The sequence below is a fragment of the Hippichthys cyanospilos genome, chromosome 12, assembly GCF_059441005.1.
Source record: "Hippichthys cyanospilos isolate Australia breed blue-spotted pipefish chromosome 12, RoL_Hcya_1.0, whole genome shotgun sequence".
NCBI classification, from domain to species: Eukaryota; Metazoa; Chordata; class Actinopteri; order Syngnathiformes; family Syngnathidae; genus Hippichthys; species Hippichthys cyanospilos.
Window position 1 is genome coordinate 2,690,001 of NC_142380.1, and position 122,473 is coordinate 2,812,473.

At 41.5% G+C, this 122,473-nt stretch overlaps 5 protein-coding genes and 1 long non-coding RNA gene across 22 annotated transcripts; 2 read left to right on the forward strand and 4 right to left on the reverse strand.

Moving 5' to 3' along the window:
- Positions 1–30,249: 30,249 nt before the first annotated feature.
- On the reverse strand, positions 30,250–40,757 carry ss18 (SS18 subunit of BAF chromatin remodeling complex). 5 transcript variants are annotated; one of them, XM_088429927.1, is made up of 11 exons: positions 40,603–40,757; positions 40,145–40,221; positions 39,976–40,060; positions 39,242–39,398; positions 38,049–38,279; positions 37,801–37,971; positions 37,452–37,529; positions 36,064–36,186; positions 33,613–33,743; positions 33,210–33,273; positions 30,250–32,150 (listed from the first exon to the last, which is right to left on the reverse strand). In XM_088429927.1, the coding sequence occupies exons 1-10, from the start codon at positions 40,669–40,671 to the stop codon at positions 33,256–33,258; spliced, it is 1,140 nt and encodes a 379-aa protein (XP_088286053.1). In that variant the 5' UTR covers positions 40,672–40,757; the 3' UTR covers positions 30,250–32,150; positions 33,210–33,255. The 5 variants fall into 5 exon arrangements, 4 of the variants coding, with proteins under 4 accessions (XP_088286053.1, XP_088286051.1, XP_088286052.1 ...); XR_015867477.1 differs by having other exon boundaries at positions 33,210–33,743; XM_088429925.1 differs by lacking the exon at positions 33,210–33,273.
- A 460-nt stretch (positions 40,758–41,217) lies between these two features.
- psma8 (proteasome 20S subunit alpha 8) lies at positions 41,218–44,735 on the forward strand. Its single transcript, XM_088430272.1, has 7 exons — positions 41,218–41,438; positions 42,447–42,573; positions 42,673–42,797; positions 42,956–43,078; positions 43,155–43,274; positions 44,163–44,225; positions 44,312–44,735. The coding sequence occupies exons 1-7, from the start codon at positions 41,337–41,339 to the stop codon at positions 44,405–44,407; spliced, it is 756 nt and encodes a 251-aa protein (XP_088286398.1). The 5' UTR covers positions 41,218–41,336; the 3' UTR covers positions 44,408–44,735.
- Positions 44,736–48,965: 4,230 nt separating this feature from the next.
- LOC148414392 (uncharacterized) lies at positions 48,966–62,188 on the reverse strand. 5 transcript variants are annotated; one of them, XM_088429737.1, is made up of 7 exons: positions 61,993–62,188; positions 61,802–61,905; positions 60,033–60,135; positions 56,205–56,312; positions 53,855–53,972; positions 49,830–50,003; positions 48,966–49,355 (listed from the first exon to the last, which is right to left on the reverse strand). In XM_088429737.1, the coding sequence occupies exons 4-7, from the start codon at positions 56,250–56,252 to the stop codon at positions 49,258–49,260; spliced, it is 438 nt and encodes a 145-aa protein (XP_088285863.1). In that variant the 5' UTR covers positions 56,253–56,312; positions 60,033–60,135; positions 61,802–61,905; positions 61,993–62,188; the 3' UTR covers positions 48,966–49,257. The 5 variants fall into 5 exon arrangements, 4 of the variants coding, with proteins under 4 accessions (XP_088285863.1, XP_088285866.1, XP_088285864.1 ...); XM_088429740.1 differs by having other exon boundaries at positions 56,205–56,317; XM_088429738.1 differs by lacking the exon at positions 60,033–60,135.
- An 11,997-nt stretch (positions 62,189–74,185) lies between these two features.
- kctd1 (potassium channel tetramerization domain containing 1) lies at positions 74,186–90,372 on the reverse strand. 2 transcript variants are annotated; one of them, XM_088428959.1, is made up of 5 exons: positions 90,199–90,372; positions 82,617–82,795; positions 80,551–80,695; positions 78,455–78,760; positions 74,186–75,533 (listed from the first exon to the last, which is right to left on the reverse strand). In XM_088428959.1, exons 2-5 carry the CDS (start codon positions 82,778–82,780, stop codon positions 75,369–75,371), a joined length of 780 nt encoding a protein of 259 aa, XP_088285085.1. In that variant the 5' UTR covers positions 82,781–82,795; positions 90,199–90,372; the 3' UTR covers positions 74,186–75,368. The 2 variants fall into 2 exon arrangements, with proteins under 2 accessions (XP_088285085.1, XP_088285083.1); XM_088428957.1 differs by lacking the exon at positions 90,199–90,372 and adding an exon at positions 83,737–84,340.
- On the forward strand, positions 83,690–108,579 carry LOC148414394 (uncharacterized). 6 transcript variants are annotated; one of them, XR_015867408.1, is made up of 6 exons: positions 83,690–84,217; positions 85,642–85,689; positions 86,018–86,154; positions 92,379–92,476; positions 98,877–99,050; positions 108,462–108,579. It is a non-coding gene; the product is annotated as an uncharacterized LOC148414394 (long non-coding RNA). The 6 variants fall into 6 exon arrangements; XR_015867410.1 differs by lacking the exon at positions 108,462–108,579 and having other exon boundaries at positions 83,690–83,952; positions 84,071–84,217; positions 98,877–99,809; XR_015867412.1 differs by lacking the exon at positions 108,462–108,579 and having other exon boundaries at positions 83,690–83,911; positions 84,071–84,217; positions 98,877–99,809.
- On the reverse strand, positions 98,130–104,619 carry LOC148414395 (uncharacterized). 3 transcript variants are annotated; one of them, XM_088428954.1, is made up of 7 exons: positions 104,529–104,619; positions 103,648–103,752; positions 103,479–103,549; positions 101,228–101,987; positions 100,993–101,157; positions 100,114–100,194; positions 98,132–99,107 (listed from the first exon to the last, which is right to left on the reverse strand). In XM_088428954.1, the coding sequence occupies exons 4-7, from the start codon at positions 101,978–101,980 to the stop codon at positions 98,907–98,909; spliced, it is 1,200 nt and encodes a 399-aa protein (XP_088285080.1). In that variant the 5' UTR covers positions 101,981–101,987; positions 103,479–103,549; positions 103,648–103,752; positions 104,529–104,619; the 3' UTR covers positions 98,132–98,906. The 3 variants fall into 3 exon arrangements, with proteins under 3 accessions (XP_088285082.1, XP_088285080.1, XP_088285081.1); XM_088428955.1 differs by having other exon boundaries at positions 104,534–104,575; XM_088428956.1 differs by lacking the exons at positions 103,479–103,549; positions 103,648–103,752; positions 104,529–104,619 and having other exon boundaries at positions 98,130–99,107; positions 101,228–101,980.
- Positions 108,580–122,473: the final 13,894 nt, after the last annotated feature.

Genomic DNA, 122,473 nt, shown 5'->3' on the forward strand with positions numbered 1-122,473 from the left:
GCTCACATTGTGGGAAATCTGAGAACTTAACGCGCAACTAATAAATAACTTACGGATATGATCACAGGAAAATATGAAAACTTTACAAAAGATGAGATTCATTCTGTTTTGCTCTAGTTTTGACATCGTTGCCAAAGAAAATATCAGAATTCGACCCCAAAATTAAGGTTATACACAGGTGCGTCTTATATTTGGGTAATTACGTGAAGCTAAAAATATTTTTGTGTGTATCCTCTCTAATACCACCATTAAAAAGGGACTTGTGACCTACATACACCTACGACGCTTTTATGTTACACGTTTTTTAATTCTTTATTTAATCTGCACCCTTTGCTTCTCAAATGAGCGCACCCCCACTACACACACGCCGCCCACACGTTGCCACACAACCCAAAAGATCAATAAAACAAAGCGTGACAGGGATTGACGTGCGACGCTTTGCTCCGTTCAAAGGCCTCGCAAACTACAGTAAACTTGGTAAACACGCATATATGAAAGGTCTATTTGTCGGCGCTGGGATTCTGTCAGGAGGTCTCAGCCGCCTTAACGCTTCAATCCCAACAACGCTCCCCCTCAAAGTTCCCCCCTCGCTGTCTCGACGCACTGTCAGAAATCTCTCCCGAAGTTTTACCACCTAGCCCCCCCTCCCCCCTCTCCACATCCAGTGCTCTCCAAAACACAAACAAACATCCTCCAGGGTTCTTCGCTACTTTCATTAGTGACAAAGTAACTGGGAAAATGCTTGACTTGACTCACTTGGAGTCTCTAAGTTACACGATACTCCCTTAACCACAAGTTATTTTTTTCCCCCCCTCGTGTGAGGAATATTGCTCATGACGCTCCAAAAACTGTCTGACACCGCTGATCCCGCGGGGATCGCCTTAGAAATATGAAAAAAAAAACAAAAAACAATCTAATATGCTTCCTTTTTTTTCAGGAGGACAAATGGGAACGAGGATAACCAGCAGAAATGTGTTTATCTAAATTCAAAGATACAAGAGTTAAAAAGGATAAAATGCATCATGATGTAGCGTTCAAGCACACTGAGTGTACATGTAATCTGGAGGGATTTTTTCTTTTTTTTTAAACAATTTAATTGTATGTGTTGTCTGGAGTGAACATTCAAAGAGCCATTTTGACCCGGTTTCCATAAATAAGACAACACAGGGAGCCGCAAATCTAATATATATATATATATATACAGTATATATATAGGTGGGAGCGGTGAAATGAGTTGTGTGTGTTGCAGCTTCTTTTCATGAAAAGAAGCAAGCAGACCGAACCAACGTCTGAATCCATCCGTGTTCACAAACTGGAGCATTAAGATGAGATTTATTCTATGTTAAATATTCTTTAAGCACTCCACTTTGTTTGTTTACTTATCTGTGTTATCTTATTTTGAAATAACTGCTTTTAATCTGGAAGGCTGCGCTGTATTTCCTGTTTACGCTAACTGTTTTTTTTTCTCCATTTGTTTTTGAGCTTTTAGCAGTGTTGGTGTTAGCCGAGGGCGCTACCTTTTTGGTTTCAAGAAAAGAACGAGCAGACAGACAACTTTTGAATCTATCCTTTATCACAAGCAGGGGCATTAAGATGACACCTTTTTTGTGTTGAGAATTCTTCAAGCGCTTTAGTTTTTAATGTTCAGTTATATCTTGCTTTTAAAAAGTGTGCTTTTGGTTTGTATATTTCCGTTTCCTGTTTTTAGCTTCACAAAACTGATCGCCTGTCTTGCGTCACGTTTTGCGTCCCGTCGTACCGATCATGTCCTGTAGATGTCGTCGTTTCACCCGATCACACAAACTTCATTGGCTGCAATTCAAATGCGTTAAGCGGGCCATGTAGTCTATCTGAACCAAGCATTTTTTTTTTCCGGAGCCGCAGGTTGACGACCTCTGGGGTAGTGGAATTGGGCTGGGTAATTAAAGCTAAATAACTCGCTGGGTAGTCGCTGATGTGAAAAAATATGCTGACATTCTTATAAAGATTATAGATATACATTCCAAACCATGTTAGCCGTGCTCCAAAAAAATAATAAAAACTGAAACGTTGACAAGCAGCTCAACACCACAATTCAGTCCTACATAGTTCAATCGTTGAATCTTTTTGAGTTCTCTTTGAACATATATTTCGATTTAGCAAGAAATCTTTCGGGTCTTTAAATCTTTTGACTATGAGCTTGGCGCCAAAGTGTGCTTGTACTAAAATTGTATTAAAAGTGCGCTTATAATAAAAGAAGCCGCGTGTGTGTGTGTGTTTGTGTGCGCTGCAGCATTTCAGCCTCCACACTGTCTCTCAGCGGGCTGAGCTGCTCCCCTCCCGGAATCCTCTGCCCTCAACTGGAGGCTTTTCTCCGACCTATGACCTCTTCATCCTCTGTCCATTTGGCTCCCCTAAAAAGTACAACATAACATGAAAACAAAAAACAAAACCACCTAAAAGTCATGACTTAACTTTTAAAACAAAACTTGGGAGTCGTGATGACTTCTAAAGAAGATAATAATCACTGAAGGCTATTTAGAAGAATTTCGTTATAAATGGTGAAAAACGGCGGCGAAAAAAAGGCAGTCGGTCAATTACGCTTGTTAGAGGAGGGCATATACACAGACATGCATGTGCACCAAACACACATGCGCGCACACGCGCACACTTTGACTTGCCTCATTAAAACCCATCCAGCTAGCAGAACTCTGAGATGTGAATGCCTCCCTTGAGGAGCAGAACAACGTTCATTTCGAGAAAGGCGAAATATTCAACTTTTTTTTTTTTTTTATGCTTCCTTCTCCTCCTCACTTGCTTGTAATTACAGACATTGCCGGAATGCATGACCCCGAGAATAAGGCTGCGTCCTACGAGAGCCCACCAGACACATCGCCGTCTCCGGTCCGACTCTCCGCTGTGTGCGCGCTCCCTGGTCGGAACGCCACCCACACCGGGCACGAGTGAGGTCGAGGCAGCGCCCCCATCACCAGAAGGAGCGCCCCCTGGGGACTTTACACTCGCTTCTAACAAGCCAAACTCCTGAGGCTGAGCAGAAAAGAAAAACAGCTACCGCGGCAAGTGACTAAGAGTGTTGCGCCGAGACCTTGTCTCAAACTGATTAAAACAAAGAAGGAAAAAAAGATTGCAAGTTGGCAAGCTGGAGCAAGAGTGCAGCTTTCCAACTTTGCTAGCGTCCAAACTGTTGAGCAATTAAATACTGGAGCAAAAGTGATCACGTGCGAAGAGTGATATTGTCTTCTTTTTTTTTTTTTTTGGTGCAGGCATTAAATCATTTACCGTATTTCTCCAAGTACAAGTCGAGTTTATTTTTTTAATTTTCATCATGGGTCGACACATAACTGCATAACTCAAAACAGACCAATTTTTTTCCACATTTGTGTTTAAAGGGACAGCGCGTAAGATTTAGACCATTTTTCATGACGGACAGCAGGAGGTGCTGCAGGTGCTGCATTTACCATTGTCTGTACCCATACCAAACATGGCCGCCTCCGGAGAAGAGCCACTCCCTAAGTAATATAATTTAATGATAGCTAGACCTATGATTATATTTAAAACATGCTGTTGGTCACTAAGAAGACATTCATATGCAAGAATTTGAAATTTACAGTCATTTAATTTATTCTGTTTGAATGAAAAACGGTCTAAATCTTACACACTGCCCCTAATACTTAAGATGTCATTTTTAAGGCTTAAAATGATTATATACGTTCCGTTTTAAAGCATTTGCACTGAACATCGCAAAATGCACTTTCGTCTAGCGCCGCCTAATTGCCTCTTTGTTGTCAACAATGAGGCTGCGCGGCTCATTTGTTTCTATGGACTTTGAGGCATTATGAAAAGGAAAAGGTGGCTTGACTTGTTTCCTCAAGCCCTAGGACGTGTGGTTTAAGCCAACATCGATGTCGGCAGGTGTGGGGGGCTATGGGAGGAAGAGGGAGGAGTTATTTGGTGCGTCGGATAGCGATGATGACTTTTAGAAAGATTGTTATTCAGACGATTGCGACATTAGCAATTGTGACATATTCTTGATCAGAAACTTATCGGCATTGAAAGCTGAGGCTCACGTACGTTTCCGTTCATCACACACGCATTCGGCTTCCACCCTTGCGCGATATTTTGTCCATTCCTCCACCATGGAGCTGAAATTTCACCCGGAGGGTGACAACATATCAAAGTTCAGCACGGCACGACCGCTTAGTTATCACACAACCAGGAGTGCGCCACCCCTCGACTTAAATACTTTGAGAATAATATAGAATAAAAACGACCCCAAAACGGTCAATATATGGCGCAAGGGTTAACTTTGCAGATTCCACCGCAGCCGTGACAGAAACCGAACGGTCCTCCTCGAAAGTGACCTTCCAGTCAGATATCCACGACTTCCATCTTCCCCAAGCCAAGGAGCCCGCAGAGCAACTCCCAGACCGGGTCATTAGCGCAGTGGTGTCACCAGACAGCAGATCACGGGCCAGAAAGGCGGCGAGAGAGGGGGACTCCTGGCACCGCGGTGGCTGCTGTGCGCTTTGACATTCAGGGCTGGCTGATCTATGGGGCTGGGGAGACAGTGCCCTTGCTCTGGGTCTTGGTGAGGGGAAGGTCCTGGCAACGTTCCCCCGCTCACTTACTTCATCATAAAACTCAGGTCAAGAGATACCGGCCGGGCTCGTGTAAGGCCCAGCTGACCGCGTCGGGACCGGAGACGCAACGTTAATAGTCTTTTTAAAGCGACAATATATAACGTCGAAAAATAACAATTTCGGATATTTGCGTCTAATAGGGAGGATAACATTCTTATGGTCTATGATGTTGAAGGACAAACCAGAACCACTCCTGACTTTGCGCTTAAGCTAACTTCATTTTTGCCCACCCCTCTGCCACTGCTAGACGGCGAAATTTGTTTTTTTTTTCCCAGTCTGTTGTCCGTTAGGTGTTGGTCTACTTCTGTCTGCACCCATTCTATTTCTTTTTTGTTTTTGTACTTACAATTAACACCTTGACTGTGGTTTTTCAGTTGCAATTGAAACATAACACAGTAATATGAGGTTAACTCAAAAACAAAGCCATGTTTATCATCCCACATCAGAGAGAACACAGAGAATGAGAGTGCAACTACCAATCATGTCCACTGGATGGCAATATCATGCTATTCATGATGTTCGCAATGTCAGTTCTCATCAACTGCCTGCCCTACAACTATAGAAGACGGTTTCATCAACATTTGTCTAAATTTCATCTGTCGCATACACTACAAGTAAAAGAAAGTATTGCTGAGGTTGATTTTAATCAAAGAACAACAACAACATAAAAAACGTCTTCAATTAGGGAATTCTATCCTGTCCAAAAGCCAATCAGAGAAAAATAAAAATGCAATCATGCAAGTCAGTTGAACTATAATTAAACGAGCAAAAAGGAGCATGGCAGACTGACGTAAGGAAATTGCACTTCTGACATTTTTATTTCGCCTTTTTTTAGACATTCCCGTTTTCCGTCGGTCTGTCGGCAACACGGGTGTCCATTCAGAGCTGACCAACTCGTTTGTATAGTCAAATGTGCCGATTCATGAACTCTTCCGCTTGTTTTTGGTAGATGACACTTCCAAACACAAATTTATCTTTGCTTAACATTTGCCTATGTGCCATTTGTCTGAATTGCTAAACTGTTAGCTCATGCTAATTTTTGCAAACACAGCTGCTCTGCTTAGCTTTTGGCTTTGACATGACAGTGTTTTTGTGTACTTCCTGCCTGGTCGCCAAGCTGTGAACAAAAAAAAAAACGTTGTGTGGGAGGTTATATGTAAATTCGAATTTTGACGATGCAGTTTGGCTACTCTCAGAAATGCTCGCTCGCTGACAAATTTTTAGAAAGAAGCAGATAAAACGTTTAAAGTGCTTGGTTGTTTAATTCCACATCAACTACCGTATTTTTGTAAAAGTTTCGCATGCAAACGTCTTTCAGTGCTTTTATGCAATCATGCTGACAAACTTCAATGACCTTTTTTGTGGAGTTATGCTTGGTTAACAGTACGACACTTTCGATGTATTTTTCACATGTTTACATTAAAACATGCACAAAGATGTGCGCTTGGCACACGCCTCCATTTCACCACAACGGGACGGATTCATGGCGCGATCAAAAATCATTCTGCTGGTTTTTATGTCCTCTTCTGAAATGGCTTTGACCTCCACTGCAAAATGGCCACCACATGCCCAGAAAGACAATGCCCCCTGGGGGGCGTTACCATAGTCCAGCATGGTCATAAACGAAGAAAAAAAAAAATGCCAGAGTTGAAAAGAGCTCCTTTTGGCAGCGCCACATTAGACCAACATTTCAACGCATAAAAAAGTATGTTATTACAACGGTTATGTTTATGTTGTGGAATATTGTGTGCAATTATACACTCTACAATGGTATTGTGTACAGGTGTAATTATTACTATTAGGCATCTCGTGACTTCAATTTTAAATAAATGTCTGTCTTAAAAAAAGAAATTTAAAAAATATTTGTGCGTCATCGATTGATCTAAAAAAAATATTAATCAATTATTACAAAATTAAACCACACATCTTAAAACATGACATAGATATCCTTGCTTCTTTTGTCTGTTTAGTCTAGCAAAGTTGATGACTTTTTAAACTTTTTACGCACATTAAAAAAACGTTTAATGGATTTATTGCTATAAAATTCCCATTTTTTCTTTTTGTACTATTCAAAAAAAAAAGTTTAGATTTTTTTTGTTCACAAATACATGCAGAAACGTGTGAAAAAAAAATCAGTGTACTGTGTTTGGAGTAGCCCATTTTTTCCTTGATATGTCATGTCTTTCTCTTGCATTTGTTCACAAAATATGTGTACAATTCAAAGTAAAATCGCTTTGTGCATTATTTTTTCATTTTTATTTTTTTTTAATTCTATTTTTTAATTTTTTGCTCAGCAATTTTGTGAAGTATTGTCTTACTATTCTGGAACTGAGTTTTTTTTTTTTTTCAGGTTAAACACAGGGACCTGAAACAATGCTTTTTTTTTTTTTTTAACAATGATAATATAACCCCATGAATCATTTTCTATTGTTATTATCGCTACTTTATAATTAGATTTACAATGTAAAATTTAGAGATTCCATATTTATGTGAAGCTAAATATATATATATATATATATATATATATATATATATATATATATATATATATATATATATATATTTACGTGAAGTTAAAACTTAACCAAACATCCGTTAATGTGAAAGCACTTATTTTGAGCCTCGTTATTGTTATGGTTAACTTTGATATTAGGATTGCTTTTCTCATAATTCTGACCTACAAAAAAACGTGATCAATGTATTTGCTTTTATTTTTCCCCTTTGTTAAATATAGATCGTGACTACTCCAATAAAAACTGGCGCTGAGAGTAATGAGCAATAGTGTAAATTGGAGTAGCCATCTTCTCCTCCTCAGCAGGTCCAATTTACTCCGGCACATTATCCCCGGAAAACCAAACGCTTCCGTGAAGGCATGTTGGATAACGCGGGCCCGGAAGGATTAGGGCTAACTCTCACTCCCGGGCGACGCCGTGCGCGCATTATTCACCCTCTTCTTCCTCACCCCTCTTCACCTTTTTCGCTCCCACCAGCTCACCGACTCGGCGGTTCCCGAGCGACTCCCCGTGCGCGTCCCTGACAGTTGCATAAGCCCGAGGAACCTCTCTCCGGACCGCGGCGGCGGGAGCCGAGAGCCGGGACGCCGTTAATTAAAAGAAAAGGTTAACACACATGAGGCCGGCGGGTGGCACGTTCCGGGGGGCTCCCTCAGTGGAGCATCTGCTCGGCTCCCTCCCTCGGAGTCCCCCCTCCAGGAAAACCGGGACCCGAGGACATTTGCCAGGGTGATTGGGTCCGACTGGGACATAAAGGATGACCCTCAAACCGCAGAGGTTGTACCATGTGCTTCCACTCACCTGTCCGGCCTGGGCCTTCCTGGTTGGGAGCTGATTAGCGTGTCCCAGAGAAGGTCTCACCTCCCTAAACACCGCCCACACACACCTTCATTAGACAGTGGGACGTGTGCCAGCTCACAGTGTCATAAAGAAGAGGAGAAGCAGGAAGAAAGGTGAGCTTGAGAGAAGACAGTACCAGAAAAGGCCCAAATATGGGGCGAACCAAAAAGGAGACCATCGATATCGTACACGAGTGCCGTCGCCGCCTGCGCCGCGTGTGATGTCCGCGATCATTAAATAATGATGAATTATCATTTCGTTCGGCTCAACAAAAAAAAAAAAACATTCACGCGGGGAAATTGGTGGCCTAGTTAGCGGCATGTTGGGCATCAGGTGGGACCAAGTGATGAATGTTTCACAAAAAGCTGCCAGATTAAACTATTACGCTCAATGGGGAAAACACCAAATATAGTGTTCCCTCGTTACTTCGCGCTTCATCTTTCACGTCGTCAGTACTTTGCAGTTTTTTCTTTAAAAAGAAAAAAAAAAGGTATTTGCAGAGAGAAGGCATTACACATTTTTATTTAAATCTTAAATTATTAAAGCTTATACGGTAACTGTACTGTTGTCCCTTCTTGTTTCCATCCCTCGGCTGAAGTCAGGGAACACGGAGTTGCCCCCAGAGTAACAGCCCTCCGACGTCAAACTAGAGTGGAGCCTGTAGCTGACCAAACATGATAACAGGCAGCTCCTGCTTATTACCATTCATGCTTCAACTCCTGCCCTCATTGGTCGACGGTCGCCAATCATGTGTCTTGTAGGAGTGCCCGTCCATGTTCTGGATGGATGGAAACTAGAAGGGATAACAGTAGAGTTACTGTATAAGGATTTATAATTTAAGATCTTCAAGTACTGTTCTCACCTGACTGGTCAGTCAATCCGTCAGCTCACGGGCGCTCCTACAAGACCCGTGATTGGCTCCCGGAGAGACCATCAAACAATGAGGGCAGGAGTTGCTTGTCTTCATGTAGGAGTGCCCGTGAGATGATTGACAGATTGCCTGGCCAGTCAGTTGAAGACAGTACTCCATCCTCCGACTCCGCGCGAAGATCACACCCAAGCATGGCTGAAGGAGACATATGTAAGTCATATAAGTAATATAAGTCACTCTGCTCAAAATTCACAGCTATCCGGCGGGCGATTTAGGAACACAATCCAGCGTTTTCTTTCTCGGTAGGCAAAAGACATAGTGCTTTGACGCCTCAATTTAAAGTCGTTCCCGTAAATACGCAACTGCTTTTCAAGACAAACGAGAGGGAGTGAAAGCGTTTCCTCCCCCGGACTAAACAATCAGAGATAATTAAACATCTATCCTCAGAGAAGAAGTGCTCCCACTGGAAGATTGTTTAGTTTAAGGATGTTCTCAGCGGCTTGACTCACCAGGGACTCTCCCCCCCTTGTCGGAGGTTTTATATCTCTAACAAGGCTTTAATGTTAAAGTAACAAAGCGCTTGATGAAGTGCGACAACAAGTTTGCATTCCCGAGAAGAAATCAACAATATCGAGTCAACATTTGTATTTACTGCACCTCTCCTTGCAGGGGGAAGGGAAAAAAAAAAAAAGCTCACGCACGACTTGCAGGAAAGTCTTGAGAGAGTCGAGGATGAGGAGGCGGCACTCAAAAGCCTCGGGTCCCATGCCATGTGACCTCCTTATTGTAACGAGAGCATTTCTCCTCAAAACTCTGACTGCTGAGGAGGGGGATGAGGAAAAAGAGGAAGGAAGGGTATTCTTCAGAGGAGGAAAACTCTGTGTTGAAGTCCCCGATGAAGTCCTGTCAGAGGGCTGACACGAAGCATCCGGGGACCAGGGAGGGGGGCCTTTGGTGCTCTGAGTCTGGACACTGGCCTAGTTTTACTCCGTCCGGCCCTCCGCCGCAAAACGCTCCTCGTCGGCCCCACCTCATCCGTTCTTCGCTGTCATCCTGACCTCATTGAACCAGCCCGCTACGCCTTCCACATCCCGAAAGCTGGCTTCCTGGCATTTTTCGTCACTTTTGAGATGACAACCAAACAGAGAAGATATGCAGGTTTTCGGGTTAGAAAATGTTAGCACTTATGTGTAATGCTGGGAAGTAATACTTTGTTACCTTACTAATGAAATACTGATGAGCTGGTGCTTTTGCAATTAGCGCCAATTCACAATTGTAGCGCCAATTCATATGGTTGACCAATGCGACTTTGAAGGTCCATTCATTGAGAACCCCTGCCTGAATTTGAGAGGCTCAAAACTCATATGGATTCTGACGTGAAAAAATACACGCCTGAGCGTATTTTCAGAAATATTCATATTAATCGTCATTAAAAATTGCAATGTATAATGACTGCTCTTTGATATCACCCGTGGAGACAAATTATAGTCCCAATTATGCAGTCCCTCAAGTGATTGTTAATACCGTCCGAATTTCCACCACGTCCATTTTTTGGATCTTTGAATCTTGAACTGATTTTACACATTCAAACCACACTAGCGGGTGGAAAAGAAGCTAATATCATCATTCAAGCTATCTACCTTGGTCACGTGACACGGAATGGTTCGTTTACCAGCGGCGCCATCGTCAGAGCCGGCGGGAAGCGAAAAGGTCCAAATGACTTCTCCCAGTAACCCGCGAGAGACGTTCAAAGCTCTTCTGTCATGTTCGCGCGTTGCGCACGTGTCACGCCGCCAAAGTCCTCTCTGATACCAAGCTTCCCGACGCTAAACGTGCGCGCGCCTTCCGCGGAAACATTCGGTGTCAGGGTGGCAGGTGTAAACGGTGCTAGTTTGTGTCTTGTTCAACAACGGCGCCGTAGTTTGATGTGTCGGCAATCCTTTTTGCCAGCCCAATAACTCGCTCACGCCAACACTGCTCTTTCATGCTGCCTCCTTTATTCTCATTCTTGGTGGGATTCCTCCAGAGATACATAGTGCGCCTCTTAATTTCCCCCGGGAAGCATGCGAGAAACAGACACTAGTGATTTTGCAGGGGATGAAACGCAGAGAAAACATTCAAATAGGATATCTGCAGCTCATGTGCTGTTGCTGGGTCAGATAAGCAGTTTAGCGGGCGCTATAACTTGGCGTTAGCTTTCCCCCTTTTGTCTTTCCACCGAGTCAGCGCCGGTTCACCGGAGAGAGAGAGCCCAAGAGCGAGCGGCGGCTCCTCGGGGGACGTTGTGGCCCGACGGGTTCGGTTTGTACGCCCGTCGCATACTTGTGGGGGAGTGACGCTCACGGATGCTCCTCCGAGGAGCAAAAAGCTTCTGCCGTGTTTACTGTCATGTTCCAAGGTATGGCAACATGGCTTCAAACACATCAAACACAGCTACGGGAATTCTGATATTGGGAATGCCGTGGGGAAATGCGCAAACGCTACGGAGAAAAAAAAAAACACACGCGTGCCCACGTCTGTGCCCCGAGCATGCAGGAAGCGCACGGAAATACATCCATAATTTAAAACAAGCAAGTTTTCACCCTTTGTGTTATCAAACGAATGTAAATGCAGAATGTTAAATTGACAGAATTTAATGACTGGATAGAACAACGGCATCCATATTACCGCACCGAGTAAATTACACAAAAGAAGCCCTCAATGTTTTAACCCTTGTTTCTATGGCAACAATGCTAACAGCTTCGTGTACAGCAAAGACACGCAATGTGCTTTGTTCACGATTTTGAGACACAAAAGTGGCGGAAGGCTACGAGTTGAACATTGACGGTGCGACATTTTTTGGACACTTTTTAGAAGTGGGAAAAACAACGAGTGAATGGCCTTTCTTAGCGTTAGCCTGACTCTCAGGTCTTCTTAATTATGATGTCACTATCCCTCATACTCTAGCGCATGTCATTAGCGCTGCTCTTGTTTCCATTTTGTCAAATATATCCGACACGTCAGGAATTTTATGCGAGATCTCATTCAATATATATATAATATTTTCATAGCTAAATTTAAATGTTAAAAATTCTACATCTTTTCAGGTCTATTTCATAGTTGTTCCATGAATTGACACTGGTGGATTTTCTCCCGTTGACTAGCCCAAAAAAAAAAAAAAAAAGCTGGACTGGACCGCAGGGCTCAAGTCATGAGAAAAAAGGTGCAGTTTACGGTCCGCAAAAAAACACCAGCCTTTTAACACGACCGCTCTTGATTTATGGAACGCCGCCTGGATGGATTTGACTAGCAGAGCGTCTGTTTGTTTACCGTGCCTCAAAAGGCGTGAAGACGAGGACGTGCGTCCCCGCCTCGAGACCTGACTCGCGGGGACGTTGGACTGGATTAGACGGCTGACAGCTGGGCCACATCTCTGGAGGCGGTCGGCCTCCCCCCACCCTCACCCCCGCTCGCTGTCTGCCCGCCCGAGCACCAAGTGTCAATTTGAGCATGAAGAAAAGATGGAGCGAGTCGAAGAAGTGAGTAAGTGAGGGTCCGCCGGTGGTCCTGGGTGTATTGATATCAGTGGTGCATGTACACCGTTAGGCATCAGGAAACACACTCTTTTATTGAGTAGACAAAGCGCTCCTCCAAGGGTGTATGTCTTGACCTCTCTACTAGTTTGGTCTGCGATGATAATAGCGAGCGCCGCACGCCATCGGGGCGGCATATTAAACAGGCTTCATTAGCCGACTCTTAAATGTAAGCCCCCCTATTAATCGTCCCATAATCAAAGCGCAATCTTTTCTTCGCCAAAATCAAAGCTTTTCAATAATGCAAAAATTAAAAAAAAAATAAAAAGTCTCTCCTCGGGTGGTATCCTGTACAATTACGCGCAATCAAGATAACAAACTAGTTCCAAAATCAAAGGCGCGCCCGTTTTACTTGTATTTGGGTTGATGGGAGATGTAATTAAATGTGACTTCTCTAAGTGGCTGAATTGTTTCACGGGCCGACTTTCAACGCGGATGCTAACTTCCACATGAGACGATTTTTGATTGTGGCGTGCGCAACAGCGGGCGTCATTTGCTCCAGTGTTAATATGACAAATGTTGGGCCGCCGTATGAGAATGCTGCCTAATAGGTTGTGGCGTTCCTGAGAGAGAGCGCATTGTGTTTCCTTCGCCGTGGCGGGGACGTGGGCTGCTGGGCCGGGAGTGGACTTTATTAGTCCGCCATTTATTTTTATAAATGAGAGAAGGGGATGCATGTGGGGGCGGGGGCCAGTATGCAAATGCGGACCCTCATTAAACAGCAGCGCTCACCCCGCCTCTGTTGTTTGCGTTACAATAACGAGGCGCGAGCATCCGGGCTAACTAATGACAATGTAATGATCAGGGCCTTTATGAGAAAGTCATCGCGAGTTTTGACATTTACTCCCTTTTGATGTTTCGCTACACTCGTACGCTCAACGGGTTGCCAAGTTTGATTAAAACGCTTTATTCTCCTTATTCTGTTCTCTTCGTGTCATATTTTATCCATTTGGTTACGCTCCTTTCAGTGTTGTGGTTTAAGGTTTGAGATTTTATCCAATCAGAATTCAGCTGACTTGTGTCGCCAGGCTGTATGAAATCTTCCCGAGGCCTTCACAACAGTTGCGGGAGTCCGTGCACTGTGAGTGAACCGACGCATAGAGTTAATAGACAGGTGTAATAGCCAATCAGATCACGAGGTGGCGACGGTAAGGCCCGCTAGAAGGCCTCACGTTGAACGTGGCATGTACGCGCTTTTATGCGCTCATTCCCCGCCTTTTTTTAAAGCCATTTAAAATATTCGGTAGAAAAGGATTTCTTGTCATTTTATATCTTTTGTATTTAATTATCGGTACATAAATAAAATGATGACATTCTTATAATTATAAAGTAATAGTATAGTAATGCGTACATGGGCTTCTGTATATGATTTCTCTAGCCGTGGTGTCATAAATTAACGTTTTACGAGGGGTATTTATTCGAGTCGGACATCACTGAAGTGCTAAATAATGTGTTTAAATTTGTCCAATTTTTTTATCTTTACGTTAAAGGGTTAGAGTTGACTTCCCCTTTAAGTGATGAGAAACAAACCTGCAGTTTTATTTATTTTATTTTTTTGTGCTGATTTCTTATATCTCAAAAATGTGTCCAGAAAAAATGAATTATATTTTGTAATTTATCCATAGGCGGAGACACCCAGAGAGGGGGCGGGCATTATTTAAATGAGCTCAATTGTGATATCTCAATTCTGCAAAATTCATGAATGTTTGCACATAGACATTCTCAGAAATAGGCAGATATCTAAAGATTTACCTGGTTGTTTAATTTCACACTTGATGGGCGAGCAGGCACTCGAGAGAGACAACTATTTGTATAAAAGCAAAGTCAATTTTCCATAATATGTCCCCTATGAGTCTTATGGTAGCAAAAACACAAACCCCTCCCTTTTCCCATGAAAAAGGGTAGTGAGATAGTAAATGTACAAGGTACAGTTCATAAACGCTGTTGTTCACACACTTTAAAGAGTTACCTGCTGAGACCAGTTCAATTCTGTGGCTAACCAAATCAGCAGCACGTAAACCGTCAAAGGCTAGGTAGTAAACACATTGTGGTGCAACCATTTATGTTCCATAGTAATGTTCCTTCGTGATTGTCCAGTTTGACCTGACTACGGGCAGTAGACTGTGTGGACAACTGATCTGGTTGCCAGCCAATCGCAGGGCGCACAGAGACGAACAACCATTCATGCAGCCAATCGCACCCAAGGACAATTTAGTGTGTCCAAAACACCTTCCATACATGTTTTTGGAACGTGTGAGGAAGCCAGCGTACCCAGAGGGAACCTATGCAGGCATGGGGAGAACATGCAAACTCAGGGAGGCCGGGGACGGACTTGAACTGCGAGGCGGACGTGCTAAGCACTCTTCGGCCATGCTGCCCATGTTACCAACATTATTTGTTAAATTCTTGAATAATACACCTGTTTTTGTAAGGGCTATCTTTTGTACATAATCTACATATTTTTCAGACAACATTTATATCCTTGGCGATAATAGATTTTGCCATTTAGAGGTACATAGGATGCGACAATACAGTATGAACAGCCGAGTGGAAATTGAATCTCTCTTCAGGGATTTAAAGTGGCAAAATATATCTAAATGATGTCATTATATGCATTGATTAGCCTTTCTTACAGCCCGGAACCATCTTTGATAATCTAAATTGCACGAAAAAGAGGTTTGGCATGCATGTTCATGCTATCATTAGCGCTACACAATCAGTGTACTTGCCACCACTCGTTACCTGTCAAATTAATGATTTATTTTTGTGATCTACTATGATCCCAAAAGTTTAAAATTTTCCTGTGGACAAATATTTATTTACATTTTTTTTCTTTTTGCAAACAAGACTGACACTATATGTAAATTATTTTGTGGACAAATATTTATTAATAATTAAGTTAATAGTTTATTTTGTAAACAGATCTCTGCTGTAACCCCCAACATTTTTTTGTGTACACATTTTTCTTTTACAATTATTTCTTTGGAGAACAGGTGTAACACTTTATGTTGATTATTTTTTGTGGACAAAATGATATTTAATATTTAAAAATTTATTAAACAACCGTGATCCAAAAGAGGACACATTAAGGTGCTTTTTTTTTTTAACCCAAAAAAAGATTGACGGTTAAAAGACTGAAATATTTCATTTGCGTATTTCACTCATATAAAATAATAAACATCTGGGAAATTTCTTTGACATTTCTTGCGTGATTTTCCCAGCTTTATTAATACAAGCCGCACAGTTCGTTGTGCACAACTTCTAATCTCGCTGTGCTCTTTGCATGGCGAGAAAAAAAACATGCATACACAGCAGTTTTATTTTTGGTGCCTCTTAACTTTTCCTGATGAAGTTGGGATGCTGCCGCACGTTCTCCCCGGGGACTTTCAAGTGTGTGTGCGCGTGTGTGTAAGTGTCAAGATATTTATCTCCACGGCTTTGGTGAAAATGAGGAGATTAACCCCACATAACTAGCAGACATCTTCAAGTTGATCTCGGCATCATTAGCCCGCATTAATAACCCGTGAAATGTGTTTTTTTTTCCCCCCCTCTCACTATCATCTTAATTACATGACATCTGACTTGGCCATCTTAACGACGGATGTGTTTGCCTTGGGATTCCAAAGTGTGTGTTTTTGTGTGTACACACACTATATCCATAAAAGACTGTCTTTGGCCATTAGAGAGACAGATTGACAGGAGTGTAGAATAAATCTTCATGGCACTGAGTCAGAAATATAAATAGAGCAGCTAAGATAGATTTGTCTGCCGTGTTGATGAAGTTACCTTTGGGGGAGAAGGCTGGAGTGTGTGTGTGTGTGTGTGTGGGGGGGGGGGGGGGGGGGGGCATACTACCTTTTTAGTAATGAGGACAACTGCAGACTGTGTGGTCTCATGAAAAATGATAGTTTGGGAGTTACCGCACAAAATGCTTTGCTGTTAGAAGCACAGTATGTGGGCTTGATTTGGGGGAGAAGTAGCCCCATCTAGCGGCAGAATGTGGAGGAGACAATGTGGAGAAATGTTTTTATCTATTAAGGTTGTTAAGATGCTGCACTTTGATCGTTATGTTCGTAAAAGATGTGATACAGTATGAGAATTTAGATTTTATTTGAGGCAAGGAACCATTGGTAAATTAATGCTAATTAATGCTAATATAATGCTCTTTTTTTAAATAAAAATATGCCTTAAATCAGAGGTACACATTCTACATGGGGAAAAACAATTATGAAAGATTGAGAGACAAAGTGAACAGAAAATTAAAAGAATGCATATTAACTTGTTTTATTTAATAGTCCAAACATTCAAATACAGGTCCTTATTCATCGTTTTTTTAAGTGTTTGCCAAAGAAACTTAAAAATAGCTAAAGTAATGAATTACTCTAAGTAATTAGGTTCTAAAGTAAGCAATCGATTTAAACTGTACATTATGGTAATGAATTACTTTAAATACTCAAGCAACTACAAAAATCAATTGCTTTAGTTACTAAAGTAATGTATTACTCTGGTACAAATGACCTAAATAGATCCTAATAGTTCCCCATTAGTCTGTTCCAGTGTATTAGCTTATATGCGCAAACATACTCATTCAATTAATTTAAGTCCAAACGTACTTGAAAATCTTGTCAAATTAATACGTTTGAATGTATTTGCAACTATATTCAACCAACTTTGGCAGGCGAAAATGTACATTTATTATTATTACTGTCGTTGTTGTTATTGCACTTCCTTTTCCATTTATTATTAATGACTTTGTTTGCTGATTGGCTGGGAGAGATCACATGGTCCCATTGCTTTACGATGACTTTTTTTTCCTACCATTTTGACTCTCAAACTGCAATCTTGACAGATAGATCTCAGATTTTGATATCCATATATCCGGATAAGCGTTCGAAAAAAAGAAAAAAAAAATGAGTCGGCGTTCTCCTCCCAGTCATCGCTCGAAGTGTGTTTCATCAAAAAAGATTTACTGTAGCTGAGAGGACTCCATTAAAAGCTTACTTATTTTCATTAGATCAATAAACGAGGCCAAAAAGAAAATCAGGTAAGGGAGGGGAGGAGCGAAAGACTCCATTACCGGTTTTTATCATCAAAGCGAGTGCTGCGCTAATTAAGCTAGCGGCACCCAGTCGGGGCCGCCCATCGGAGGCTTGATAACAACTCCGGGTTGGATAGTGATTGCGCGCGCATAATCTCACGCCGTCACAAGTAACGCGGCGCCGATGAAACTGTCTTTCTTTGTCTGTTTGTCCTTTTTTCTTCTCCTTTCTCTTTTGCGTCCAATTACAGGGCTATCGCTAATCAATGCGAGACGTATAAATCGCAGTCGGCCGTACGGCTCGTTAACAGGGGGATGCCACGGGGGACGAGCGAGCGGAGCAAACAACGTGACGCTCGGGCTAAACAATGGGAACCAAAACACCATTATCCCGTCCGCGCGGAAGATTCACGGCGCGGACGGGCTGCGATTCAGTCTGATTGTTTGGCGTTTTAATGACGTCGTCGGGAATAACTGATTGTTTTCACCTGGCCCACTGTTTTCAACCCGCTGTGGCCAAGACAAATTAAATGCGGTCAAATTCACAACAAAGTCCTGGGACCGCCAAAGTTGAACATCCAAAAACTAAAACACCGAAAAATCTGATCTCTCATTTGCGAGGACTATGATTTTTATTTCATTTATTTATTTTTTGCAGAATGGAGTCTGCAGTGTTGTGGCGCAAAACACCCTTTCTTAAATGCTTGGGCACCTTTCGAAAAAAAAGAATTACTAGATTTTTTTGCACCGGTCATGAAAATAGAAGATAACCACATTGTGAAATTCTGATGTTCACACATAATGGGAAATCCCATAATAAATGCTACTTTCTGCTAAAATGTGTTTTCAAATGTTTTCAAACATTTTAATTTCAATTTCAATGCCCCCTTTAAACTTACTTAGCTGCAGTAAAATGTTAATATTTTATCTATTCATTTGAATTTGTCAAAAGACAGGTGACGAGCTTACAACTGTGAAACCAAAGAAAACTTTTCACAGGCAATACCAGGAGCCCTACTTGAAATAATTACTTCTCACAGTAGATTTCAAGCGCTACTTTGTCCCACAATCTGACCTTTTTGTTACGGAAAATGTGGCAGCTTCCAAAGTACTTGGATTTCCCCGGTTCAAGACAAGATAAAAATCTCAAGCGTTCACCGGTCAGTGGTGATAAAAAGTTTGGGACCCCTGATTGATTTAAACTGCATTTTCTCCTGATTAGAACGCACAAATTATATTGTCTTATTTTTGTGAAGGCTCGAACGGATTAACGGCATTGCCATTCATCTCAAACTGCTTGCTGTGTTGTCTTCTGTTCTTCCCGGCATCGGGACTCTAGTGATTATTTGCTATTTACAGCGACTAAACAAGCAAATAGCACCAGAGGTGTTTGTCAAATATTGGGGAGCAGAGAGCTTCCTGTGTATATTTTTAATTGAAGATGTCGTTATTGTGCCCCGAAAAGCCTCGCCGCAAAGTGCACACGCAGGCGTTTGTAACGCGAGCTCGCTACAGACAGGGACCATCTGAAGAAGACTCGCAGGCCCTTTGATGTCTTTGGGAAACGGGCATAATGCATGTGTAATTAATAAGCCATTTGCATATGATGAACTAGGGCACTTAGTCAATGTTCTTGGGATACAAATACCTGAGGAAAACAATAACAGCGCACAACATTAAAAGAAAAAAAAAAAACGAGGGGGTTGTCGAGGCATGAAAAAAAAAAGACAAATCTACAGCCCGCTACGGATTAGAAATACATTAGAAGCTAATTATGCGCTAATTGCCAATATTTTACCAGGTGTTTGTACTTAACTGGTGGTAATGCCCTCTTGGAACAAGCTCATCAAAAGGTATTCTCCGCTGAATTTCTCGGCCCTTGGTGATTAGGTTGCAACAAGATGGCCTTGTGGTCGGTCAAAAAAGAAGGATGCGCATGCTAATGATTTGCTAATGCTAATGATGATGATGAAGCGCATAATGACCTCACAGAAAGCCAAGGAAAAGAACGAATACTTTTACAGAGCTACGCTAATTTCATGTGTGGTATTTGTTCATTTATTGCTTGGCTTCACGATTTTTGTCATTTGTAACTGAATTACAAATAGTATTACAAACATTATCTTGAACGAAAATGCTGATTAGCTCAATACAAAAATGTAATACCGACAGCGGCCAGAGGCGGCGCCAAAAAACAAAGATTAAGCCAAACAAAGCACAAACGAATCGACTGGTAAAGGAACAAAATCAGTTCCAAAATATTATTTCAAGTGCGGCCGGTACCGGTTGGTCCACGGACCGGTATCGGGCCGCGAACAGGTGGTTGGGGACCTCTGATTTATTGTACCTCGGCCTGCTGCTGTTTGGTAGCACGGGAGCTTCAAATTCAGAGACGTCTCTGGAGCCGGTCCACTTAGCAAGAGTGCTGATGTCGACTAGTAAATGTAATGACGAGGACACAAATAAAAGACAAGCGCGCAACATTTGGGAGTCCATTACAAATGAGGCATTAAAGTCCTTAACAACAAAATCCACACCGTGGCTTGGATCTCTGCGCGTAGCCGTTTTGGTTTTATTTAATTCATTTTTTTTGTTGTTTTATGCAGCTAGTTATTGTTATGACGACGATGCATAAAAGCCATTCATAGTTTATGACAAGCTGTGTATTTTATGTTCTGTATTGCACCCTTGTGAGTGTTTTCTTAATTGCATGTTCCTGTTGAGTACACTTTATTTTCCACGTCCTGTACAACACTGTGCGCTCATGGGCCACAATATTAGGTACAATAACTTCAAACCATCTAATTAAGACAACGATTCATTCATTCATTTATTATTTTCAACTTAATCAGTGAAAAGCATTTTGGGGTTTAAAAAAAAATCTTATCACATGCCATCAGTGTTTAGAAACTTCATTTGTTTTGTTCCGCAAAAAAAATCATCAAAATAATGTGTCTTCTTTTGGATCAAAAAAGAGATCTTTTATCAAAAAGAAAACACTTAATTATGAATAAATATTTGTCCACAAAAAATAATCAACATAAAAAGTCATAGCGGCTCTCAAAAAAAAAAATGTTTACAAAAAAATACTATTGTAAAGCGTCATCTTTTGGGATTAAAGTAGAGATCTGTTTACAAGATTAAATCATTAATTTAATTATAAATAATAAAATAAATAATATTTGTCCACAAAAAGTAACCAACATAAAGTGTCGGACCTGCTCTTCAAAAAAAAATCATTATAAATACATATTTAACCACAGAAAAATATTCAACATAACGCATCATCTTTTGGGATTATAGTAGAGATCTGTTCAGATAAATAAAGCACTTAATTATTAATAAATATTTGTCCACAAAAGTAATAAACATAAAATGTGAGACCTGAAAAAAGTCATGTTTTCTTGGCAAGAAAAAAATTCTTACCGCATTGGCAGATTTTTTTTTTTTTTGCCTAATTTTTCAATATATTTTTCTTGTATTTAGTCCAGCAATTTTGCAGTGTTAAAATGGGGTTCGGCGGATCTTGATGAAAAATGGGGGATAAATTCATCACTGGCCTCAAATATTGGAAGGTGTGTCCCCAAAGAGTTGCCAAGTGTTGCTCTGTGAGTTTTTTTTTTTTTTTTTAATGTGATTTTACCGCACCTTATCATCACCCCGATGCAGATGGGCAAAGAAGCGCATCACACAGGTATTTTACCTCTTGTGACTCTACCTTTCTTTTTCATCCAGCTCCCTCAGCATAGTTCGACCTTGACTTTTTTTTCCCCGAACATAAGCGTGGCAGTTTCCCCAAATCCTCCGGGAGCGCTGAGGTGCGAGCTGCGGCCCGCTATAGCGTCTGGCAGCGGATCAAAAGCAAAGCGGGTTCCTGAGCTGGTTCCAATTATAACGGCACACACTATCGAGTACAAATACAAACAGCACATAAGTGATAGCGCCGCTGGCCTGCAGGAGGGCTGCCAAAGAGCGGGCGGCATGCTAATCAGGATACCTCTCGCCGAGGGCTAGTCGGGGAATAGCCTCTTCGCACGATAATTCCAGGGAGGCCATGATAGAAAAAAAAAAAGAAAGGCAAATTCCCTACGGGTACAATCCAAGGACAAAATATAAAAACCTTTACTCTTTAGAGTATACAAGTAAAATAAACTAAAAACGCTCTTCATTAAAGGCCTTGGCACTTAACTGGCAGGGAAAAAGTCGTGAGTGAAACAGTGCCACCTGGTGGTGAATTGAATGTATTGTCGGAATTGGGCCATTTTTTGCAGTAAAATGTTCATGTTTTCATGGAAAATGTAAAATGCTAAATGCTTGTTCATGTACAATAAATACCTTCAGAGGCATTTTACATTGACGGGAAAGCAATGACATGAAAAAAGACACCAGGGAGCTGAAATTTCACCCAGATGGTGACAACATGGCAAATTTCAAAATGGCACGACCTCTTAGCTATGGCTAAAATACTGCGAGAATGATGTGGAAGAATATGACCCAAATATGATCCAAATACTGCACAGGGGTTAAACACATTGCGCAATCGTTGGTCAGCACAAATATTTTATGCGCATTTTCAATAGCTTTGTGTCATGTTTATTGCTTGATTAGCCTATACATATATATATATATATATATATATATATATATATATATATATATACACATATATATATATATATATATATATTTATTTATTTATTTATTTATTTTAATTCGACAGCCATAGCAGCTAGTTTTCAGCTACTTTCTCAAAACACACCCCCACACACTCTAGCGTGCATATAAATGTATGGCGATCCTGAAAGGTGGCAAAAACGACATCATCCTCATTCCTGCCCTCTTCCCACTTGCTCCATATTCGCTCTCCCTCCTTTTGGAAAGCAAGCGAGTCGTCCCCCACTCGCACACCCTCCCTCCCTCCCTCCCTCGTACGAATAGCCCCCTCGGAGCTTGGCGACTCTCCAGAGCCACGCCGGGGCAGCCGAGCTACAGCGGGAGCCCGGGTGAGAAGCGCACATTGTGCGCGGCGGGACCTCACCGGCGGAGGCCTGCGGGCACAACTCTCAAGGACGAGCAGAACTGGGGCAGAGAACTTCCAAGCTTCCAACTGGCAGGGTGGAGCCAAACAGTGTGTATATTGTGTGTGTGCGCGTGTGTGTATGTGATGAAAGTTCCATAGATTTGCCCGGGAATCACATAAAGGCAATTTTAAAAGATCAAATCAAAATACTAAATACTTTATTTATATTTAAGAACATTCGAAGGTTCTGCACTGACGTCTGCAAATACTAAATGAAAATAGCTTGGAGAATTGCGTTGTTAGCGCTTGTGGTTCACCCATCCGGCCGAGACATAGCGCATTTCAATTTTAATGGGAAAATCTCGAAAACAATTTTGTGTTTCGAGGGTACTAAACAAAGAACCAAAATGACACCAACATGGCCGCTCTAACCAAAACGGTAGACTTCCTCTGGGTTTTGGGGCATGTGTTCTTGAGACTCATAAGTCCGCTAACGACGACTACCAAATTTTATGGCGCTAAGTTAAACTAGCTCCAGAACAGGGGTCACGAACATGGTGACCCCAAAAACCACACCATGAGTCCCAAGATTGCTAGTCATGTTAAGGGGAGAAGTAAGAAGATGATTACTATGGAAACGAAACTGGTGATAATCAATAAATTAGACGATAGCAAGGCTAGGGTAGCCTCACGAGGCAATATGGCCGTAACTCGCTCAAGTCTCGTCACTCCAATGGTAAACAAAATTTAATTCTTCCTTTGTATATTTTTTATGTATGTTATTTCATTATATACATTTATATTATATATAAATAACACTTATTATACTATTTTGCTACAAATTTTAACATGCGCTGTATATAAAAAGTTGAAGAAGCTAGGCTAACAGTTAGCTAACTTTTAACTGCGCCAATTCTTGATGTTCTTCAAGGTGAATTCTTGCAAGTTGATTTATTATTACTATACTATTTTGCTACAAATTTTTAATATGCACTGTATATAAAAAGGTGAGGTTTTTACCTGAGGTTTTGGACGCATTAGCTAATTAATTAGCATAGGTTTCTATTGCCCGCCATACGACGATTTCGCCTTACCATCCCAACTACCGTGTGGATTAAAATCGTATGGATTCGTATTCGCTTTATACAAAAAGTAGAAGAAGCTAGGCTAACAGTTAGCTAACTTTTAACTGCACCAATTCTTGATGTTCTTCGAGGCGAAATCTTGCAAGTTGATATTTTGGTAAGCCATGTCAGACAGAAAAATGTTTCTTTTTTCAATTGCAACGAGATAGCGCTGGATGAAGCAGTGCGAACAGCAGTCCTTCCCTGGCTTTGTCTCGCAGGCGACCGCGGCTCAGGTTTACTGCGATCTTCCCATCACGGGGCAAAGGAACCACACCGACGCGAGATGGACTACCCCCAACCAAACCTCGGCACATCGACCCGCGCCGCCATCCTGGGCCTCTAATGGAAGCCCCGGGCATCCAGACGCCTCCTCGGCTCGGACGCAGGCGTCAAATAGCGCGCTCCTCATCACCGGGCGCAGCGGGCCGCGCCGTCCTCTTTCTCTCTCACCGGGACGGGCTTTTTGGGAACATTGCGGGCTCACGTGACCCAACGAGCGCCTTCTAATTTGCGGGCTCGGATTAACGCGCCGCCAGACGCCCGAGAGAATCGATGACTTTATTTCCCTAAAACACCGACGTGGCGAGAAGCGGCTCGCGGGGTGCTTTTAATGCCGCCGCAGTTCCAGTGGCGACCGGGCCGTATTGATTGCGCCCGCGTGCAGCTACGTGCATCTTGCGGGGATGGATCTATTTGTGTCACTCTGGGCCGGGATGGGGCGCTTCGCCGCTGGGGTAGGGAGCTCAGCCAATGAAAGATGCCAAAAACATCAAAACAGCCATGTTTACAGATTACCCAAAGGGAAAGCAAATTACTACAATTATGCAGGTTGTGGGAATACTGATATAAGCGTACCTGCTAGTTCACCCGGAGACTCCTTTTTATGAGGCGAGAACACACACAAAACGGCACACTCAATTTGATTTGATGGCTAAACCCTCAGCAAACGATGGGATTTAAACAAAGGGCGAACATCGCGTGCATGCAAAACAAGTTGAGCTTGTGGGCTCAATGAAATCTTTTTCGCTGTTGTCTAGCATACTTCGCTATTCATCCACATTTAAAATTAACTTCTGTTTGAGATTGCTCCGATACACGGCACCGCTAGACATAGCGAGGTGTCGACGCGCTGGACAAACCCACCGCGGGTGAGTGCGCTTGTTAGCTTACGTGCTAGCTTATTACATTGCTAGCTAACAGAAATTTAGTTTTTATTGAAGTGTCTTTGTTATGTGGCACTACAGCGTCGCTGTGGATTAATATTCAGTATATACCCAATGCCAGTACATGAGCTAAAGTAAACAGAAAATTTAAAGCTGAAATCTATGAGCTGCTAAAGCTACTAGCAGCAAGCTAATTTGCATCCAACCCACCATTGTTTCGTTCCATTCATGGATGCATATGGTGTTTGCTAGCTTATTAGCTTGCTAGCTCACAGACTAGCTCATTAGCTCACAGACTAATAATATACAGTTAATTTTCCTTTTATTGTCGTTGTTTGGGTCTGGAGCAATGCTGTGGAGTATTATATGATATTTACAGAATGCTAGCTAATCATATAAAGTTAAAACAAGCTTACTTGTTAAAAATACTAACAACAAGCCAATTTTTATCCAGAACATACAACACTTCAGGAAAGACTTCTTAATTTTGGAATTGCGGGCATAGTTAGATTTCCAAACGCACGATGTAATTATAAAAAGAAGCCAAGGTTTTGTTATTGAATAACTCGCAATTGCGCTCAGTGAGGAGACCCAACTAATGCCAAAGGACTCAAAAAAGATTAGAAAAAAATATTGCTACATCACATTTTTACAGTCTTTATACACATATATATATATATATATATATATATATATATATATATATATAAAGATTTAAATTCTGGAAGGGAAAAAATTGCACGTCTCTAAGTAACCTAATTTGCTTCCCTGTAAGCTCAATAGAATGAGAAGAAAAATAACATTAATAATGATCATACAAAACGTCACAATAGCTAACGCTCGTCTGCCGGTAATCGCACGACAACGGCAATTAATCATTCTGTGTAAACATTTGGCAATTTGCAGCGCAGACAAACCATTTACCCTTGTGGCATTGCTATCAGCGCGAGCTATAGGAAGAAAGAGCTTTATCCAAAAATCACAGGCCTTTGTTTGCGACGACGCTGACATATTCATGACTGGGGCCATAATAGTCAGATTCCTGTTCAATCCCCCAGGGAGAGTGCAGAAAATGGTGTCACATCCAATTACTGAGGCACACTGTAGCAGTAAATCAAAACGCGTGCGGCGATCTCCAGAAATCATAGGTGCGCGCATGCACACATGTTCTGGTTTTATGGTTGTAAAGGAACCATTCTGGTCATCATTTAGGGACCTTTCTGGAGGTTACAAAAAGGCAGAAAAAAGGTAGCGCTTATGTTGAGAGAATACGCATCGCATGGGACGAGACACAAATCCCACCAGACGAGATGTCTCATGAGACAGAGTCCACGAGACGAGATTGACAAAATGTCCAGTTTTTAAAATGTTTTCTTTTTACTGAGCAGATGGCAACAAAAGTTTGTCGCGGCTGACATTCACATTGTTGGCAGTGACATCACACAGGAAGCACTTTGCATGATGCCAAACTAAACTTTTGACATTTGATTAGCTTAACTAAACTTACTTTTATTATGCGAATGTGTCATGTAATAATGTTCATTTAAAGGGTTTAGGAGTATTTTGGGGGGCTTGGAGCGGATTATCTGCATGTAAAAAGCGGCTCTTCTTATGAAAGTATATGAAAATTACTGACAGAACACATACATTTCATAAGTAGAAGTACCACTGTATCACCACAAGTGATTTGAAGGTAGTCTTGTTCTGTAGGGCTTTAGATACTAAGGCTGGATATTAATGAAACCGAATATATGTGATGCACTTTTACAAAACCAGGCCTATATCACTGAGATTACTTTTGAGTTATGTATTGATGAAACTAAGAATGTGATAGAAATGTCCATTTTGGGATATCTACAAAAACAACCTCTTTGAAGTCTCAAATTGAATTTCCCAGCAGCCAAAAAGTTCAATTGTAAATCAAAGGGTGCGCATACATAAGCAAAATTTTACGTAAACAAATTAAATCATGGGAATATTTTTTTTTATTTTGTTGGTGAAGACTGAATAACCGTTTTCCACTTAATTATGAATGGCAAACCTCTATAATTATTGTGATAATCAACATGAAAAAAAAAAGAACCCACACAGGCACGGGGAGAACATACAAACTCCACACAGGAAAGCCGAAACGAGCTGGAAATGAACTCGGCACTCTGAACTGTGAGGCGGACGTGCTAACCACTCTTTCGCCACGCGCCCCCCCCCCCCAAAAAAAAAACTTTGGTCCACAAAATAAAGCAAACAATAGATATCTTTCCATCCATCATGACCATTTGCACCGAACAAACTTGCCATGTGGCAGCATCCTTTGAGCATCCGATTATCCGCCGACGATGATTCCGCACCCCTATTCTGCGGATGCCAATTTGGGAGGGGGGGGGGGGTTGACACCTCGATCATAGCCGGCAGGAAAGATGTGATCTCTCTCTTACACCCCCCCCCCCCGTACCCTCCCCTCGATTACCCTCCCCTCATAGCCACGCTCTCTGTGTGACAGAAAGCCTTTGGGGAGGTATAAGAGGTAGTTATGGGGGGAATGCAGCAGCCTCCACAGTTTAATTGGAGATGTGTCACACTAAATAAATGGTGCAAAAACAAGCGCTGACTGGAGGCTTGAGGGAGGGGCCCTGGGGATGCTGCCTGTTTTATTGGGCAGGAGCTTTGCACCGCTCCGGGGTGAAACCGGGCTATGTGCTGCTAAGATGCCCTCCGACCCACAGAGCGGCGCGCGTCCTCAAAACAACACCCAGCCGAGGAGGCGTTATTTACTCGATGGCGGCAAATCATTATTTCACGACAGTTGGCGTTTTCATGTGACGTGCATGTAATCGGGAAGGCACGGGATGCCGGGGAAGGGGGGGGGGGGGGGGGGGTGACCCCAGGGAAAAGGCTTTGCTTTTGGTATGCCAAATGTAATTGCATTAAAATAAGAATTTTCATCATTTTTTTTTTTTTTTAAGTTTCGGACACTGTGATGCACTTTTTTCAGTTTTAGATTAAGCTGTAACCCCTATAAACGCTGTAAAAAATAATTAACAGCTGGCTTTCAATACAAATAATATTTTTAGAAATATTATTTACAGTCTTATTTACAGTCAGTGCGTCGAGTGGGCGAAAGGTTTTCTTTTTCCTATGGGGGGGGCTTTGCAAAATATAATTGAGAAGCACTGGGCTAAGAGCAGGCTAATCGTTGTTTTCCCACATTACTCAAAGGTCACCCAATAAAACATTTTTTACATACCTTGGGGGAAAAAAAAAACTGATGGATCTTGGTTCCCAATCCGTCCATTTAGATGTGGCTTTGTCATAGTTTTCTGCTTCATGAATGGCATCAGGTGGACACGCAAAAGCCTTCATTTAATCATAACTTGAAACTTTTGCTCTTAGTCCCTAAACCGTCCTACTCAAGTCCACAAGGTTTTCTATGCAACACACACGATTCAATCAATGGTTTATCCTTAGCTTAGCCTGATCATTTGAATCAGGTGTGTTGCAAAGAGAGACTTGGAAAACATGCAGGACTCGGGCTAGGGTGGACCGGAGTTTGGAATTGAATTTGTTTGTATTTCCTTCGCTTAAAAGCCAGCTGGTTATATTGTAAGATAGGTTAAAAAAAAAAAAAAATCATGCATTTAAGGATTCTTATTTTTCTATTCATTGACTAGCAAGCTAGCTTGTTTGTTGATGGCATTTATTTACACAGATGCCATGTGTACATGGTTGGTGTGTTTTATTTATTTTTATTCATTGCAAAAAATTCAATATACTCTAAGAAATATAAGAACACCATGATAGATAATGCAAATTCGAAAAGATAGGAGAAAAATAGTATTAAGAATAAACAGGTTTAATAACTTTACTGTTTTTTTATCCTTCTTATTGTCTGAATAGCCAATTGAAAGAATGTATTGTTTAATCTCATTATACAGTAGAACACATTAAAACATGGTTTCCTTTAGAAAGAAAGAATACATTTGGAGCAATTAATATGATATTTAGACATTAATAAACTTATTAAGTACATAGAAACACTTTTTTTAAATCTTATTTTCAGCAAAGCCAAACAATATATTCTTCCAGGCTGTCATGACATCATTCTCAATAGTACTGTAAATAAAATATCATTTCTGCAATAATAGACTTATAGATGGACAATATTCATGAAAAAACCCAGTTCATATCTTTTTAAAAACCTAATACTTGTATGACTTTTCGCTGGATAAAATTTATGGTTTAATTTCAAAGATATTGCTTGAACCTTGTTTGTTCTGAAGTATTGAATAAGTCGAAGCCATATCTTCTTTCATGGTATCTCATCTGCAAATGAATTCTAAAGAGGCGTAAGATTGGGTAAAGTTGCAACAACTATCTGGAACATAGATTTTATGCATGTATTGTTTACAGGACGTAAACATATTTCCTATAGTTGTGTCTGATACGTTTTTTTTTCACTTTATGAAGCGCTCCGTTTTAGCTGCTGTGTCGTCACCTTGTGGCATCTATACGTAATCACAAAGCTCTCCACCGGGGTTCAATTATTAAACGATATTCGCTCGTCGCATTTGGGCTTTGAAATGAAACGTTTTTGTTGAATTGATAACAGTATATTTTAGTGATAGCGAGTGGCGTTGGCACCTTCTCATCCTCCTCAGACAGTCGCAGGAGGAGTGACTTTGTGTAACCCCGGCGCCGTCTGCGAGGGCACAGCTGAGGGCAGCAGCTGCCAGGCTGAATTGGGAATGGAAGTGGGGGGCGTCCACCACCATCACCAGCCCTGCCAAGCCACGAGGCCGGGGGGGAGCCCCGGTGACAGCTGGGCAGGGTGGGGCAGCCAGCTGTGGAGCAGCAGGATGATCGTGGTGCTGACTGGGAGGTGCTGCTAAAATCTGAGCGGCAACCATGATATCAATATATATATTATATATATATATATATATATATATATATATATATATATATATATATATATTTTTTTTTTTAATTAAAGGAAAAAATATATATATATTTTTTTTTAAAGGAAAAAAATATGCTATATATATATATATATATATATATATATATATATATATATATATATATATATTATATATGCATGTATATGTATATATATATTTTTTTTTTTTTTAAAGAAAAAAAAAATATATATATATATGTGTATTTTTTTTTAAGAACAAAAATAAATCAAAACGAAAGCACGCTCTCATCACAAGTACCGGAAGCACATCTGGCGTGCCATCTGCAACGCCACCCCCAATGTGACAGGTAGTCTCGCTCTCCCCCTGGAGGAAGCAGGAAGGTAATTCTTGGACTAAATCTGGACACAGCAGACATGCAGCCCAGTGGGGCCGGGTTATTAGTAGCGGGGAGATCTAGACCAATTAGATCACATCATTTCAGTGAATCACTTGATAGTACGAGGGGGAGGAGAATAAAGTTCGAAGAATAACCAGAATGCAAAAGTATATAAAAGATTCCTCCATTTTATTATCAGAATGTACAGTATTACATTACCATGACACAAATGTGAGCGCTGTGTGGATGGGAATGCAAAATATTTAAAAACAGCAATATATAAACAATGGGAGAGGCCAGTGTTGCCCTCTCAATGCTGTACATGTACATGGGGACGCATCACCAAACAAGCCAGTGACAGGAAACCGCAAAAGCGGCGTCCGAAACGTGACGGGAACATTATGTTTCGCTTCTTATGTTACATTATGTGACAGCCGTTAATATCCACGTACGACACTACTTAAAAGACAACAGCCTAGACACGTACTCCGATCGGGGAAAACATTCCAGCGTTGTTACCCATGATGCATTGTCAGAAAGGAACTCTTGATTTCATCTACTTGCAGTCAATAGGCAAAGAAGTACGAGAACCACACTGAGAAGAAATATACAGAACGTAAACAAGTGTGTGAAGAAAATGATGTAATGTAACGAAGAAACAAAATTATACAATAATACGTTTGGGGTTTCTCCACTGTAACTTTTCTCGGAACAACGGGACTTAAAGGTAACATTCTTGCGACGCGTTCGTATTTTAACGTCATAATTTAATTCTGAAAATATTGGGTTTGCATCATGAGATAAGAAGATCCTATTGCTGTGCTCATAAGTTTAAAAAAAACAACAAAGTAGGGACATATGTAAAAAATAAGAAAAACTATTTTGGTAATATCAAGTTATTCTAATTCCTTGGTGATTTTAATTTTTTATAGCATAAAAAAATAAAAATAAAAAGCGTATTTTCCAGACCATAAGCCGCACCGGTGTATATATTAAAAAAAAAAAAAAAAAAAAAAAAGCCAAGGATGAGCCACACAGGACTAAAAGCCACAGGTCTCAAATCATGAGAAAAAAAAAAAAAAAGTACGGCTTATAGTCCGAAAAATACTCATTTTCAAAAATGCTCATCATTACATTTCAAATATTTGTCATACCCACTTCATACTAGTGACTATTTTCCTTCTTTCTTTTCAGTGTGGCATTGATACTCTTTTGGATCCAACTGATGCGCTAACTTGTGTTCATGATGGTGTCTGCTACATACCACAACACGCTTTTGGCCACATCTTGTCAAACTGTAGCGTAAAACCGTGTTTTTTTGTTTGTTTTTCCTTCACTCCTAAAGTTGGCACAGCTTATTTTTGTACAGCGACTATGTTTTTTAATATAAAAAAACCAAACAAACAAACATTCTAGTGGCAGGTTTGCTCTCTTTCTCCCTAATTCCGATTTGAGGAAAGCAATTACCAATCTTTTGTATGGTTCAGTTCATCACCACAAAACAATGTGCTGGAATTGAAAAAAAAAACCATCATTGACACTTACACAATTATGGTACTAGCTTTGAATGTCTTATACAAATTCATCTGTCTAAAAAAAGAATAAAATAGATTTTTACATCATCACATACATCGAGACGTGTACCTGTTCGGGCAGGCTTCGTTTTGACGGCTAGCTAAAGTCTATGGCCTGCCCTCTACCCCTTTCCGCACACCTCAACCCTTCTTATTAACAGGGAGCTGAAGCATGAACCACAGTAGAACCATTTTTGAACCCCCCCCCCCCTCCCCCCTCCCCCCACAAATTTTGGCGTACGGTCGACGCAACGCTCAAGGATAAGGCAGCTCCATCTTTAAGGCACTGCCGCTTTGAGACGTAGTGGACCACAAAGAAAAAAAACAAAAAAAAGTCGGGGTCATTTAAAATGACGTTTATGGTTATGAGCCCAAAACGGGTAGGAGAATGGATTTGTTTTCTCTTTTTTTGTGTGTGTGTTAACATTTGTTTGTGCTGCTGTGACTCATATCATCTGTGTGGGCGTTTCTCATTGCTGGTAATTTCCATACTGGCCCTGTGAGGGAGGATGAGGAAGAAAGGTCTCACGTTACTTGTTTAAAGACAGAATACATACATATAAACAACATGTCTGAGCTATCAACAAACATCTGCGGCTTCTAGGATAGACTGACTGCACACCATGACGAATGGCTGCGTTTGCCTGTATCCACCAGCAGATGGCAGCAAATCCTCACAAGTGGTGAGCTCTAAACTACTGGAGACGTTGGGAAGTTTTCAGAGGGACTGAACATCTCTTTTGGATTGAGCAGTGTTTCTCAAAACGAGCCCCACGGGCCGCCGATGGTCCCCAAGAGACCACAAGGGGTCCGTGAGGAAATCAATATTTGCGAAGCATGTTCAACTGTCGCAAAGGTGCACAAGAGAAAAGTAACTGACATGAAGCGGCCATTGCTTCGAATGAATTATGGAGCATTAGGACCACACTGGAAAGTCACGTTGCAGTTATTGTATTTTTTATTTTTTACAGATCAAGTCTAATTCTAATTTAGATTTGAGAAAATACCTGTTGTTTTAGCTTTTCAAGCTGTACCAGTCCATCGTATATTTTTGGATTAGTCAACAGGTCTACTCAATTTGTATACGAGGAGTGCAAACTGAAGTTTTTCTTTTTATTATGTACGCAAGTTTGAGAAACACTGTACTCAAGGATGCTACTTGAGTGAGACAGATTCAGGGCAAGGAAGTAATATCTAATGTATCACTAACAGGGGTCGAAATGGGTTTAATTTACGAGTAAGACTTTGATGCATAACACCCATTTTGTTTTGTTTTTTAAAGATCGAGACACATAAACAGAATGTATGTGTTTGACTCTCGGCAAAAGCATGCTGTGTTTCTGGACCTCAATTGCTTATAAATTCGACCCCTGGCTAACCAACAGTGTTAAAAAGGGATAAAAAAAAAAAAGACAATCTTTTCACCTTATAAAAGAAAGAAGAGAGGAAAATCAAGGAAGGAAAAGAGACAGAAGGAAAACATAAGATGCAAAAATTGAGGCTAGGTGTTCAAAACATCTAGATTGGACGTTGAGGTCTTCACAGCAACCATTTACCTTTGCTTCTTATAGAGCTAGTCAGGGGGTTCAAATCCCCGGGCCTTTATTTCCTCATGTGCCCCTGAATATTCAAAGATAAAGATATCAAAGTGTAGCTCCGGTCTCCAACATGAGACCACAAGATATTACAGGGCAAGAAGAACCACGGCAGTTAGCAGCAAACCTAAGGAAGAAGCCTTCATATTTTCCCTGAAAGGGAGGGGGGGGGAGGCATGCCACATTAGCCAGAATGCACAACCGAGGTTAACACAGGAATGGCAATAGCGACATACATAAGTAAGTCCAAATACGATGAGAGCATGCACAAAATACACACCAGAGTCAAAAATGAGGGACAAACTACGACCGTGTGCACGTACGCGTTTAAAAGATCTCTTTACGGAGCAGAGCCTATACTCACCTGGTCGTAGCCGTACGGGCGCTGCTGCTGGCCCTGCGGGGGTCCGGGCTGAGGGGGGCGGTAGCCGCCGTACTGCTGCCCCTGCCCCTGAGGGTAGTTTGGGTACTGCCCCGGCGCATTCTGGGAAGGACCTAAAACAGACGTTTCCGTTCAAAGTATATCACTGTGTTCACCTTCTTTCAATTTTCAGTTAACTTGAGGAGAGATTTTGCTGACAGTGGGGATCTGCGACTCTCGATTTTGTTTACCGTATTTTCCAAACTTTAAGGCACACCCTCAGTTAATGACAATTTAAAACTTTTTCCATATATAAGGCGCACCGCATTATAAGGCGCACCCTCAATTAATGACATATATTAAAACTTCTTCAATCACAATATAGTAATACTCAAATAATAACTCTAAACTCTCAATAGCATAATAGCTCATTGTCAATATGAGCAACCTTGTTCAACTGTAAACACACAAAAGAAACAGATAAAGCTTACTTTATCAATTCATTCCCCATCTACCAATCCCAATCTCAATATTGATCCATATATAAGGCGCACCTGATTATAAGGCGCACCATCAGCTTTTTTTTTTTTTTAAATTAAGGCTTTTAGGTGCGCCTTATAGTGCGGAAAATACGGTACTTTAACAAACTATAGGAAGCTATGCACTTTTTAAAGCTGTTATTTATCTATTTAGAGGGATAGTCCACTCAATTTGTCATTTTTATCAGTAAAATGTATTCCATCTATAATTAAGTTGATGATATTGTTTTTGGTGTACAATTAAGACAGCGGGCAAACACATTTGTTAGATGGTGGCCTTTGGTGCAGTTTTGTCAGGGCCCCCTAGAGGCTGCTTTCTTCTTTGATAGTTTTGAAATTTTGTGTCCAGCAGAATTCAAGAAACCGTGTGCCGGATTTAGCAAAGGAAGCCCAAAATATAACTGATACTTCTTTTTAACAGCAGGTACACTTAACATGTCTTGATCAAGCTTCGTTTTTGCATCAATAAACAAAGCGCCAACACGAGTTGACAAAGAGCTTCGGTTTGTCTTCGGTTTTACTCAAAAGCAGTTAGAAGAAGTTAGTGTCGAAGTGAAACGACCGCAACACCGCGCGGCTGCTTCTTCATGAATTTTTTGTAGGAAAAAAAAAAGGAGACCCTTACATAATGAGCGGAGTTGGTAGAACTCGAGGGAATTTCTTTCCTTTCCATTAATTGGAAGCCATAAAAAGTTGATGGATGACAACCAAAGGACGAAGCGAAACCGGACTCATTTGTTTTCGGCGACGTTATGCCATGAGCTATTCGGGTTAGGCCCACGCGTTCGTTCGTTTATGGAGGAAGACATCAAGGAGCTGATGTTGGGTCTTCATTAGAGAAGTAGGCTTCATTATAAAAAATGAGGCGGAGGTGCTAGAGAGGGGAAAAAGCTTCATCAACCCCCGTATGGTGAAACTATCCAAGATCCAAAGCCTTACTGGGGCTCAAGTCAAACGAGGCCCACGCAGCATCATTAGGTGCTCGTGATGCTGCTCGGCGTAACCTCGTCTGGGCTTGCAAGGGAGGCGCTTGTGTGTGCGCCCGTGTAAGCACGTGTGGCAGATGGATCTCACCTCGCAGGCTTTGCTTCGCTGCAAGCTCATTACTAACTTGCGCTTTGGCCCACACTCAGGTGGAGGGATGGAAAGTTCCACAGCAAAACGGGATGAGGGAGACCAAAAGACTCCCTTCCATAATTGCTTTCCATCAAGAGCATCAGAATTGGGGCTGCGTGTCGTAGCAAGTGCGCTCTTTTAAAGTCTGTCTTTGAGTTGACCTTGGGCACTTTTTAAACATATATAACCGTATGGAAGCGGTGACAGCAAAAATGTAACTATACATTCATACATACACATACACATATACACACACACACATATATATATATATATATATATATATATATATATATATATATATATATATATATATATATATATATATATATATATTTTTTTTTTTTAATATATATACAATATTTTTGTAGCTCTTTCTGAACATGGCCACATCTATGAGTCACATCTATGAGTCACATCTATTTCATTGCTGTTCCAGAAATTGACACCATTAACCGATACACACATCCGCTTTACCGGTGGACTGCCTCCTGGTGGCAAGCAAAAAACAAACAAACTTGCAGCTAAATTGTCGATTGAAGATAACTGCAGTGAACTATAAGCCGCAGGGTTAAAACCATGAGTAAAAAGTTGCGGTTTAAAGTCTGAAAAATGCGGTACTTGAAGAGTACATTGCAATACCTCTCAAGGGGAGATGGAGTACTGTTTTTCTTCTTCTTTTTTTTTTTAATACGTCAAGAGGTTTCTAAAAATAGACTTGTTCAATGAAAGTGTGTTTTATAAAATGATGCACTTTTTAGTCTGCAGCATTTACAAGAAATATGGTATTAAAACTTACCATAGCCCTGCTGTTGCGGTGGATAAGCCTGCTGACCAGGGTATTGCTGCTGTGGGGGGTAACCCTGCTGCTGCGGGGGACCTTGCTGATAGGCTTCTTGTTGTTGACCGTACTGGGCATTACCTTCAAAGAGCAACGTTAAATGATGTGAGCAAGGACATAACCAGGTTAATATAGCCATCAAATGCTATACATGGGTAAGGAACTTCCCAGAGATGCTTTATGCGCGCTCTGTGATCAGCAACAAGTCAACATATTGACAAGGATACATCCATTACAAAATCTTCTCAAACAATATACTATAGAATTATGAAGAAAGTACAGATGGGAAATAGACATTTTTATGGGATTTTCTCATTGCCGTGGATTGAGCAATTCAAAAGATTCTTAAACAACAACAAAACAATAACAACACACATCTTCGCAAAAAAAAAAAGCCTTCATGCGTGACCTATTCTGCTATCCACACCGCTTTCATCACCAATAATCTTTCATCTGCAATATCTTTTAGGGTAGGCGTTAACTTTGACCTGTTGACGTCTCGGAATTTTGGCCCGCTCAAAAAAAAATGTGTGGATACTTTAAACGGAAAGTTGTCAGCCAATCAAGAGGCTTCCCTGTATGGAAAACAAAAAGGAAGAATTGAGAAGAACCTTGAGAAATAATGACGTTATACCAGTTTATTCCAATTTGGCGTTTTCTGAAAGCGATGATATCACAGCAAAACATTCCTCAAAAAGGACATTCATCACCACAACAAAAGCCTGAATTTTTGGAGAAAACTCTTCAAAACTTTCAAGGTTGTAATCAGGTTAAATGCTGTGAAAAAACACTTTGCATTTTGACTTTTTTTATCCAGTTACATTGGTGAGATAATGTGCAGTGAAATAAATATATCTACTTAAGACATCACACTAGATCACAAAGATGAACTAATAAAAGTGTCTAGTACATCACAAATAGGTTAAGAAGAAAATTATAGCTGTTTTCCAAAGGAGAACGTGTTATTTATGAAAGGTCAAAGAAAAAAGAGTGCTGTTAGTTAATGAGGGGAACGCATACAAAGTAAATGTTAATCGAATAAAGAAAGTAAAAAGGTTAAGAATGTTAGGTATCCATGTGAATGTGGTAGTGCTCGACCAGCATAAGCAAGCATGGCGGAAATCATCTGATTAATTAATGGACTGCAGATCCTTGGGGCGTGGCGTCTACAGTTTAGAAGCGATGATGTCACTCGTCGGGGCAAGGTCACTTTTTTTGTCTTCTTCTCGCAACGAATGCACGAGTGTGTATAAGGGGCGGAGTTTTGAATCACTTTGCATCATTTGTGTGTTAACACAAGTGCTGGGCTTATTCGCTCCACAAGTGATTGGAGGGATTTCTCCTACCTTCTGAGGCTCCCTGTCCTGCGTGACTGTACTGGTCCCCATAGTAGTCTTCCTGCCCTGGGTACTGCTGAGGGGGTCCTACATACACAACATACACACAAGAATATTCAAGGTGTTGTTGGACCGGATGCGTGAGGATGAGGAGGGAAGGTGTGGCGTTTGGCTTTCGGACCGCTACTGTCAATTTATCGCATCTGGGATCATGAAGAGTTTCGTGAGCGACCCGTGTGGAGATGGCGGGAAGAAAGAAGAGGAAGAAGAGTAGGAAAGTGGAAAGTGGGTGGGAAGGGCGGGAGGAAGACCCGCACTTACAGCTTGCACACACACACACACGCAGGAACTGGGATACCTTGCTGAGGCGGTCTATAGGGGGGCATCGGCCTCTGCCCCATGACGTGATTGCCCTGGTTAACCTGGCCCATCATGCCCATCGGGTTCTGCTGGCCTTGATAGTGCTGCCCGCCCCCGCCCGGAGGCATGTTATACTGCTGGGAGGGAGGCTGCTGGTGCATCATGGGGCCTGAAGCGAACAAGACGGAAACATCAAGACCGCAGCAGCGGGAGATGAACATCAAAGTCCATGGCGAGTGTGTTCACCTTGATTGGGCTGCATGTTCATACTGGGTCGCGGCCCATAGTTGCCCATGGGCTGGCCCTGCGTCATGTTCATCTGGCTTTGCGCGGGCATGCCCTGCGACGATGGGACCGCGTGGTTGTAGCCGCCCATCGAGCCGTGGCTGCTCGGGGGCATGTTCATAGAGCCGGCGGGCATGTTCGGGGGCTGGTTGGGGCCTGGACCGGGACCCTGCATGGGCATGTGATTGGGCCCTGGGAATAAAAAACATTTACAAAACAGATCATATACTGTAATTTATTTCACACACAGGATTTTTAATCAATTGTTGGATACCTGGAGGGCAATAAAGAAACATTTATGAGCATGTTTTGTGGTATATATAACTGCAATCAATGATTATTTGAAGATATATGTAAAATGTATCGTTTTAATAATTATTCAAGTATTTGTTGATTATTTTGTCAACTAATGGCTGCATTGAATACATAATTTCCATAAATGTTGTTAAAAATATTACATTACGTCTGCAATATCAGAAAATATGCATAAATGCTGTTCATTGTTTTTCATTGTAAAGAGCAAATATTTCATTTTGATTCAAAACAAAGAAAATAAATCTGCTTGTATGGAGGCCAACAACAAAAATATTAATTGTTGAGAGGCGGGAATTACAAGGATTTATTTGTTAAAATAAACAAGGTCTCAAAATGATTGATTAGCAAAAATGGTTACACAATTTATTGTTGTCGATTAATATTTGCAGCTCCAAAAATGATGTAAGAATCCAAAAACAAGACACGTTATGTTAATCGATTTAGGGGTCAAGCCCTATCCAAATTCACACTGTAATGTGACGAACTACATTTTCAATGGCTTAAAATCAAATGCAAAAACACTGAAAATAAAATTGATTCCAGTAGGCATTAAAAATAGATACAATCCAAAAAAAAATCCAGCAAACAGACTTATAAAGAATATGTTACTTAAAAGACCAGAAATGACAACATATCAAAAGACACTTTAGGATAAGAGGACAACGATATCGAACAGAAAAAAAGAGTTGAGGTCCAAGACAAACAAGTGACATCATCCTTCAGTAGCACAACCTCCCTCGCAGGTCTGCGCTGTTGCTAAGCAACCCAAGTGAAAAGGACCGAAGGGGAACAGGGGGGAAAAAAGAAAAGAGAGCAAGATGGAGGAAGGGGCCACTTACCAGGCATCTGTCCGTTCATCTGGTTCTGCATGTGCGGTGCAGGTGGCCCGCAGCCGACCATCCCCTCAGAGGGCATGCTGTGACCATGACTGGGCTGAGGTGGACCCCCACTTTGGCTCATCCCACCTGGGCCCATGGTCATATTTTGAGTGGGTGGCTGCAAATGCATGCAAAACACAATTCTTATTATTTTTTTAAATTGACAAGCAAATCAAACATTTAAATCACAAATAGCTGTTTAGGTTTGGGAACTTCCTAAATCAAGGATGCCCTTGTACGATCTGACGAACATAATACATAATACAATCAGATCACATTGAAATCGCATGAATTATTTTCAAACACCTGTCAGTCACAGCCTCTTTGAAACATGTCAGTTCAAAACACAGTTTCATTGTCACGGTTTTGCTGGAGCCGATTCCAGCTGAAATTTGGCTGTGAAAAGTACACCCTGGACTGGACCGGCCAATTGTAGCACACATAAATACAAGCAACCCTTCTTATTGACATGCACATGAACAGTACCGACGATTTTATTTCTTATAATTGCACGACACAAAATAGATGTTAAGTTCATTCCAGTCACGTGCTTCCTCGAAAGAGTGTTAAATTGTATCAAGTATAAGAAACAAAAAAAGAAATGAAACAGCTATTAGAACACAATTGTCGATTTGTAAGTGAAACCTCAAGTAAGACCACCTTGAAAACGTTCCAAAAAGTGTGTAGATACTCACTGCAGGGAGAAGAGACTGCATGTTCTGATTAGAGTCTGCTATTGTGGCCAGATACACTAAATTTCTGTGCAGTATTTGTTGATACCTGTCAAAGTGGAACAGCTTATCAGTAAGAATCCGTTTTAGAAGGTGAGCTCAATGACAATAACAATGGAGTCCAGCAACTCACTGTGAACACTCTGTTGTTTTACCCTTGCTCTGGAAGTCCATAATACTTTGAATCAAATGATTATTTTCATCGAGTAGCTGCAAAATTAAGCAGATATGTTTACATATATCGACTGTGAGACATATTTTTAACAAACATTTCTGAGTAACTGCCATAATAAATAAAAAGGAGCGTTTACTGCTAACAAAAGAAGCAAGCTAGCTTGCTAAAAACGAGCTAACACAATACTGAGACCCAAAATCGGTTGGGGGGGAATAACATCCAAATGATCGCGGGAATGATTTTTTTGGTCCACGCGTAGCAGATTCATAATCACCGCGCCGGGATTGGCATCATAGTGACCAATCCATCCATGCACACTCGGACTCGTATGCACTACATCGATTAGCATTAGCGGCTAGCAGCTTCTCCAAAAAGCACAGCCTCCATTCTGCGGCGCATTCAAAAGGATGGATTACCTTCTGTATGCCGGCGGGGGTGATATCACCCTTTCCACGTTGTCTGTGAGGTGCGAATGCCACCGACATGGTGATAATTGAGCTGAATTAGACGATCGATATCATAAAATGCTAAAAGTCGCGCGCACACTTTAGCAAATCAGTTCAACACAACTCCGATCATGGAACAGTTCAGAATAAGATGCGACGCTGTCATGCACACGTCCGGTTTAGGGGGGATTTAACTGATAAGAAAACATATCTTTTATATACTTGTCTCTCATTACCCACACAGGGATTCACACAGTGTTTATTTATATTGTAAATGACAATAGTTGTAATATAAATGCTATATAGTTAGAAGCGCGTATAACTTTACATTTTCAAACGTGCATTGTCCCCTATATTGCGAGTAATGAAACAGTCCACAGGCCATATGAAATCGACTGCTGAATACATAATGGACAAAAGCCATAGAAACGTTGTAATTAAAAACAAAATCTGCTGGTATAATTGACACTTCCTTGATATCAACATTTTCCACTTAAATTTAAACATGGATACAGTAGAAACTGTGCTGGTTTAATAAATTCTAATTTGCGTGGGAAGCATTTCCGAGTTCGGAGGTCGTGCGCATGCGCCGTCCTCAGCAAGCGGTACTGTTCGATTGAGTGGCTTGCGGCTAAAAAACTAGCTGAATCATTTGGCGAAAGTGTCCCTTTTAGTCTCCGTGATTGTGTGCATCTTGCGAGGCTATGGCTGCAAGATACGATAGAGCTATCACCGTCTTCTCCCCGGACGGGCATCTTTTCCAAGTGGAATACGCGCAAGAAGCTGTAAAGAAAGGCTCCACGGCGGTCAGTTGGGAAATGAAACTAAAGATAGAGCCAATGCTAGCTAGTTAGCTTGTAGCTTGTGCCTCTGTTTATGAAGCAAAGCGTTCATCATAGGATCCGTCGCATATATCGCAATGTATTTAGTATGACATAGGTTGTTCGGAGCTACGTTTTAGAATCTTGTTTTGTTTAGGCAATATTTTAAGAAGTGGTTAGCATCTTGTCGCTGTGTCATGCTCGAAGAGCTTACAGTTTCGAAGTTATGGTAAATTTGATACACGGGAGCAAAGTATTCGAAATATCGACTAGAAAATATAAAAATAATAAAAGCAAACTAGTTGTTCTATCATTTGTCTTTATAAAGCTGCAAATAATCGTCACTGTAAATCGTGAAGAAAAAATGCTGTTTAATCTTTAAAGGGATACTAAACTTGGCCATCTTCATCGGTAAAATGTTTTAAAAAGAATTAATTTGGTAATATATTTCATGTTCAACCGACATATTTTAGAAACACCTTCACATGTACTTAGTGCTCAGGTAACAACCAATCATGTGTTAGTTTGCTAACGTCACATGACCAAACCCAGAAAAAAGGTTAGCTGTGATTGGTAGGTGCCTGAGACCGTAGCGCACGTGACATAATTTTCATCGTGTGTTAATAAACTTATTCCACGTGAACTATCTAATGAATTATATACAAAATATAGATTTTTTTTCTGTAGAAAATGGCTCACGAGAAGTCTCCCTTTAAGTGTATCCAGAAAGAGAAAGAATTCAAATTAATTAAAACAATAAAATACATTAAATATAATTAATAAAATACAGCAATGTAAGTTTTTACAACTTTTCGTTAATTGTTGGTTGATGAATTGGGCTCCAATTTCAACCAAATTTCCCGTATATTGTAACAAGCTCGGCACACATCTTTTAACAGTTGAATCAGTTCATTTTCTTTCTCACACTTTGTTTTGTGTCCTGTGTCCAAGAATCCTTTAATTTGAATTTGAATTTTTGTATGTGATATATAGGTAGGTATCAGGGGTAAAGATATCGTCGTGCTCGGCGTTGAGAAGAAATCGGTAGCAAAGTTGCAGGAGGAGCGAACCGTCCGCAAGATCTGCGCTCTTGATGAACACGTCTGCATGGCATTTGCAGGTGAACCACAAATACTACCTTTTAATAATACATGCTTGCAATTTCCAGATGTGATTTGCCTCTTATTTGGTCCTAATATCGTTTCATTGACTTTTCCAGGATTGACGGCAGATGCCCGTATCGTGATCAACAGAGCGCGCGTTGAATGCCAAAGCCACCGGTTGACTGTCGAGGATCCTGTCACCGTGGAATATATCACACGCTACATAGCCACCTTGAAACAGGTGCACTTGATGTTGATATTTCTGCTCTACTCATCCTGATACCTTTACATTACAGTGTAGTCTCATTTGGAATCCACACAACATTTTATGTTAATAGAAGTAGATTGGAGGGCTCTTTCAAAATGGTTTTGCTTGCAATTCTTCCAAATCTATTTTAGCGTTACACTCAGAGCAATGGACGCAGGCCGTTCGGTATCTCCGCCTTGATCGTTGGCTTCGACTACGATGGGACTCCGAGGCTGTATCAGACTGACCCGTCGGGAACCTACCACGCCTGGAAGGTAAGTGACTTTGGTTTTGTATTATTCATGCTGAACAATGTTTTAAGTGAGCGCGTCATCTCCCGTATCCTGTCAGGCCAACGCAATTGGCCGGAGTGCCAAAACCGTCAGAGAGTTCCTGGAAAAGAACTACACGGATGAAGCCATCGCCGGAGACAATGAGGCGATCAAGTTGGCAATCAAAGCTTTGCTCGAGGTAGGTTTCATGTGCTCTTTAAGAGGCAATATTACCTACAGTACCAGTCAGCAGCTTGGAGACACCTTCCAATTTGATGCCCTCAAACAAACATACGCACACACACACATACATTGTAAGATGATGTCATCCATGCAATACGGCAACATTTAAGGTTAGTAAAGTTTAAAATTTAAATCAAAACGTATTTTAGATCATTTAAATGATGACTTTGCACATCTTGGAATTTTCACAGTCCGCTTTATGATGTGGATGGTAAAGTATGACCTGGAATGGCTTTCAGTTCACAGTTCAATTGACGTCCAATAACTTGATGTGTGTTGTAGTATCTAGACTGGCCTGTGAGAGGCAGTATAATGTCAGAACATCAAGCCTGCAGCTAAATACAGAAAACAACATAAGTGTTATGAAAAACTGACTGTTATGGCGAATGACTGTTTTGCAGTGTCACAATCACATAGTCTGTGACTTGACACAAATCTGTATTTGGTATCATAACTATATTGGACAATTAGTATCCTAGACTTATAAACAAGTAATATTTGCCATACGTTTGTTTTGTTTTGTTTTTGTTTCCGGAAAAAAAATCGGTAGAGAAAGGGTTAAGGATTTTTCTTCTTACAGTGCACATATCAAGGTCGTTCAAGGCATGTTTGGATAAATGGGATGTCGTGGAATGACCTCATGAAACACTAAATAGAAAGTGATTCATTGTTAAATAAGTGCCCAGCATCAATCTGTCGTTAAAGGCGATTTCAGCAACATTTTAAGTTTCGGGGTCAGACAGTATCACAGTATTAAATGAAAATGTCCCTAAAAAAAGGTCATAAGTTCAGTTTAAAAAGCCCCATCAATTCTCTGAACTGTCCTTTTGCATTCCTCGGACAGGTGGTCCAGTCAGGAGGGAAAAACATTGAACTGGCTGTCATCAGACGAAATCAACCACTGAAGGTGATCTTCAGTCACGTCTCTTCGCTTGCACATTCTATTAAGGTTCCATCTAACCTCATAATGAGTGTCTGTTTGGCCTTTATCAGATCCTGGAGTCCAAGGAGATTGAGACTCTGGTGGCTGAGATCGAAAAGGAAAAAGAGGAAGAGGCCGAAAAGAAGAAGCAGAAAAAGTCCACTTGAAATGTTTTTTTTTTTCTTTTTTTTTAAATTGCACTTGGATATGGAAGTAGCTATTTGGGGAAGGGATAAGGGGCTGTATACTCAATTATTTCACTGTAAAGAGTTGAATCCTAACTTGAGAAAACTTCACCGTATGTACTATACCTCCAGCTGTTCAAGTATGTAAATACTCATACATACATGCAGGCCTCAAGTTAGGCTTCACAAAAGGACACTTTTCTATCATTCATCAAAGTGCTTTGATGGTGACAAATATCACATGTCCAAAATAGACCGTTCAGAATTGCAATTGGGAACATTTCTCAATAAAAGATGACTTGTTTAGTAAGTCTTGCAGGACCTTTTATATCAATGGTGCAAAAGAGAAAACACATCGCGGTTGTTTTGTTTATTTGTCAGTTCTTTCAATATGATGATAAAAAAAAAAATGCATGAGGTCATGTAAATTTCCACTCACAGTAAATACCCACTTTATGAACGGCAGGTGTTTTTGGAAACGATATTGTCGTGTATGTATGTTACGTATGAATTCCTTAGCGTGAAGCAAGCAGTTTTCGCATTTGTTGCTCAGCTTTTTGTGCAAGCGACTTCATCCCATTAAGATAGCTGCAGCGCAAACGCCGGCAGCGGCGTTGCGCGAGTGCCTATAAAAGCTGCTGCTTTTCATTTCTCAAAAGTTTTGTAACCTGTAGCTCCAGACCTCAGCCGCCCTTCTGTCATTTTAAAGCAAATTAGTATGGTGTGAAAGCAGCATCTAATGGTTGCCGAGCTAGCGCCATCTACCCTAACCCCCCCCCTTCCCCCGCCACTCCCTTTTTTTACCTTAAATTCGCTTATCAAGCAAGCGCCGCTGTGAATCCTCAACGACACAATTATGGCCGGCGGTGTGGAAGGGCTGCTTAATGGGATCCTGGCCTCAGACCCCAATGGGAACTTTCTGGGACTTTAATCTGGGAGCCCCTTTGAAAAAAGTTGTGTCGAGGGGCCCCGGGGGGCTTCCCTCCGACTCCCCACCAAAGACATAATGGTGAATGGTTAAAGTCCTTCATTTAGAGTCATCTCCCCCAGCCAGGATTTCCTGAGTGGTGGCACTGGCTGCCTTGACAAGTGCAACTGCACTTTGTTTGCCATTTGTCTTGTTTGGAGCGAATCCTATATAGGACCTGTCTGTACTATAGCCGAGTAACTCATTCTCAGCGATAATGCCAAATTGCTGTCCGTATATATCTCCAGCAAAGGAGGTTCTGTTATATGGTTATTAGCGGCAATACCCGCAAATGGCGGAACTGTTTTTCCTCGAGACAGGTTAAGATACTGGGAGGATTCAGAAAAAGGTATTTATCAAGCTTAGGGTTTGTAGGCATATGGAACTATCATACTGAGAGCATGTTTCATGAAATCAACATTTTGGAAGCAAGATGCTTGTGTGAAACTGTGTGTTCTCAGCTAAAACCACAGAAAAAGCACATTGTTTTGTTCAGGGGGACCATATGATGTTCAAAGGAGGGATTGGTTTAAATCCCCCCCAACATGTTTTCACGTTTTTTTTTTTGTTTGTTTTTGTTACAATTTTTAGGAGTTCAGCAATTCAAACCAGGTGTTTATTTAACTATATTTTTTCCATTTTGATGTTTTGGGCTTGAGGAGGGGCTAAAGAAAGCTGGTACTGAAGTTATAATCAACTACTCACAGTAATGTATTTTAATATTCGTTTTTTAAATAATAATTTTCAAATCATTTTACATTTTAAATGTAAAATCCCACAGTTGACTCGATTCCTTCGTAAACGGCACATTCACAAAAGAACCAAGTAAACCGTGCGCCGCTTGGCGTCGTCAGGACTTACTGAGAAGTCACGTCCAGGTTGTAGGAAAGAAGGTAATTAATTGAGTAGGTGGCTAAGCTTGGCCGGACATTATTGATAAAAGTCTGATCCGGCCTCTCAATCTCGTAAGCTTATTTTGTGCTTCAGCAAAGTCTTTTTGCAGCCGCTCTCGGCTATGGAGTCTTGTCTTTCTTCCCTCCCGCAATTCTCCTTTCTTTATTTATTTTTGCCAGCATTGTTGTCGGCCATAATAATCAGCTGCCGCCGCGCCTGAGGACAAAGTCCATCTCTCTCATCGCCGGCTTCGGCTCATCATTAATGCAGAAGATAATGGCTTCACCAGAGGTCATCGGCGGAGGAACGCGGCCCGGGGACATGTACTCTCCAAGCAAGAATGCACACTGCTGCGGGCTGTCGACCGAGTGCATTGTTTGTATGCAAACACACAGACACACACAAACACACACAGCTTACAGGCTAGTTGCTCACACACACGGAAAATGCTGTCTTTGCGTCTTTTGTCCCCTTTTCCACAGCGGGGCTTTCGATGTCCAACGCTGTGGAATAATTTGGGGTTCGATCGAGGAAATAGTCAAACTTCTTCCAACGGTATGCAGGTTTGGACGCGCAAAATTGTCCTTAGCTGCGATTGGGTGCGTGAATGGGTTTCCGTCCCCGTGTGCCCCGCAACTGATTGGCAACCGATTCAGGAGCTGGGATAGACACCAGCAAGCCTGCGACCCGAAGTGAGGAGAGGCAGGGATAGAAATCGGATGGATGGATAACAAGCTCTGTGGTTTCTATTAAGACAGTTATTGTACTGTATAGAATTAACAGTAAAAATGTTCTGTCCTTTTTCATTTTTACCTAAATACAGGAGTTGAATCAGTATAGCTACCGTATATCTTTTCCCAAGTCTTTTATTTGTGTACTGCACAAGAAAAGTACTGTACAGAGTTAATAATAAAGTCCTTTTTTGAAAAGTCATTTTAACAGCACAATTGGAGCAAAGTACCCCCCCAAACAAACCTCAAACATGGTTTGTTTGTCTTAATATATCATTACTACTACAAGATATCGATTGATCTTTTTTTATATTTTTTACCAAGCACTATTGTTTCTGTAAAAACGGATTTATTATTGACACTAGAAATTATTCACTTCAAAATGTACCTTTTTATTGTTTTTACCCAAGTATAGGAGATGAATCCGTATATCTAGTGTACATCCTCCCTGATGAGGAACTTCTTTTTGCAACGAGGCATCTGCGTGGGCCTTCACCAGCAGAGCGCAGTGTTGCCTCAAAAGCATCATCATCATCATCATCATCATCATCATCATCATCATCTCTTACCGCTTTCATCAGACATTTTTTTTTATCTTGCAGACTGACAGTGTGACACCTCTATCTTGCAGACATGTTTTTGTCTCTTTACTTTAACACACACGCAACACACACACAACAATGCGAACGAGCCAATCCGTGGAAGGAGCGTTGTTTTTTTTTTTTTTTTTTTTAGTTGCTTCAAATTGTCAGATGAAACAGCAGCATTGCTCGTGTCCCCCAGCCATGGCCAAGCTGTCAAAGTGTGTTGGGTCGTAAAGGCTACGCTCTCAACACTGTCCCTTTTCTGCTTGTCACACGTCGACAGCTACACACATCAACTATTTGTGTGTATAGCGCATTGGCCCGCCTCCGCCCTCGTCCCCCTCGGGGGTTCTTGCAATGTAAAGTTAAGTTTGGGCATATCTGCACGCTGGCTTACATATCCAAAAGCAAATAAAATATGTTCTCCTTTAATGTTCCCCCCCAAGCTGCAGGGATACATTTTGAATGTCATTCCATTATCTTCTATCAAACATCTCATCTCGCCTGTCCCCGAATCTTATTTTTAAGCCCGCCGCTCTTCTTGATTTGGAGCATCCAGTTCAGTAACAGATACCGCTGACGGCCCGATGCCTTTGTGGTTTATGAAAGGCGCAGGAATACTAATCGTTTGACGGGAAACAACACAAGGTTTCGGGTTACCCCTCAAGAGTCACCTGTCAGGGGTTTCGTCCCACAGGAGAGAATCCGCCTCTAATTGAAAACGGACACCAAAGATGGGGAAAAACAGATAGCGAATTATGCTAAAATCAAGAATCCGCGGGGGGCTGCGGGGCAAAACGTGGTCGGCCCCAGGGCCCGGCGACCTCCGAGCGCCGTGGCAGAAGCCAGTCACACATCACATGGCATTACTCGGGATGGGGTTACAGGAAAATGTCAGCCGATGCATAAGGAGGAATCATCGGCCCGTAGGATAATTAGATTGCCCGAGGGAGGTGCAATCTTGCATTCCCACGATTCCCCTCTTTCCACCCACGCCCTCTTTTCATTGTAGTTTTTCAAGCCATTTTTCTGTCTGGATTATTTCATGTTTTCCTTCGCTAGAAGACTATATATATATGCACTATAATTGTGTAGGAATTAGTAAACTACACTGTTTTGGCTTTGCAGTGAATGATCCCATTCTAATCATAGGATGCGTTTTCGGTATGAGATGGCATTAACTCATTAAAGCCGACAAAGACTTAAGTCAGGGGTGTGCAAACATTTTCCCCTTAAGGCCATACGCAGAGGAAAAGTCAATGTTGCAGGGGACAGTTTAATTTTATTTTAGCAAGCACACCAGAATCAAGCAAACACGTGCATCTGTTTTAGATACACTTACTTTATTTTTCCCCAACAGTTGCTTGAATCACAGATGTGTTATTTTCACAATTTTGTCCTTGACACACAGCAGAAATTAGAAAAAAAATTGCACGTAATTATCTTTATACCAGTGTTATGAATGAAATGTTGTTCATAGTTTGGATGTTAACTGTGAACTTACGTATACCTTTGTATATAGCTTAGTAGGATATAAAAAAAAAATATTAGTATAAAGTGTCATTTTTTGTGAATCCTGCTTTAAAATGAATGGTGAGCCTTATATGGACGCCAGGCCATAGTTTGGAACACTCTGAATTAAGTAGTACATCAGAATCAAAACATTCCTGATGTTGATGTTTGCAGATGACATTGTGATCTGTAGTGAGAAAAGGCAACAGGTGGACGAGAAGCTCCGGTGGTGGAGGTTGGCCCTGGCAAAGAGAGAAATGAAGGTTAGCCGCAGCAATTAGCATAAAAGTTTACCATCTTGGTATTACTTATTACATCAAATTTCAAACTTTGATATGTATTTTAACTCAAATAAAACATGCTTGGTTTGCTTTTGTGGCCACAGTAAACATTGTGATGGGCCACCTTTCAAACATGCCAACTGTCAAAACAAATTAAGAACGACGAAAAAAGCTTGTCCACCGACCTTGATGCGCAGTATGTCTGCGGGCAATTCAAAAGTCTTACATTAGATTTACTAATTGCCATTTCCCGTGGACATATTTGAAGATAATTTGAAAGTGTTGTACAAAGACACCACAACTTGACCATAAAACATAAAAAAGACCGATTAGAAATGTCATTCTGCTATTGTTTTTCTGATACAAAAATACAATTCTCTTAAAAACATAAAGCCAGTCAGTGATATGTAAGTGAAGGCTCCTGCAGCTATTTACCCCACTGTCCCAGTTCTCCTATATCGTCTGCATGGTGTTCCACCAGCAGCCTGTTGATGGACTCCATGTGTGTAAAGTTGCGATCAGAATCCCCAGCGGAGAGAGGGACAAAGAGCTGCATGCTCCCCGCAGAAGGTCGAGACTTCCGTTCTCTCTCGTTGCACAGTCTAATCTCTAATGTTGCATGAAAGTGTGACTGGATGAGAAAGAGGAACATGACTGATGTCTCCACTGAGCAGGATAAGGATGTTGGGATGCAGACATTTTAAAATCGGTGTCTGGCATGACATGTAGCAACTCAGGAATGAATGTAAACAAACAATTGCAGTTTTAAACAGTTGCTAGTTTGCTTGTTGACATGTAACCCCATATGTAACCCCATATTCCCCATAATAATCTTTATTTTTCATTTAAAGGGATACGAAACAGATTTTTGCCATTTTCAGCTGTAAAAAGTTCAAATTTTTCCTTATAATTTTGATAAATTATCATTTACAATTAACGCGTTCAATTCTAAAGACATATTTTTGCATTTTTAATAATTTGTAAACACATTTTGCCACTTGCTATTAACTGAAAATGACACATATTGAGAGTTCAGGTAATAACCAATGATGGCTCGGTTTTTGGACATCACATGACCAAACCCAGAAAACAGCTGTGCCATGAGTGAGATTGACTGCGATTTAATTTTTGATCAACAGCGAGTGGAAATTTATTTTTAAAGAGTTTACTATTACATGAAAAAAATATTACTGCTACTAATTTATTAATGACAAAATATCGACTTTTTGCTGCTGAAATGGCTAAATAAGTGAACAACATTTCCACTTGCTGCCAACTGAAAATGAAATTATATTCTCAGGGCTCAGGCGGCAACCAATCATGGTTCAGCTAGTGTAAAGCAAGTGTTTTTGTTTAAGTTTTTAAAGGTTTTATTTGTACATGAAGAATAAGTATAAAAATATTTATAGACAAAATATAACGTTTTTATTGCTGAAAATGGCGAAATAGGTGTACTATCCCTTTAAAGAAAAAAAAAATCCACTTGCTGTCAACTGAAAATGACATCATTTAACAACCAATCACAGTTAAGCTTGCAAACGTCACATGGATGACCAAACCTAAAAAAAACAGGTGAGCCATGATTGCTCGCCACTAGAGCCTTGAGCAGCTATGAATTCATCTTCAGTCAACACCAAGTGAAAATTAGTTTTTAAAGAAACATACTTAATTAATTAATTAATTTTCGACAAAGTGTTACATTTTTGCTTCTGAAAATTGCTCAATTATTTTGCTATCCCTTTAAAACCAGTTTACACTTGGTGTGGTCTGAAAATGACATCACATACTCGGGATCAGGTCATGGCCAATCAGGGTGCAGGTTGCAAATGTCATATGACCAAACCCCTCAAAACAGGTGAGCCTTGATTAGTCGTTATCTGAGCCGGGAGCACCCGCGATTACACTTTTGCTCAACAGCAAAAACAAATGCGTTATTTAAGGTATTTGTAAATGAAAAGTAGTTATCAACCTAAATATTGAGAAAATATGAACTTTTTACTGCTGAGAACGCACTTGCCTTTACTTGATCTTCATTTATTCATCGCATTTTTTGGTACTAATTCTCTTTGGGTCATGGTAATGTTAATGTCTTCTTTGGCATTCCAAGCAAAGACTAAATCCTTACACAATGACATTCTATCTCTTCCCATCACACGCAAACTTATAATTAATGAATTCTGCTAACAGCGAGCTTAATTTATCATATTGCGATTATCGTTATTATTATTTTCTTCCGGGAGTGATATGGGGCCTATTGTCCAATTCTAGCGGATGACCGGCAGAAGAAGAAGAAGAAGAAGAAGGAGACGGCAGGAGAGTTCAGCGCAGATGTCTGAGTGCGTCTGACAGAGAGGACAGCCCCCCCAGGCAGGTCCCAGCCCCTCAGCACCCAAAATGACACATGACTGCTTTGACTTTTGTCATCCGCTGCCCCTAAACCCAAGCTGCCAATACACACTCAGGCAAGTCATGGACACACACACACACACACACACGTGCTCAAAGACAGCCACACACTGTATACTGCTTAGATTACATTATCTGTATCCCCGGGACATGAGCCCTCCTTGTTGGATGACATTTGGGCTTGTGCAGCACTAAGGTTACCTTTTTTTTTTTTTTTTTTTGCCCCTGAGTTAAAGATGCCTGTCTGCGGCATGCATTCGAAATGAAGGATGGAAAAGGGGGAGCGGGAAATCAGATGAGAAAGATTTCCAAAAGCACTTTGATCAGGGGCATCAACAGTCACGCACAAACTTGTTAAGCAGTATGTAAATTCGGGCTGATACTGAATAAAGTTGCCAGAATGGCATGAATCCATTGTGCTGCGATGATCAAAATAAAAGAGGGCTTCATGCGCCGCCGGGCAAGAAAGTCACAGACATGAAGGCTTTTTTTTTTTTTTCTTTCCCCCTATCAAGGGGCTGATGGGATGCAGAGGAGCGATGGAAGGCAGGGAAATGAAAGATAGGGGGGGAAAGCCTGGAAGGATCTCAATCTAAATTAGCAAATGTAGCAGGGAGAGTATGCTGAGTGAGACATATAATTGTGATGAAAACATCAGCCCTCGCTCGGTCACCGCGAGCTCGCGTCAAGTCTGAAGGTAAAAACTAGAAGACGGGACGCCGAGACGCCAGCCCGTTATTATGAGTATCTTCTTTCAAGCGTCATTCGAAATCAATAAACAAGTTGCTTCGCTAGCACGGCCCAAAATTTGAGAATGAAATTACCTATCGATCCCGCGTTCGCGTCAAGTACCTCAAACGACTCGCGTAACACGGCAGGAAATCACTTGGGGTTCTTCTTTTGACGAAGAGCGATAATAGCGGATGTTTGGAAGATCACAGCTATCGCAAACGTCTTCCGAAATCAATAAGGGTCTCAATTAGGAGGGCTATCGGTCGGAAATCGCAAAATCTCTTATCTTGAAAATGTTGCCCATCCGTTTTCTTATCCTCATCGGTGTCAAAGGTCAGCTGGAACCAACCCCTTGTTGAGCTAAAGGGATACCCAAAATTATTCAGTCATTTTCCGCAATAAAACGTTAATTTTTTGTCTAATTATCTTGATAGCCGAACAATTTTTTTGCTGATGATTAATACCTTTAAATAGATATTTTAAGGCCCAGGTAGCAACCAATGACATCTCAATCTATTTTCAGTGATTAGACGTGATATTTGCAAGTTGAAACCTGATTGGCTGTTACCTCAGCCCTGAATACATGTGATGTCATTTTCAGGCAAGCGCAATTGGAAAAATGCGTTTTTAAAGGTATTAGTTAAAAATGAAAAATAGTTCAGCTACCCAAAAAATTAGACAAAATATGACCTTTTTATTGAAAGTATACTTTAGTTGTTTTCTGCAGCAAATTGTATTGTAAAAATATGGATAATGTCCATTATTAAATTCCATCCATTTTCTAGAGTCACTTTATCCTCACAGGGGTCGCAGGCTTTCTTGATTAATTTGATAACTATCATTAATTTTTTTTTATTTCATTGAAAATTCTTTAAAAGTAAATTTTCACTTTCTGTTTACTGAAAATAAAATCATAGTTGCTCAAGGCTCAGGGAAGGACCAATGACAGCTCACCTGTTTTCTGAGTTGTTATACGGTCATGTGATATTCATATTTCGTCTTCTATTAATGTGACAACCAAATAATTTCTCAAGTTATCACTTTTAAAAACACATATCCTCACTTCCTGTTGACTGAAAATGACATCACAGTAGCTCAGGCAACGACCAATCATAGCTCACCTGTTTTCTCAGTTTGGCGTATGTCAAGTAACCAATCAGCAGACGGGTAAAAGTTCTCTCAATCTGCACCAAAATAGAAGAAGAAAATTCCTTGGTTTTAAAAAGAAATAAGTAAAAACGTGGATTCAGAACAGCAGAATGGAATGCGGTGGTGGAATCACCCGACATAGACTTACAACTTCCCCTCCGTTTAGTCTTAACTCTTTTCATGTTCCCACATCACTTTCTTTATCTGTCCCTCGTTGCCTCTTTTGTCTCTGCGACTGACACCGGGAGATGGATGCTCGTTGTCACGGTGACTCTTGTAGCCTGTCAGCATCTAAACCAACGGGAAACAAAAGGATCACTTTCGCAGGAAAACGAAAGACGAAACGTACAGAGTAAAACCAACCTTCAGACGCTACATCGCGCGGGCTTTCCAAATTGTGTCAAAGGTCACTGAGAAAAATCTGGATTGATAAAGATTTCATTTCCAAATTGGGTCGCGGGAATTGATTTCATTTTCTCACAATTACAAATATTATATATATTGCGTGATCATAAAATCTCATTCAATCATTTTGTATTTAAGTATGAATTAAGTACTCAAGTAATCAGTATTAAAAGTGCGAAAGTAATCATTTACTATAGGTATTTAAAGTGCTAAAGTTATTAATTACGTTAGGTAACCCGCCCAAAAAAATACTATCATTTATTGACTGGCAAAATTTATCAACTTGGTTATTGTGACAGGTCTAATTTTAATTCTTATTTATTTTTTGTAATGGAGTCTTTTGATAATCATAAGAGGAAAAAAAATGTAGGATGTCTAGAAAACATGTTTCAATTCCAGTCGAAAATCAACAAAGCTTTAGTGTTTTTCAAGTGCCATTTATTTGACATTTGCTTGAACAGACAACTGAAAATTAATCAACATAATATAACTTTTTTTCTTACCCCAAAATGAAATACTTTATGACGATCTACATATAGGCACAGGCCACTCGGCGAGAACACACATTTCACGGAGTATCGAGAAAAATATGAAATACCCAGAATCAGAATCAGTTTTCAATTTTCCACGCTATTTTCTACTAAATTCATAGTTTTGAAGCGTTGTGTTTTTTCTGAAGAAGGGGCTCCCTTGAGCCATCGAGTCAAAAAATCCTTAGAAAAAAGAAAACGGACCGTGGATCAACTGGTACCCGGCTAGGTGGGCTGCACCCAAAATAACGTTTTGGAGATGAATTCATTTAATAGTTCATACGTTTGTGCTTGATCTCTGTTTTTTGGCGCCGCCTCTGGCCGCTGTTGATATTACATACATAGTGAGAAGGATGATGTGGTTTTTAGAGCAGCCCCCCCAGCAGATTACATCATCCTCCCTGAACCACAATGTACTGTAACCCGCTAACTAGCAAGCAGGTGGAATAACAAATACTTTTGTCACCAGTCTGTCCTTAGTAGAGGCCCGCACTCAGTTGGATGCCGTTTTAGTTTTATGGCGACGTGCCCCTGCCTCCCTCTAGCGCGGTGTAACTTGTGTAAATCTGCCTGCCTCCTTCCCCTTCCCCTGACGACAAATAAGCGCGCGCGGAAGGCCTCTCGAATACAAGCCTGGCGTCTGCCAGGAGGAGGCGGGAAAAAAACGGGGGACCCTCAGGTGTGTGCCCTCGTCCTCTTCCTCTGTGCACCTGCACCGGCTCTCACAAGTATGCTGTGTGTCTTTCTGCGCACAATGGAAAGCCCGCGGCGCCTCTCTCCAGCTGAGAGCCACCTCTCTCCAGAGGACAGGCCAGGAAAAGTGCCAGCGCTAACAACTGATCCTGGCGGATAAAGGCGAGAGATACGGTAGGCCGGCAGGAAGCGGCTCGGCAATCCTCGCCTCTACTTTCCTTCCCCCTGGTCTTCGCAGCGGCCTCTTTTCACCCCGGAACCATGACGAGAACTCATAGTCTGGAATGTTTTTGATCACGCGCGCGTGATGACATTTTCCCATCTCTTCAAAAGGAATTGTTAAAAGTATACAAAAAAAGATGAATCGGACATTTTTTGCCATTTTTTGATTGATGCTGATTCCGAGTCCACTTGTTAGTCTTGAGGTGTTGTAATCGTGTTGGTGATGAGTGCAGAGAGAGAGAGAGAGACACCTTTTTAGGACATTTAATTTGTAAATTTTTATTTTACATGCCCGAGTGATCCAAGAATGATTTACAAGTCTACGGGAGCAATGATATTTATGTTTTGGATTCTTTTAAGCATCTTAATTTACTTTAGTTTGGGGTCATGCGAAATGCTTCCTGTGTGATGTCTTTGCTAAAGTGCTAACGGCATACCGATGTGTTTTGTAAGCTGGATTTTTCATAACAAAAGCATTTGTAAGTAGAGGTACCACAATACAAGCTTTGAATGCCCCCAATTTCTAGCGAGTCACAAAAAAAGATTCTTCTTTTAAATATGGATACCCATGGTCGGAATTATATGACCCCATTTTTTTGTGTGTGAGACACACGTGACGCTGCGTAGTCATGCCAGGCCGCATGAGCCAGCACCAGATCAGTGGAGCACTCACGCTGCTGGCGGGCGGCTGACTCCAGCAGCAGTTGGGCGAGACGGCCATCGCGGGTCAGCCGGGCCGCAGCTGGGAGCCCCCGTGGCCAAACGTTGACCTCACATGCACCTGCACTTAAGAAAAGGCACCTGCATGATGACGTGGAGGAAAAATGATACGGATGGTGTGATATTTCCCACCCCTCTCTGCGTCCATCCATCGGCATTTTGATAAGATAAAATAAGCCAAACTAAATCACAATGGCTAATACGGAGCCTGGCATATGACGGGACATATTTTTCCGATTGAATGAATGAATGTGTGCGTGTGTGTGTGTGTGTGTGTGTGTGTGTATGTATGTAAGTATTCTGTTTTTATCTCCTTTATTTATTTTTTTAACCTTCTGCTGAGCTAATCACGTGGCTCTGGCTTGAACATTTAGTTTCTACCATCAGGAGGAATAGCACTGTTTTCTTTTGACAGTTGCCGAATAATTAGATAACAACAAAATGACACGTCGTCCATCCTGACTGTCGCACACTTGCCAAACGCTGGCTGAGTTTAGTTTGGCAAAGAGGTTTGCTTTTGCTCGCTTCATTAGCATCTTTGTTGCTATCGTTAGCTAGCCGTGGCTGCAGTTGCTGCTGGGTGCTTTGCATTGATGTGGTAGGCTAAACTTGAGCTGCTGCCTTGGAATGCAAGTGTCTAACAAAAATGCATTTCAATACGTCAAAGGTGCCATATCAAAAAGATGTTTTTAAAGCTAAATTTGCCGTTCATCGGGCTGACAACTCTCACTCTTCCATTCTCATGTCTTCCTTTCGCCCTCCCATCTACAATACGAGCCTATCAGGTTATACCAAACGGTGACAGCCAATCACCTTGTGTGATTGAGTGTTTGTTTTCCAGATTCTAATCATCATACAGAAAGCACGAATTTAGAGATCGAAATTAACGCCATTTAACAAAAATGCGCTCTAACTATGACTGCAATAAATTGATCGCAATGAATCTGTTTATTCCACACCTTTATTGAGACAAACCTCACTTCATAGCTGCATCGAAAATATCACTGTGGATTGACATCCCCTGACTTTAGAAGTTCCGCTCTCAGTTTAAGTGTATTTGAAGCAAATGTGTCAAATGACTCTCTAACTACGCGGGGCCAAGTTAAGCACGTGACTTAATGGGATTTGCATCCCCGCCTGCAAACCAACTTGGCAGACTGCAGGGGGGGTTTGGGGTGGGACGGGGGCGGTTTTAATGCAGCATTTCACCTGCCACCCCCGACACCTGAGCGCGACATGCCCGCCCGCCCGCCGGGGTGTCGCGAGGTGCCGCGAGATGCGCCTTCTCTCCCCCTCCGTCTTTTTTGCGCTCCTCTCACCGGGTGGAGGTCGGCCATTTCCTTCACATGCTCGCCTGAGGGGGGGAGGGGACTCCAGCCCCTCCCCCGGCAAGGGCAATCTCACTTTGGTGTCACGCTAGTCCTTGGCCAATTACACCTTTACTGTTCTCTTTCTGCTTTTCTTCTCCTTCTGTCTTATATTGTACACTATTGATTTCTGTCAGTAGTAAGGTATATGTCCATTAAGGCACAGATTTAATAGAGCGACAATGGAAAGCGGCTCCATTTGTTCCTCCAGTAGTGTAAGTGTTCATTTTGAGAGTCTGATACTAACCCTGGCCAGAAGCGAGCGCTGGATTTTTTCGCTGTAAATGGAAAACGCCTGCGGGCTTTTTCATTTTCTGGGCCCAGACGTTCCCTTCATGGTGTCGGAGCCCTTGTGCTCACAGAGTTCATGTTTCGCTGTGGGCCTTTTTTTTTTTTTTTCCTTTTTTTTTTTTTTTTGTATTTTGTTTTATCTCATAGCTTAGACTAGCAGGGCTTTGACTCCCAGGGGACTTTGGTGTAGCAACAGCCGAGATCAACAAAGTGAGTTTGTTTATGCTGGCTGTGTCCGCATGTTGTCGACTTGCACGTTTTCTCCGTCTCCATTTCCTGCCTCTCCTTGCCCCAGGGGAACGCAGCCCTCTAATTGGATCTTGTTCTAATTGAGCCTAATACTGGAGCGAACCGGAGTTGGGCCCTGTGGTGATGAAGAGCTGAATCAAAACTAAGCACAAAACTTTGACTATGTACGTGTGTGTGGGTGTGTGTATGTGCTTTGCTTTTTTTTTTTTGGCCTGCATATTTTCTTCCTGTTTTTAAGTTCGGTGGTTGATTTTGACTTTTTTTTTTGGCATCACTTTTATTTTTGGCTACCTCGCTCAAATGCTAGCAAAGCACATTAAAGCGGTATACGTTCTCCATCAGAGAGAGCGCTCTTTTAAGTTTTTTAGATGTATTTTTAACTGTTGCATCATTCTTAATATTTAGTTTGCGGAATGATGATAAACCAGTAAAAGATGCTCAGTGTCCACTGACCTCTAAAGACAAATTTATGTAGAAAAAAAGTAATAAAAAATCATTTGACTGTATAAAAATTTACAAACTTTTGAAGGTTTGCTAAACTGTCAAAATATATTGACTTTTTAGTCATTTTCATTGGCTACCTGACTAACATAGTACTACAGTACTGTGTAGTCATGCATTTTAAGTCTACATACATAACATTACCCTCCGGAGAAAGCTGTTTTAATTTTGTCAGATGTGTTTGAAACATGTACTCATGTAATTAGTGTTGCCACCTTCAGGCAACGGCAGTCTTAGAGCTTTGTTCTTTTTCTCTTTTTAATACTATTATTATTCTACAAAAACTAAATAGTGTTGCAACTTAAAAGTGTAATGATTTACTTTGGATAGTTGAACCCTGCGGTCCACACAAAGATACTCATTTTAAGTTTATAATAAATATGTATTTTTTTAAATCGTGTGTGTGTGTGTGTATAATATATATATATAATATTTGTTTTTTGTTTTGTTTTTTTACTTAAGTTAACTTAAATACAACAGGGTTATTAGTGTTGTGTGTTCTTTGTTTAATTCTTATGAAACACTGCGTGAAAGCTTATCGAAACAAAATTCAAAATTGCACGTTGGTGATTCAGTACATTTCAATGTTTGTGTTTTGAAAGCAACCCTCGTGTGAATATCAATTTGGTGCATATAAACTAGACCAGGTTAAACATGCGGCAGTTTCGCCAGATGTACAACACACACAAACACACACAAAAATGGAAATGAACAACAGTCGGTTGGCTGCTAAAGGGCAAGGAAAGGAATGAATACCTTTTCGCCTCCAGCTATAGTTTTTTTTTTTTTTTTTTTTTTAATATAGTCCTACCTCCCTGTGAATCATCTTTTGTATTGAAACAGGAACAGACACATCTTAAAGCATACCTTACAGTGCGTGTGTGTGTATACTATACACACCATGAGTCATTTGTTTAGATTTGCATACTGAATAGTTAACAATTGCCTTTTTTTGAGATTTTGAATTTCATCTGTGAGATTCTATCGATCGATCTGCGATTTGTTTCGGCTGTCACTCCCATTTGAATGTTTATTGTATAAATATGGAATAATTTTGGACGTGATTAGAGTTTCCGTCTCTATGTGGTTGATGAGGTTCCACGAATTTGTGTAGCTGTCATTCTCCCTGGTGGTAGTGCTAGTGTTTGAAAGTTGACAGGTGGGTGGGCCGCGGGTTCAGCGCGCTCAGCCGACAGAAAATGAGAGAATGAATGAGAGTTTTCAGGATTTAAAACTCAGTCAAAATTCAACTGTGTTTTTGTCATAATTCGGTGGGGATATTAATAACAGTCCTCTCTGTGTTGTGTCAAATTTAGATGACATTTATTAGCGCTTTGCAGAGACTTTGAAGTGTGAATTTCTGTCACGCTTACTGGAGCTGCAGTACTTGTGCTTGCCACCAGAGGGAAGCTGGGTGTCACCCTCGTTTTCATCTAAATAGGTCACGCCTCACTGCCCCGAGGCCGCGTTCCTCGCCTGGAGCAAAGACAACGTGGGCACAGCAAATGGTTCCAGAACAAACACAGCCCTGCAAAAACGTTCTGGCCCCGAGGGTGAGTCTGGCCCGGGGCAAAGTGCTGATTGGAAACGGTTGAAAGAAAGAACTTTAGGCGGGGAGGTTGTTTAGTTGTTATTGCGAAAGCCACGCAGCTGCTCGGGAGCTCAGAATGTCGGAGATGAGTTGCGGCCTTAATGTTTTTCTAAATCAACACTGTACATGCGCACACTTTTTAATGCGCGTCATTAAAAGTTGCGGGGAAGTGCAGGACCGCAATGCCGAGTGGCCCTCCGGCGTTTTGTGTAGGAAGCATTTGGAAAACAAACAAATGGTCAGGAAGCCCATTACTCACAGAAACTATGCATGTGCGTTTATGGGGTTTGGTGCCCCTCCCTCACCCCGCGGGCTTTGACGTCGGCCCGTGTCTTGAAGGTGAGAAGGCTCGGCTGATAATTGAACGCCGCCTGGCACTTTAACAAATGTATTGAAAGGAGGAATCGAAAAACCCGTTAATGAGATTTATTTCCCCGGGCGGTGCTCGGGGGCCACCCTTCTCATAATTTTCTTAATCTAATAGTTTCTTTTCAAACCTTGTTTTGTTTTCCCCGCATAAGACGCTTTGGAATGGAGGTGGTAAACTCTAGGCCCGTGGGCTTGAATCGGTCCCCTGCGTCATTTTATGCTTTCAATATATATATATATATATATATATATATATATATATATATACTTCTTTTTAAAGGTAGTTATCCATTCTAAAAATTGTAATAATTTGGTAAGGGACAAGAAGTATGCAAAACAGTCAAGCTTGTAGTCTGACTTCATTTCCCATGATTCATTGACATGGAAGCAGGAAGTATAGTTCTTGTTCCAGAATGATGAGAATGTGAAAGTTTGCTCTTTTAACTGGATTTGAACCGTTATGACAACTCTATGACTGACATACATATGCATGATCCAGGCAATTGTCTTACTTAAGCAATTACCTAGCTTTACTAAAAATGGTATTTCAGTACATGACCTAGCTAAAATCTGGACAAAACAAGTGGGGTCGCTAAAATTCGTCGGGACTCGTGACGCAAGGCCGACTGTCTTGGGCACTCTATTCCAGTGCTTCTCAAATACATTTTGCAAAGCCCCTCCCAGGAAAGAGAAAACATTTCGAGCCCCCCCAATGCTGACCATGAATAAGATTATTATCTCTAAAAATCATTTAAGTATACCTAAAACTCAATTTTTTTTAACACATTGACATGAGCGAAAAACAATATAAACCAACCTTCCTCAACTGTTGCCTACTTTTTTGCAGCATTTATTAAAGTTAAAGGTTTGCCTAAGATGAAAAAACACGAAGGGCATCAAAGTACCTAAAAAAAATGCAATCATTATTTTACCACAATTACACTTCACGTGACAAAAACCAATCCTTTTCCCTGGGGTCATCCGCCACCCCCCCCGGGGCCCGCCCGCCCCACTATTTGAGAGGCTCCGCCCCCTTCTAACCCGACCACAAGGGCAACCATAACTCGTACAAACTGCGCCCAAGAAAGACAGACGTGGACAGCGAAACAAACCGTAAGAAAAAAGCCAACGAGCGAACGGCGAGCGGCAGCGTGCGCGTCTTTGTACTTGGGGTTTGTTTACCTCACAAGACGGCTCCTGGCTCCAGGAATGAAGCATGAAAATGGCTGCTGCGACTGGCCCGCGGCGCTCCGTATAGATTGGACTTTTCCACGTGGCAGCGGGGGCTGCCGGGATACGCACCCAAAGGGATGCGCTCTCATTAAGGACAGGAGCCGCGGGCGCTTTTTACACTGCTTCCTGTGGCCACTGACCTTCTTTTTCTTTGGCCCGGGGGCCCCGCAGCCACACCGCAGCTCTCTGCTTCTTAGGCTCCCTTGTCGCTCCCAACGACGCCCCCGGGGGTGCGTCACATGGCCCGAGCGACTCCTGACCCGCCCGCCTCGCCTGCCTTCCGCCGTTTGGCGCCGTAGCAGACGGCGCAAAGGGTCACATGTGCCCCCCAAAATGGCGGCGATGTCCCGGGGCTCCGCGAGGAAGAATTTCCAGAGTTGACAATGTCAAAACATCATGTCAAAAATGACCAAGCTTATGTGTCATCTTCAAGCGGCGCGGCTCGAGCATTATTCATGTGGAAATGGTTCGAGCACCGCAACGCTGCAAACTCGGAACAAAATTTGTGATGGGAAATGTTTTTGAAGACTTTTGACCGGTATTCACTCCATCCGATCCAAGAGCGAAAAAGATACCGATATTGAAAATGATGGATCTAATTTAAAAACGCAGAATTCTAAAAATCAACAATAAACTTGAATGATACCAAAACAGCTCTTTCACATCAGTGTTGTATATTTTATTCATAGATCTAGTAATCGCTAATTATATCACATAGGTCATGCCAAAAAGGAGAATTACATGTTTCGCCACCATTTTTGTGTAACAGATACCTGAAGAAAAATTTTGCAAGCATAGTGTAGTTGTAGTAGGCTTCAAAATCATTGCATTTTCTTAGTTCACCAGTAGATGGCACTAAATTTACCCAGTCTCTTTAAACATGGAGAGTAAATTACAATAGCCGATGCCCTCATCACTGAAAAAGAATAAAAAGAAAAAAAAAATCATAGCTGGATTTTTAGTTCGATATCATCTGATATGACTGGAACATTATTATTGGGTCTGACTACAACATTGACGCTAGATGCTAGTCGCTAACGCCAGAGACTTATGCCGTAATTGACTAGCGGGTTTGTTAGTACGAGCGATTAAGTATGAGTTTTGTTTTGTATTGTTTTAAAGTCATTAGCAACCATGTGATGGCAATAAAACTTGTAATAATTTTACTGAGTGTGTGTGCAACGATTTTAGTGAATGTGTATATCGCGTCAAAGATTTCAATTGAAACTCATGGCTATTAGTTGTTTTCCTGAAGTTTCGTTTGAAAAATATACACAGCACCTACATGAAAAAAAATTCCTTCAGAGCTCCCTCATTTTCGCCGTCCATTTTATTTCAAACGAACGACTATATCGAAATGATCCCTGCAGGCGAAGGCACCATCGTCGACTGCTTTCGAACTAGCCTCCATAAACTCTGGCTATCCCTCCCTCGGCGTGTCACCAGATGTGTGAATTTGCGTTCGCGCAAGACGTGAGCGCGCACGCTTTGCTCGTACGTTTGCGTTTGGTGCAGCTCTGCGTCTCCCAAGCCCCAGTTTGATGCCCTCGTCTCACGGTATCCAACCCCCACTCGCTCTGCATCCCCTCAGGCCTCTGTGGGTGTGTGAGTGCGCTTGTATAAAATGGCTACTGAACCAAGAGGGTATTGTTTCTCTCCATCAGGGTTGCACAATTGGAGGTTCACTTCTGAGCGCGTGCTCGCATGGATACTGAAAGTTGAGGCATACACGTTTTGAAATTTTTACTTGCGTCTCAGTACGCAGCGGTACCGATGTTGATAGTAATCATAAACATACATTGTGTTGTAAGCTTGTGTTTATGTACAGCAACGGACATAGTCAGTTTGTCAATAAGAACATGATTTTTTTTGTTTTTTGTCAGATGGAATGGCGGTGGAGTTGCTAAGGCCTAAATACGCCAATTCTACGTGGGCCAAATGTGCCTAGCCCCCTGTGGCGTCGATTCGACCGTCAGCACGCCGGAAAAATGAAGGAAAGACTCAAGGATGCTTACTAGGTACGTTCTGTGCAGGCGTGAGGTGTAATACCCCTCCGAACCAAAGATGGCGGTACTGACAATTCCTCATTGTTAGAAAAATCCAACGGGAAAGCTCTTTAGGGTATAAAAATGCAAACAATGCATACGTTCTTTCTTTTTGCTCACAATGAAATCCCAGGTGAAGCAAATTCTCATGGTCTTGACACAGTTGCTGACATAAGATTTAGTGTGCATCTTAGATAGACTATTAAACATAATAATAAGAATACAATAAGTCTGGGAGAAAACTATTGCTAAAAATATTTGTTTATTATTGAATACATCAGTGAGTGCTACTGAAAATGTATCTGCGTCGTGTTGTACAAACCATCAACAAGGAAATGAAAGGAAAAGCCCATTAGGAAAAAAACATGTAAACTTAAATATACTGTATACGTGAGCCACGATTCTATATTGAGTCACATAGAAGGCTGTCCATATGAGACCCTAATATAAAACGATGTCTGTTTTTAAGAAAAAAACCCAAAATAAAACAGAAGTTGTCACTGAAGGTATCAATGTATTATGACAATGTATTATCCCTCTAAGCGATGGATTTTGAGTACATTCATGTAATAACGTTTTTTTTCAATGAATTACCCGTTTTTTTTCAGCTAAGTACCTCCTAGCGAGTGCTAAGCAATTTTAGATAAAACACAAGAAACCAGATTGCCGTGTCTTATTTATTAATCTTTAGAATTCCATTTCTTGTGGTATCTCTGTGTATTTTATTCTGCAGAAGATGCTGTGTAGATGGTGTTAGCATCCATCCATCCAAATCTGAAAACATGAGCCTCAATCAGAAAAGGGCGAGGTGCTTTCTCCAGGTATCTCATTTGCTGGAAAAATGTGTCACTGTCATTGTGATGACAACTTAAAAAAATATTGACATACACCATTTTGCAAAATAGACACTATAACATCGTTTAGCAATAAATTGCTTTATTTTCACATGAGCTCTTATTTTGAAAAAGTTGTCCTGCAGAAACCCTGTTAAAACCTCACACGCCCTCACTGGAGAACCACCGATAAACAAGTCCATGAATAGGCTTCCGCTCACCAGTGACGCGAATAAGAATCAGCAGTAAAGAAGACAGTAGATGGATAGATTTTGCTACGTTCTGAAATTGTAAAACCCGGTCTTTTTTTCCTTTCAATCCAAAGCGTTTCGTCAAGGATGGTCGTTTTATGAAAGTGCGCATTGTTGGCTCCTATCCTCGAATCGCCTTCGCGGCAGCCCCCCGACACGGTTCGGATTCCGAAACGCCCCGTATAGCATCGACACCACCGCAAACTCGATCGGACCGCATCAGGTTGCGCGCGCCTCGGTCTTCGCGTCTGAGCGAAGCGTAGGAAGGAAGCGACAGCGGGCAGCAGGGACGAACCCGTCAGCCACTCAGATCACATCAGGTCTGTCGGGACACATCGGAGCATAGCGAGCCTGATGGGCTCGTGGCCCGCGGGGGTGCGAAGAAGGCCAGATGACATACAGTGGCGGGGGGGCGGGCGAGGAAGAGCAGAAGAACGCGGGGTGGCACATCCTCGCTTTGCCTTTAATGCTCAATATGCTCCAACCGCACGCGTCAGCCCGGCCGTACACGACGCACTGATTATACAGCCACACGCATACAGCAAGGTCTACGCGTCCAGCCCCCTCAGACACGCGTGCTCAGAGAACACGGATCTCCCACCAGATAAGCCGCATCCCTCGCAACGTGGCGCATATGCTAATTTGAAAGGCGGGAGTTTTTTTACGGGCTGCACACGACGCATATGCTCGTGCGTGTGGGTAAATGCGCAGACACGCTCGGGTACATATGTCCGCAGGGGCTCAAGCGGGAAATAGACACTTCTCTTCATGCCTGTTCTTTAATTGGGGCATTTATTGTTTTTTGTTGCTGCTGCCACTGCTCTACTTCATTAAATTAAAGGCGCACGTATCAGCACTGCAGCATGTTTTCAAGGTTTATATAAGCAAGAACGCTGCCCTTAGCCATTAAGTTGCAAATTAGCATATCGTTTTGACTGTGGGATACGCCAGCCCAAGACGCTTTTTTACATTTTCACACTAATCAACTTGACTTTAACATGTTGGATTTGAGTTTGATTTGCTTTCATCACAAATATTGTTTTCCCCCTTTAGCTGTGTGTGTGTGTGTGTGTTGACTCTATGTCACGTTTCGATGTGTGTGTTTGTTTTAGGCGGAGGGTGAAAAGGACAAATTGATCTAATGTTGAATATTCCGTATTGGTTTTACTGTAATTCTTTTCTAATTCTTGGTTTATTCAATTGCATTTCCTCCAGGCTGCTAGGTATGGAAATAAGCCCCCCCCGCCCCCCACTTCTTTTTGCCTGTGTAAATTGGTGCTATCACCTCGAGCCTTTTGAACAAGATTACCCAGATGGCCTCGCGTGGTGCGCCCGAAGTTTTATTTTTCCTCCTTTGCCTATTTTTTTCCCCCTTTGTGGCTGCGGGGGAAAAGGAGAACGAGCCTCCTGAAAGCTGCGGGCCAAGCCGGAAGGCTGCAGCTGTGGCAAAGAGAGATCTGGGGGTATGAAAAGAAGAGAAGAAGAAGAAGAGTGAGTTGGAGGAGTGTGCGAGCGCCGTGGGCTGAATAAGACTGGTGCAAAGGGGGCGGGGAGTGTTTTGTGTGTGATGAGAGTTTGCGGGTTAGTTGGGGGACTAAAAATCTCAAACCAAGAAGACCAGCTATTATTAACCCTACCCCCTACCTGAATGGGACTAGGATAAGCCCCGCAGGCCGGTGGGTATACAAACGTAGTGGATGTGCACACATGTTTTGAGTAAGCTGTTCCAACAGGAAACACAAATTTGTTCTAAATGTACCTCGTGATCGAGTTCCAAAACCCTGGCAGGGACTTTCCTCCAGAGACGACGTTTAATCCGAAATCCTGCGTCTGGATCAGCGGGTTTTCTCAGGCTTTGCAAAGCTCTTGCCCGTGACCCTTCTGTCCCACTTCCCGAACGCTACTTTCAAGCACAGCTAAGTCTGGTTTTGCTAGCCTACGAGTCGCCGATTGGCCTCAGGGCCAGTCGAGCCCCAAACGGTCCGGGTTATCTTCCACGTCCCCGCGAGGTTCAACCCGGTCAATGACCCAACAAGTTATCGTATTTTCCGCACTATAAGGCGGACCGGATTATAAGGCGCACCCTCAATCAACCACATTTTCAAACTTTTTTCCACATATAAGGCGCACCTCATTATAAGGCGCACCATCAGATTTTAAATTTTTTTTAGGCTTTTAGGTGCGCCTAAAAGTGCGGAAAATATGCTCATCTAGCCCTATCCACCCCAACCAAAATGAGTGATTACTTTTACAAACAGATCAAATACTTAACCATAAGTAAACCCGCTTGTCTTACTTTAAGCACAATGCTAACCCCAACCAATCAAATCCTATAATCACTAATCAATCAAACAATCAGTTATCAAAGCAGATACAAACTCACAGAGCCCTAACTCAAACACATACTAACCAAAGCGACAAAATCATCCCATATTCTTCATTTCTATTGCTCAGGTGGACACTAACTACTGTAAGCTAGCTCCAGCTAATTCAGAAAATAAACGAATACTCAGCCCGAGAGCCAATCTTCTGACAACCAATCAAATAATCCACCCAGGAGTCAGTCAGCCAATCGAGCGACCATCCATCCGTCCGACCAACCGCCCTGTCATCAGCCATTTAAACAACCGACGACATAAATACTCAACTCGATTCAATTCGACTCCGCAAATAAACAATTGTTGTGTTTTATTGTCGTGAAAGCGCTACGGTTTGTCATTGGCTTTCCACTCAGCATGCCCCGGACGTAATCTGCTGCTGGTTTTGTGCCCCAAGCAAGAATAGCATTTTCATACATTAAGGTTGCACCCAGATAGAGAATTATGCAGAGCTAAAGCGTTCACCTGTTTATTATTCGAACTTGCCACAGCCTCCATCCAGACTAATCTCCAAAAAGAACACGCCCAACCTCCCGATTGCTGATCTTGGCCAGGAGGCAACAGCGGGAGGAGATGCTCACCTGAGATAGTCGGAAGGGCCAAAAGCATAGCATGGAATATACGCTTATAAAAATCGAATATTGCATGTAGCGTTTCAGCGAGGAATAGGAATATTCCACTCGAATGCTCCAGTTTGCAAGTTTTCAGGTGCCGCTTGTCATCTGGTCTGCTTCCTTTTTTTTCCGTGCGAATGAGCTTCAGATCTAGTGTCTAGTGAAGGAGAACCAAGGATGTACTTTTGTCCGATTACGAAGCAATACAAACAGTGAGAGAAATTGTACAATTTTTGTCATTTATTACTCATTGGAAATGTGTTATTTGGTATTTAATTTTCATAATATTGGAGGATTATTCTGTATTTTTTTATTTTTATCTGAATACCAAAATATTCAGTAAAAGCAACCCAACAGGAGGAATATCGAATGCGCTTATTATTTTCAAATCAATCTGTGCGGCCATTCTTTGGTTTTCCAGTTGAAATACATGATAAAATATTAGCATATCAGACAAAGACAGCTTGTAAACACTGCCAAAAAAAAAATAATACACCAGCTGTGTGCATTTTGTTAAACTCGCTCAGCTGCAGCTGAAAAATGACCTTAAAACAAAAGTGTCATTCCTGTTTGTTTACATTCACACGCTAAATTTTTAATTTGTTTGCAGTCTGCACAGTATAAATCAAATTTAAAAACTGTCAAATTTTGCCAAAATCCCTTCTTATTCTCATTGACTTAATCTTGTGAGACATGTGGGATTCATCTCTGATCCCGTCACTACTATGTGTAGGAAACGAGACATGACTCTGAGAAGTGTAACCGACGACAGCAACTAGAGTCGAACAAAAACCAGGGAACTTAAAACTAGTGAACTGACGCGACAATGAGGTTCACCTGGACAAGGCCCGACCGGCTAAAAGATCTCATTGAGTTAACAGGAGCAGCTGGAACCGAGAAACTCGCGCGTGAGACGACGCGAACGTGAAAAGCAAATATCAATCCAAACACCCATGGCGACATTCCCGAAAACAACCGCGCAACTTCTGTTTGTTCAACAGTCGTCTCTCACCGTTCGCCAAGTAGCATTTCACTCTCCGTCATAATGAAGGACTTTTTTTTTTTTTTCTTTTTTATCTTGTTCTTATTTATTCCCATGGCTGGAGGTAGAATGTGGTGGTTGATGAGGGGCTGAAATGAAGCGAGCCTCAGCCTCGGCCCGAGGGCTTCCGCGCATATCTTAGCATAAGTGATGGCCGACCGCGGGGCTCGAACGTTGCCGAGAGAGCCCCCAGGACAGCGAGCCCTGACAGATCATGTATTTATAGGTCTGTTGAAAGACCTCTATTGTGTCCCACATAGCCCGGGAGCACGTCTGTCCTCTGTATTATAATAAAGCCAGTGGCCTCAGCGCTATGATGGATGGCTGGCCCTTGAATGGCGGACTCCGCAATCATTAGAGCGGTTCGGGTCTGCCCCGCGTGAAAGGCTCCCGCCGTACGAACGTAACCTTTTAATCAAGGTGAGGTATCCCGTCTTAATTGTCAGCCGTGGGAGGGAGGCGACCGGAGAAAACGAGGGAGGATGAGTGCTGTTTTTTCCCCTCTTCCCCCCCCTCCGCCGAAGGATACGTTCGCAATTATCTCAATGGCTTTAAATGCCCGGTGGGCTTTTTCAATACAGGTTAGACCGAGGCGCCGATGGCATTTCGCAGGTCAGATTTCATTGCGCCGCAAATTCCATCACGGCTCCGCTCAGCCGTTTTGCACCACAATGGTAAAATAGATGGAATAGGGGGGGGAAAAAAAAAAGTAGCTCCAAAATTGAGAAAACGGGAAAGAAAATTCGCGCGCGCACACTTGGCAAAAAGCAGACAAAGCTTGACTTTTCCACGCCTTGAGCCTCACAAGCCGAGTGCTGTTTGAGCTGTTTCCCAATCGCATGTTCTTCTGTTACCTCTGGAGTAGAATATAAATGATACCCTCTCAGCGTACAGTGTATGCCAAAGGGCCCGCAGGAAGACGCAGCCCCGGCTCAAAAATTCCTCACTGCAAGCGCGCCTAGACTCGAGCCATGACTTCTATTTTTTTTTTTTTTTTTTTTTCTCCCGCAACAGGAAAGCAACAAGCGAAAAGTGAGGCATCTCGAGGAGCTTTACCTCAAATCCTCCACTTGGATTCTTTTATCAAAGTAGACAGACATTTTCATAAGAATATCCATTTTCTAGCGCACTTGCCGTTTTTGGGCAAAAGGTCTGGACTGGTCGCCAGCCCATCTTGGGCAAATATCTACAAACAACCATGGCTGCTCACATTTGCGCCGATGGGCAATTTAGAGCTGGGGTATCCAACTCGTAATCATTTATTTCTTGAGGGCTATTTGTTGAAAACTGAGGAACACAGACATGTATTGAATTTCCTCTATGTTGTTCAAAACGCGAGATCACCCGAGGATTTGACGAGACAGAATCCCGATTTTTATATATATATATATATATATATATATATATATATATATATATATATATGTATATGTATATATATATGTATATATACAGTATATATGTATATATATATGTGTATGTATGTATGTGTATATATATGTATGTGTATATATATATATATATATATATGTATGTGTGTGTATGTATGTATATATATGTATATGTATGTGTGTGTATGTATGTATATATATGTATATGTATGTGTGTGTATGTATGTATGTATGTATATGTATGTATATATATATATATATATATATATATATATATATATATATATATATATGTGTATATATGTGTATATATTTTTTTTTCCTTGATATATGGCCAATTCCGATCAGCTGAAAATGTTATCGGCCCGATTCCCGATCACGCGGTCCGGATCTGTATATCCCTAATTTAAAGCCTAAAATCTGCGTAGACTTTCATCACGCCAGCGAACCAATTTCTCAGCTCGATATAATTCCTCTGAAATCTATAACCGTTGTATTATAATCAAGATATTTATGAGCCTTCAGTCTCTCAACTGTCTTTGAAAATTCGAAATCAGCCCTCAAGGGTGAGGCGGGAGAAAGACAGAAGGGCGGCTGAGGAAAAAGAAAAATGGCACAGGAGAGATGTGGGAGTTGTGTTTTTGCTTTTTCTTCGCCATGGGTTACATTTATAATCATCGCGCTGATATAAAATGGCCGAGGGTGGCTTTTTCAATAAAGGTTGGTTGCGTCTGTGGAGCTAAACTAAAGATCAACACGGAGGGAGAAAGGTAGTTAAAATGACATTGTGTAACATAATGGCGAGCTGACTGCATCCATCCATTGACCCTGCACTGCACGAGTCGCTTTCTGCAGGCGCTGTCCAGCCTTTTGATGACTTCATATAATCACTCGAGACAGACGCCAAGCTTCAATTTGACTACAGGTTGGATTTTCTTCTAATCTTCCATAGTAAAAAGAAATTTTACTTTCATTTAGTGTCCATAAAATCCCATTGATCTTGCTATTGATGGTGAAAATAGCTTAGTTAGCTCTAGCATCATTGCTAGCGTTAATGTTCAGTCCTGAAATTAACCTTAGAGGGGAACACAAGGAGAAAAAAAATACCGACTATTCTGGTTGATAGTGTTAAATATTTCTTTAATATGCAGTACAAGCGAACGGTTGAGAAATTAAGCTGTTAGCCGCGAGTCAGCACGTCCACCATTAGCGAGCTAACGAAGAGGACCCAACTAATGCTGGATATTTGCCAACGTTGTCTTTAACGTTGAGATTATCGCTAAATAAAACTGGCAGAAAGGCCTCGTAGGCATCACATTCTCACAACTTCGCACATGTAATGACATAAGTTGTGGCGTGGATCAGCCCAGGGAAAGGGTTTTGTTTTTGTCATATGAAGTGTAATTGCAACTTCTTTTTTTTTTCGTTTCAGGCACTTCGAAGCCCTTTTTTTCTGTTTTAGATTAAGCTATAACCCATATAAACGCTGTAAAAAAAATAAGTTTTTAAAAGTTTATTTATATTGCATTTTTCTTTTGTTAATATTGGAAAAATACAGGTTTAGGTATACCTATTGACTTAGACCATTTTGTAGATAATAATCATATTTATATTCAGCATGTCAAGCGGTAGGGGGCTTGGCGAAATATAATTGAGAAGCATTGCTGTAGGTGATTGCATGCTGTGTTTTAAGCAAACTTGACCATCCTTTTGATATTCATCCTGTCCAATCCTTTCACATTTAAGGTCAAAGGGAAAACATCGAAAGAAGACATAGGGAGCTGAAGTTTTACCCAGGCGGTGACATCATTTCAAAGATCAACCTATCAGACAGTAGTGTGGCATCCCTTGGCTGAAACATTGCGAGAATTACGTGGAATAAACCAACCCCAAAATGTCCAAAATATTGCAAAAGGATAGAAACAACAATTTGTATTTTAGCCAAGTTGCAGTTTAAAAAATAACGAAGGTACACAGGCTTGGAATCGGAGTAAAGGTTACTCGGTTAGCAAAGGTATATTATCCACTGCATTTGATACGGTACCTGCTCATTAGCTACTATCCGGTGAGTTTGAAAGCAAAGCGAAACTAGTGCACCTGCACCCTTGGAGAATGAGACTCAAGCTAAAATATATATAAATAAAAAGGGGGGGGGGGGGGGGGGGGGAACTGGGGCACGAGAGGCCTGAAAGGGAGACGTAGCATAGCATCAAGCGGCAGATAGCCACAGAAAGTAGCGATTCTGCCATAAGGGATGAAGACAAGATGACAGGACTCTGTGTGAGATTTCACTTTGGATTTTTTTGGGGGCCCCGCGGGGATTGTGCGGAAGCGCAGCTGACAGGACTCGCGTGGAGAAGTCGGCTCTGTTCATCGCAACTAAGTAAAGAAGGCCTCCGTGCGGCCACTGGTGCACCAGCGTGAATCCTCCGAGGTAGCACGCGTATGCCCGGGTGATGTTGGTGTTGCTCCGCTGGTGTTGGACTGACAAACGAAAAATTCCATTCCATACTTTGATGGCTGTGTTATACGCTGCTTGTATCAAGATCGCCTTATAATGTCAATTAAGCGCTTGTCGTTGCCGATTTCGTCGTCGTATTCGATTACTTTTTATCCCTCATCTTAGCGCATCAAAGTAGGCGGGATCATTTATTAGCTGTTTATACAGAAAAAGACTGTATTTACTAGCCTTTCTTTTTCAAGCTGCACACGCGGCACTATCGGCGTTGCGCCATCGGCCTCGGGCGTGGATGGGTCCCGAGAGCAGATGGCGCTGTTCCCCGCACGCGAGGCGCCACGGGTCAACGCCGACGGCGCCTCGTAAGCACTGTGAGTTGCGTTGATTATGTGTTCGGAGGCGACCGCCGAGTAGACGGAAGCTAAATGCTAATTCCTTTCCTTGCTTTGTCCTGTTTGCGGGTCAGGTGTAATCAATTACCGTAATTACCCAAATATAAGAGACACCCGTATATTACCCGTGTAATTTCTGGTGTTTTCTTTGTTACAGTGTATAACGATGCACCAACAGTTTCGCAACACTGTAAAAACTATACCAAAACAGAATTAACCTCATCTTCCTAATCTCTTCATATTCTTCGTATCGTAAGAATAAGATCGATATAAAAATACACATCTGTTGCAAACTTTGCTTTGGTGGGTCATGGATCAATCTTCCTGGTATGGTGTTGGATTAAAAAAAAAAATCTTAAATTTACCATTTATAAGACACACCCACACTTTTGGCCTTCATTTTTTGAAACAAAAGTGTGTCTTATAGTTGGGGAAATAATTTATACTCAAGTAGAGCCTCCGAAATCTATTTACGCGACGCTGCCTAATTCGGTTATGAAGAGTGCATGCGATATGCGATAGACGATATGCGTGAACGAAGTTTGATATTTTTTAACTCCTCTGTATGGTACACTTGGTTCAAAGAAACAATCCATTTTCATTGCGCTGGTGTTCATTTTTAAACCCAAAGCGCCATCTAGAGGGGTAAAAAAGAAAAAAATAATCACAGATGCTTCATGAAGCTTCATTCTTTTCCCAATACTAGTGTGCACCATCGGTTCCCATCCCCTGCACACCGAAATAATCAAACCAGTTTAATAACCGGCTTCAAAAATGACACGAGGCACCCTTGGCGAATTGGCGCCAACTGCGCCTTGTGTGCCTGGAGCTTTAACTTCTTCGCTCTCAACGTGACGGACAAATATATACCGAACACGTGGTGGAGAACCGAATCTTTTGAAAAGTACATAAGCAGGCCAAACACCATGACAACTTGAGTTGACATTTATTTTTTGTACTTTTTTGCTACATTCCTCATTTTCTCAAAACTTTAGAGCGTAGGTGGGTCATTCATCTTTGAGAAAGAATCCAACTTCATATCAATATGTACTACAAATGACGGGCATTTTAAAGTGGGCAAAACCGATTTCAGTCACGTCTCAGGCAATACATTTGCTGCAAAATAGTCATTAAAACAAACATGTAAACAATGAAAGCATGAAAGTCATATCTCCTTTTTTATTCCCATGATGAAGGGCAAAAGATAGTAGCTACTAATTTAAATACTTAGCATGATTTTTGTTCAATTTAAGTGAATATATTTATGCAATTGAAAAAAACTATTAAAGTACAAAACACTTCATTGGTATCACAATATTCAGTGTGAAAAAAATGCAACGGTGAAGCAAACTTCAGATGCTAACCGAGACAACCTGCTCCGTAAGCACCCCGTGAGTGATCTTTCAATCGCGAGGCGTAATCGCACACACTTAACCACTGCGCCAATCGGGTGACGGCGTCAATGAGGAACGCAATTCAAATCATCAATTTTTTGAATGTATTTGATCCTTTTTGTCAAAAAAGCATTTTCTTCCTGATCCAATGGGCGTCAATTATTTGTGGAATTTTGCGCTGGCCCACGCCTTACCCCCACTAATGGTGGGGGTCGACTCTAAGGAAACAACAACCGTTCACGCATGGAGAATTCGAGCTGTTCAGTTAACCAAAATTGACTTCTGGCAAGAAACGAGGGGTACACTTTGTTCACATCCGTGGATAATTTTGCATCTTCAATTAAATCGGGGAGAACATGCAAACACACGAGGGCCCGAGCTAACATCGCGACCCGGAACCTTTCCCGCTTAGCCGCCGTGTTGCCGATTTCAATGCATATTCAACCTAATGTAGGCCCAAAGTTTTAAAACAAACTTTATTTCGGGATACAACATATATAAATCTTTCTCAATTGTGTTTTATGGGGGTAAACAATCACAAATGTCCTTGCAATTTCGAATTCAAACGTACTAAATCTTCCCACGGCAGATGCACCCCCCCCCCTTTTTTTTTTCCTGTAGATGATTTTATAAGAAAACAAAAACGTCAACGAGAAAATAAAACAAGTGAAGAAAACGTGAAGAAGAGTCCAGAACACGGAAAAGTCCGGCAGAGTCTCTAGTCTAGCTGCTCTTGCTTTATCCTATTGGAATTGGGTCCTCCTCGCTGAGGCGTCCTCCTCAGTTCCCGCCTCAGAACGTACTCGCTGAACTGGGACGAGTCCACGCCTCCCCCGCAGGAGCCGGCGATCTCGAAACCTCGCTGCTGCAGGCGTTCCAGAACCTGAAAGGAGGCGGAGAATGTCGGAAAATAATCCAGACGGCGTGGGCGCTTTAGCATGTGTCTCGTATGCGATATTTCCTGGACCGGTGGCCGGCCAATCACAGGGCATACAGTATATTGAAAAAAAATGAGCACTCACGATCACTCACGGTGCCTATCCAGGGGGACACCATAAATTGGTTGCCGGTCAATTGTATTGAACAACCATTCATACACCCAATCACATTTAGGGACATTTTAGTATGTCCAATACACCTGCTATGCATGTTTTTGGAGCGTAAAAGGAAGCCGGAGTGCCCGGAGAGAACCCACGCGGGCTCGGGGAGAACACGCAAACTCCACACTGGAAGACCGGCACGAGGTGGATTTGAACTTGGGTCCCAGAACAGTGAGGCAGATGTGCTAACAAGAAGAAGGTATATATATACGGTATATACGGTATATATATACCGTATTTTCAGCACTATAAGACGCACCTAAAAGCCTTAATTTTTTTTAAAAAGCTGATGGAGCGCCTTATAATCAGGTGCGCCTTATATATGGATCAATATTGAGATTGGGATTGGTAGATGGGGAATGAACTGATTAAGTAAACTTTACCTGTTTCTTTTGTGTGTTTACAATTGAACAAGGTTGGTCATATTGACATTGAGTTATTATGCTATTGAGAGTTTAGAGTTATTGAGTTATTACTTTGAGTATTACTATATTGTGATTGAAAGAGTTTGAAAATATGTCATTATTTGAGGGTGCGCCTTATAATCCGGTGCGCCTTATAGTGCGGAAAATACAGTGTGTGTGTGTGTGTGTGTGTGTGTGTGTGTGTGTGTGTGTGTGTATATATATATATATATATATATATATATATATATATATATATATATATATATATATATATATATTGTAAGCTGTAGGAGTTAGCATAGCGCATGTCGTGTTCACGTCGACAGTAATTGATTTGTTAACCCTACTACAGTCTCCTACTACTGATAATAATAATTCTGGATAATACCGCATTCTATCCGGGTGGTATCCAACGATACCTCGTGTTGTTTTCGAGGGTACTTTGAATGTCCCTTCGCAATACGCTATCGAGCGACACGAAAACCGCCTGGAATTTTAACCAGACTCTCATGGAGTCTCAGCCTCCTTTTTTTTTTTTTCCACGTCCATTGTTGTCTGGTGTGTGTTGGTGCTGCTTGTGTGATTGCGTTGGTCTGCATATGTGTTTGTGAGTTTGCCGCCTCGCAGACATCCACAGACGTGTCCCGAGGCCTGCAGGATCACATTCCATCGAAGAGGCCCCAGGGAGCAGTGTGGCTTTCTCTCCAGCACTTGGCTCAGTGTGGGTTGCTCAACCCCCCCCATCCCTTTTTCCCCATTTCTCCCCCCTGCCCCCAGGCACAAGCCTCCACCAAAACTACAAAGGTCCTCCATACTGCTGGCAGCCCCCTCCCTCTTTCAATCCCCCCCTCCCCATCTCGCTGCCTCCATTAGCCGCAGATACAGCATCCACCGCCGGCGTGCTTTAATAACCAAACAGGATTATAGGCCCCGCCTGGGGACAAGCTGCCAGGGAGCACGCTCACTTTCTCTCTTGCACTCACTTCAGAGACGGTTTTGTTGTTTTTTGGGGTGTTTTTCACACTGCCCAGATCAATGCCAAATCTATTCAAATATGCCTCTACCCCTTCAATAATGTATAGGATGAGAACTGAGAACTTAAGAAGCCGAAAAGCTTTTTTTTCCCGACAGACTGCCTACTCGGTGTCATGTTGGGCTCAGCCGTTTTCCACAGCGCTTGTCCTCACTCGGGTCATGGATGAGCTGTGGATCTAGCCCGGTTGATGAGGTACACCCTGAACCGGTTACCTGAATACTAAAGGGCATCTACACATTACAAACAATTTACACAAACATAAACACCGATGGACACTTTTGTTTGCAGTACAGGTGTTCCCAAACCTATCGGGTGAACTCCTAACACGATAATAAATCGTAATACGATTGAAACCCACTCTCTTAATGTCATACGAACGGGTTACGCTCCGAAAGGCCGTTCCTCATGTGAATTTGTTCCTTTGTGTGTAAGACAATGTCCGAACAAGAGTGCGGAAGTTTTGTTTACAATCACCAATCCTATATCCGGATCCAACACTGTACAGGACCTCCATTAACTCAAATACACAAAAGTATCAGCGGCGGAAAGACGTACTGGGCAGATGGTTTGTTTATGATCGCGGCGTCAGCATTAGAAAAACTTATTACACAGAAAAGGCGCCAAATGCAAAATCGGACTAAGGCTAGGTTCGCACTGCACCCAGAAGTGACACAGTTCCGCTTTTTCGCCCCATCCGACCTTGTGTCTGATCTTTTGTTGGCGGAGCGAACAACACAGATCAGACTTTTTCAAATGTGACCCAGGCCAGTCGGACGTTGAACGACTGCAGTACACATTTGCTTAAATCTTAAATTCTTAAATCTTATGATAACAAGTGTATATTTTCTGTGTGTTGTGTATAAGTGTATGTCTCCTCTCGGGAGACGTTGCTGTCAAGGCACAAAAGGCCATAATCGAGTACTACACATTTTCTTCTCCTTTCCATCTTAAATGTAACCAATTCAAAATCCGACTCCGGTTTGACAGTCATTTGAACCATTGCGGTACTTCTGTCAACACAAGTGTTAGGGACGCTCGCTGTGTGTGACGTCACTGTGTCCTCTGAGCATGCGGGGCAGTTTTGGGCTGTTTAATGTCCACACACGGGTCACATACAGGTCACATTTTTTTGGAAATGTGAACAACCTCACGAAAAAATCGGATTTCACCAAAAATTGGGAATTGAGCATTAACCTTTGCGAGTGTCTGTAAAATGAAAGTTCGCACATGGAGGACCGTGTGTCTGTAGGTTCATTCTTACCTGGACAGAATTGAGGTGGCAGTACCCGTTGAGCGGGAAACGGATGACGTGCGTGGAGTCGTGGTTCCAGCCGGCGTTGACGGAGTTGCACATGACATCGCCGATCTCGGGAAAGACGTCCTCGATCAGCGCCTTGTCGCCGCTCAGCGTGATCCTCTCGCCCAGGTCGGGCGCCACGCGCACCACCACGCATTCGCACGGGCGCGACACCCGGCCCAGCTCCTGATCCTGGCGCCAGTGCTCCAGTTCGGACAACATGGGCTGCAATTGGAAGTATCTGGCCTCCTCGTACAGCAGGCTGTAGTCCTGGGGGACGCGTTGGGACAACCAGACAAGTGAGTGATTGTTATCCCGTGTCATCTTGCTTCAACACTATGTTTAGCATGAAAAGCTGAGCTTGATTTATTTAGCGAGCTTCACAAAGTGCACCTTTGACTAAACTATACGGATGACCGATCGAAGGAATGATATACGATAAAAGTATGCACAGTGATACCAGTGATGTGTAACATAGCGTGACGGTCGGTGGTTTGGGTTTATGTCTTGCAATGTCGGATGCACGGAATGTCCCATCATTGTTTATCTTTTTAGACACTGATCACGCAATCGTCGGGTGGTTTTAGGAGTCATGAACGCAGCACCCCGAATCGGTTCGTAATGTCTTAGACTGTTAATCGTTACTCACAGACGAGTTTACATGGCTATGCGGTGTTTTGTTTAGCTAATGAGTCCAAGTTTTTTTCAACGTTTTGTTTTTTAGCATTTAGCACATCGCAGGATCCTCTCGATGTGACTCATACTGTTTGGCTGCCTCAGCCAATCACGTCCACTTCCTGGTTTGACGGCTTCAGTACACCTATAAGTTAGCTATATGGCAAACATGTTTATGCTACTTTTACGGAGCGTTTTATGGCAAGAAAGCGAACCCTCGTCAATATGAAATGATAAAATCCACATTGCGCTATTAATACACATAATAATTGAATGATTGATTTGTAATAAATTACTGTCACTCGACGATGGTTCAAATCAATTTTTTTTTAATATTGTGCTTTTATATATATTGTTTTTCATATTATTTCACCATAATATATTTTTTGTTTAATAAAACAGTTCAGATAATCTTGAGAAATGGCTTCTCAGTCAAAAAAATAAAAATAAATTGATATATTTTAGAGCTGTATTTTCAACCCCATGATACCACGATACCATATTTTTGCTCAAGGTTATCATACTGTCAGATTTTGATGTTGATTTTGAGCGTATACACTTGACAGTAAATAATCATCATACTACTACTACTGCTACCACTACTACTACTACTACTACTACTACTACTACTAATAATAATAATAATATTTAATTTTAAAGAATGGGTGTTGTCATTTTTTAAAACTGACCAAAATGTTTTTGTTTTATTGTTTTTATGACTGTCCTTTTTGTACAACCAGGAGGTGTTAACATACATATATACACATCTACCTGCGAAATCGGGTAGTCATTTGAAACGCAACTTTAGAATTCCTCCGTCGTATCGCATAAGTGGCGTAGCATACACGTTCCATCTCAAAGACGACGATATTTTCTCGAAACAGTAACGATGTATCCCCGCACAAAATGTGGACAGCGTTGCGCGGAGGCACACGCGCCGCTTTAGCAGAGAGTAGCGCCGGGCCTTGAGGCCAGTGCGTTTGAGTTCTCGATGCTTCTTGACTTGGGCCTGTCTTTTGTCTTTGCTTATTTTAGCTGACATACTTTCCACCGATGGAGCCCCACTGTGGATAATCTATCAGATGACGTGCGTCTTGGCTTTCTCCCGAGGGGCAAGTCAAGTAATTACTGACTGAATGGTACACAAGAGTTAAATGGTAGGAATGGGTCACATGTAGTGTAATTCACTCTTGCCGCATTAGACGATTTATTTACGTATGGCAATGATGAATCGTTTGTTTTCCTCCTTCGCTATCATAGGACACTGGCGAGGAAGACCCCCGACCTTTGCCGCGATTCAAACATGACATCAGAAGCCAAAGAATCACGCGTCGTATGTTTGCGCCGACTGGCGGGAGCGGCGATGAGATTTTCTCTCGGCTTACTTTGAAGTCGTCCGGGATGAGCAGCTTGGACGTCCTGAGGAAGTTGAGGATGTAGCGGAACATGTGTCCGTCCCTGTCAATGAAGTAGTGCTGCTTCAGGCTGTCCAGCACTATGGGCTCGGTGCCATCAAAGAGACGGCCGATTCTGTGCGGTGACAGGAGACGTGTTGGAAGCAAAGAGAAGGTCGGCGTAGCAACAGAAACTGCCTCATATCTTAGGAAACCGACTTACGTCAAGTGTGAAATGAGGTAACCAACTTTTGGGTGGCTATTTCTGAAATGGATTACTTCCACCCCACCGGGACAAATTTACTGGCAGAGGATCCAGATCCACTTTCAAGTAACTGCCGGACTATTCGCCCGTCTGTTTTCTAGAGCCGCTTATCCTCGCAAGTATCACAGGCCTTCTGGTTGGCTATGTGCACTGGTTGCCAGCCAATCGCAGGGCACACAGAGACGAACGATAATTTACCCAACCAATCTCCCCGTAGGACAATTATGGGTGTCCCATACACCTCCCACGCCTGTTTTTGGAGTGTGGGAGGAAGCCGGAGTGCTCGGAGAGAAACTATGCAGGCTTGGGGAGAACATGCAAACTCCCGGGGCGAGGTAAATTTGAACTCGGGTCCCTGAAAAAATTGTCCCTGAAATACGGTATACTGTCTGTTTATGATTTTTGCAGTACTTTGGCAAAGGCATCTACAACACCTGGCAGTTAATTTTAATGATAAAAAAATAATACATTTCCTTTATTGTATAAGATCACTATATTTAACAGAGGCAAGACATTGTAAGTAGTTGGAGTGGAATAATGAAGTGAAATAAAGATAAGAGAGGTCAGGGCCAGCTGGGCGCACTCCGCCCGAGGCAGGGTGCTGCTCGCCCTCGGGCGCGTCGCCCGTAGCGACCTCCAGATGGCCCCGTGCCCTTTGGCCTTTTCTTACTGCTGCTGTGGCATCTGTCCCAATGAGCATGTTCTCTTTGTCTGCTCCCTGCGCTCAACATCTCACGCTGCATTTGCAGGTCCAAGTGTCCAATCGCGATGTTATGTTTTGCATTGGGGCCGCCCCGTTTCCACAGACTCGTCACTTATGCTTCTGTTCGCACCGACGCCGCAAGCATCCACCCCAGGGCAGTGACAACATAAAAAGCATACGATAATTCATAAATAATACGATTATTCGAATTTTGTCAGTTATGCGGAAGTCATTGCGTAAAAGCAAAATGGAGGGCACGCCTTGGCTGCAGGGAAAAGTGTATGAAAATAGGAAGTGAGAATATTTAAAGGTTCTTCCAATCACTTTGGAAACACCTTTTATCGAATGGAGAAATGACAGGGAAAGGGGGGGGTGAATATCATTATCTTTGTCCCACGTTGTAACGTAAATAATAGGGTTTCTTACATTAATTTTCCTGCAATTTTTGCAACATTCTGTTTAAGGTGGTCAATTTATGTCAGCAAACAGAAAATTCTTTGTTGACTTGTGTTTCACCTCAAGACAGTAGGTGGCGGTAGAGACCATTTGAGTGTCATCATCACTTCACAGGCTACAGACAAAGAGACCATACCATTTTTCAAATTTTTGTGGGTATTAATAAATTCAACCTACACATGTATGTACAGAACTGATGCCACTGAACGGTTGGAGTGGTTGAAGGAAAAAAATATTCATAAATAACTAACGCCTTTAAAAGCATTTGCAAAATTAGAGAAAAAATATGCAATGTTTATACTTTGCAAAGTGTGTGCACAAGGGCTTTAAAAGAGCTAGTATAAGCCGATTAAATCGGTTGGTTGATTATCGGTATGATTTTTGGATGTCTACGTCTGCATGAAAAAAGTTCAGAACATTCATAAACCTCAGTCTAACTTTATAGATGAAAATGAATAATTATTTGATTTCCAATTAGATTGGATGATAATTTTCTGAAGCTCCCGTCTCCACACACTTTCATGTTGTCTTTCTTTTAACAGTTGAATGTGAAAAAACAGCGCCCCGGCTGGTTAAGATTGTGAATTGCACTTTGGATGATGTCTCTTAAATCAACAGCACTGGAAAACTCACCGGGATTCAGGGAATTTGGTGAGCGTGGCCAGGCTGCTGGTGTACATGTGTCCGCCCACGTCGATGTGCACCGGCGCGTTGGACTTGGTGAGCTGCGCCGGTGTGGGGATGCCCTGGTTGCTCAACGGAGACACCGGCGAGCGTGTGATCATGGGCCGGGACATACTGGAGCGATTGTCCTGTTAGCAAACACGCCAGGTACCGTTGATCAGTTTTTTTAAGATATATTTTGCTTTTTGCGTCATACATTGCTGCTGATGATCACACGTGGTAACACAGTACCTTGGAACTACATTTGTAGTAGAATTTCGAGACATATTTTAATCAACCATTCCAGAAGTGGGATCGTGTTTTATTTTCGTCTTGTCGGTAATGGCAATGCACAAAACGTGACAAGATAAAGGCAAACAAGGTTTAGCTAGCAATAGGCTGCTTCTTGTTCCAATTCATTTGCTCTTAATTTGAAAATGTACTGTTCCTGCCATGGCGTCAAAGAGCAGTAAATCGCTGGTATTTGCAGAAAGTTCACAAGTGCCTTCACGAAGCCTCAAGGGGACTATTTCTACCCCTATTGTTTCATGCAAAATCCAAATTGAAACCAGAACCTCTCCAACGCAAACCGGCTGAACACAAATTCCGGAAAAAACAAACTGCCTTTTATACATACTTTTCTGCCACATAAAACACTGCCAACTAACTATTCCTGCTGCTGTTCACGCTCACTACTGAGGCCAGAATCGAACCCAGAACCTCTCAGATAAAAGTAAGGCATGCCACCACAGTTCCCCTTTTGTCATTCATGTGCAAAATTAAGACAAAGAAATAAGTTCTCAACTCGACCTTGACCCGAATGTTGCCAGGATCCACAAGCGCTCAACCCCTGCAGGCCAAATAGCAAATTAATGTTTTTAAAAAAGGGGGAGGGGGGGGCAGTCCTGGGGCGAATTAAGACTTCCTCTTAACCTAAAAACACCGTTAGCAGCTCATTGAATAGGACCAAAAAGTTACTACACGAGCTTCGCCCTTAGATAGCGTCACGGGTAAAAATCCATCCCCAAAAAAGAAGAAGAAAACAAAAGCGAATCTATGGCTATAGCGGCATCAGAAATGCAGCATTTACCTGCGCCGGCATGACGCTGGTGGGCGACGAGGTCACCGAGTGGTCATTCTGCTTGAGCGAGGCGGCCGGCACCGGCTCACCGCGCACGGCGTACATGAGCGACGTCTCCCGGCATTCGGCCGCCCGCATCGGCGCTCGTTTGAGGGGAGCGTGCGCCGCCGCCTCGTCCGCGGAGGTGATTGGCCGCGGCCGCTTCCTCGCCTTCTGATGCGTCAGGTCCATGATATCCGTCTCGTCCATTTTTTTTTTTTTTTTTTTTTTTGCGCGTTCGCTGTCACGAGGTTTGATTTGCTGTCGTCTCCTTAGCTCGGTTCTGGTCTTTTTTGTGGGCTAGAATACGAGGCGGAGGACGCGCGGGGAGAGCGTGGCTGTCAGGCGGAGCGGCTCGCTCGCAATGGCTGGGAGAAGTCAAAGCCCCCGACAACATTAGCATCGCAGCGCCCGCGGCTCTTCGAGGCTGTCGCTCTTTCAGCGGCAGCAGGTACGAGTGTCGCATTTTCACCGCGGATGAAAAAAAAATCCTGTTTCTATACTGGCTTTTTACCCCTTCTCTTTTTTTATTTTACAAAAAAAGGTCTGAGCCCCCCCCACACGCCCACCTTCTTCTTGTATGGCTGACCTGTGCCCCCCCCCCTTTTTTTTTTCCTTTTGCCCCTCCTCGTGATGATGCGCGCACACATCGAACGCATAAGAGAAGCTCAACAATTAAATAAGCGTGTATTTAAAGCAGGATTCAGAACATTTTGAGACACAAAGTGTGGATGATCGCAGTGAACTTATGAACTTTTGTTTCCGTTTCAGTTTACAAAACTATAGCAATGATTAAATGTTTCCTACGGCACTGTTTATCAAGCTTTTTTGATCTAAGGCGCACTTGTTTTTCTTTAGAAAAACTGTAGTCGGTCTTTTGACTGGTCTTTTGCTTTGTTGGCGCTCCAGTTCATTTTGATGTCAGTAAAACTCTTGTTCTTCATTCACTTTGCCTCACTCCCAGTCGCGATTGTGACGTTGTTAGCTTTTTGTTGTTTCATCGTAGCCGGTCGGCTTTCGATATAATTCTAGCTTCACTATAAGTTATCTACGATGTTTTGTCAACCAGATTTTTGGATGAAAAAAAACAAGACAAAAGCATGTGTTTTTTTATACATCCGTTTTCTAGTGCCACTTATCCTCCCAAGGGTCACAGGCTTGCTGGTGCCTATCCCAGCCATTTTCAGGCAGTAGGCAGGGGGCACCCTGAACTGGTTGCCAGCCAATCGCAGGGCACACAGAGACGAACAAGAATTCATGCACCCAATTACACTTAAGGACACTTTAGTATGTCCTGCCATGCATGTTTTTTTTTTTTTTTTTGGGGGGGGGGGTGGAAGGAAGCCAAAGGGTTTGCAGAGAACCCACACGGGCACAGGGAGAACATGCAAACTCCACACAAGAAGGCCTAAACTGTAAGGCGGACGTGCTAACTACTCTGCCACCTTTTTTTTCATTTTTTAAAAAGTAGTCATGAATTGTAGATGAATACTTTATTCATGCACGTTTTGAAGAAATAGCTTTTTTTGAAACAGGAAATAAAAATACATTTGAAAGAATCTTCAAAGTAGGCACCTTTTTGCCCAGATAACAACTTTGCACATCCCAAAGTTAGATGTATGGCGTGCGAGAAAGTTGATAGCGTCAATTTCTTGACCTCTTGATACGTTTTGAGATTATCGCATCTTCGACCGGCACCGCGTCCATGAAAATGAAGCGTTGCGATGATCTGAGTCTTAAATGTCAAAGTCCAATCCTCTCTGCTGGTATTCTGCACGTTTTCCACGCTTCCCCCTCAAACACACCTGCTTCATATGATTAAGATGACGCTCAAGCTCCTGCGGAGCTCACTGACGAGCTAACGATTCGATCCAGGTGTCCCGGGGGGTGAAAGACGGACAACGCGAAGACCCTCGGACAGCCGTAAGTGGGATCGACCGCCTACCTGGAAGTCTCCCGCTCCGTCATATAGCGGAAACGCAAAGGGGCGGCGAGGCGTCGGCGCAGCGCTTTTAATAAGACTCCGATTGAAATTAATGAGTTTGAGCAGCGGCCCTAAAACATGCGCAGCGGCGCGTGGGGCTGGCAGTGTGAGTTTCACACCTAAGACTACCCAATTAGCAATTAAGCTTGCCTTTGAGTGCGGGCCCGCAATGTGCTGTGTGATCCCGCTCTGATTTGCATGCCATTTGTGCACGGGCTGATAAGCAGGCAGGCGGCAGCCATGCATAGTTTTAAAATTCAACTCCAGGATCCCTCGCAGAAGGCAGAGGGGAGCCGCGGGCCAAATGAGGGGAGAGAAGGAGAGAGAAATCACATGGCTGCTCTTCAAAAGACGACCTGTGTAAGGCAGCCGGCAAAGTGCGTGGGATCACACTCAGAATGCAGGTAATTTGTTCCCTGACTAATTTGTGGGGATGATGCTACGCGTGTGTGTGTGTGTGTGTGTGTGTGTGTGTGCGCCGCTTGGAGAGCTAGGAGTGTGCCCGTGGAGAGTTAAGTTCTGAAAACAGCTCGGTGGAATTGGATTTCCTCAAAGCCTTGTCATCGCAAAGGTGGATTGAGTGTAAAATCTGTAAGGCATTATGGAAAATAGCAGGAAGACGGGCTGAAAGGGAAGTGGATGCCGGGTGGGCGGGAGCGAGCGGCAATGTGGCGCAATGTGAGGTTGAGTCGGCGGAGGTGCGCGCCGGCGTGCGTGTGTTCCGTGCGCACGTGTCCCCCTCACTTCAAAGTATTACATCCGTTGATTCGTTTATCGGAAAAGTCGTACACGCAGCCTGGACAAACGTGAGGTCCTGTTGGTAAAATGACAGGAAGCGTTTGCTACTGCTCCTAAGCTGAAGCTAGCTAGCGGATCGGTTGCGCTGTGGCACGGCTCGCTCATACTGGTCATTCTTGGTACTACAACAGAATTGTTTGAAAGAAGAGCCTTACGATTCGTGTAAATTTGGTTTCGTACAGTAACGGTTCTCGGATGGGGGACGAGTACCCCGGGGGTACGTTGTCCTTAACCCTTGTGGCATTATGTTACAAATTATGGAAATTCCTTTGAATTTTTTTATGATATCAATGGAAAAAAATTCACTAGGGAGCTGAAATTTCCAGCAGATGATTAAAACATGTAATATTTCAAAATGCAACCATTCTGACATTTCAATGTGATTGCAGCTGGATGTGCGAGATTTTGTGTGCAAAAGTAAGCATTGTCCAAATTTTGGACCATATAAAACCATTATAATTACAATTTTTGAGATGCATTTTAATAGGATTTATGACAGTGATTTTCCTGCAATTTTTGCAACATTCCGTTGAGCGGGGGTCAAACTATTTCAAAAACAGAAAATTCTTAGTTGACTTGTTTCACCTCGACAGTAGGTGGCAGTAGAGACACAGGCTACAAAGACAGACCGCTATTCATTTTTTTGTGGGTGTTAATAAATCTAACCTACATATGGACGGATAGAACTGATGCCAATGATCAATTCGAATGGTTGAAAGAAAACAAATAATCATGAATAACTTTAATGATTGCACCTTGTGCAAAAAATTGAAAAATAAATACAATGTGTGTAATTTGCAAAGCGTGTGCGCAAGGCTCAAAGAAGCAAACTGCAACTTCCCGTCTGCCGCAACCATCGCAAAATGCGGAATCAACATTTCATGTTTCAATTAGCATTTCAGAACACAGCATCAGGATTCAGTGGCAACTGAGGCAGACCGCCATTTACATAATCTGGACGGGTTGTCTCTGTTTTGTTGCCCCCGTGGCCATTTTGTCTCAAATGTCCACATGACAACTAACTGCACACGTTGAGCTCGCTTTAGTCAAAAACCACAAGCGAATACACTTTCAGGTTGTTTACTCTTCTGCTGCTAAACTATTGCCATCAAACTTTTTTTTCGTTTGATGTGGTGGAGAATCTGCAGCGCATCACACTGAGGCATGTTTGTCAAATTTCTCGCGTGTAACGTAGCTTAAATCTGACAAACTGAAAGTCTCAATTTGGTGTAGTTTTACTCCATTACGTTGCATTAAAGCTAGATTATTAGAAACAAGACTCAGAAGCCACATTTAGAAACTGATTTGGGAACTAGACTCGGAAACTAGACTTTGAAACAAGAGTCACAGGCTCGGCTCAGAAAACTAGACTTTGTACGAGAAAACAGCACGGCAGGATGGCTTGATGTTCTGGCCATGAGCAACATAATCTAATAACACTAAGAGGCTGCCATCATCGTTGAATTTTCTTACAAAGAATATGGAAAAAAGTAAACAAACATCAATAGAAACATATAACTATGACAGTGATAAATTTCACCTTTTGGCGTGAAACGTTTTGCATTTTAACATGATGAATTTTCCAATTCAATGTGTAAATTTTCACATTATGTGATCAACTCAATTATCTCTACATGTTTTGCTCCACCATTTGTGTTCAAATATGAATTGCTCAAAGGCAACGTCAAATCAACTATTTTTTTGTCAGTAATGTTTTCTACATGCCTCCACTTGTCTAAACACGATATTTTGATTTATATTGTGTTTCTGGAGTAGGAATTCAAAGGGAAAAATAAATCAGCGGGTTTTATTCAGCTCAGGGGTGTGGGTGTGGTCATTTTGCCCGGTATGTGCTGTGGACTGAAAATGACATCACAGTGCCTAAGGGCTAAAGTAACGGCTGTCACGGTTCACCTGTTTTCCGGGTTTGGTCACGTTTAAAAGTATGCTATGATATGATATTGATATGATATAAGACTTAAAACATGCCATCAGTGTCTGATTTATTAAACATTAGACCCTATCAAACTTCATTTGGATTGGTCCACAAAAAAATAATCAACCTATAGTGTCCTCTTTTGGATCATAGAAGAAATATGTTATCAAAAACAAATAGCTTAATTATTAATAAATATTTTTCCAGAAAAAATAATCAATATAAAGTGTCAATTATGTTCTCAAAGTTAAATCGTTATAAATAAACATTTGTCAACATAAATCGTCCTGTTTTGGGATTACAGTACAGAAGTCTTGGTAAAAAAATATATCATGAACTTAATTATTAATTAATATTTGTCCCCCAAAAATTATCATTATAAAGTGTCAGACATGTTCTCAAAAAGAAATATGTATGAATAAATATTTGAACACAGAAAAACTTTAAACTTAAAGTGTCTTCTTTTGGGATCATAGTAGAGATCACAAAAATAAATCATTAACTTGACAGGTAACGAGAGGTGGCATATGACAAGTTGTATGGTACTATTCTAGTATTTCACAGTAATGAAATTGAGCAACCTACTGAACATAAAATCTGTTTCATGAACTCATATTTTCTTGAAACTTCATTAATTCAATAGTTATTTTTAAAGGATTTTTGCACGTTTGTTTTATTTAAAATCTCGAGTACCCCCTGAAGTTCCTTCAAGTACCTCCAGGGGTACTAGTACCCCCATTTTAGGAGCACTGCATTCGATATTTACTGTATGCTATCTTGCTGTGTTCTGTTTTGTACGAATTTGTTGTGCTATGTGCAGTTCGGTTCAATTTGAGAAGCTGGCCCTTTAATGCATTGTACAGTATTTGATAGCGACGTCACAGTCTGCTAAAATGCTGTGGTTTTCTAACAGCACCACCAAGTGGCCACTACCGATGTTACACAGCATCTCTATTAAAATGCCTGCAGTTCCAAATCCAAGCGTTTTGCGCGTACACGGATGCGTTTGGAATATTTTTCCATTTTCGTTTTGCGTAGGTAAACATCTTCGTTGTGACGTGTTTGAGATGTGTGCGTTTTGTTTACTTTTTTGTTTGTTTATTCGTACGTGAAGAGGAATGAGTCCAGACTTGATCAACTATATTGGATCATAACAGGACCGATTTTACGCACGACACGCACGTCGGAAAAGAGAAGATGCAAACATGCGTACCCGTTATCCTGGAACCATTCGCTTGATTCTACAACTTTTTTTTTTAAACGTTACAACATGTTTTTTTTTCTTTCTCTTCGAAGAGAACGAAGGAGCGGAAAAATGCCCGGGGCGTAATGACTCCACAATGGCGTCTTTCAAATAGAGGCTGTGGGCCAGCCAGGAAGTAGCATTTGCCCCCCCTCCCTCAAAAAAAAAACAAAAAAAAAAAACGGAGTGAAAGTCTCGATTAAGCTTTCGGATCAGTTCTGAGCAAGTTTAGATGGCGACATCAAGGACGCGTTGACGAGGAAAAATCGGTGCATTTTTTTTTTCTAAAGCGCAACCGAATTGGATTTTTTTTTTTTTTTTTGCAACACTGACACACACTCGCTCGTGGAGTTCGCTCGGATTCGATGTTATTCTCGCCCGAAACGTCAGGAAGTATTTAAACGTGCGCCTGCACATGCGTAAACGCCACCGAGCCCGAACCTCGATTCAAAACGAGAAATCTGCGCTTACCTGATGGAGTAAAGTAGTTTGTTTTTTCTTTGGTCCTGCTTTAATCAAAAATTCTTCCGCGATCTTCCTCTTCTCTTGCCACCGCCAGCGAGAAATGCAATAGCTTGGCTAAGGTAGACAGAAGAAAATGGAGAGGGTTGCTCCGGGGCTCCCCAAGCCCTCAAGGCAAAGATCAGGATACAATTAGCTCATGTCTCTGTGCCTCCCAGTGAAGGAGAAAAAAAAAACCTCTCAACCATAGCTTCTTTCTTTTTTTCACGTTTTATACAATCAAATGGGGAAATCTGTTTCTTTTCCGTGAATTTAAAAGAGCCTGGCGTCTCGCAGAAAACTGATGTTAATCGTTATGATTAGTTTTGATGTAACGTTGCCTGGAGCTCGTGGATGGAGTGTTTCTTTTTGCCAGGCAGGGAAAAAAAAAAAAAAAACAGCACTTGATGATAATTATATAGATTGCTGCAGCTTTGATTTTCATCTTAAAAAAAAAAAAACACTATCAAACACAACTGCTCTACTCATTCACTTGTTGAATGGCTTTTGCTTTGAAGAGAATGACTTGGTCGCCATTAAGTTTTTTTTCTAACTCTTTCCCCCCTGCAATCAAGTCTGAATCAGTGCCCGAGGCTTGTGTGTGTGTGTGTGTGTTTGTGTGTGAGAAAGAGAGCTCATTTCAAATGTTCAGCCATGCATGCTCTCAGCAGCAAGATGGAGGCAAAGTGAATTACTTTTTAATAAGTCTTTTTGTTCCTCAGTAACAACAACTCCATGTGAGTTTTCGGTACATGCTACGTATGGGGCGACGCGGTGGACTAAGTGGTTTCCAGGTCTGCCTCGCAATTCTGAGATTCGGGGTGGATCTGGGCAGCGCTTTGTGGAATTTGCACTCATAATTGTTGTCAGAATAACTCATTTTATTGTCAAAAAGCACCCAAGTTGAATTAGACCCAAGTTGGCTTTTCCATTTAACTCAGAACGCCAGGGTTCAATTAACACTTGGGAGCTGAAATTTCCAGCAGATGATTAAAACATGTAAAATATCGAAACGCAACGATTCTGACATTTCTATGTGATTGCAGTTTTTACGTGCGAGATTTTGTGTCCAAAAAACAATCATTGTCCAAATTTTGGACCATACGAAACAATTATAATTCCAAATTTTTGGGATGCATTTTAATCAGATTTATCACATTGATTTTCCTGCGATTTTTGCAACATTTCGTTAAGCGCAAAATGCAACAATTTTGACATTTCTGTGTAATAGCAGCGAGACGTGCCAGATTTTGTGTACAAAAATAATCATTGTCCAAATTTTGGACTGTATAAAACCATGATACTACAAATTTTGAGATGCATTTTAATAGGATTTGTTACATTGATTTTCCTGCAATTTTTGCAACATTTTGTTGAACAGCAGTCAAACTATGTCAGCAAACAGAAAATCCTTTGACTTGTGTTTCACCTCAAGACAGTAGGTGGCGGTAGAGATCAGTTAAAGTGTCATCATCACGTCACAGACTACAAAACAGACCATACCATTTTTCCATTTTTTTTGTGGGCGTTAATAAATTTCACCTACATGTGTATGGATATAAATGATGCCACTGAACAATTTGAGTGGACGAAGGCAAAAAAATCCTGAATAACTTTAATAATCACGTCTTTAAAATCATTTACAAAATTAAGAAAAATGTGCAAAGTCTGCAAGGGTTAAGCAAAGGCCAATCGTATTCGGCCTTACCTGTCCCACCCAGTAAATAACGCCATGTCCCACACAAGGAACCTAACGGAGGCTTCAAGTGCTGTTCGAAAGTTATTTGCCCCCGAGCCGAGCGGCTGGCACATGATTCAGCAGACTCTCAACCGTGGAGGCTGCACGCACATGTATACGCGCATTTTTATGCCATTAGTCTGACAAACCCTCGCGAGCAGAGCGCGCCTGCAGGCCGCCGCCGCCGCTGCCGCCGTCCCATACGTTAGCCATTTTCCAAACAAATGGAGCTCGTTCATAACTGGGGTCCTGGCTGGCACTCCAGTGTTGAAAATATGCATCGGATGTGAATTTGGATTTCTTGGAAGCTTCACGCCCAAAGTCACCCAAAGCTAGCGCTGCTCTGTAATGTCGCCGCGTAAGAAAGAACATTGTGGTCATTTGGAAAACACGTTTTCCGGATTGGTTGCAGATGCGTGCTCCCTTCCAGAAGACCGAGGGCTATCATCTGGTTATGGATACGTGAGAAAAGGGACAACCCTGGAAAATCTGATGTCAAAAACATTGACGGTATGCTTTGTTTATTCAAACGTGTTTTCATTGAGCCTAACGCCCGAGTTTGCCCAGTTTTCTGCTCGCGGCCCAGAATGCAGGATTTTTCCCATCATGCATCAGGCCGCTCTTTTTTTCTTCCATCTGTTCCTGTTCAAACGCCGTTATTGTAAACGGCGTCATCGCTCGGGCTTCGGGGCTCACGTTTGCCCTTGTCAGTGCTTCTCATATGGGGGTAACGGGTACCCCGGAGGGTACTTGAAGGAACTCCGGGGGAGTTAAGATTATGAGTAAAACAAAACATGCAAAAATCCCGTAAAAATAATTAATTCATTAATACGTTCATAAAACAATTAGAATCTTATTCAATTACGGTTATTCAATTTTATTCTTTTACAATTCCAGATTCTCCCCCGTAGTAGGATGGTTCGACCCGATTTGTCACGTGCCACCTCTCGTTACCTGTCAAGTTATTCATTTATTTTTGTTAACAGATGATCCCAAATACTTACATATCTGGTATTGAATGCCCGGATGTGCAAATACATTCCTGAGGATATCAGAATTTGATGGTGTGATAAACTGAGCAAAAATAAAATGGTAGCTGTATCACGGTATTGAAAATACAGCTCTATAATATTTCGTTTTCAAATCTTATTCATAGCCATTTTCCTAGATTATATGAACTGTTTTATTTTTAAAACTGGCCTGACTGCTGGGGGTCCATGAAATAATTTGGATTATTGATATAAAAACTAAATATATATATATATATATATATATATATATATATATATATATATATATATATATATATTTTTTTTTAAATATACATATATTAAAAAAAAAAATATATATATATATATATATATATATATATATATATATATATATATATATATATATATATATATATATGAGGGGGATATTGATTAAAAAAATATATTTATATTGTTTTTTTTTTATATCAATAATCCAAATTATTTCACGGAACCCCCGCAGTCAGGCCACTTTGAGAACCACTGCTTTAAGCCAGGCCTAAAGTAAACAATGTAAGTGTCACAGGTACACAGCAGGTGTTGCAAGTTTTTTTGTTTTTTTTTTAAACACTCGTTTGTTTTGCCATGTAAACAACCTGCGGACACTTCTTGTTGTGTCTTTGCTCATGCAAATGCACCATTGCGATTAGGCCCGTGTGTTCATAAAGCTAATACAACAGGTCCGCACGACGGTTCCTTCAAGGTGTGCCGTACAGCGGTTAACTTTATTCAAAAAGTGAACGGATGCAGTTGGACAAGCGTCCCGGAACGAGTTTCCCACGATTTGTGTTCCGCCGTCGGACGGAGGACTCGGTGACAGTGAGGGGAAGAGTAAGACGGTAGAAGTGGGCCGCTCGCTGGGAGGCTCCAATAAAATGTAATCCTGTTACACGGTCCCCACTGGAGGGCAACAATAATAAAGATTTCCCTAATAACGCAGAGCGAAAAGCCGAACGGAACGCGACTCCCGCGGTCAAGCGGCGCGCTTGTACATACATCCTCTCATTAGCCCCGTTGCTGTCGGGCCGGCGAGAGGCCTCCGAGATGAGGGCGCCATGGCCGGGCAAGAGTTAAGTCAAACAAATGTGTTTCATCAAAGCGCACTTTGCGCCGCTCTGCATAAAGGAATCGCAGGAGGAATAAACGGGTGGGAACTCGGTAGCCCCGAGGAAACCAATCAGCACTTGCGAACCCCCCTTCCTGTGTCAAAAACAACACGGTCTCAGGTGGGATGCTACCAGATGTGATTGTTTGTGGAGCAATCACTCTTTTGCACGTACACACAAGTGTGCATTTAGATTACCGCGATACCTGATCCCATTTACTATTTTCATGTGAATAAATTCAACTATATTTCTAAATACAAACTTGTTGGATAAATGCTACTAATATTTCGCATTTTTCCCATAATACAGAGATCTGAAACCTGTGGCTCCCGAACCGCAGGTCAGTTTGGGGAAATAGATCATGCAAGGGTCAGATCAAATAAGGGGTAACAAGCGACGCATTTGAATTGCAGTCAATGACGTTTGTGCAAGAGGGCGACATCTATAGGACATGTTTGGTACCGCGGGACACGAAACGTGAGGGGAGACGGCCAATCAGTTTTGGGGAAGGTAAAAACAGGAAAGGAAAATAAAACGGGGCCTTCCACATTCAAAGTACACTTATTCAAAGTAATATATAACCGATCATTAAAAACTAAAGCGCTCGGAGAATTGTTAATGCAAAATAAATATCTTAATGGCCCGTCTGCTAGTTCTTTTCTTGAAACCAAAAAGATAACAATCTTGGTCATTCACGAACACCGCTAAAAGCTATATGACGAATGGAGAACGTAAACAGGAAATGCAGAGTGGCCTTCCAGGTTAAAAGTAGATATTTCGAAACACGATAACACAGGTAAGTAAATAATACAAACTGGAGCGCTTGAAGAATTCTTACCACACTTATTAACGTTGAAAGTTGTCAAAGTATACCTATAAAACTTTGTCCTATTTAATCTCAACAAGAGAAAAAAAAGGAAAAAAAATCAACTTTTACCAACTATTCAATCAATCAATCAATCAATCAATCAAATTTTATTTGTATAGCATCTTGCATCTAAAGGGATGCAGGCGGCGAGGGCGCAGTTAGCAATCATGTCCACTAGATGGCATTATCATGCTTTGCATGACACTCAAATGGTGATGTTGGTTCTCGTGTATAACAGCCAGCCCTACAACTATAGAAGACGGTTTCACTAACATTTGCCTAAATTTAATCTGTCGAATACACTACAAGTAAAACAAAGTATTGCTAAGGTTGAACTGACTAAAAACGTCCGATTTTTAACCTGTACATGTGCAAGTCCCTGCCGCATTATTGGAAAGAAATGTTTGTTTTTAGCATGTAGTCTAAAAGTACGCTTGAATGTATTTGCAAGTGCATTCAAATTTTTTCACTGAAAAATTATGATGAAAAAAATGGTCAAATTAAAACAAAAATACAACTTTTATCTTTAATCTCTTGTACGAATACTTATTTTCTCAAAATTTACCTTTAATGGGAAAAAAATCTAACTTTTTAAAATATATACGACTTCCTTCTGAAAGGATTACAATTTTTACTCCTCAAATAAGCGACTCTTTTTTTACTCGTTCCCCAATGCTCCCTTCGGCGTGATGGTTGTCGTCACGATACTACGAGCTGCGCGTTCACATTTCTCACGAAACGGAACCATATTGACGAACTCTCCGACGTATACCGCGCGATGGCGTAATCAATGACTCATTACACCTCCACGCCTTCTCGAAGGCGTTCCCTCAAATATTCATCTGGAGTGACAGCCCGAGTGAGAAAATCAATCATTTTCTCAAGATGAATTATTAAGTGCGCCGGCGATACGAAACCCCGGCGACGGCAAAGTTATTTATCTGCGTTGGTGACGGCATCAGAAGGGAGTGTCACCCGCCTTCCTGTTCCTGTACCTCCCCGCGAGCCCAGAGCGTCACACTCAAGGCGCTTTGCAGAATCAAACAATTTCACGCAGCTACTGGAGGAGGAAATGAACTGGGCCGCCAGCAATAATAAAATTATACAAATGTTATTACAGACTCGCCTGCTACTGTCCTACTTTAATTCAAATGCGGGCACTCCAGGCGGCGCTCGTGGCGCAGACCTTCCTGAATAAATCAACATTAGCTTACGTCTAAATTATTAAGGAAGTGGGAGACTTTCTTGTTTATAGTATGAATTATTGAACGAGTGTTTAACGCGGTTTTTCCTCCGCCAAATCCCCAAATATTAATTGCTAATGATCTTTAAGGTGTGTGTTTTATCTTTTGCCCTTTCTGCACCGCGCTGGGGATTGAAATGCAAATTGTCAGGTCCGGAGTCAAGATTTTCACGCGTTTGATTTTCGTGTTTTCGATGATTTGAATTTGAAGAAAAAATTCGGAGGCGCAGAAAAGTGCGTTCGGTACGCCAACAAAATCGAACTATCCATTATAGTACTTAAAATTTTCATGTGGACTTGAATCCTTTATCCTTTAATTCATTAGGTTACAAATTATGGAAAAGCCTTTGATTTTTTTTTTTTTATTATGATATCATAAAAGAATCAAAAGGAGAAAAAACACTCGGAACCTGAAATTTCTAACGTATGTAAAATTCCAAATTGCAATGATTATGACATTTCTGTGTGACAGCAGCTGAACATTTGAAATTTGATGAGCACATATAATAATTGTCCAGATTTTGGACCACATAAAACTATTCCAATCACAATTTTTGGGAAGCATTTCATAAGGATTCATTACATTGATTTTCCTGCGATTTTTGCAACATTCCGTTGAACGGCGGTTCAACTATGTCAAAAAATTCTTGTTTCACCTCAAGACAGTAGGTGGCAGTAGAGACCAAATAATGGCATATATATATATATATATATATATATATATATATGTATATATATAGTGATAGCATATCCGCCTCACAGTTCAGATGTCCCACTTTGTTTCTGGCTTTTCAAACACTTTATGTGGAGTTTGCATTTTCTTCCCATGCCCGCGTGGGTTTTCCTGGGTACTCTTAGATGATAGGTGTGTTGGACAACTGTGATTGTGAGCGCGACTGGTTGGTTTTCTTTCTGTGCCTCGTGATTGGCTAGCAATCTTTCCTACTGCCTGAACATGGCTGGGATAGGCACCAGCAAGAAACTATAGAAAATCTGCGTTTGTGTGTGTGTGTGTGTATATACATATTTCCAAGTTTTGCTTGGTTTCAGTCAAAATGTCATCAATCCTAACCATAAACTGCATTATTTTGCACCTGCGCAAAAGCGAGGCGTATTTCTCTTCGAATTTGTCCCCAAATGGTGCATGACGCACCACATATATCCTACAATGGCAAGACAGTATCGCGAGGAAATTAGCGAGCGTTTGCCTCAGGGGATGAATGCCGGCAGTATAACAAAGGTGCAAATTAAAGAAAACAATTGCATAGTTATATATGGCTCATTGTGAAGTCTCGCTCACTTCTGCAGTTTAAACAAGTGAGCCGCGGAAGGTGCGCATTCAAGGCTCGTGGCTGCCCTCCCCTGGAGAAACTCGAGGCGAGCCTTTCAGAGTGATGCTGTTGTCTCATTTAGACCATGCGGAGGGACAGGATGAGTAGTTCTGAGTTGCTATTATATTTACCTTGAATTAGTATTTCCTTTGGATCGTTACACCAGATAATGATACTGCATTTAGAGGTGTGAACTTGGGTTAAAAGCAAGATGGCCGCCTTGTTCATGCAAGACTGGGCTCATGCATGGATTAATATTTGGACTGAATTCCATTTGTTTCCGGTAGCTGTGAAGAGGTATCGAATCCATTTTCGAGAGCTAACAAGCATTTTCAAGCATGGCTAGCTAGCATGGCTATTGCTAGCACTCATTTTTTTACAGTCAAGCTAAACGATAGTGAATGATGAGGGAAAGGCAGGCCAATGCGGACCCTTTACCAAATATCTCTCATGAAAGTGACGTTACGTGACTTATGCCGAATAGCAGTCACCATGTTTGTAGTTTGTGGTAGGGTTCCTGCCACCCTCCTTGGTCCACACACACAAATGAGGCCAATTATACTGTACAATCTTTATTTGATAATGTACTAAAACTAGTAATGTATTACAACCATAAATTGTCTGAGTATGAGTACAATAATTTCAGTGTATATTCAACTAATAAACATTTTTACAAATAGTGCGTTTCCGTGAGAGCGTACACCCATGCACTCAACAGAGTTGTCACCGTACATTCATCGTATCCTGTAAAACTGACACTAATCCACATTTTGTTCCTACACATGATGATCCAACGTAACTGGTAGACCTCACTGGCTTGGACTGGAGAATGTCCGCGTAATCTAGCTAGCGTAGCTATACGGCAACATGTGTCGTATTTTTCGCACCATATGGCGCACTGTATTAAGCGCCGTTCTGATTATGGGGTCGATTTCCGTGCATAACCCATAGATAGGTCACATAATAAAATTGAAGGGAACGTACGTAAAGTACAGTAAATCGGCACACATAACGTAAAATTCTTGTCAGGGTACATTCTGTACATATTTTTCTGATTTATCACACTGCACGTATTCCTTCCTGGTGTCAAGCAGGAAATGGTCAAAGGGTTTACCAAGATTTTGAAACACCGGATCGTAGGACACTGTGGATTTGAGAAGACTTTTTGCGCCTAATGGTACGAAAAATACGGTCATCTAAATTGTTCAGTGCACAAAGCCTTTTGGACTGAAAACGCATTTTAAGGATGGATTATCTGAACGCATGAGAGGTACGGGGCGGGGGAATCGAGACGAAAGCCAAAAATTGTTGTCGTTCCGTTTTTTTTTTAGGATGCTCTCCATTTCCGGCGAGTTTCCTCATCATACGGTGGACAGTACTTCCCTAGTTGGCGGCGGGTCTTTTCGCTCGGTCCTCTTCTTCCTCCTGGCCGCCTGCATGGAGCCGTCCCGGTCCATGTGTTTGGGAATCACCTGCGCCGGTTTGCCGCCATCCGGGCAGAACAGGTAATCGTACAGGAGAGCGGCAAGGACAGCGCCCAGGATGGGCCCAATCCAGTAAACCTTGAGTGGGGTACACACAAATACCATTGATTTAACCCTTGTGGAATTATGGAACAAATTAGGAAAATTACATTGATTTATTTTGATGATATCATGAAAGAATCAAGGGGGAAAAAAACACTGGGGAGCTGAAATTTCCAGTAGATGATTAATGAAAATGAAAAGGCAATGATTCTGACATTTTTATGTGATTGCAGCTGGACGTGCAAGATTTTGTGCATACAAATAATTTTTGTCCAAATTTGGGACCATAGAAAACCATTATAATTATTGAGATGCATTTTAATAGGATTTGTTACATTGATTTTCCTGCAATTTTTGCAACATTCCGCTGAACAGCGGTCAAACTATGTCGGCAAACAGAAAATTCTTTGTTGACTTGTGTTTCACCTCAACAAGGGTTAAATTTGTGTATCCACACATAAAGGACTAAATCACAGTATGTTGATATTTAAGGTCACAACATGGAAAAAGGGGTTCAAATACTTTTTTTGCCACTGTGTAGCTACAACTGACAAAGCGAACGTAGCACGGCAACTATTTGCGCTTTTTTTTTTTCAGCCAAGTAAACAATGCAAAGCTTTTTTGATGAGGTAACGTCATGTTTTCTTTCTAACGCGTCTGCTGGAAATCGTGTCACTAATGACAGTGCGCACCTAAATAAAACAACAAAATAAAGGCATTCATTGTTTTGAAACGGAATCGTCGAACCATCTTCCAATCCATTTGCTCTTAATCTGAAAACACGATACTGGGATTAACTTAAAAGCTCACATACACCCTTTACGTAAACCCATTTGAAAACTGCTGATTTAGCAAACCTAATTGCGATCTCATTCATGAGCTGGTGCTGCCAATACATTCATTTTGTCTATGACGGTGAAGAAAAGGGAAAACCTGGAGAAAAGCGCACACCATTTGAAGCAAAAACAACCAAGCTAATTAAAATCCCGTCTGCATAAAAGGGAATAGTAATGCAAACTAGCAGATCATCAAGATCTCTTACCCAGTGCTGCGAAAAGTTAGACATGACAACTGCTGGACCGAATGAACGAGCAGGGTTCATGCTGGCTCCTGTGTAAGGAATCTGCAAGACATACAAGTCAGTAGTTCACACCCAAAGACATCTTTTTTAGATTTTTTGAAAGAAAGGAGGTTCCAAATATGGCTGGTGAAAAGTCATTCAAAAGTGAAATCTGAAAGAGTACTTGGGCTGCGTCCATCTATCCATTCTTCGTCTTCTAAGCATCCATCCGTCCTTCAAGTCTGATAAGCATCCATCCATCCATCCATCTAAGCATTTATCCATCAAGTCTTCCATCCGTCCTTCAAGTCTGATAAGCATCCATCCATCTTCTAAGCATCTATCCATCAGTCCTTCAAGTCTTATGTATCCACCCATCCATCCTTCAAGTCTGATAAGCATCCATCCATCTATCCATCCTTCAAGCCTGATAAGATCCATCTATCCTTCATCTTCTAAGCATCTGTATGTCCATGCATCCATCCATCCATCCTTCAAGTCTGATAAGCATCCATCCATCTTCTAAGCATCTATCCATCAGTCCTTCAAGTCTTATGTATCCACCCATCCATCCTTCAAGTCTGATAAGCATCCATCCATCTATCCATCCTTCAAGCCTGATAAGATCCATCTATCCTTCATCTTCTAAGCATCTGTATGTCCATGCATCCATCCATCCATCCTTCAAGTCTGATAAGCATCCATCCTTCGTCTTCTAAGCATCTATCCATCCAGCCTTCAAGTCTTATAAGCATCCATACGTCCATCCTTCAAATCTTTGAAGCATCCATCTCTCCATCCATTCTTCCATCTAGTCTTGTTCCATCCATCCATGCATCCATCCATCCGGGAAACACTCACCCCGATGAAATGGCCGATAGTTACGGACAGGCCGATGGCCAAGGCGGCGGAGCCCCCGAGATCGGTGCGTTTGGAGTCGCAAGTGGCGAAAATAGTGAAGACCAGCTGAAACGTCAGGAGCAGCTCCACCAGCAGGCCGAGTCCCACCCCGACGTCCTTATGCACCTGGGCCCACAAATATATTTTCCATTTCACGTCGAGCACAAGGCAAAGAAACTATTCCCAGAGCGCTCACCGAGCTGACGCCCAACGACCCGCGGAAGGTTTCGGGCGTGACGAGGTACACCAGCCCGGAACCTGCGATCCCGCCCACCATTTGGGCCAAGACGTAGAACAGCCCCTTTACCGGGGGCACTTTCTTAGTCACGAGCATCGCCGCCGTGACAGCCGGGTTGATGTGCCCGCCGCTGATGTGGCCGAAGCATTGCACCATGGTGCCGATGGTTAATCCGAAGCACAGCGCGATTCGGAGCGCGTTGTCTGCGACGGCGATCGTTTGCGCTGCTGCTGCTGCTGCTGCTGCTGCTGCTGCTGCTGCTCCTGCTCCTGCCCCTGCCCCTGCCCCTGCCCCTGCCCCTGCCCCTGCCCCTGCCCCTGCCCCTGCCCCTGCGTCTGCCCCTGCCCCTGCGTCTGCTTCTGCTGCTTCTGCTAGTGGTTGTGCGTTGACTGGTAGTGGTGTGGTTGTTGTTGTTCCTTGTGTCGTCGTCGTTGTCGGAACTCCTGTCGTTGTTGTCGGAACTCCCGTTGCCGTCGTCGGAACTCCCGCTGTTGTTGTCGGAACTCCCGTTGTTGTTGTTTCACCCATCGTTGCTGCCGCTGCTGCTGTCGTTTCTATCGATAGTTGCGCTGTTTTGACTTCGGCTTTGGGAGCTTTCTTCCAATCGATGGTGGAGCCCACGCCGATAAACAAGAACAGGAGCGTGGCCATGAATTCCGCACATACGGCCCTCCAGAACTCCTTGGTCTTCATGTGATCCACACCCGTCATTATGCCCCTGTGGTAAATATAATCAAGAAAGTTGCGTGCGCCACAGACGTACGTCGATCAACGCGCTCATGTAGAAAGCGCTGTGTCCATGAGTCAACATATTTGATTTTTTTAAGGCAGAACGTTCCTACTGGTAGTACACAGGTGTCAAACTCAAGGCCCGGGGGCCAAATCTGGCCCGCCACGTCATTTTATGTGGCCCGCGAAAGCAAATCATGTAAGTTTCCATGACCCTTGCTAATCTCTGTTCCAAAATTTTAGCTTGTCGTGTATAATGAAAAATATATGTTCTGTTACACTAATGTAAACAATAAATGAACAAACTAGGCTGCTTTACTTCTGATTTTAAAACAACTAAGCCATCAATTTGTTTTGTACAGTAATAATACTATGAGACAATTTTCCTCAACATATTGGCCCAATGAAGGAAGTTCTCGCTAAAAAACGGCCCGCGACAAAAATGAGTTTGACACCTCTGTGGTAGTAGGTCATTAAAGCAAAGACCAACCCTCTAAACCAGTAGTCGCCAACCTTTTTATTACCGCGGACCGGTCAACGCCTTAAATTTATATTGCCGACCACTTTTGAATGAAAAGTTTGCATAGGAATTTTTTTTTTAGATTAACAAAATTTAAAAGAAAATTCGAAAGACTCTTTCAAAATTTTCAACTAGAAATTCGTCGGAAGGATGAATCAACAGTTTGTATAAAGATGAATTCAGCATACGCGCCGTGATTGAACACTACTTTGCAGGCAAAAATGACGGTTGGCAGGGAGAAATTTTCTGCTTGTTTGCATTTTTGGAAACGCTGACAAGAAATGATTGGGACATGTCGTGTATTTACCAATACGTGTTTGAAGCTTCGGAATGATGACATGACTGACTTGAATCATTTCCTATAAACAGTGACGAAACTCTTTTCAATTCTTATTTCTGCGCGTCTGGATCATTTTGTCACGGAATTTAATATTGAATAAAATGCTTGTTTTTTCTGTTTCTTCCAAGTTTTATTTATTTATACATTATATATATATATATATATATATAATATATTAGTATATATATATATATATATACTAATATATATATATATATATATATATATATATATATATATATATATATATATATATATATATATATATATATATAGTGCTGTCACTTTATACTATTAGTATCTAATAATTAGATATTCCAATTACTAGTATTAACAAATAGCTATAATAATATTAACATGACAGCTTTATTTTTGAAATCCCTAAGAAAATCGTGCAGCAGTAAACGCTGCATTCTATTTGGTATCACCATATATATATATATATATATATATATATATATATATATATATATATATATATATATATATATATATATATATATATATATATATATATATATATATATAACTTCTAATAAAACATTTATGACGTTTACATTTCATGTAAAAAAATGTAAGTGAGTGTGAATGTGAAGTGAAATAAAGTTGCTTTGCCTTACCTTATATTGAAAGTACACGGAGATTATAGGTTCAATTCACTGTTGTGATATGTTAGGCTGGTGTATCAATGCTGGATCACAAACATACAGCAAAACAACATCAATTATTTCACTTCTTGACAATATGCTTTCAGTTCATAACACTACCAAATAGGGTCAGTGTACTTACAGGAGCCGGCTGTAGGAACTGACGGCTTCTCTGTCATTCGAACCAGATCCGACAGTGTACACTGGGATCGGGCGCTTGGCGTCACCTCTCAGGAGCTAATGATGTCTGCAGAAATTGGGAGGAGTCAGGGAGTGCGTTTTTACTCGCTGTCCAAACGCTAACACTGGATGACTATGACTTGACTCGTTCGCATATCAAGAGGTCATACTGATGGCATATTTTGTCTGTGTATATATATATATATATATATATATATATATATATATATATATATATATATATATATATATATATATATATATATATATGTGTGTGTGTGGAAACCATCTACTGATATATGCTAAATAATCACTGCCTGAGTACAGTTCAGTTATATTTAACTTTATGAAAATGCAATCCATTTGGTGAGTGCAGAAGTATACAACTCCTATTCTCGCTATCCTGCAAGTGTTACTGTTTTAAAGTATATTAAAGTACTGTAGGCTTTTTCGATATTTTTTTTTCAACATCAATTATCTTTGGGTGTATTTGGTGTAAAGGGGTGAGGAACTACTGGACTAAATGGTAATAATTTATTCCGTTTGGAAAGTCCGATTATGACTTTATAATTTGTAGTTTATCATCATTTTTGATGGTAAAATAATTGGTTTGAACATTGTTCCTGTGCCTCATTTTAGAGTTGGATTTTTGAAAATCATATCATAAATAGCAAATAAAACACAGACAAGGGATGAGTCGAATTGGAAAGCATCAATCGGCGTTTAAAAAGTGACCAGTAAACGTAATTGTGCACAGTATATTGAGCATATGTTGCGTTGTAGTTATTAGCAACATTTAACGTCGACAAAATTCCTGCGTGTCATTGAATTAGTCATACTCACGGCACCCTCTTAGTAATCCTGCGGGTGTGTTGACGCTATTTATAAAATTAAATTGTCCGTTTAAAGTTTGTGTTGTTCCACTCAAAGCCCCCAAAAAGTTTAAAATTTTGAAAAGGAAAGCAACTATTTTAATTTGCAAGCCTTGCGAGCTAAAGGCCGAGTGTGTGGTTACGTAAATCGGTGAAGTCATCTTTGTGTCGGCGTTTACGAGCACCGTTACGTGGCTAAATGTGTCCTCCTAAGCGCTCTGATTTCGTATTTAAATGAGCTCATGTTAACACTCTCTGGTCTTTGACGCTAAGTAAACGTTTTTTTCATACTTCAGGCGTGTGTTTTTTTCCACGTGTCGATGTGTTGACATGCGTCAGTATACACAATCCTTAATACGTCTCGGAATAATTTTACAAATCAGAAAAAACAACATTGAAATATTAACGCTAGCTGGGTCAAGTAATTTGACCAAAGAAATGTCACAAAACTAAAATCACGTTTTCTTTGCCTCTTTATACATATCCGAAATTGACGATAGCCTACATTTAAAAACAAGTGTCGTGTGTTTTTCTTTACAATCTTGTGAATGAATTGTTTGTTTTGGTCAGACAGCTCTTGATTGGCGAAATACCGAGGTAACGTGAACGCACCAGCAGTTACAGCTGGAAGGGTAATATAACAGCATACCCTCGTTTTATTCTTTATTTTCTATTTATTTTTCAATAACGTTAGACTGAAAGTTTAGATAGTAGTAATATCAATATTTTGGCCGTAATTTGCAAGAAAATAGCACTTTTGACGAAGAAATGTCAAGCGTGGGTCTTGGAAAGGATCTTGCTTCCTTTTTATGCGCGTTTAGATAATCAAAGGCAATTAAAAAAAATCCCCCCCCCCCACATTGCTGTTAAGGTTTCCTTCGGAGGGCCATCATGACTTAGAACCCCACATTAATGTATGATTGCCTTATATTACATATGCACAACAGAATAAGCCTTAATTTTTAAATAAGACCAGAAAAAAATAAAGTTGAAACACCATGTTTAAAAGAGACGTGTAGTATACACGCTCGTAAACATTACCAAACCACATAAATCATTATGAAGGCAGACTTGCTGCGAAAGCTGCGAGGCATCACCCACATCAGGGGGAGGCCCATCTCTGCTAATTATTAACATTTTCCCACAATTCTCCTGATTTGCATCCGTTTCAAGTGCAGTTTAGTCGCTTAATGTTTGTTGATAGAGCGCATTTGCGTTTAATTAAGCGGACTAGAAGACACTAATTCCTTTTCAAGTGGGGTCGTTTTGTGAGGGCTTTTCTTACCTCGGTAATTCGGACAGTGGCCCTCAACCTTGTGAAATATGTTTTCAGCCAAGTACCCCTTAACCAGTTCAAAGCATTTTGGGGTTTAAAAAAAAAAGGACTTCAAACATGCCACCAGTGCCTGATTTATTAAACTGAAGCACCTTTTAAAATTCATTTGTATTGGTCCACAAAAAATAATCAACATAAAGTGTCCTGTTCTGGATCATAGAACTTTAATTAAGCACTTTAAAAATATGTTACATGGGTTTAAATGTCTGGACACGTAAAAAGACGTTGTTTTTCGACACATAGAGCGCTTTTGGTGAGGCTTCAACCTCTCAAGGCGGCCGCGCTAGTCCGGATTTTGCCTAACGTCCTTATATAGTGCCGGATGTAGAAAAGCAATGCTTTAGGTTGAAGAAAAACTGCCTTCATTCAACCAAGATTGTGTTTAAGGGATGTTAGATTGCTCCGTAGCCCACGCTAAGACTGAGCGTGGGAGTGCTGCAGCGCAATATGCGCCGCTGTCACTTTATACTATTAGTATCTAATAATTTCATACTCCGATTACTAGTTTTAACAAATAGCTATAATAATATTCAGATGAATGCTTTATTTTTAAATAACAATCGTGCAGCAGTTAACGCATGCTACCGTTCACCAACGGATGGGCTAAGTTAGTTTTTTATTCTTTAATGAGGAGAAAAAAAAAACATGCATGACTAAGACAAAGCTGCATTTTTGCACAGTCTTCCTTTGTCCGCGCTTCTTCCGCCCGGCTAATTACAATCAAAAATCAGCGCCGACCTTATAAAATATGAATGATAGCGGGAGGATCTGAACTATAATCCCGGTTACGCTTGATATCTATTATCTATTTAGTCACACACACTTTAGCACCGGCCTTTATATAGTACATTTTTTTTCTTGTACGGTTCTCATATGCACTAGTAATTATTCATAAACGTACTTTAGATATTTTGCAAGAATTATTGTTCTTGCGTGCTGTAAAGCAGCTTCTTATTTTTGATGACCAAACTGGTAACATTGAGAAATCTACACTTTTTTTTTTGGATTGCGTCATGCAAAATACTGGGCGGATGGAACATTTGCTCTGCGTGGGTCGGCTCACTGCTGGGATTTCGAAGCAGGATGGGAGGCTGAAGCAAATTATTTGGTAGTGACTACTGCAGTGACTTCTTTTGTAAGCGCTGACAAGTGATCTATAATTTTTTTTTGCCCGGAACAGCCACTGAGTCAACAGTACAACATTAACGCCATGAAACGTGGAATATAACTTATTTATACACAATAGAGCCCTGGAAAAAGCAGCTCGACATAACTTTTAACTCCACAAATAGGCGCGTGGACATCGCTGCGAAAGGGAAACCGCAGCATTCGCCAGCTCCCAAAAACAAGAGCGTCTGACACATGTAGACAGAATGAACACAGCCTCTCTCATTACCGAGCCTTGGTGGAGACAAGCTGTCAGGCCGCAACCCACAGGAGCCCGGCGCAGATGCTGCCAAGCATCAGCCTCACATCCCCCCGGCCGAAGGAAAAGAGGATGTCGGCGAGAATCAGTATTAGGAAATATTTATGGAAGAAAAAGTGAGATTTTCATCACAACACCTTTTTTTTTGTCCACCGGGTGCGTGTTGACGCCATAGTCCCACAGTTTCTTTGAATACCTCAAACGGGAAAATCGGCACCATCAACGAATACAAACGGGATACACCATAGATACTGGTAGTTTTATTAACACCCTTTGCCTTCCTGTTATGTGTGTTTACAAAAAAAAATCAGCAATAATGTCCCTGGGTCACTTTGTCATCCAAAATTTTATATATATATATATATATATATATATATATATATATATATATATATATATATATATATATATATATATATATATATATATATATATATATATATATATATATTTTTTTTTTTTTTTTTTTTTTTTAATTATTTTTTTAACCAGTGAAGCTAATTTCTCAAAAACAGCAATAATGTTTGAGGGTCAATATGACCTGGAAATGTGTGCAAAAAAACGTTGTTTTTGATTTATAACCCACTCACAAAGTAACAAAGAGAATATTTAATGTATATTTTTGTGGAACAGTAAAAACATCCTGGGACTAAGCACTAAACTAGTGAAGGTAATTGATTAGTTCAATGAAAAAAATAGTTTATTAGCTATTCAAAGTAATTCAATACTTCATTATTTCGTACCTTTAGCTAAAAATAGAAAGAAAAAAATGAAAAGGACATAAATTAGTACCTGGGATTGTATGTTTGTGACTGTATTAACACAATTTTAAAGCAATTGATTACCTATGTACCATTACTTTATTATGTAAAAAAAAATATTACGTAATTCTGAGACAAAATGTACACGACAGTGGACACAAATGCAGAGGCTGGGTCACGCGAGGACATGACGTTCCGATGTTGTAAATTGACTTCGACGTTGTTTTTTCTTTTCACCAGGAGAGGTCACTGTAACTTGAATAAATGATCCAATTTTCGAAACTGCGCCAAGTGGTTTCAAGCGTCACAAAAGCGTCATTGTCTTGTATGCGCTCTGAGAATACATAATAGCGTTATTTATGAAATTATTTTTTTTTTCAGGTACTCTGGCTTGCCTCCACATTCCCTTCCTGAATGAAGCTCATTTGTCCCTCTGTGCCCTGTGAATGACTGGCAACTACTCCATTGTTTGGGACGAACCTCACAGTCCTTCCTTGCAGTAAGATATTCATTTAAGCCACTAAATTGGGTTCCTCTTGCTATTAAAGGCGAGCCAGTGTGTGCAGTGTAACCATGCAAGCTCAGCAATCGTTGACGCTGCTCAAATGACCTCAGATAAAACGCTAATAGAAGTCCATAAAATGATGTCACGTTTTGACACGCTTTCATCGCTCACGGAGAGCTGCAATTGCAGCGTGGCGCCTCAGCGTGGCGCCAGTGTGCTTTGCAAGCGTTCGACCTCGGGAAATGCAAAACCAACTGATGGCACTCGTGCTCTTTTATGCACGTCACGTCACGCTTCTTGAATGTAATTCCACCGCATGAAATTCCCTGCCAGCTTTCCAAAGCTGAGCATATTTCAATCAGCCTTATCTCTCCATTCACACCGTAGTGGTTTAGAGAAGAAGCACTTACAAGCCTTGCAGGTGTGCCCAAAAACCTCAGACAAGCATTGAAACAATGCTTTGATGAATGGGCTGCTTGGAATACAAAGCCGGCGTGCGGTAATCAACATTGTTTTTATTGTGAAAAGAAAAATGAAGCTGCACTTTGACCGAGGAACATTTTGTGTATCATCATGTGAAAGTAGAGACACTGATGTTGTGCGAGGAAAAAAAAAAACAACCTATAACTTGTTCACGGTGGTTGCGCTATTACTTTTCTCGGTCGGAACACTTCTCCAATATTGGATGGAATATAATAGGGGAGATTGCGGCTTTATTGTACTACCTCCAGCTGCATTTACACTGCAGGCCCAATTTCGAGTTTACCAAGGGTGAGTAAAATGGTGCTCAACAGACATTCGATTTTTGAAATGGATGGGCCGGGTCATATGCAAATGAGGTGAAACCAAATAGAACGTAGAATTATGGCCAGTGGGGGGAAAAAATGCTGAAACTACTCTCACGTTCTCAGTGAGAGTACTGTTCTCAGAATTCTCACGTCATTCTAACAATTCTGGGTAATTGCTCTTATTTTCTGGTCCAGTCAAATTGCCTGTGCTGTAACGAGTCACTAAGACGCTATTGGTCGGCGTCACGGTGTCACTAAGTTACGGACAAGACTTGCTTATAATATCGTATTTATTGTGCATTTTAGTGCTTAATTCCAACTTGAATTGGTTAGCCGCGATGGCTAGTGATGTTGACGGGAGAAGTAAGAAGATGATTTGTATGAAAACCAAGCTGGAGATAATCAAGAAAAATGCTAGGCTACTCTCACTAGAGAACATGGCCATAACAAGCTCAAGTCATGTTACGCAAAGGTAAATAAATCCTTTAAAATGTTGTATTTATGATGTTATTTAATTGTATACATGTATATTCTATAAAAAGCACTCACTATACTATTTTGTTACCAATTTTGAATATGTATATACAATTTTCATGTTTTTACCTGGGGCTTTTTACGCATTAGCTAATTAGCGTAGGTTTCTATTGCCCGCCATATGACGAATTTGCCTTACGATCCCAACCCAAAAATTTGATAATAGCAAAAGTAACTACACTGTATACTTATATAGTTATGAAATTTAAATAGCAATATTTATTACGTCATAATTAGAGTATTATGACTTTTTAAGAGTTTGGCATTATGGAAGGCCAGGCTAAGCCAATCATCAAAGGCATTGAAAGGCTCGCAAATGTCATAAGTTGTCCACTACCGCCACTCGGTGGTTTTGGGGTGTTAACACAAACATTTCTATTGCGATCGATTCACGAGTTGCCGTTGAAAGGATTAATGCAAAAATCGGGGAAAATGCTTGATTAAAACATCAGGATTTTAATATGTCCAAAATTGACAATATTTCCAATTTTGAATGGCAGTAAATGAGCCTGACATGGGCTAAATTTGACACCTATAGAATGAATCTCTTGATCTCGAGTTTGCAAGCTTTTAGAAGTGACGGCAGCGTGCCATATTGAAAGTCGTTGTGTTATGATCATCAATGCAATATTTTAGGCGCCTCGTGTTTTTTGCATGCATTTCTTTTGATATCATGCATCAAAAACATCAAAAACCCCGAGTTGTGTTAAAGTCAGAGTTCTGAGGACAAAACCAGAATTGGGACTCTAGTGGAAGAATTCTGACACAAAAGTACGAATTTTGCCAATCATTTTTCTTCACCGGCTCCGATCCTCTTCCTTGATCTCAAATCATCAATTTCGACACTTGCTCATTTTTTTTCGATCAGCTGACTTAGGGCAAGATAGCCAATTCAAAATGTCAATAGTCAATTGCAGGCCACATGCATGCTTTTAGGATTTTCGGAGGATGATGTCACATCTTGGCTTACTTGGCTAATGGTGTAATTGTGAGGTTGCCGTGGCAATGACAGAGATGCTATTCTTCTTTTTTGCACCGAATGTTCCATCGATGTGAATCCACAGCTCTTATAGTTATTAAATATAGCTCTCATTACGACATAATCTTGCCTAAATCATGCGATTTAGGGATAACTGCATAATTGATAGCCTACAGTAAGTGTTTTGGAGGACTATTTTCCCTGTTGGTGACATGTTGTTGATGCAGAACAAAAATGACATTTTCTTCCCCCTGCACCACCCGCGCGGGGTTCAATTGTCACAAATAACCCACGCTCTGCTGAGACAGCACTTGCAGCACAGACAATGACACAAAAGAGGTCCGTCAATACGGACGCACGCTGTATTGTCGTGCCGGTGCGTGCACGCGCCACCAAAACGCCTTGCGGCGCACAAACATGTCCGCTACTTTTAAAAACGTTTCCCTGATGTGCTTTAAACAGCCGCGATGTTTGTTGTGGGCATTTGGGCGCGCGGTCGGCCATGTTTTTATTTTTTATTTTATTTTTTTCATAGGGAAAGCGGAGGCTGACTTGGGAATGTAATACATCGCAAAAAAATAAAGTGGTACGAAGCGAAGTTAGTTGCGCTGGAAAAAAAAGGGGCCAGAGGAATGGTTCCCTTGTGTAAGTGGATGCGACAGCTCCTCACCCAGGAGAGCACTTGTACTGAGCACACACTGAAGGCCAGCAGGGCCACCTGTCACACAGATCTGTGACTAAACAACTCTGTTAGTGTACACAAGGGGGACGTGCGTCCATCCGTATGCACGCATCCGTAAATATAGTTTATTCGAGCTTCGACGGTTCATTGATTGATCATTTTGAGGCCTAATTTCAAATGGGCAAAATCCACGGGAATGTCATCTTCTCAACAGTAAATATGCTCCGGTTTATACGAACTTATTAGCATCGTGTCAATCAAAATAAAACACTTCTATCTTGGAAAAAGTAGCAACATCCATGCTCTTTTTTTTTTTAGGGCGTCTAACAGAGAAAATCCTTCACTAGGCATGACATGATAACCGTAATTAGCAACAGTATGTTTTATATATAAACATAGGTCTAGTTATCATTAAATTGTATTACGTGGGGGGGTGGCACCCCCCTGAGGCTTCCATGTTTGTTGTGGCTACGGACAACGCTAAATGCAGCACCTCCTGCTGTCCGAAATGAAAAACGGTCTCAACCTTACACAGCGTCTCTTTGACGGGCAATTTTCAGGCTGCAGTGGGAGCCTCCTCTCGATGTGACTCATACTCTTTGACTGCCGCGGCCAGTCACGTCTACTTCCTGGTTTGTCAACACTCTAAGTTAGCTACTGCAGCTGACTAGCGCGGCTAACATGTTTATGCTACTTTTACGGGGCGCTTCATGTGATAGAGGTTGAGGTAGGACGCGAGCGGTCTATTTAGTGGACATCGTGGACATGAAATGACAGAATCCACGTTGCGCTGTTAATGAACTCTTTCAGTGCCACGGACGAAAATGGATGAAAATAAGTGTAATTTTCTATTCTAATTTCTATTACGTCGTTTTAAAAGCCCCATCAAAGAGCAACTGATAGTGGTATCAGCGTGCGCCTAACTTGAAAAACAAAAACTGGTATCGGACCAATACCAATATGCGGTCTCGTATTGGTACCCCAACAATAACATTTACATGTCATATAGTCATTATTTAAAAGGTTTTTTTTTATTATAGTTATTATTATTATGTTTATAATGTGAGACCCCGCCCGATAAATACTAAATAAAGATAAATAATACCATGCTCTTGGAGTGTAGAGGTGTCAAAATTCATCGCTTGTAATCTACAACTAATCAATCATCAATTTAATCGACGGCTATTGTGATAATAGATCGATTGGTTATTTGGGTTAGCATTGCTCAAATTATCCGGTAAACATGCTCAATTTCCTATAATCTATTGAATAAGAATAATCTGCATTTCAAACAGCCTCGTGAAATGATTTTCTTCTGCGCATCGGATTCCTCCGTCGGCATTTGGACGCGTTTTGATGAGCTCCCCGCCTAGCAAGAAGGGACCTTTCAAAATGATGACAAGCAACCGAAAACACGTTGTTTATGACATTCCCATCGAACAACAAACTGGAATTAATTATGCGCAATGGAGGGCGAGAGAGCGTTGTCATGTTCTCGGTATGTAGCCCGACCGACGTGTGCTCGGTGCCCTACTCGTTTATCTCTCAACCAATGAGCTATTGTAATTGCTGCAGCTCATCGCGGATTTTGACCCCATCTATGAGGTCGGGCTTAAATGAGACATGTTGTGACATCGAGTCAGGCCTAACGGCTAATTAGTTGGAAGACCCGCTTTGATGCCAGCATTTCAAACCATAGGCCGCATTACACGATCAGTTTCCTAAAGTTCATTGTTGGTCAAATGGTGATACTCTATAGCGGCTCCTTGGACTCTTTATATTTGGTTTCTCAGGGCTTCTTTTTATTTATATATTCATTTTTTTTTACATTGGAGATTTCCATATGGCGCACATGGAAGCCTATGGTCCTGAAATGAAGAATTTTGTGTCGGGACGGAAGAATGCGCAGTCATAAGAAGCTTTTCATTAGCTTCTTTGTTTTTTATCGTCGTAATATTTACAGAAGTGTAGTTATGATTATGTATTTGATACTTGGGTCTTCAATGGGATATTCATTTTCATAATATATAAGACCGACTTCAAATTAAACACACCAAATAATGCATGGATGTCAGTGTAATTGTCCGAGTCCTTCGAAACTGTGTTAGCGCTAGCAGCAGCTGCTAGCTTGAGACGTTGTGAGTTTTTATTGTCGTCGCTTCACAGTGAACAACATCAACACCCCCCCGAAAAATAAAATAATTCCTTCCCTGATTAAGGACGCTAAGAAACCACTGACCACTGAGTTTACATTTTTGCATCCCGTGTCATGGTGGAGAGAGCTGTGGAAGATGTGGACCCAGAATCAATAATGCAGACAGGAAATGTGTGCTCAAAAAACATAATTTGATAAAAATATGACCAAAAAAATAAAAAACAAGCTCGAAGGGAGCACGGCGAGAAACTGACAGCAAAAATGACGCAACATCGACAACGACACTTTGACAATGACAATAAATACACGCAAAACTGACGAGGCAAACAAGGAACACCTGAGCATGATACAATAGGAGCAGGGAGCTGATTGGCAGATACTGACGCCAGGGGAACAAAAACATGAACTTAAACACATGAACAAACCCCACAACTCAAAAAGACAATCAACACAACAGAAAAGAACCGAAAAGCCTAATCCCAACGGAACATAACGGCGTCCTCATTTCTCCGCGACCCCCGTGTTGATCGAATCAGGCCGCCGCATCTTTGTCATTGCTTTTGACATTGTGTGCTGGTCTATGTATAGAAAGGCGAGCGTTGCCATTACGTGTTGCCATGCGGGAAGAGTCATAAAGCCGGGGGCAAAGAGACCATCTAGTCCAAGTCCGACGCGAGCACGCCCTTCACATGCACACACGACGAGCCCGACGCCCCCTCCGCGCTTTTTTTTTTTTTGTCTTTTCCAACTTCATCGCAAACGACTGCTTCTCGGAAGCCGCCACAAACGAGAAGTCGGCTGTTTCATAAAAAAGTAATTAAAGCGGCGAGCTTTATTTTCATCATTGGCTCGCCGGGTTCAGCCAGAGAGGCAGCTTGCCTATATATTTGCCCCTCCATACAGTAGCTTGTGCCTATGGTGCATGAAGAGCAGGATTTACTCCTCCAGGAATGGTCCTTTGGCAGGTTCGCTAATGGGATATGGTCCACAGCTCCACCTGTTCCAATGAATTTCTCCCCTTTGGAGCTGCGAGACCGCGTCATGTGATAAAGAGGTAATGGGGAAAGGCGATGATTGGAGAGACGGTGATCACCCCTGATTTCATGATTTTTTTTTTTTTTTTTGCCCTCCCCTGCAGAGTAAAACATCACCTGTGTTCTTGCCAGGAGAGGTGGAAAGGGACATGGCAAAGGGCTTTTAGGATGAGAGGAAAAACGCCCAAGGGCAATTTTGCACTTGAATGTTACATTTGCGCCGTGTGGTGGTTTGCTTCGCCGTTGTGCAATCAGAGGTGAGGCGGTGACAGTGTGTGACTCACTGCGGAATTTAACAAAGAACGTGGCGGCTCACAAACAGGCTCGTTTGAAGCCTATGCATTGAACGATGGACGTATTTTCCTCACTATAAGGCGCACAGGATTATAGGGCGCACCTTCAATGAATTTTAAAACTGTTTTTATATATAAGGCGCACTACATTATGAGGCGCATAGAATAGAAGCTACAGTAGTGACTGGGGTTACGTTATGCATCCACTAGATGGAGCTGCGCTAAAGGGAATGTCAACGAAACAGTCAGATAAGTTAGTCAAACTTTATTAATACAATATAAGAGTTCTCACGACTTTGTTCACCCCCATAATGAATAAACAGCTGTTGTTGTTGTTGGTTTTTTTTTGTTTTTTTTGGTACTATCTAAAGAATGGTTAAAAAAAATTCCCTTGATGACATGAAAAGGCTGTTTAGATCAACGTGAAGATGAATCGAGTTTAAAGGTATATATCTAATCATATTTGTAAACGCTCTCTTTTACAAAAAAAAAATCACATTTTTTGCGCCTTGTCCCTGTCTAAATTGCTTCAAAATTGGAGTATGTATAGCATATAAACATTTCAAACAGGGTGTTCGAAAAACTTTACTTGTATTAAATATATTTATAACTGAAACGCAGAGGTAAAAATTGAAGAATTTTCATGCAGATGACGTTATTGAATTTTTTTCTTCCCTCCAAAATGAAAACTCACAGTTTATGCGCTGTATAGGGCGCACCGGATTATAAGGCGCGCTGTCAGTTTTTGACGCAATTGAAGGCTTTTAAGTGCGCCTCATAGTGCGGAAAATACGGTCAATCATTATGCGCACGTTGGGCTTTTCTTCAAAGGTTTGTGTTGCTTTTATGAAAATGACAAGATTAAAGCCACCATCATGCGAAATGTCAGCTTTGAGTCTGTTTTTGAACTTCAGGTTAATCAAATGTTTTTTTTTTTTTCTTGACAACAGATAAAGGACAATCTTCTAAAAGCCGACCAATCATGGCTGAGTCAGTCAACAGTAAGTGGCAAAATTGTGACTTGTGTAAATGAGAAATTTACAGTAGAAAAACCAAAGCATACATTTCACCACGAAAATATTGTTTTCTGTTTTGGGAGGACTCTAAAATAACTGTAAAAAATTTTTGACATATCTCGTGCTTTATTTATGACAAAATTTGTCACAAAATCCGTGGTTAGCAACGATAATTGAATTGTAGCGACACATATGTCATTTTGGTGAAAAAGCGTCTGCATACTAATCGATTGACAAGTCTTAAAACATAATGACAGATTTTGATCATGATCAATGCTTTGCATCATCCATAGACCGAATGAAACAATATGTCTTCAACCCTCCGAAGCTCCACAAGAAATTTACAAATATCCCACCTAATGCTGTGACTCACTCTTTTCTGAGATTATTTTGACAGCTCACTGATAAAAACCGAGGTGAGGAAAGACGGAAAAAAGCTAATAGATGTGAGCTCCTGCCACATCCGGAGCAAAGTAGATGATCCTGTCACTTTAACAAGACAGTGGTGCAGTGTCTTCCTCTAGGGTTGCAATTCTCCTTTCACTTTCCTCCTGGCCCAAATTGATGGTTTAACCTGACAAGCACTTACTTCCAAGAGTAATATATATATAATTTCAAACAGTTCTTTGTAGTTACAATACAAGAAAAATCTATGCAGCTCTGCTTACCTTTCGGCCTTGACGTGATAGTGGTCTTATACCCTTGGGGGTTATGAGTCTGTCTCCTCTGCTTTAGTCAACCTAGCTGATTGTGCCAAAGGAGTTAAACTGTGAAAAAGTTGACCAAGTCGGGTAGTCGACTATAACTATTCATGTGCACAGTGTAGCAATGGTAGAAAGTGATAAAGACGCCTCCACAAAACAGGGAATTTCACATGTTTGAGAATATTTCCAATTTAATCAAGAGTGACAAAATAACTTTCCATTTTTGTAATGTGCGAAAGGCATGCCCCAGCAATACACTGGGGGGGAAAAAAAACACATTCAAAGACTTGACATTCGGCTTCATTGCTTGTCACCTCGTGGCTGAATTACTGTAAGTCAATGTTTGCTAGGAAAACTTAACAATTTAGTAGTTAGAGGGCCTTAAATTAAGTAAATATAAGCATGTGGAACTTCCCAAAATAAAGGAAATAACTTTCCAAAACGCTGGGCTGTATAACCGTGAATATAACCTGTTTCACTCCGAGCGATGTAAAGCGGCTCAGTTTTAGTTACTCAAATTTTGACCAGTAGGGGGCAGTCAAACGTGAAACATGCACAGCCTGCTCATCAAGAAGAAAAAGTAGACGAAGAAGATGAAGAACAAAAGGTTCAGGACCTGTCTGTAAATGCCTTTAAGGAGAAAATTACACATGCAAGGTACATATAAATTTAAATTTGAAGTGTTCGGGGCCGACCAGATACTACATCAATTCCTAAAGTTTTTGTGTCCTTGAGCATCAAATACTGCTCTGGACATTCATGCTGAAAGGCAGTGTTACAATAATAAAATAAATAATTGAAAAAAAAAAAATCCATCCCATTCATCTCGACCTTTTGTTCGAATATTCCCTCGGAGTGTGTCCTTTAAACACAAATCAATATGTGCATCACGACGCTCTTTGCTTCAGGTGCTTCGCCCCCAAAAAACCAAAACAAAACAACAACTGCATTTTTTTCTCGTTTACCTTTCCCCGCTTTCCAAGCGGGGGCATTTAAACGCTCGCCTCCTGTTTCTTTGCATCCGCCGCGCATGGCGTTTTAACCGTAAGCGGACATGAAAAGCGTTTGGAAACAGAGTCGACTCATTTGCCGATCAAAGTATTTGTGTCGCGCGGCGTGCGCAACAAACGTCTGACAGACTCCACATTGGTTTCATCTATTTTGGAGTTAGCACACTTTTAAAAGCCTCTGGGGCAACTCGCGAAGCGATTGTTCGGGAAAAAAAAAGCTTTGGGCACGACAGCGCTCTGTACTAAATGTGTCCAATCTGCTATCTGGCTAGGGAGAAAATAAAAGGTTATTTGTGTAATTTGAAGATAAAATGCTCATAAATATATAGTGCAGACAATTGTAGTACAATCTAAGTGTGTTGTTGGCCTTTTCAACTCAGGTTTGTTTCTCTTTTGTTACTCTGCTTAGCGACGATATTTACTTTATTTATGATGCTTTCGAGGTATGAATATGGTGGGATTGGGTCAACGGGAGAAAATGCGCAAAGCGCAGTTAAAAAGAACAAATGTGCAGTTGAAGACACCTATCGTAAGATCATAAGTATTCAACGCGAAAATGAATTGATTGGGCCCAGTTTTTAATCATGTGATTGGGATCAGGGCATCCCTAGGCGCCAATAGTTATAATTTTTTAGGCTAATGCAGAGTATTACCGTATTTTCCGCACTATAAGGCGCACCTAAAAGCCTTAATTTTTTTTAAAAAAGCTGATGGTGCGCCTTATAATCGGGTGCGCCTTATATATGGATCGATTTTGAGATTTGGTTTCGTAGATGGGGAATGAACTGATAAAGTAAGCCATATTGACATTGAGTTATTGTGCTATTGAGAATAATTATTTGAGTTATTATTGTTATTACTTTGAGTATTACTATATTGTGATTGAAAACGTTTGAAAATGTGGCATTAATTGAGGGTGCGCCTTATATATGGAAAACATTTTAAAATATGTCATTAATTGAGGGTGCGCCTTATAATCCGGTGCGCCTTTGAGTGCGGTAAATACGGTACACATTTTTTACACATTAGGGAGAATAGCAAACGAGTATTGTTATATCACTTGTTTAAATGTTTTTTTTTTGACGTGTACATTTTAGTTAGTTGACCGTTTTTTTGCTAGCTGGTGCTAGCTAAAACAAACAATTTGGTCTATTTAAATATACAATTGATGTAATCTGTTTTTGCTTTGTACTTAGTTTTCAACATAAATACGATAACGAGCAGACGCTTGCCGCAAGCGATACGGTGCATTCGGGATGCATTCCTAGCGCAGGAACTTGCAAAACCACATTAGCATGAGAGGCCTATATTCAAATCAGGCTGAAATTTGATTCGCTGTCCCGCCCTAATCCGTAAGGAAATCATGGCAGTTTGTTTGATGTCAACACTCCATGGCAACACATGCAAAATAACGCTTTTAATGTACCGACATTTCGATAGATTGAATGTTCTCCTAAATGCTGAAGACGTCAGTCAAAGTGATTGTTGTGCGGCGTGTCAGGTGGCGGGCAGGTGGGCGGGAGTCAAGATGGACCGGCGCCGCTTATTGGCGATGACAGGTGACGTTGCCTCTTATTCTAACCGGCGCTTTGTCAAGGCGCCGTGGGAATTTTGAGCAGATTCATTTTCTCTTTTTCATATTTTGACCCGTCAATACGGAGGATAATTTATTTGGGCCTATTCAGGAAATCAGGTTGTCAACACATGACTCACAAGATGTATTCATAACAAAGATTGATGACCGGCTTGGGTACCAAAGTGACAATAAGCTCTTGCTCATCACGCCACAAAGAGAGAGAGAAAAAAAAAAAGCCCTGCGCGAGCTGTGACTAACACGTTGTTGATCGAGTATACCCTGGGCTGTTTTTCTTCTTCCATAATAAAATAAACTCGGCGATGAAATATACACTCGCCATCTTATATTCGATTGGAAAGATGAGACGGGCGCACGGGTGAGGACGTGGCGCTTTTGGAGATTTACTGCGTCGGGTCAAACGGAGTTTGATCAAAAGTCAAAGGAAATTAGGAATCGAGATTGTCGTGGTGATTTATGAGCGCGTTTCCTCAAGGCTGATATGTGTTGTTGTTTTGTGACATCATCACAAAGGAAAAGGGTGACGCTAACCTGAGAACCGGGAAAGTAACTTTGACGCTCAAGGCGAGCAATGCAATGAATGAAATGTCAATAAAATGTTTGAATGCTAACAAAATTAGCATATTGTTGAATACGTGATGGCTAGCATGGAAATTACTTTTTTTTCAGTAAAAAATGACATAAACAAGACATTTTTGCAAAAAAGTGTTTTTCCATCGCTTGTACACAGTTGGAGTGCCTTCACTGTATCCAAATTTAAATTAAAAGAAGAGATAAATCGTTTTAAAATGTGCTTGTTTATGAAAATATGTGAGTGAACTGTAATTCAATTAACAACAAATTTCATTTTATCATAAAATGATCAGACAAGATGGGCGGAGCTCCACAGCCACATCCAGGACTGAAGGATCCAGAAATGCCCACATTCCCAGGTTGTCCAACGTGCAGGTATTAATCCAATCAAAAGGCAAGCAAAGCTGCAATGATTTATGTTAGCTGCTGGCATAATTGATTGCTGTGCGAATTTGTCGATGCTACGGCAAGACTATTTGAGTTTGTTGTCCGTGAGCTATGTACGCATAGTGTAACGAATGAAGTGCTGCCTCTGTGAGTGAAAATGTTTTATTTTCATTGCGGGAGAATACTTTTGTCCATATGCTGGATGGGGTCTGCTGTTGAAGCCCTTGAATACATTATCCATTTGGTATAATAATGATGAAGTGTCCAGGGTTGAAACAGCACAGGTTTGGCCTACAACATAAATGCGAAGCACCCAGCTGCGACCGGAGCCAACAACGCAAAGAATATGGTAATCACACTCCAAAACTATTCCAAAACTCTTTGCCAAACTAAACACAAGAACACCCTGTACTTGAATGATTAATGTTATTTTCTAATGATTTGGAAATTGGCAAAAGAAAAGAGCACCATTCCTCATGCTCAAAAGTAAAGGTTGCAGTCAGCAATTGGGACGAGTCCCAAATACAGCAAAAAGGAAGTGGTTCCAACTCCTGTGATAAAGAAAATATGTGACTGAAGCCCCTTTTTTTGTTGTTTGATCTTCCAAAACACAATGCATCTAAAAAGAACCGCTTGAGGCGGTTTTCTCAGAAGTTTTTACGCGGGGTTAATTCGATCAATTATTTACAGATCTTCAATGATTTATTTCTTTTTCATTCTCTTGACGGCAGTAATCGTTTATGCAATTTCAAGGTTTTGGAAACGGTTTCATTACTGCTGAATCACACTATTAATTGAACTTAATAGGATGTCCTTAAAGGACCAATGTTGGATGCTCAGCTCAAAATTGGTCTGACATTCGGGATAAAAAAAAAAGAGGCCACCTCCTCCATGGTGTGAGTTTCTGGTTGTCAGGAGCGGGCTGTTGGCTTACCCGGGCACCGCCTCTCGCCCATCAAGCATCAGTCATCCTGAAACGCGGACATCAAAACAAACAAGACAGAGGAAATAAGCTGTGGCAGCACATCAACAAACAGCTGTCAAGCGTCCCCGCGTGGCGTGATGGGACGTGCCGCGACGAGAGGAGCCCGGCGTAAATAGGAACGGACGTAGATGGGTTGGGGTGACAGCCCTGGGAAAGGTGTGGGATGGTGGCTTCTTTTGAAGAAATACGTTTGTGGACGCCTGCTGCCAAATAAGATCAGCTTGTCTCGCTGCTTGGCCACCGAATGAGATGATTCCGCTCGGTCTCATAATCTTCCTAATTTTCCTCATTTTATGGTTTGCTTTACTTCCCCCAACTTGGGGATACTACTAAGACATTTTCATGACAATAATATATCATATGCACCCATACTAGTGTATACACGGCATTCTTGGGAACTAATTCATTGCCGTTGATGGCTACAGGTGTCAAACTCGACTTTTACATGGACTTTGAGAGCCACATACAGTAATCCCTCGTTTTTCGCGGTTAACGTGAACCGGAACACCCCCCCGCGATAAGTAAAAAGACACAAAGTAGCGTCAACCCCCAATTTTACTACAGTTACAGTAAAGTATTTACTTAAATCTTAAATGATCACACCTTATGCAGTACAGTAACTGTACTGTTGTCCCTTCCCGTTCCCATCCATTTGGGAATTGTTTCACGCAGAGCCGCGGTTATATTAGCACCCAACGGAAGTCGAATTAGAGGGAAGCTTGTATCTGACCAAAAGATTGGTCAGATTTATTATTACTGTTGTAGAAATGTTACTGTAGACTATTAGGAGTATACATAACAGGCCAAACATCTGGACACACCTCTTTTAATTTTTTAAAGTAGTGATGGGCGCGTTTTTCTTTTGTTATCAGATTGGTTCTTGCCAAAATATGAATCTTAAGAGTTGTCCAGGTATCTATTCATCATTAGTTTTTCATTGTTCGGTGTTGGGCTTGAGGAGGGTCTAAAATAGGCCGGTATTGAATATCCCATTGGAGATTCTCAGTGCGATTCTACAATGCAAATAGTCGTGAAAGTAAAGGAAAATAATTGATAGAGAAGTTGGCCTCGGCTCCAGATCAATTGTGAGTGATCAAGTTCATCCTCATCAGCGCGTGTGCACCCTTTTTAAATAGTGAATCTTGGTAGATATG

What these genes read in the sequence shown, in the direction of transcription:
- ss18 (XM_088429925.1), bottom strand. Translation starts at nt 40,671, where the DNA reads ATGTCGGTGGCATTCGCACCTCACAGACAACGTGGAAAGGGTGATATC. An exon ending in GATGAACGGACAGATGCCTG is followed by an intron (nt 38,280 to 39,241) that starts GTAAGTGGCCCC and finishes TTTTATTCCCAG; the next exon opens with GGCCCAATCACATGCCCATG. An exon ending in GCCCGTACGGCTACGACCAG is followed by an intron (nt 32,151 to 33,612) that starts GTGAGTATAGGC and finishes CCTCCCTCACAG; the next exon opens with GGCCAGTATGGAAATTACCA.
- psma8 (XM_088430272.1), top strand. Translation starts at nt 41,337, where the DNA reads ATGGCTGCAAGATACGATAGAGCTATCACCGTCTTCTCCCCGGACGGG. An exon ending in CGTCTGCATGGCATTTGCAG is followed by an intron (nt 42,574 to 42,672) that starts GTGAACCACAAA and finishes TGACTTTTCCAG; the next exon opens with GATTGACGGCAGATGCCCGT. An exon ending in CAATCAAAGCTTTGCTCGAG is followed by an intron (nt 43,275 to 44,162) that starts GTAGGTTTCATG and finishes TTCCTCGGACAG; the next exon opens with GTGGTCCAGTCAGGAGGGAA.
- LOC148414392 (XM_088429738.1), bottom strand. Translation starts at nt 56,252, where the DNA reads ATGGCCGTCTCGCCCAACTGCTGCTGGAGTCAGCCGCCCGCCAGCAGC. An exon ending in GTCAGCCGCCCGCCAGCAGC is followed by an intron (nt 53,973 to 56,204) that starts GTGAGTGCTCCA and finishes CCGTTGGTTTAG; the next exon opens with ATGCTGACAGGCTACAAGAG. An exon ending in AGGAGAACTGGGACAGTGGG is followed by an intron (nt 49,356 to 49,829) that starts GTAAATAGCTGC and finishes TCTCTTTGCCAG; the next exon opens with GGCCAACCTCCACCACCGGA.
- kctd1 (XM_088428957.1), bottom strand. Translation starts at nt 83,976, where the DNA reads ATGGACGAGACGGATATCATGGACCTGACGCATCAGAAGGCGAGGAAG. An exon ending in ACCAAATTCCCTGAATCCCG is followed by an intron (nt 80,696 to 82,616) that starts GTGAGTTTTCCA and finishes GTCACCGCACAG; the next exon opens with AATCGGCCGTCTCTTTGATG. An exon ending in TCATCCCGGACGACTTCAAA is followed by an intron (nt 78,761 to 80,550) that starts GTAAGCCGAGAG and finishes CGCGTCCCCCAG; the next exon opens with GACTACAGCCTGCTGTACGA.
- LOC148414395 (XM_088428956.1), bottom strand. Translation starts at nt 101,980, where the DNA reads ATGACGGGTGTGGATCACATGAAGACCAAGGAGTTCTGGAGGGCCGTA. An exon ending in GGTCGTTGGGCGTCAGCTCG is followed by an intron (nt 101,158 to 101,227) that starts GTGAGCGCTCTG and finishes TTGTGGGCCCAG; the next exon opens with GTGCATAAGGACGTCGGGGT. An exon ending in CTAACTTTTCGCAGCACTGG is followed by an intron (nt 99,108 to 100,113) that starts GTAAGAGATCTT and finishes ACCCCACTCAAG; the next exon opens with GTTTACTGGATTGGGCCCAT.